General features: G+C 41.0%; 5 protein-coding genes across 6 annotated transcripts; 1 reads left to right on the top strand and 4 right to left on the bottom strand.

The window, feature by feature from the left end:
• Positions 1–19,164: 19,164 nt before the first annotated feature.
• On the bottom strand, positions 19,165–26,283 carry LOC132875237 (uncharacterized). The gene is made up of 4 exons (XM_060911942.1): positions 26,190–26,283; positions 23,773–23,970; positions 21,650–21,855; positions 19,165–21,503 (listed from the first exon to the last, which is right to left on the bottom strand). The coding sequence occupies exons 1-4, from the start codon at positions 26,197–26,199 to the stop codon at positions 21,306–21,308; spliced, it is 612 nt and encodes a 203-aa protein (XP_060767925.1). The 5' UTR covers positions 26,200–26,283; the 3' UTR covers positions 19,165–21,305.
• Positions 26,284–27,661: 1,378 nt separating this feature from the next.
• On the bottom strand, positions 27,662–31,295 carry LOC132875227 (uncharacterized). The gene is made up of 6 exons (XM_060911926.1): positions 30,992–31,295; positions 30,556–30,583; positions 28,851–28,915; positions 28,675–28,702; positions 28,323–28,520; positions 27,662–28,215 (listed from the first exon to the last, which is right to left on the bottom strand). Exons 1-6 carry the CDS (start codon positions 31,079–31,081, stop codon positions 28,010–28,012), a joined length of 615 nt encoding a protein of 204 aa, XP_060767909.1. The 5' UTR covers positions 31,082–31,295; the 3' UTR covers positions 27,662–28,009.
• A 2,310-nt stretch (positions 31,296–33,605) lies between these two features.
• dnaja2a (DnaJ heat shock protein family (Hsp40) member A2a) lies at positions 33,606–46,025 on the top strand. 2 transcript variants are annotated; one of them, XM_060911912.1, is made up of 10 exons: positions 33,606–33,738; positions 38,091–38,150; positions 38,708–38,934; positions 39,157–39,237; positions 39,681–39,814; positions 39,925–40,121; positions 42,807–42,951; positions 43,031–43,158; positions 44,987–45,220; positions 45,877–46,025. In XM_060911912.1, the coding sequence occupies exons 1-9, from the start codon at positions 33,661–33,663 to the stop codon at positions 45,173–45,175; spliced, it is 1,239 nt and encodes a 412-aa protein (XP_060767895.1). In that variant the 5' UTR covers positions 33,606–33,660; the 3' UTR covers positions 45,176–45,220; positions 45,877–46,025. The 2 variants fall into 2 exon arrangements, with proteins under 2 accessions (XP_060767895.1, XP_060767894.1); XM_060911911.1 differs by having other exon boundaries at positions 44,987–46,025.
• A 3,678-nt stretch (positions 46,026–49,703) lies between these two features.
• Positions 49,704–52,546, bottom strand: cdca9 (cell division cycle associated 9). The gene is made up of 10 exons (XM_060911526.1): positions 52,429–52,546; positions 52,210–52,341; positions 52,102–52,142; positions 51,941–51,992; positions 51,174–51,244; positions 51,049–51,098; positions 50,134–50,217; positions 49,990–50,059; positions 49,823–49,909; positions 49,704–49,754 (listed from the first exon to the last, which is right to left on the bottom strand). The coding sequence occupies exons 1-10, from the start codon at positions 52,544–52,546 to the stop codon at positions 49,704–49,706; spliced, it is 756 nt and encodes a 251-aa protein (XP_060767509.1).
• Positions 52,547–53,265: 719 nt separating this feature from the next.
• Positions 53,266–106,406, bottom strand: gpt2 (glutamic pyruvate transaminase (alanine aminotransferase) 2). Its single transcript, XM_060911913.1, has 11 exons — positions 105,890–106,406; positions 92,897–92,986; positions 82,358–82,466; positions 75,875–76,008; positions 72,110–72,353; positions 66,771–66,850; positions 62,376–62,512; positions 57,599–57,773; positions 57,355–57,510; positions 57,018–57,130; positions 53,266–55,118 (listed from the first exon to the last, which is right to left on the bottom strand). Exons 1-11 carry the CDS (start codon positions 106,151–106,153, stop codon positions 54,995–54,997), a joined length of 1,626 nt encoding a protein of 541 aa, XP_060767896.1. The 5' UTR covers positions 106,154–106,406; the 3' UTR covers positions 53,266–54,994.
• Positions 106,407–110,018: the final 3,612 nt, after the last annotated feature.

Here is a 110,018-nt window from a genome sequence, read left to right as displayed (position 1 = left end):
AGGTGAAATTAGAGTCAGGTGTTTTCAATCAATGGGATGACAATCAGGTGTGAAAGGGCACCCTATTTTATTTAAAGAACAGGGATCTATCAAAGTCTGATTTTCACAACACATGTTTGTGGAAGTGTATCATGGCACAAACAAAGGAGATTTCTGAGGACCTCAGAAAAAGTGTTGTTGATGCTCATCAGGATGGAAAAGGTTACAAAACCATTTCTAAAGAGTTTGGACTCCACCAATCCACAGTCAGACTGATTGTGTACAAATGGAGGAAATTCAAGACCATTGTTACCCTCCCCAGGAGTGGTCGACCAACAAAGATCACTCCAAGAGCAAGGCATATAATAGTCGGCGAGGTCACAAAGGACCCCAGAGTAACTTCTAAGCAACTGAAGGCCTCTCTCACATTGACTAATGTGAGAGAGGCCCGTTTTGCTGCATCTGGGCCAGGACAGCTTGCCATCATGGATGGAACAATGAATTCTGAATTATACCAGCAAATTCTAAAGGAAAATGTCAGGACATCTGTCCATGAACTGAATCTCAAGAGAAGGTGGGTCATGCAGCAAGACAACGACCCTAAGCACACAAGTCGTTCTACCAAAGAATGGTTAAAGAAGAATAAAGTTAATGTTTTGGAATGGCCAAGTCAAAGTCCTGACCTTAATCCAATTGAAATGTTGTGGAAGGCCCAGCGAGCAGTTCATGTGAGGAAACCCACCAACATCCCAGAGTTGAAGCTGTTCTGTACAGAGGAACGGGCTAAAATTCCTCCAAGCCGGTGTGCAGGACTGATCAACAGTTACCGCAAACGTTTAGTTGCAGTTATTGCTGCACAAGGGGGTCACACCAGATACTGAAAGCAAAGGGTCACATACTTTTGCCACTCACAGATATGTAATATTGGATCATTTTCCTCAATAAATAAATGACCAAGTATAATATTTTTGTCTCATTTGTTTAACTGGGTTCTCTTTATCTACTTTTAGGACTTGTGTGAAAATCTGATGATGTTTTAGATCATATTTATGCAGAAATATAGAAAATTCTAAAGGGTTCACAAACTTTCAAGCACCACTGTAACTGATGAATCATACATTATAATCAGGCATAAGGATGTGAAATATTGTCAATTAGAGATAATAAAAAAGCAACCTTTGTATATGCAGATAATAATATGCATATACAAAATAATATTTCTCATCATAATGCAAATAAAATGGAATATTTAGTGGTACAGTGTGTTCATGATACTCATGTTCATGATAGTCTGATATTCCATTAAACTATTTGGTATTTAGTACTAGATGGATGCAAGTGCAGATCATTTATGATGTGCAGTAAAATCAAAACAACTAAAACTGTGAAAACAAAAACCATAAACATGAACTGTAGATACGAGGCAAAAAACATACAGACGATAAACTTGATGGTGAGACACTGAAAGACTGGAACTTAAAAGATGGCACAAACAAAGCATAAGGAGATGCAGGTGAGAATGACTGGTGAGATACAGTATGTGATGTGCTGGGGCTGATGGGTAGAGTAGTTCTATGCCCACTGGTGCTACCATGACAACAGTCAATCGCCAGTATGGACATAATGTAATTATTTATTTCCACAAACGTAACTGATGAATCACACATTATAATCAGGCATAAGGATGTGAAATATTGTCAATTGGAGATAATAAAAAAAAAACAACCTTTGTATATGCAGATACAATTATACAGTAAATATTTCAGTTTCACATTAAATTTAAATCTAATAGCCTTCATTTTGTCTTAAATGTATATTTAATGTAAAGTTTATTTAGAAACTTAAAACTAAGCATATTGAGGCTTGATTTAGACAAAAAAAATATCAATTAGCTGCATGATTACAAACAAAGCATAAGGAGATGCAGGTGAGAATGACTGGTGAGATACAGTATGTGATGTGCTGGGGCTGATGGGTAGAGTAGTTCTATGCCCACTGGCGCTACCATGACAACAGTCAATCGCCAGTATGGACATAATGTAATTATTTATTTCCACAAATGTAACTGATGAATGACACATTATAATCAGGCATAAGGATGTAAAATATTGTCAATTGGAGATAATAAAAAAAAACAACCTTTGTATATGCAGATACAATTATACAGTAAATATTTCAGTTTCACATTAAATTTAAATCTAATAGCCTTCATTTTGTCTTAAATGTATATTTAATGTAAAGTTTATTTAGAAACTTAAAACTAAGCATATTGAGGCTTGATTTAGACAAAAAAAATATCAATTAGCTGCATGATTACAAACAAAGCATAAGGAGATGCAGGTGAGAATGACTGGTGAGATACAGTATGTGATGTGCTGGGGCTGATGGGTAGAGTAGTTCTATGCCCACTGGCGCTACCATGACAACAGTCAATCGCCAGTATGGACATAATGTAATTATTTATTTCCACAAATGTAACTGATGAATCACACATTATAATCAGGCATAAGGATGTAAAATATTGTCAATTGGAGATAATAAAAAAAAACAACCTTTGTATATGCAGATACAATTATACAGTAAATATTTCAGTTTCACATTAAATTTAAATCTAATAGCCTTCATTTTGTCTTAAATGTATATTTAATGTAAAGTTTATTTAGAAACTTAAAACTAAGCATATTGAGGCTTGATTTAGACAAAAAAAAATATCAATTAGCTGCATGATTACAAACAAAGCATAAGGAGATGCAGGTGAGAATGACTGGTGAGATACAGTATGTGATGTGCTGGGGCTGATGGGTAGAGTAGTTCTATGCCCACTGGCGCTACCATGACAACAGTCAATCGCCAGTATGGACATAATGTAATTATTTATTTCCACAAACGTAACTGATGAATCACACATTATAATCAGGCATAAGGATGTGAAATATTGTCAATTGGAGATAATAAAAAAAAACAACCTTTGTATATGCAGATACAATTATACAGTAAATGTTTCAGTTTCACATTAAATTTAAATCTAATAGCCTTCATTTTGTCTTAAATGTATATTTAATGTAAAGTTTATTTAGAAACTTAAAACTAAGCATATTGAGGCTTGATTTAGACAAAAAAAAATATCAATTAGCTGCATGATGATTGAGGGAATTTTTTTCAAAATAAATTTTAAAAATTTACAGAAATTAAAACATAGCTGAAGCCACATTTACATGATGTCGAAGGATTTGGAAGGAAGGGAAAATACTCATTATTCCGACTGGATGGTGTTCACTAACTGCTGTTGTGTTTACTCGATTAAAAATTGAGATTATTGTTTTTATCCAATATTAGCTAGCGTTAGCATTGATGGTGGTGAAACTGATCAGCTGTGATTCATTAGAAACTAAAGTAGAAACTAAAATTATTATTTTAATTCAATTTCCTTGGACATGCAGCACATTTTTGGACTCCACTGCCTTAATTTGTTCTGAAAAATATGGCCAAGAGGAAAACTTGGAATTCCGACTCAGCTGTGAGCGTGAACGTTTTTCTCATATAATATAAATGCAGCGTAATTAACAAGAATATGATATATATGTTTAAAAAACTTATATCTTCTCCTCTGTTGAGAATTTCTCCTCCTTAATCAGATACAGATCCCATTCCCGTATTTAGCTATCCTTGCTCCTCAGCTTTCTATCAATAACTTTAGCTAGCTAGCTAAAACACAGCATGAGAACAAAACTTACATTCATGCTATATGTCGTTTTATGATACACTTTGTTATCTGATCCAATTCATGTTTCTGCTAACTAACTAACATTACCCTCCTAACATGATACTATAAGCTCTATGTGAAGCCTGACTCAAATCTTTTCTATATTTGTATGCTGTTTATTAAATACACTTACAGATAATGTTTCGAGACTTTCTAAATGCACTGGTCAAATTTTCTAATCTTAATGTTTAACACTGACTGGTGAGTATAACTATTAGCTAATAGTTGCTAGCAGAATATTTATGCTAATGTGCTGAACTCTTTAGCCTCTGCTTATGTTTTTGATTCTTTTTTTGTTGCTGTTGTTTATTGCAATGGGTCCTTGATTATAAGAAAAATTTAATTTATTTGGTTCATTATTTTATGTGGTTTAAGATCACATTAGTTTGCTGCGTAGTTACAGTTTACCAAAACATTCAAGGATTATCACAGGTAGTGCAACAATAATAATAAAACAAAGAAGAATAATGAGGAGTGCGATCAGCCAGCAGGGATATTTTCTGCGCCTGTTTTCTGGTTCAGGATGCTGGAAAAGAAGTAGAATTAGTGCAGTACTGTAAAACTGTTCTCTTGCTTGGTGTAACACTTGGTGCAGAGTGTCATAGTAAATAAATGAACTAAATAATGCTGGAAATTGTATGATGTTTTCTTTGCTAGCTGTTCAAAACTTACCAGTGAAGCGTTCAGAGAGATCAGATGGTCAGTGGTACGTTTCAGCGCCATGTCGTTGTGCAAGCTTCTCAACAGGCCTTCATCCTCATGAAAGAGAACATCCACGGTAAACACACCCCTGTTCACACACCATTTGCTGTCTGGAGCAATGTAATTTGGATCAAATGTGTGGTGTAGCACCACGAGGATAACAGGCCGACCCGCTGGAAGAAAGAGAGGTAAAAGAGATGAAATGGTGTTAATCAGTGAGTGACTAATACAGGATTGCCAGGGTGACTTAGAGCCCCTTTGGACCATTAGATTTTAGAGGGTTTTTCTCTCTCTCTCTCTCCTAACCCAGGTATGATGTTTTCTTTATGTGTTCGGGACTATACACGACTGCATCAAAAACATTCATTTGGTTGATGCTATATCCCAAACCTTAAGGTGATGCTACATGGGGCAACTTTTTGCTGGGCAATTGCGCTTCGACACTTTCCCATTGAGATCGGGCAACATAATTTCTATCGGAATGATTCTGATCGTTTTGGGCAACTTTTTAAGATCATCCAATCAGAGAGCCAGCAGCAACTCACATGACCACCTGAGAGCTTCTGAAATTTTCAACAAACATGGTGGTGTCTCCAGCAGTGGAGCGAAGAAAAAGAAAGAGAGACAACTTATATCTTTTTATGCTGATAAGTTGTTCTGTGTAAACCTAAAGTACCTCATCAAATGTTTAGAAAACCAACAGACATCTATTTTTATGTGCTCAGGTTGTAATTAAGACATCTTTTTTTTCAGGTAAGTGTAAACTGCTGTTAGCTAATCACCGCTCCATAGAGATTGAATGTCAAGTCAAGTCATTTTATTTATATACCACATTTAAATACAACAAAGTTGGCCCCAAAGTGCTTCACAATATAACACAAGATTTGGAACAACATTTACAGGGAAACAGAAGAAATAAACAAATTGGACTAGATTAAAACCCAAGCTAGCAAAAAAAAATGTAGAAAACTAGCATAAATATGTAAAATATAAGGATAAATGAACAAAACAATTTATAAAAGTAATTAAAATAACTGAAAGGGGTAGACTTGACATCACTAATTAAAATTGAAAATAAAATCAAAATAGAATTTACTACCTCAGATTGTGCCAAAAGCAAGGGAGAAAAAAATGCGTCTTTAAATTGGATTTAAAACAATCAATGGTGGGAGAGGATCTGATATATACAGGAAGACTGTTCCAGAGCTTAGGGGCAGCAACAGAGAAGGCTCTGTCAGCTTTGGTTTTTAGGCGTGTGTGGGGCACTGAAAAAAGAAGTTGCGATGAAGACCTGAGGGATATGGGAGCAGAACAAGGTATGAGGAGATCAGAAATTTACTGAGGGGTCAAACCATTTAGGGCTTTTAAAACAAACAACAATACTTTAAAATCAATTCTGTACCTCACAGGTAACCAGTGTAGCTGTGCTAGGATGGGAATGATGTGTTGCCTTTTCTTTGTACCAGTAAGGAGCCTAGCTGCAGCGTTTTGGACCATCTGTAAGCGTGTGAGGGTGGAATGAGGCAAGCCCAGATAAAGTGCATTGCAGTAGTCTAACCTAGAAGTAATAAAAGCATGAATAACTGTTTCTAGGTCTCTTGGAGCTAATATTGGTTTTAGCTTTCCAATGTTTCTCAAATGATAAAAACTACCTCTCACCACATTTGCCACCTGCTTGTTAAAACTCAAAGTATTGTCCATAAAAACACCAAGGTTTTTAACCTCACTGTGCAAATATGCAGATAAGGGACCAAGGGTGGGGGTGATACTGGCGGCTGAATTGGAGGGGCCAAAGATGACCACCTCAGTCTTGCTGTCATTCAGCTGAAGGAAGTTTCCTGCCATCCAACGTTTAATGTCGTTCAGGCAGCTAATGAGGCTGTTTGTGGAGTGGGGATCAGGTGAAGCTGGCAGGTAAAACTGAGTATCATCTGCGTAGCAGTGATAGGAAATATTGTGTCTCTTAAAAACTGACCCAAGGGGAAGCATGTATAAAGAAAACAGAAGGGGACCCAGGATGGAGCCTTGAGGGATTCCACATTTGATAGGGGTGGAGGAGGATGAGCAGTTTCCAATCCTGACAGAGAAGTGTCTGTTTGTTAGGTAGGAGTGGAACCATTTTAGTACCTGCCCCTTCAAACCAACATCTTCCTCTAATCTTTTAAAAAGAATGTCATGGTCAATTGTGTCAAAAGCTGCACTTAGATCAAGCAGTACTAAAACAGCACAAGACCCAGAGTCAATAGTGAGAAGGATGTCATTGTGTACTTTTAAAAGAGCAGATTCTGTGCTGTGCACGGATCTAAAGCCAGACTGAAATTTATCATAAATATTGAATGTTTTCAAATAAGAGGAAATCTGGTTAAAAACAACTTTTTCTAGAATCTTTGACATGAAAGGCAGCTTAGAGATGGGTCTATAATTTTTGAGGTTGTCAGAGTCAAGTGAGGGTTTCTTAAGGAGTGGCTATACAATGGCATGTTTAAAGCTCAAAGGGACACTGCCACTCATTAAGGAGCTGTTGATTAGGGCCAAGACAATGGGACAAAGGATAGAGAAAGCCTCCTTAAAAAGACGTGATGGCAGGATGTCCAGAGGGCAGTAAGTAGGCTTCATGTTTTGAACCACTTCTGTTAGCTGTGAGCATGATACTGACTGAAAGTGTTGGAAATGGGAGGTGATGACACGAGAATCTGAGGAGTCTGATAGTGGAGGAATGATACTGGCTCTTATCTGATCAATTTTGTTGGTGAAGAAGGTTGAGAAGCGCTCACAAGATTCATTAGATGGGGTAAATGTGCCAGCAGTGGTAACAGGATTTAAAATTGAATTTATGGTGTTGAACAGCACTTTAGGTCGGTGGGCATTTGTAGAAATTAAGTCTGAGTAATACTGTTCTTTGGCCTTCCTAACAGTACATTGATACATTTTTAAATTATCCCTGAACAACTCATAAGACACTTGTAGCTTGTCTTTTGTCCACTTTCGCTCTGCCCTCCTACAGGCTTGTCTTGAGGAACGGGTGGAATCATTTAGCCAAGGGATGTGCACAAAAGTAAGGTTGGGCCGTCTAGGTTTTAAGGGCGCTACAGAGTCTAGAGTGACAGAGCAGGAGGCATTAAACAGAGAGAGTAGCTCCTCTGTATCATTACAGGAAGAGAGGACAGAAGAAATGTGCTGAGCTTGTGAGACCATGAAAGTGTTAGAGAAATGTAAGGCTGTGGCAGAGTTTATGCGCCTGGTCAGCGAGGGGGGCAGTGGAGGGCTTGGACTGAGGTGGGGTAAAGAGGAATCAAACACGATCAAGGAGTGGTCAGAGACTCCCATGTCAACCATTTCAAGACCAGACACAGAGAGGCCAGAGGATAGGACAAGATCTAAAGTGTGGCCCTTATAATGTGTTGGACCAGAGACAGATTGACAGAGACTGAAAGAGTCAATTAAGTTTACAAATTCTTTAACCATGGGTTTGGTTGGGCAACAAACATGTATATTAAAATCACCTAATATTAAGAGTTTATCAGATTGGGAGGCCAGAGTCGATAAGAGGTCGGAGAACTCTTGAATAAACAGGCTGTTGGTTTTAGGAGGTCTATAGACAAGAGCACATAATATAGGAACTGAGACATGGATTTTGAGAACTTGAACTTCAAAAGAAGTATCAGTGGGCACAGATTTACAATTAAGGCAAGTTTTAAAAACGGTGGCTATACCACCCCCACGGCCAGTCAGTCTAGGTGAGTTCAGGAAGCTGCAGTGGGAGGGGCAGAGGTCTCCAAAAGGAGAGATGTCACCAATGGCTAACCAAGTCTCTGTTAAAAGTAAAAAGCCCAGCATATGAGACGACATAATGTCATTTAAAATAAATGTCTTATTTGATAGAGATCTAGCATTGAACAAAGCGAATTTGGCGTTAAATGAGTCGGATCGTTGTGTAGTTGCTGCCGGTAAAATCCTGTGGAACGTCAGGGAACGCAAGTTTTTAACGTCGGCTCCACCATAGGATGCTCTGTTTACAGAGAGGGAACATGGCAACCAGTGGACAGGGATATAGTTAGTGGGAGGCAGAGGAGCAGGGAATGGGATTTAGCTAACTTGAGGTGCTTTTTGCAAACATAGTTAGCTGGAAATTATTGCTAGCTATGTAGGGATAATGTTAGCTCTCTTGCGTCAAGTTAAAAGTGATGGGCAGCTGAGGATTTTTTTTGTGTGTGAGTCATAATAAAGATTGTCAAAATTATCATCTGATCTAATTCACATCCAGAGCATGACTACTTCTGGAACCCGAGGGCGAAACAGTACAAACTTCAGGATCTAAAAAAGAAAGAAAGCCTTCAGGAGCTCTGCCACGCCCTTTTCCTCCTCAGCAGCATCTTCTGCTCCATGTCCTTTTGTCTTTTTGCTGAGATGAGAATTAAACGATGATGTTTTTGTGATGTACGGTATGTGTCAGTTATTAGTTACAGCAGATGTGATTGAGGCTAGTAGCATTTTAAAAGAGATTTAAAAAGTGTTTATTATTAATAGAATAATGTGGCTATTTTGACTTATAAATGTTAAAATAATGGTAAATTATCTTTTGACCAGAGGATCTATTCAGTTTTGTTCCAGAAGTGATACTTACTTGAGCAAAATAAAGGCTGAAGCTGAGACAAAAGTGACAGCTGCAAATGTTTCAGTGTCCAGCTTTGTGGTGTCTGTCTCCCTGGCAACAGATGTGCTCTTATCTGATTGGTTGTTGCCAGTTGTCTGTTGCCCTAATTAGCTGCCCTGTGTCTCACCTGGTTGCCCAGAAAGTTGCCCCGTGTATCATCACCTTTAGCGTGTAACCTAAGCTGGTGTTCTATTTTGAATAATTTATCACCAATATAGTAATCAGGAATATTAGACATTACTCTGTACCCTGAATCCTTTCAAGAGCAGCGTCAATGTCCGTTCCAGCCCGAGACTGAATGACGACAAAAGCAATGATAACGGCACATTCCTCCTCCGAATACACTTGACGGAGATTAAGACGTTCCTTCAGCCGGTCTACGAAGTTGATTTGGGCACCCAGAGCATTCCCGAATACCATCATGAAGAATGACAGCGCATTTGATCCTGGAGACAAAATGACACAGTGAATGTTTAGGATCAGTGGTACTTATACATTTAATAGTCTTGTTTTATAAGCTATTTTGTGTCGTAGACACATTTACGTCTTAATGCAAGATGGAGGCTCCAGACACAGAAATCCAAACCTCTAGCCCTTTTAATTCTGCATATTTTTATTCTGATATATGGAACACACCTAAATGGGTAATCATCACATTCATGTACATTAATGGATATATGGAACACACCTAAATGGGTAATCATCACATTAATGTACACCTGACACACCTGATATAGCGTTGCATTTGTTCAAACAATGAGGTGAGGTGTCCTTTATTTGTTTGCTTGTTTATTCATGGGGTGGTATACCTACCTACCTCATCTATCTATCTATCTATCTATCTATCTATCTATCTATCTATCTATCTATCTATCTATCTATCTATCTATCTATCGAGGATATTTCATGGTTGTGTGAAGATATGAAGTTTATCTTCGAATGGTGAATGTACATTTCACGAGTGAGTAAAGCAAACGAGTGATATATTTTCAACACGAGAAGATAAACTTCATATCTCCATGCCACCGTGTAACGTTCTTTATATTATATGGACACATCCGCAAAAAAAAGTTTATCAAAAGAATTTAAATTTTAAACCGGTTTGCCATTTTGACAGTTCGTGTCCAGTCAGTGGGAAAACACTGGGAGTGACGTTATCGGAATGAAATATCAGGAATTATTATACACACGGGCCACTTTTTCCATGGAATAAAAACATTTATTTTTTTCACGGTCCAGTTTCCATCAAATCCTGCGCTCTGATTGGCTGGCGAGCGGGTCCGTATCCTACGATATGGACCCCAGTTACGGACCCCGGTTATGGACCTCTGGCGACTCGCTCATTCACAACAACAACAAACATAGTAGCATTTTTTGTCAACATTTATCTTTTTTTTATAAGATTTATTTATAAGATTATCAAAAATCTTATACATTTTTGCCAGCATTTCTCAGGAGAATAGCATTAATTTTACAGCATGGATAGTGATGACAGTGTTCACAGCGAAAGCGAGTTTTACTACCCTGAGGAAGAATAAATAAAACATTTCAGGAGAAAGCTAAAAACTTGTAACTGTTGCTAACGCCGAGCAAAAACATGGCTGAATCCTGAATGACTCAATTTTGTATAAATAGGGGACTACATAGGCAGCAAAATGTAGGTTTTTTCCTGCCATGGAAGTGCACTTGTATACCAAGGAGGAAGCCATTTGCATTACAGCTGTGAATGAGGATTCAAAATGGCAGCTCAGCTCAGTTTTTCCCTTTCGGGCGCTCTCATTTTCTGTTAGAATTTGGTAAAGAAAAAAATAAATATATTATTTACCAGCTTAAGGTCAGTCCGTATGGTGAAATACCGTGACCTCGGCCTTGAATACTGACCTCGGCCCAGAGGGCCGGTCATGGTATTTCACGATACGGACCTCCCAGCTGGTAAATAACATATATATATTCTATTCCCTTCTAGTGGGTTTATTGATGGCATGCAATATTGTTATCATATCGCTTATCCTCCGTGTATTACGCCACTCTCCCCAATAGAGAATGAGCATGCAATATTGTTATAATATTGCACGCTGTGAAAACAACACAATGTCACATGCAAAGATCCAATGACAAAACTTTTCTGTTACGCATGCGCACAATTGTTTCTTTGGTGACCGGGAGAGAGAGAAGACGGAGTTAATTCAGTGCTCGGTTTAAGCACTAAATAAATAAACTGAAACTAAACACACGCTGAATACCCGAAAGGCTACCAAAATTTCATTATATATTCTTCATGCATATTTACAAGAGAAAAACATACCAATAGACCTCAAAAAACTGGAAAAGAGACACGTCGGAGATGTAAAACTTCCGTGCTAGCAAGTGACTGACAGTTTGTACACAAACATGGCCACAAGGTTTGCTTCATTAAAAGCCAAAGATTTAAAGATAAAGATGCGCTGGACACCTGAAAGGCTACAAAAACTTCACTGGATAGTCTTCACACATATTTACAAGAGAAAAACATACCAACAGACATTGAAAAACTGGAAAAGAGAGCAACAGCGGAAATATTGTCAATGTTCTACTTGGAGGTGAGGAAAAGTGACAGAGACTTTTACAAGAGGAATTCACTCATGGACTTCACTCAGCAAAGCCCTTTTGTTTTGAACAACTGCAATGTAACAATTAACTATGACCAAAAGTAACTGAACTTGAACTGTCAACCTGTATATAGCTTGTATATAAGTTGGGTTGTTGTTCAGGCTTCTTGGACTTGTACCATTTTTATTGTTAGAACATGTACATTGGATTGACAGAACAATGAATTACATTAAATCAGAATCAGCATTCAATATTGGTAAGTTACCCCCCTGTTCTTAACTTTTTGTAAAATCTATAATTGTTCCATCGAATGTGTATGTATAATAATAATAATAATAATAATAATAATAATAATAATAATAATAATGGTTGGCTTTTTTCATGGTCTAGCAGTCTTCAACTTGTTCAGTATCATGCTAGCTAAATGGAATATATCTGATATACCACTGAAAGCCAGCCATCCATTATCTGTAGCCGCTTATCCTATACAGGGTCGCAGGCAAGCTGGAGCCTATCCCAGCTGACTATGGGTGAGAGGCGGGGTTCACCCTGGTCATCGCAGAGCTAACATGTACAGACAAACAGCCATTCACACCAACAGTCAATTTAGAGCCACTGATTAACCTAACCTGCATGTCTTTGGATTGTGGAGGAAACCGGAGCACCCGGAGGAAACCCACGTGGACACGGGGAGAACATGCAAACTCCGCACAGAAAGGCCCTCGTCGATGGCTGGGCTCGAACCCAGAACTTTCTTGTTGTGAGGTGACAGTGCTAACCACCGTGCCAGCCAATATTATTTAAATATGTCACTCAGATCTGCAATGTATTTTGTATGAAAAATGCAACTTTTTCAACATGAGAAGATAAACTCTATATCTTCAAGCCAACATGTAATTTTCTTTTTATTATATCGACATATTCACAAACAAAAAGTCCCAAAATTTATCAAAACAATTCAGCAATTTCCTCACAAGTGACAGACAGAGATTTATGTCACGGTTTTGGTTCTCTATGTCCCAGATGGAGCTTGTATGAAAAATATGAGTGGTGTGTTTCCCAGTAAAACACTCGTGTCTATATAATATAAATATATAAATCATTCTCTGGTTAACTAGCCCTAGCTAGCTTACTCAAGGTAATTTGACAGGATTTCTCACACTTGTCATTTCTCATATTTCCCAGTAAAACACATCTGTCTATTCTATCCAACCGTGCTAAAGATTCGCTGATTGGATAACTGCATAAATGTACATTCTGAACAGTGATTATGGCCTTATGTAGTTTTTGTCTGGGCTCCTACAATTAATTAAGTTTCTAAATGTCTGTATTTCTACTTAATGTATTTAATCTAACCTGCTATTCTTCAACTATTTACTTTTTGTTTAATTTACTTAAGTGAAAAGTCTGCCAGGCGGCACGATGGTGTAGTGGTTAGCGCTGTCACCTCACAGCAAGAAGGTCTGGGTTCGAGCCCTGTGGCCGGTGAGGGCATTTCTGTGCGGAGTTTGCATGTTCTCCCCGTGTCCGCGTGGGTTTCCTCCGGGTGCTCCGGTTTCCCCCACAGTCCAAAGACATGCAGGTTAGGTTAACTGGTGACTCTAAATTGAGCGTAGGTGTGAATGTGAGTGTGAATGGTTGTCTGTGTCTATGTGTCAGCCCTGTGATGACCTGGCGACTTGTCCAGGGTGTACCCCGCCTTTCGCCCATAGTCAGCTGGGATAGGCTCCAGCTTGTCTGCGACCCTGTGGAACAGGATGAAGCGGCTACAGATAATGAGATGAGATAATGAAAAGTCTGCCTTGAGTTTAAATATGCTGATTAATGATTTTTTTTTTCAGTGCTCAAAGTGGTCACTGTATATGGGTTTAGTGAAGAGTTTTTCTCAATTTGAGAAACCAACAGGATGTGGGGTTGTTGTTTTTTTTTCATCTGGTGTTTGAGATAATAGCTACAGTAATTATATCATAATGTGTGAAAGTAAACTTGTATTTTACTTTGCTACTCATGAAATTATTGTTAAAATTAATTAAAATAGTTAACGGTTTCAGTATGTAACAGACACTGCGTGTTAAGAGCACATACAGAAAAGTCTATTCACCACAACAGAGGCTTAGTGTGCTATTTAAAAAAACAGCTTCTGCACCATAGCTGTAAAAACATCTCTAAAGAAAATTAACGTAAATATGACAAAGGAACAGATTTACAAACCTGGAATCATCTTGAAGGAAGATAAAGCTCAAGAACTGTAATGTCTCACGAATTTGTACTTTGTACTTCTTTCTTCATGTGATTGCAGACGGTTTATCTTTACTTTCACTTTCAGTTTTACACAATATCCTGCCCACCCTCCTTCCCCTTTTGCAGCTTCTTCTTTAAGATTCTGTTAAAGAGCTATGCTTGTGCTTTATCTTTAATTCGGAATGCACACACACCTCTCACTGTTCAGTGTCACAACATGAACATGTTTGACCTGTTGTCTGTTTTGTGAAAAAGCAACAGTTAAGTCACGGCATAATTTATGTTATAATATTTCTCATAATATCATTTTGTGCAAATTCACCCACAGAAAGTCACTGTTTTGTTTTGTTTTGTTTTTCAAAAAAAGCTATATACTGGTGTGCATTTTAATAGCTGTTAGACAAATTGAGCGAATATTTTACTTCCTGGTGCTAAAATATTATATTTGTGATGTGTCAAAGAAAAAAATATCAATGAATTTTGATTTTCTCATAATTATGCAAATAAAATAGAATATATTTAATGGTACAGCAGGAAACTCATGTTCATGACAGTCTGATATTCCATTAACTTTTAGTTATAAGTGAATGGAATATCTTAATTCATAATCTACACAGAGTGTCACGTCTGTACATGCTCACAGTCTATAGGCTCCACTTGCCAGAATTCACAGCGGCCTTCAAATATGGCCACCGCGGACTACGACAACCATCCTGCACGGCACGGCTCTGAGTCTCCAGAATACTGATTATCATACACACCTGTCCATGAGCACAGCCTCATCACCGCTGTGTATTTAAGAACTTCGCAAAGACTTTGTGAAGTAAATACAAAGTGTTCCATTATGGTGTTCACTAACTGCTGTTGTGTTTACTTGATTAAAAATTGAGATTATTGTTTTTATCCAATATTAGCTAGTGTTAGCATTGGTGGTGGTGAAACTGATCAGCTGTGATTCATTAGGAACTAAAGCAGAAACTAAAATTATTAGCGGAGCTCCCAGCGGAGCACCATACCTAAGAAAAAATGGTAAACCCATCGAGTCGATTATTTGTGGTTTGTCCATGTATGTGTATGTGTACCACCACAGGAAGCCCAGTTTTGCTTTCGAAAAGTTTGCAAACGAAAAGGGTCGAGAATAGCCGTTCTGTGTTGGTCCATGTTAAGACCAGGGAATTCAAAGCTAGCAAATCATTGCAAAGTGTTTGCAAAAAACAACCAACTTTGTCAGCGTTTGTAAATTTCGAACGGCCGGGAGCAAGTGGCCGGTTAGTTGACTTGATGGGTTTACCATTTTTTCTTAGGTATGATGCTCCGCTCGCGTGGGCCAAAATAAATAATAACAACTTCCAGTTTAAAAGTATATGGAATTATACATCTGGAAATGATGGCAGAGGAGAACAAAGGAAAAAGAAAACGAATTTTAACAGAAGAAGAACTTAGAAGACGGGAAAGTGAAAAAGAAAGAAGGCAAAACTTAAGCGAAGAAAGAAAATGAATTTTAACAGAAGAAGAAAAGCTTAGAAGATGGGAAAGTGAAAGAGAAAGACGGAGAAATTTAAGTGAGGAAAAGAGACAAGCAGAGAGAGAAAGAAAACGAGATATCAGACGAAGATCTCAGCATACCGAGGAAGAGGACACAGATGAACCCAAAAGTGAAAGAACTTTGGAACATAAAAACAAGTTTAATGGAGTTTCAGGTAAGCAGTTTCTTGTCATCAAAATTTTCTGTCATATTAAAGTTAACTCAAACCTTCTTCAGTTACTGCGCGCGTTGAAAATGTCGGGCGAAACTATAGTTCCCTCCAGAGGACCGAAAGGTCGATGCCGTGAAAACTGCGTAAAAAGATTTCAAGCAGGTTAATAACCTGAAAAGTATAATAAACATGAAATATTTTAATTTTATTTTCCGTAAACTTAGTTACTTCTAGCTTATTGCATTGATAGAAATCAGTTCAGACCTTTTCTTTAAAATTGCTGTTGTTTTTTTGATGTTTTCATTGTCTTTTGTGAACCAGGATAATACAAGTAACGAATTTTAAACAGTCAGCCAGTATGTTAGACAAAATACTTATTCTTAGTATTAATTTTATTGAATTTGACAACCAAATGCTTCATATGAAGTTTCCATGACAACAACCAAACAGCGTGTTAAAAACCGCAGACCGCCAGTAATGCAGGTTGGGATTCTAAATATGGCGGATGAACTGAAGAGTCCATTTTTTGGACTGACCAGAAAAGAGTGAGAATTATTTATATTACGTGAAAGCTTCGTCGCTAGAGGTTAAAAACGATGTCTGGCATATAGCTCGGTTTTTCCTGATCGCGTGTTTAGGAAATTGCCAAAATGCTCTAGTGCTCTAGTGCAAAATGCTCACACAGCCTAGTGGCCAGTGCTAGCCAGTAAAGAAATAAAACAAAAGAGACTGGCTATGATATAAGAAAATTCTACAACCCAGAAACAGATGGGAGCTCCGCTTTTAGGCAGTGCCTAAATCTACCGATATATATTATTTTAATTCAGTTTCCTTGGATATGCAGCACATTTTTGGACTCCACTGCCTTAATTTGTTCTGAAAAATATGGCCAAGAGGGGATGGCACAGTGGTGTAGTGGCTAGTGCTGTCGCCTCACAGCAAGAAGGTCCGGGTTCGAGCCCCGTGGCCGGCGAGGGCCTTTCTGTGTGGAGTTTGCATGTTCTCCCCGTGTCCGCATGGGTTTCCTCCAGGTGCTCCAGTTTCCCCCACAGTCCAAAGACATGCAGGTTAGGTTAACTGGTGACTCTAAATTGACCGTAGGTGTGAATGGTTGTCTGTGTCTATGTGTCAGCCCTGTGATGACCTGGCGACTTGTCCAGGGTGTACCCCGCCTTTTGCCCATAGTCAGCTGGGATAGGCTCCAGCTTGCCTGCGACCCTGGATAAAGGATAAAGCAGCTAGAGATAATGAGATGAGATGAGCACATGTTCACCAAGGGCAAGATGTCGAGTTTGAAAAGACTTGGTTTGCAGACCCCCATGCACGTGAAAGATTGACCCTCAAAACTACATCTCATCTCATTATCTGTAGCCGCTTTATCCTTCTACAGGGTCGCAGGCAAGCTGGAGCCTATCCCAGCTGACTACGGGCGAAAGGCGGGGTACACCCTGGACAAGTCGCCAGGTCATCACAGGGCTGACACATAGACACAGACAACCATTCACACTCACGGTCAATTTAGAGTCACCAGTTAACCTAACCTGCATGTCTTTGGACTGTGGGGGAAACCGGAGCACCCGGAGGAAACCCACGCGGACATGGGGAGAACATGCAAACTCCACACAGAAAGGCCCTCGCCGGCCACGGGGCTCGAACCCGGACCTTCTTGCTGTGAGGCGACAGCGCTAACCACTACACCACCGTGCCGCCCAAGGGGGGAAATATGAAGGAAATTTAGTGAATGAACATTCTTATTCTCTGTGTTTCTGTGTCCTTGGCTCAAAGGCTGGTGATAAGCAGGCTGCCTTGTTTATGCCTGACTACGTGTCCGCGGCACTTCATTAGAGCACGCCGGTTTGTCTGCTTTAACAAAGAGCTGATGTCTAACTTCAAGGCCAAGCCTCGAGCCAATCGCATACAGACATGAACAGTAGGCGAATGCCTTTAGAGCAGGGGTGGCCAATCAGTTGGAGACCAAGAGCCACATTTTTTACTGTATTACCGCAAAGAGCCACATCATACACATGGGCACACGAACATCACCCATCTCTTCCTCTCTCTCTCTCTCTCTCTCTCTCTCTCACACACACACACACCTCTGCTCAGCCAGATTAATAGTAAATGTCACACATCAACATATTTACTCCTACAGTACTAAGACCACAGGCTGAGGCCAGTCATTTTTAACAATGAACATTGTGTGCACTTACTATGCATGCTGCTTAGTGGGACTCATGGCATTACCAAAAAAAAGCCACACCATACACATGACCGCACATGAACATCGCCCCCCCTCGCTCTCTCTCTCTCACAGACACACACGTTCACGCACTTCTGCTCAGCCAGATTAATAGTAAATGTCACACGCCAACATGAGACAAATTTACTCCTTCAGTCAGTACTAATACCACAGGCCAGTCATTTACAACAATCAATATTGTATGCACTTACTATGCATGTTGCTTAGTGGGACTTCTAACATTCCTTGCCTTGAACAATCCTCTTCAAATCTGGCTTGTATTCCGTCGTTGCCACTCAAAGCAGTTCTTTCACATGGGTTTCAGTCAGAACAGAACGATGCTTTGACTTCACGTGTTTCATGGTAGAGAACACAGACTCGCAGACATATGTTGACCCAAACATTGACAGTATCTTAAGCGCAGCCTGTTTCACATTCGGGTATTTTTCCAATGGCACACTTTTCCAAAACTCAATGGTGCCTTCCCTCAAAACAGGTTTCAGTTGGTCTTCCTCACGAAGATCGATCATCTCCAACTCAGCCGCAGCCTCATCTGTGACAAGCAGGGCTTTCAAACAGTCCATCTCCGCACTGAATGGGTCGACGAGGAACGTAACCTGTGGCCTTTTCAGTTGTATATCACGGAACCGGGTTACAAAGCTTTCGTGCAGGTTTTCAATTAGTGTTGCATATCTGGCTCCTTGCTTATTCAGGGAGGCGGGAAGCTTTGAAATGAGCTAATGACGACTGACATATAAGGCAGAATGGCTTGCCATTACGTTCAACAAAAAAAGTATAAACTCTCCCACTCTGTTAAAAATGTCCTATGTTCGTCTTCATATTTTCGTTTTGCTGTGCATTTTTCTTCATTGCCATTTTGAGAGGCTACTTGACACAAGATACACCTTGCCCAAAAACTTAGCGATTATCTCACGCACATGCGCATTTGACATGACCTGAAAATACCGTAATATACCAAAGCAAAGCGAAGATGCATTTGACGAAAATACCATACTGAACTCAAGCAAAGCGCACACGCACATAAAAAAAAAACACAAACACAAACTTCGATATGAACATAAGAGCCGCATGACACCGGGCAAAGAGCCGCATGTGGCTCGCGAGCCGCGGGTTGGCCACCCAAGCTTTAGAGTATAATAGATAACAGCCACTAAGACACAACTCAGAGTGCGCGCACTCTGCATCACCTGAGGTGGTGTCTTCTTCTTCTTTTTCCTTTCTTGTTTTATATCTCTGTTTTATATGATCTACTATAATAAATAACTGAAAAGACAACTGCTAAGTGTTCTAAAGTGTTTATTAGAAGTTTCCATTACATCCATCTGGCTCAATCCAACACCTATGCTGCAGTGAAAGTCACACATTGAGATCACAATGTTTCCCATTCTGATATTTGAACATTGTGAAGATTAACTGAAGCTCTTGATTGGTATCTGCATGATTTTATGCATCATGCTGCTGCCAAGGGATTGGCTGATGAGAGAACTGCATCAAACAGCAGGCGTATGGGTGTTCCTAACAAAGTGGCCAGTGAGTATGTGTATGTATGTGTATATATTATATGGATGGGAGTGTTCACTGGGAAATACACCACTTGTATTTTTCATATGAGCTCCATCCGGGACATGGAGAACCAAAACCGTGACATAAATCTCTATTTGTCACTTGTGAGGAAATCAATGAATTGTTTTGATAAATTTGGTAGTTTTTGTTTGTGAATGTGTTGATATAATAAAAAGAAAATCACACAGTGACTTGAACATATGAATTTGATCTTCTTGTGCTGAAAAACTCTCATTTTTCATATGAAATACATCGCGGATGTCAGTGACATATTTAACAGTTATCCCACAAAATCGAGTCATACATGAGCTGATAGCTGATGAGGCGCATAGCACTGAGTTGTCTATAAGCCATGTACGACGAGGTTGAGTGGAATAACTGTTTTATTCTATCCACATTCACTGGATTTTGAGAAACAGAGCATTTTTATTTTTATTTTTTGCAAATTTGATAAATAAAAACTTTATACAAAACATCCGACAAAATCATTTCCACTTAGAATGTAAACAAACTGGTGAAATGACAGGAGCAATTTGTGAAAAATGCTATAATAATTCTTGAACAATAAAAAAGATACGTTCTTACCATCAAATACTTTCATTCCATATTTTGTTGCATTTTTTGTATTTTTGAGGTTTTGTTTTCAAGGAGAGTTTTTATTTCATCCTCAGTTGGTTCAGCAACACGGTCCGCCATTTTGTTTTTCTCTCCTCATGGTATATGAGCTGATAGCCTAGTCGTAGAGTAGCCAATCAGAGCGCGCAATTGCTCATATCCAGTGAATGTGTATAGAATATTTCCTGATATTTCACTCTGATGACCTTTGTTATTGTCTTTATTGTCACTATCTATCCAGATAATCTCTGTCTGTCATAATATCATACTATACATATCTAAATTGTATACATAATTTAAAATGGGGGGAAGGGGAAAGAAAAAAAATCTACTTATCAACAATTGCAGTTTTAACCTGGCTGACGTTCCGCTGTTGGCTGTTGGCTATTGGCTGGGCGCAGCAGCCACTGGTGGCACGTGTGGTTGCTCATGCGGGCTGAGGCGGGGCAGCGCATGGACTGGTGGGGCTGGGTGCCAGCGTGCAGCAGATTAGCCCAGACTTATGCTTGCTACTGTTGTGACCTAGACAGGCCACACAAATATTAGGCACCTGCTGCTGAAGCATAGTGCTGATATCCAAGAATATACAGCTCAGTTGTGCACAGCTTCCTGCCTAGCAGCTTGGTGTGGTCACCTGGCCACAGTAAAAATGCTCCTGGAGGAGGGTGCTGATGCCCAGAGCATCATCTGTGTCCTGCACACTGCAGGCCATCTGGCAGCTGACGGTAGTCATGGCTGGAGAAGTGGCCTGAGGTAGTTATAATGCAGAGTGAGGACAATGCTGCGAGCTGGCGCCTGGCTTCCCCGGTGCGTGTGCTGCCCTGTGTCGGCCCATCTGGACTACTGGGTATGGTGGTGTGCGCCTGTCAGTGGTTGCCATGTCCATGTTAGCACCTGCCTGCTCCACCAACAGCTGGGGGATGATGGGGTTTTGCTCTGATTTTTACATTTACTGTATATGATCACTGTATGAGTATTGTGGGATTTTTTTTGTTATTGTCTGTTTAGTTTGTCCTGTCTTTCTTTTTTTTGTCTTCCTCGTCAGTCTTGGGGTTTTCTTTCTGTTATCTTTCTGGTTGTTTTGTATATCTTGTGTACACAGCAAAATCCCCAGTGTTGAATTAACACCCAGAGTGTTGATTTAACACCCTACTGTGTTTATATAGGTCCAATTGGACACAAATTAACTCTGAAAGTGTTAATTCAACACTGAGGAATTTGCTGTGTATCTATTTGTATCTTTTAGTCTTGTCTTTCTCCCTTTGACCTCAAAAAGAAAAATAATACCAACAAAAAAATAAAACTAATAAAATATATGTTCATAAAATATTCAAAAAATGACACAGGGATTACCATAAGTACGCAAATAAAACAAAGAATAATGAGGAGTGCGATCAGCCAGCAGGGATATTTTCTGCACCCGTTTTCTGGTTCAGGATGCTGGAAAAGAAGTAGAATTAGTGCAGTACTGTAAAACTGTTCTCTTGCTTGGTGTAACACTTGGTGCAGAGTGTCATAGTAAATAAATAAACTAAATAATGCTGGAAATTGTATGATGTTTTCTTTGCTAGCTGTTCAAAATTTACCGGTGAAGCGTTCAGAGAGATCAGATGGTCAGTGGTACGTTTCAGCGCCATGTCGTTGTGCAAGCTTCTCAACAGGCCTTCATCCTCATGAAAGAGAACATCCACGGTAAACACACCTTCCCTGTTCACACACCATTTGCTGTCTGGAGCAATGTAATTTGGATCAAATGTGTGGTGTAGCACCACGAGGATAACAGGCCGACCCGCTGGAAGAAAGAGAGGTAAAAGAGATGAAATGGTGTTAATCAGTGAGTGACTAATACAGGATTGCCAGGGTGACTCACAGCCCCTTTGGACCATTAGATTTTAGAGGGTTTCTCTTTCTCTCTCTCTCTCTCTCTCCCCTAACCCAGGTATGATGTTTTCTTTATGTGTTCAGGATGATACACGACTGCATCAAAAGCATTCATTTAGTTGATGCTATATCCCAAACCTTAGTGTGTAACCTACAGTGGAGGAAATAATTATTTGATCCCTTGCTGATTTTGTAAGTTTGTCCACTGACAAAGAAATGAACATTCTATAATTTTAATGGTAGGTTTATTTTAACTGTGAGAGACAAAACATCAAAAAGAAAATCCAGAAAATAACTTCATATAAAAGATATAAACTGATTTGCATTTCTTTGAGTGAAATAAGTATTTGAACTCTCTAGCAAACAAGACTTAGTATTTGGTGGCAAAACCCTTGTTGGCAAGCACAGCGGTCAGACGTTTCTTGTAGTTGATGACCAGGTTTGCGCACATGTCAGGAGGAATTTTGGTCCACTCCTCTTTGCAGATCATCTCTAGATCATTAAGGTTTTGAGGCTGTCGCTTCGCAACTTGGAGCTTCAGCTCCCTCCATAGGTTTTCTATGGGATTAAGGTCCGGAGACTGGCTAGGCCACTCCATGACCTTAATGTGCTTCTTCTTGAGCCACTCTTTTGTTGCCTTGGCTGTATGTTTTGGGTCATCATCGTGCTGGAAGACCCATCCCCAACCCATTTTCAGTGTCCTGGCAGAGGGAAGGAGGTTGTCACTCAGGATTTTACGGTACATGACCGCGTCCATTCTTCCATTGATGTGGTGAAGTAGTCCTGTGCCCTTTGCAGAGAAACACCCCCAAAGCATAATGTTTTCACCTCCATGCTTGACAGTGGGGATGGTGTTCTTCGGGTCATAGTCAGCATTTTTCTTCCTCCAAACATGGCGAGTTGAGTTAATGCCAAAGAGCTTGATTTTGGTCTCATCTGACCACAGCACCTTCTCCCAATCACTCTCAGAATCATTCAGGTGTTCATTGGCAAACTTCAGATGGGCCTGCACATGTGCCTTCTTGAGCAGGGGGACCTTGCGGGCACTGCAGGATTTTAATCCATTACGGCGTAATGTGTTACCAATGGTTTTCTTGGTGACTGTGGTCCCAGCTGCCTTAAGATCATTAATAAGCTCCTCCCATGTAGTTCTAGGCTGATCTCTCACCTTTCTTGTGATCATTGACACCCCACGAGGTGAGATCTTGCATGGGGCCCCAGAGCGACGTCGATTGATGGTCATTTTGTATTTCTTCCATTTTCGAACTATTGCACCAACAGTTGTCTCCTTCTCACCCAGCTTCTTGCTTATGGTTTTGTAGCCCAGTCCAGCCTTTTGCAGCTCTACAATCTTGTCCCTGACATCCTTAGACAGCTCTTTGGTCTTGCCCATGTTGGTGAGGTTGGAGTCTGATTGATTGATTGATTGATTGATTCTGTGGGCAGGTGTCTTTTATACAGGTATCAATTTAAGACAGCTGTCTTTAATGCAGGTAACGAGTTGATTAGGAGTGTCTAATTGGTCTGTGGGAACCAGAACTCTTAATGGTTGGTAGGGGATCAAATACTTATTTCACTCAACGAAATGCAAATCAATTTATATATTTTATAAAATGTGATTTTCTGGATTTTCTTTTTGATATTCTATCTCTCACTGTTTAAATAGACCTACCCTTAAAATTATAGACTGTTCATATCTTTGCCAGTGGGCAAACTTACAAAATCAGCAAGGGATCAAATAATTATTTCCTCCACTGTAAGCTGGTGTTCTATTTTGAATAATTTATCACCAATATAGTAATCAGGAATATTAGACATTACTCTGTACCCTGAATCCTTTCAAGAGCAGCTTCAATGTCCGTTCCAGCCCGAGACTGAATGACGACAAAAGCAATGATAACGGCACATTCCTCCTCCGAATACACTTGACGGAGATTAAGACGTTCTTTCAGCCGGGCTAGGAAGTTGATTTGGGCACCCAGAGCATTCCCGAATACCAACGTGAAGAACGGCAGTGCATTTGATCCTGGAGACAAAATGACACAGTGAATGTTTAGGATCAGTGGTACTTATACATTTAATATAGTGTCTTTCAAAAGTATTAAACCCCCTTGGTGTTTGTCCTGTTTTGTTGCATTACAAGAAGGAATTAAAATGGCTTTTTGGGGGGGTTAGCACCATTTGATTTACACAACATGCCTACCACTTTAAAGGTGCAAATTGTTGTTCTTTGTGACACAAACAAAAATTAAGATAAAAAAAAACAGAAATCTGGAGTGTGCATAAGTATTCACCTCCTTTTGTATGGAACCCCTAAATAAGAGCTGGTCCAACCAATTCACCCATAAGTCACATAATTAGTTGATTAAGATCCACCTGTGTGCAATCAAAGTGTCACATGATCTGTCACATGATGTCTGTATAAATCAACCTGTTCTGGAAGGACCCTGACTCTGCAACACTACTAAGCAAACAACATGAAAACCAAGGAGCCTCCAAACAGGTCAGAGACAAAGTTGTGGAGAAGTATAGATCAGGGTTGGGTTATAAAAAATATCCCAAACTTTGAATATCCCACAGAGCTCCATTAAATCCATTATAGCAAAATGGAAAGAATATGTCACTACTATAAACCTGACAAGAGAAGGCCTCGCCCGCCAAAACTCACAGACCAGGCAAGGAGGGCATTAATCAGAGATGCAACAAAGACACCAAAGATAACACTGAAGGAGCTGCAAAGATCCACAGTGGAGATGGGAGTATCTGTCCATAGGACCACTTTAAAGGAACAGTCCACCGTACTTCCATAATGAAATATGCTCTTATCTGAATTGAGACGAGCTGCTCCGTACCTATCCGAGCTTTGCGCGACCTCCCAGTCAGTCAGATGCAGTCAGACGCGCTGTCACTCCTGTTAGCAATGTAGCTAGGCTCAGCATGGCCAATGGTATTTTTGGGGGCTGTAGTTAGATGCGACCAAACTCTTCCGTGTTTTTCCTGTTTACATAGGTTTATATGACCAGTGATATGAAACAAGTTCAGTTACACAAATTGAAACATAGCGATTTTCTATGCTATGGAAAGTCCGCACTATAATGACAGGCGTACTAACACCTTCTGGGCGCTTCGGCAGCGCATTGATACTTGTGTACTTCTAATAAATTCGTAGAATTTTGATGCGCCTCCATTTTTATCTCCTATCTTATGTGTGATATCCTGAATTTCTGTTTTACCGTGCTGAATATGTTCTCTATTTGAGAGAATGCAATGTCTAATTTGTAAAAATCTCCAAAATTCAGAATTACACAGATTATATATATTTTTTAAGTTCGTCGAATGATCTGAATCCAACATTTCCCATCACATCCTCGAGAACATGAATACCAGACCTAATCCATTTATCCCAAAAGAAACTCTTCTTATCTATTAACAGTTTCTTGTTGTGCCATATGGAGGATCTACTTGATAAATATGGATCGGTTTTTGTTATTTGATGTGCAATTTTCCACGACTCTCTGGCAAATGCCAGTATTGGGTCTTGGGAGGGGACCGGCCTATCAGTCTGTGAAAGAAAGACCTCCACCGAAAAAGGATACACTAGCTGCTCTTCTATCCTGACCCAGAGAGGGATCCTTGTGGGGGGTAAGTGAATTTTAGATAGCTGAGATAAAGAGAATGACACGATACCAGTCAATCCATGATAGTGCTAATCCCCCCCTTGTTACTTTGCAGTATCTGATTCGTCAGCAGTATATGTACTATTGCAACTTCAATTTATAAGAGAATGGGGGAAACAGCTAAGCAGGCTCAGCTCGCTTCTTCTACACAGCCATCTTGGGCATGTCACCACCGGAAGTCCGTAAAAGTAAACTTCTATTTTACTTTGCCACTCATGAAATTATCCATCCATGCATCCATCCATTATCTGTAGCCACTTATCCTTTGCAGGGTTGCAGGCAAGCTGGAGCCTATCCCAGCTGGCAATGGGCGAGAGGCGAGGTACACCCTGGACAAGTTGCTAGGTCATTGCAGGGCTGATCATGAAATTATCATGAAAATTAATTAAAATAGTTCACGGTTTCAGTATGTAACAGACACTGCGTGTTAAGAGCACATACAGAAAAGTCTATTCACCACAACAGAGGCTTAGTGTGCTATTTAAAAAAAACAGCTTCTGCACCATAGCTGTAAAAACATCTCTAAAGAAAATTAACATAAATATGACAAAGGAACAGATTTACAAACCTGGAATCATCTTGAAGGAAGATGAAGCTCAAGAATTGTAATGTCTCACGAATTTGTACTTCGTACTTCTTTCTTCATCTGAGTGCAGACAGTTTATCTTTACTTTCACTTTTAGTTTTACACAACACCCTGCCCACCTTCCTGCCCCTTTTGAAATCCCTAGGACTGCTGTGCAAGTGAAAAGATTAAACTGTTCAAATAGAACTTTCTGCTCTCTCTTGACAGAACCTCAAACCATTTACACTGATAGAAGAGCCAAAACATGTTGAATCATTCGGGGCCAAGCATGAAAGTGCAAGGCACCTATTGTAATTGTTAAAATTTTCACTATTATTTTTATATTTTCTGCTGTGGAAGTCTGTGGCAGCCCATAGAACCCCTTGGTGGATTTTGATTTAAAGTCTTCCATGTTGGATTTTCCGCCATTTTGAATTTTTCAAAAAACCCACTTTTGCAAACTAGTCCTCGATCGTCTCTCCTCTCACCACCAAATTTGGTAGGTATCAGCTTCAGAGGGTTCTGACCAAAGGTTATTCAAAGACATTTACTAGGGCAAATGATATTGTCGCTGTCATCCAATGAAATTCAATGGCGAAGACGCCAAACACGAAGTGTGGTCATACCTATGCTTTGAGATATCAAAACAAAACTTGGTACATGGACTCAAAAACCTTTGTCATTTGACCACTATGGAGTGCTGCAATCAGTAAAAATGCATTTTGGCTCATAACTGTTGATGTGTTTGCCTTAAAAATGATATTTGTGTGTGGTAATACTGTGGGAGGCCCCAAGGCCAAGACATGGCAATATGTAATGGCAATCTAATCGATGCAGCTGCCATATTGGATTTTATCCAAAGGTGTAAACATTTTTTTACAGACCACAAATTTTGTTCAATCTTCACCAAATTAGATTAGCACAGATGTTCTTTGGACCAAAAGTCATCAGATGGATTTTTGATTTTTAAAACCGTTCGTCTGTCACTGCCAGTCGAAACAGGAAGTGAGCGCCCATCTCAGCAATGCTTTTATGTTTTGATACCAAACTTGGCATATCGACTCACTTCTTGAGGTTTTGCAATAAATAAATAAATAAAAATAAAATAATGTCATTTGACCACGGGGAGACACCGCAATAAGGAAAAACTTATTTTTTTACAAATACCTTTTGATGTATTTGCCTTATAAAGGTGGTTATTATGTCTGGTGATATCTTAAAAGGTCCCAAGGATGGGACATGACAACTTATCACGTTGACCAAATTTATGTGGACATAAATTTGTTTAATAAATGGACATAATTTTTTTTAAGTACATCCATCAAAAAAGGGTTCTTTATACAGGGTTCTCTGCCTTCTAAAAGAGCTTTTCTGATAAGGTAACAGTTGTAGGGTTCAAAACACAGAACCAAAGATTTGACCATTTTTGTCTAAGCGTGTAATGCAAAGGTTAGAATAAAAAGGAAAACAAAATCCAGGATTCTTAATGTGATTTATTTTCAGAATACTTCCAATAATGCAGGAAAGATGATTACTGGAATATCAATCAGATATCAGTAGCTCCTGGAAGATACAACAATCTGCCTGCCAGAGTATACTGCATCTTAAGCAGAAAGCTAAACTTTGGTTTATAGCTTTGGTTGTTTTTAAATTATGTACAACTATCTGCATTATTAACTATGTCAAGCATATCATATGAAATCTTAATTTCCATGAAAAAAACATGTCTGGACAACAAGCAATACAGCAGTGTAATCAGATACTTCAGGCGATTAAACAAAGAGTAAGCATTCGTTTCCAGTTTAAAACCTTCCTAGCACTTTTTAATTCCTCTTGATGTCTCGTAAATAGTTTTCTGTTGCTTTTAGTGCCTTTGTGTTACGTTGACATTTCAGCAGGCCCTGGTCTTCATGAAAGAGACAGTCCACAGCCAACAGGTTGCTTCTGTTAATAGCTCGGCTGCTGTCTGGAACGTTGTATTCCGGATCAAACGTGTGATGGAGCACCACAAAAACAACAGGTTTGTTTTCTAGGAAGGAAAATATAACAACAATATAATACAGTAAAATAGCTGTTTGTTTTTAAAGCACCTGTCATGAAAAAAGATGAATCTCTTTTTTTTCTCTGAACAATTACCTGGTATCTTCTTAAGAGCAGCTTCGATGTCAGTTCCAGCTCGAGAGACAATCGGGGTGAAAGCAATGATGACGTCACACTGATCCACAAGGAACTCTTCTTTGAGACTGATACCCAGTCTTCTCAAAAAGTCCTTGTCACACGTCATGATATTTCCAAAGACCATCGTGTGGAATCTGATCTTTTTTGACCGTACAACTTAAACAGAATTGACAACGTGTAAGTGCATACTGTTTGTGTTTTAGAGAAGTACAGAAACTGGCATATGTTTCAATTAATTTTTTTAATTCATATGATATACACAATATAATCAACAGTACATTATTTTAACTTGACGGTACAGGAAGCCTACCTGTCTCAAGTGTGAAAACCATCAATCTCTGGAAATCAGAGAATGAAGATTAAATCAAGTAATTTTCTGTTTCTGAAATACTCAAACCAGCCCATATGACACCAATAATCAAATCAAAACCATACCATCGGTTTATAATTCGTCTTGGTGTTTAGTAAATGCTTTGCTTTCAGTACCTTTGTTTGACGATGACATATCCAGATTCGGTCGACAAATCCTCTGTTGTCTGGAGCAATGTAACCTGGATGAAATACATCACAGAAAGGGATTAAAACTTGTGTTAGTTTTCTCATCTCATCTCATTATCTCTAGCCGCTTTATCCTTCTACAGGGTCGCAGGCAAGCTGGAGCCTATCCCAGCTGACTACGGGCGAAAGGCGGGGTACACCCTGGACAAGTCGCCAGGTCATCACAGGGCTGACACATAGACACAGACAACCATTCACACTCACATTCACACCTACGGTCAATTTAGAGTCACCAGTTAACCTAACCTGCATGTCTTTGGACTGTGGGGGAAACCGGAGCACCCGGAGGAAACCCACGCGGACACGGGGAGAACATGCAAACTCCACACAGAAAGGCCCTCGCCGGCCCCGGGGCTCGAACCCAGGACCTTCTTGCTGTGAGGCGACAGCGCTAACCACTACACCACCGTGCCGCCCCTGTTAGTTTTCTATGTGGAGATATTTATTTAACATGTATGGAAGGAGTCTTAAGTTTAACAGATGTTCCACAACATTAAATGTAACTCTAAATGAATAGCATGCAGGATGTGTCATACTTTAAGAAATAAAACATTAAAATTGCTGAGGTATAAAAGGAATAAAACACACTGGAACATAATTTAATAACATCTCATCTCATCTCATTTCCTTCCGCTTATCCGGGGCCGGGTCGCGGAGGCAGCAGTCTGAGCATGGAAGCCCAAACTTCCCTCTCCCCAGACACCTTGGCCAACTCCTCGGGAAGAACACAGAGGCGTTCCCAGGCCAGCCGATAGACATAGTCCCTCCAGCATGTCCTGGGTCTTCCCTGGGGCCTCCTCCCAGGGGGACATGCCTGGAACACCTCCCCAGGGAGGCGTCCAGGAGGCATCCGAAAGAGATGCCCGAGCCACCTCAGCTGATTCCTCTAGATGTGGAGGAGCAGCGGCTCTACTCCGAGCTCCTCCCAAGTGACTGTGCTTCTCACCCTATCTCTAAGGGAGCACCCAGCCACCCTGCGAATGAAACTCATTTCGGCCGCTTGTATCCGCGATCTTGTTCTTTCGGTCATTACGAAGAAAAAGAAACCTTTATTCGTCACATGCACACTTCAAGCACAGTGAAATTCATCCTCTGCATTTAACCCATCTGAAGCAGTGAACACACACACTCAGAGCAGTGGGCGGCCACACCAAAGCGCCCGGGGAGCAGTCAGGGGTTCGGTACCTCACTCAAGGGCACCTCAGCCCAAGGCCACCCCACGTCAACCTAACTGCATGTCTTTGGATTGTGGGGGAAACCGGAGCACCCGGACGAAACCCACGCAGACACGGGGAGAACATGCAAACTCTACACAGAAAGGCCCTCGCCCACCGGCCGCGAACCCAGAACCTTCTTGCTGTGAGGCAACCGTGCTAACCACTACACCACTGTGCCACCAAAGCTCATGACCATAGGTGAGAGTCGGTATGTAGATTGACCGGTAAATCGAGAGCTTCGCCTTTTGGCTCAGCTCCTTCTTCACCACTTCGTGGTGAAGAGAAATAACAGCATTATGTAATATTAAAAAAAAACCAGTAGATAGTAACAGTAACTCTGCTTCATCACTCTACGCCATTGTTGATAATTTTCCGATAACAGCACAACTCTGTACTCTGAAGTGGAAGGAACTTACCTCGATTTACCAGCTGAGTCAGACATTCCTAAAGAAAAAAAAGTGTAAACTCAGCTGCAGTCTTTATATCTACAGCATATGATATCACAGTATATGACCTCTGTCTATCATGCATGTAATGCATGTTTAAATCACAAACCAAAAGATACAAAGACCTTGCTTTGGCTATCATGGAATTATAAGAACTGTCCGGAATTATCTAGTTTCGTTTACAGAAATACAGCTGGACTAATTTCTGTAAACACTTCACAATTATACTGAAACATTGTCTGTCCACAGTTGCCCTGAATGCAGAGACCACCTCACCTCTCTGTCACTGAACAAACCCATCTACATTAACTGCAGAATATGTAGGCTACAGAAAAAGAAAGAACGGTGTATCATGGTGGTGATACTTGTTTATATTTCAAACCATATAGCAATAAAAAATACTCACATAAATGAATTGTAGTGTGCAAGGAATAGAAATAACAGTAAGAATAAGAATATCCACCGGGCGTTCAAGAATATTCCAGAGTAGATCCATGTTACTCTCCTTCAAACTTCTGCTGCAGACAGAAGAGATACAGTATGAAGAAAGGTGTTTGGGTATTACAGCTTGATCACGAAGAATGAAAGTGAAACCATCTTAACGACCACGTGGCCTGCTATGATAACATTCCCTGGCCACATATGTCCTGTTATAACACTGTCATTACAGCGTATTGTCCAGGAAACGACTGGTGGATTGTGTATGTTATAATAAATAGGTCTAATAGATCCTATTGTCTAAGTTAAATTAATGGCGTACAGTAGTGGTCAGGAACGTGATTCTGTCTCCATCTGCTGGTCATATGTGGTATTGCACCCTTTAGTCTGTTACTGTTCTATTATTATTATTATTATTATTATTATTATTCATTGGTTTTTGGCCGATACGGATTACATGCGATTCCATATGTTTAAGTAATATCTATATAACATGTGACCCAGGGAGGGAGAGAGAGGGGGAGGGGCAGGAACCGCAGCAAGGAAAAGTGACGCAGAAAGGAAAATTTATGGTGCCTTCACGTGCTCCTGTGTCTTATTGTGAGGTTGTAATTACCTTTGTTTTTGTTAGTCTTTGCCTTCAGCTGCATGGTCACTGTAGTTAACTAAACTAATCTATTTCCATCCATTATCTGTAGCCGCTTTATCCTGTTCTACAGGGTCGCAGGCAAGCTGGAGCCTATCCCAGCTGACTACGGGTGAAAGGCGGGGTACACCCTGGACAAGTCGCCAGGTCATCACAGGGCTGACACATAGACACAGACAACCATTCACACTCACGGTCAATTTAGAGTCACCAGTTAACCTAACCTGCATGTCTTTGGACTGTGGGGGAAACCGGAGCACCCGGAGGAAACCCACGCGGACATGGGGAGAACATGCAAACTCCACACAGAAAGGCCCTCGCCGGCCGCTGGGCTCGAACCCGGGACCTGCTTGCTGTGAGGTGACAGTGCTAACCACTACACCACCGTGCTGCCCTCTAATCTATTTCATTGATTTAAATATATATTTTTTTCACCTATTAAATTGCATAATAATAATAATAATAATAATAATAATTGGATAACTTAACAGGAGTTGTTAGCTTAAAAGTGTCTGTGGGTTAACCAGTGACTACTAAAACCAAATTGTAGATATTTTACACAGTGATTCAAATGTGTTGTTGCTTTTTCAATGTTACATTTTCAGTAAACATTGAATGTGACAGACTAAGAAGAGCTTGAGCACATGCAAAGCTAGTAAGTCAGTTGTTTGAGGAAAAGAGAATCGAAGACTCGAGTATCTTGAACATTCCATAACATTTAACAGTTTAAAAGCTCAATAAATATGTCATTGTAGTTGTTCCTATCAGAGAAATTTGTTTCTCTATATATAATTAATGTTACTTTAGCAGTTGTGCTTAAAGGGGTCCAAGCCCCTCAGTACCCCTACACCCTGCATCCTTGGTTTCATCACCCACTAATATGGTCTTTTCTGTCATGATGAAAGAGTAGAAATAACAAGCCAGAAAGATTAACTAGAACATTATTCACACACAAGCAGAGAGCATTTTATTTCCTAGATCCAGTTTTTAGACTAGGCGGCACGGTGGTGTAGTGGTTAGCGCTGTCGCCTCACAGCAAGAAGGTCCTGGGTTCGAGCCCCGGGGCCGGCGAGGGCCTTTCTGTGCGGAGTTTGCATGTTCTCCCCGTGTCCGCGTGGGTTTCCTCCGGGTGCTCCGGTTTCCCCCACAGTCCAAAGACATGCAGGTTAGGTTAACTGGTGACTCTAAATTGACCGTAGGTGTGAATGTGAGTGTGAATGGTTGTCTGTGTCTGTGTGTCAGCCCTGTGATGACCTGGTGACTTGTCCAGGGTGTACCCCGCCTTTCGCCCGTAGTCAGCTGGGATAGGCTCCAGCTTGCCTGCGACCCTGTAGAAGGATAAAGCGGCTAGAGATAATGAGATGAGATGAGTTTTTAGACTGAGTGTCGCATTGTGATTTCCAGTTGGCTCTTCAGAGTGCTGGAAATATTTCCCACTTGAATTCAATATGCCAGAAACTTCATTTGAGCTAATTTTCTGAACATAACATTTGTGGTTTTGAAGTTCCTTTTGTGAAGAATTTTACTGTTATGACTCTCTTATTGCTGCTTCCATGGTGTATTGTTTACGGGTATTTTTTGCACAGGTTTCCCCACTCAACACTGGTCTGTTGTCCTGTCTAGTTGACGCACACTGTCCTGTGTGTTTACTGTCATATGTATAAATTTTATTGTATTGTTTGCACTTTACATAATCCTGTGTAATATGCCACTGTGTTTGTATGTGCACTATGGTCCTGAAGAAACAACACTCCTCTCAAAGGTATATAATATGAATGACAAACAAACAAACCCCACTGGACTGGAAGTTTATCTTCAGCACAACCCATTTCGGAAACGCCTTTTCACCACAACTCAAAGAGATCTTGAAGGAAGCATTAAAAACTTCACACCGCGCATGCGCACACATCTCCCTCCCGACAGGAGGTTAAAGTAGTCTCATTGCGCATGCGCTTGTTTCCTCGCTTCACCTCCCTGCTCTGAGTTTCACCATGGCGAACGTTGCCGACACAAAACTGTACGACATTCTCGGCGTGTCTCCTTCAGCGTCTGAAAACGAGCTCAAAAAGGTAAATTAAAGTGTTAGAAATCGATTGCTGTCGGTTTACGATCGAGAAACGCCGCCGCACTGCTTTATTTCAAACCCGACTCCGGTGTGTGGCTTTCCGAATCAGGAAGGACGGGATTAGCCACTTAGCTAGCAAGAGTAGGTGCTGTATTCCGAATTGCCGTGTATTTCATATCTGAGTGCACTAAGTAGGGTCTGACTGTATTGCTGTGTCCGCACTACGTAGTGGTCTAGGAAGTGATTTCGGATGCGGCCCTTGTTAACGCTGTACAACGAGGCCTAGTAGATCTAACCGGCACCTGTGATTTAAAAAAAAAGCATAAATACGCTTTTATTTTACGTTATTTTGTGAAAATTTTTTACTTTATTTGATTTTCTGTTTCTGCATTTAGAGAGCTTTAATTGGCTAGATGTTTCTTGTTAACTTTAGCGTGGTTAGCATAACGGTGTTAAACCGGCCTGTACACCGGCTTTTACTAGCAAACCGCTTTCTCCTGTGAGAAATTACAGAAATAAATAATAATACATAAAAACCTAATATTTACTGACTCACTTAGTCTATATGAGTGGCTTTATATTTCTCTACTATTGGATAAACAAGTCATTTTAACAACAACAGAAAATGGGTCAACTCGGGCACAAACGCAGTTCTTAAATCAACACATTGTTGTTTATAAGAAGTAAAGTTAACTTATTTCACACACAGCTTTGTGTTTAGGGTGTGTATATTTTTGACGAGATGTTTCCTGGATAATAGAACTTTAAAAAAAATCATAGGTGTGTAGTTAGCGAGCTAAATAGCTAGCTTGATGTGCTTTAGCATAGCAGGCCTGATTTCTTTCTCTGTCCCAGTCATGTCAGAAACTAGTTTAATAAACCTCATACTGAGCTCTTAATCATGTTTACAGATAAAACTAGCTAACTCTCATCATCAAGCCGGACGTTTTCTTTGCTGTTGGGAAGTCTGGCTAATTATCCGAGTGACGCGAGCAGAAGTTGTTCATTGTGAAATATCCGGTTTGTTCGGACAACATGCGCTCGCGCTGTGTGTGTTTAAACATTACTGTTCACACTCGCACCTTTTCACTGACTGGCGCGTGCACAAAACCAGATCCGATCTGGCCATCTCCAAGATTTAGAACTCGATTTAGAACTGTATGACGTCACAGTCTAGACTAATTGGCGAGCAATTTAAATACCGTGTTTTTCGGGCGATATGGTGCACTGTGAATTAACGTGTCTGTGTTCACACATACGGCGCACTGGATTGTAAGGCGCATTAAGCAAAACAACACAGTCCGGTAAATCAAACTTTATTCCACTCAGTTGTAACAAGAAATACCGGTACAGAAAAATGCACTCACTTATGGCCCTTTTCCACTACCCTTTTTCAGCTCACTTCAGCCCGACACGGCTCGCGTTTCGACTACCAAAAACCAGCACGACTCAGCTCACTTCAGCCCTGCTTAGCCCCTAAAACTCGCACGGTTTTGGAGTGGGGCTGAAGCGAGCTAAACCGAGCCGAGTGAGGCTGGGGGCGTGAGCAGACACTCCCCTGTGCACTGATTGGTGAGGAGGAGTGTCCTCACATGCCCACACAGGCCCCGCGAGCGCGCTGGGATCTGTAAACACCGTAAACCCGGAAGAAGAAGAATTACGAGAATTTCTGAAGCCTTATGCGCCTCCTCGCCTCATCTATACGCTCTTGCCAGTATCTGTTGGCCACAGCACCAAGACCAGCAACACTAACGACTCCATGTCCTCCATGTTTATTGTTTACTATTCGGGTCGTGAGACTACCGCTTAAAAGATCACTGATGTCACTGTTTGCGCTGCTTAACGACATCACGTGACGTCCACCCACTTTCGCTAACTCCACCCAATGTGTCCACCCACTTCCAGCCAGCACGGTTCAGCGCGGTTGTAGTCGAAATGCAACTCCAACAGCCCCGCTCAGCCCAACTCAGCACGGCATGGCTCAGCCCGACTCAGCCGCGTTTGTAGTGGAAAAGCGGCATTATTGATTCATTCCTCTTCCAACCCGCTTCGTAAGCATGCCTCTTAACAGGTGCCATTTTGGGGGTCCTTTTACGTACACACTAGGGATGTTAACCGATGACCGGTTGACCGAATCAACGTCAACCGGTTAATTTCTTTTTTTTTTTTTTTGGTTGTCAGTTAAAAAAAATCGTTTTGGAGCGGAGAACCTGGAAATCTGTGTTGTAAACACTTGGGGCATGCCATGCGGTGTAAGGACGACAGCTGACAAATCAGAAACGCCCATTCGGTCATGTCCTGCCCTCCGCCCCAGTTGAAGACAGCTGCCACTCGGCGAAAGAAAAGTGTAGAGACAGACTTTTTAGCTTACAAATTACTAAACTCGTAGGTTAACCGGCTAATGAGGCTCGGTGGTCGGTCAAGATTTTTTTTAGTTTTCGCCATCCCTAGTACACACAAATGTACTGTAATATAATGTTGAAGCACAGTACGTATATTACGTATAAAAGCGGTGGGGGTAAGCGTACTAAATACTGTTGTCTGATTGGTTTATTGTTGCTAGCGTGTACTCCGGGCCCAGGCTGCCTTACATGAATGCACTTCTAGTTTAGACATTACAGTCAGGCAGTCTTGTAGACTGCTCAGGGGTCCTGTTACAGGGCCGATCAGGTAGTGACACAGCGTACCGTAATGCTCCGAATATCCATTGAGCGGAGCGGCTTTGTTGCTTACCAAAGTCGTACTTGCGCATTTCAACAAATTTTCAAGCGTGTTGCACCACATAAAATCGGTCAGTAAGCACAACAAGTAATCATACATAAGGCGCGCTGTCAATTTTTGAGAAAATTTAAGGACTTTAAGTGCGCCTTATAGTCCCCAAAATACAGTATTTGTCATGTCATGTATAATGAATATTTATTAATTTACATAAGCTGTTAAATATTCAAGATTGTCTTCAAAGTTGAAGCTGTGGCAGTGAAGAGTCGAGAAATGTACACAGAATATAGTTGCAAATTGCTTTTTACTGCTATATTATTGTCAAGAAGAGAGTTGTAAACAGTGTCACTTGGTTAAGTTGGTTTTACATACCAGTAATAAAGAAGAAACCTTTATTTGTCACATGCTCGCTTCAATTCATCCTCTGCATTTAACCCATCTGAAGCAGTGTGCAGCCAGTCAGGGGTCCTTGCTCAAGGGCACTTCAGCCCAAGGCTGCCCTACGTTAAGCTAACTGCATGTCTTTGGACTTTGGGGGAAACCCACGCAGACACAGGGAGAACATACAAACTCCACATCGCCGGCCACTGGGTTCTAACCCAGAACCTTCTTGCTGTGAGGCGACCGTACTACCCACTACGCCACCGTGCCGCCCATGCAGCTCTCCTGTTCACAAGTTGAGCACGATCTAACTCTTGCCAAATCTAACAGTCACTAAGCTGGCATCATGTTAAATAGGAGAGAGAATGAAACGTTTGGTACAGACATATTAAACATCAGCTGTTTAAACGGGAAGCACTGACAAATTTAAACTAAAATAGCCACTGTTTTAGTCAGGCGTCTTGAGTCGTATTAAAGGCCTGGCGTTGCTGTAGGATTTTATTCCAGCTGAATGAGACACATTTGATGGTTGATTTGGAGAGAAAGGTTAAGTTTTAAACAGCTGGGGTCAGGTGTGACTCCTGTGTAGCTGGAATGAAAGTCTGGACTAAGGTTCATGACTCAACCCCAAATGTGAGCAGTTTTGATATTCCGGACCAGACTAGACGACCTTACCGATAGTATCCATCATAGAAATTTATAACTGACCCTGTTGAAGTGTTTGTTTATCTGAAGATATCATTCCTATTCTGGTTCGTTTTAAGCTACTGGATCAAAAATAATTCTTGCTTTGCACATTGGTTCTTAAATTGTTAATAGCAGTCGTACAAAAATGTGGACCTTTATCACAATCATCATGGTCGCTTTTGAAGTAAATATAAATCCGTCTGATTAATCTAGGTTTAATAATGATGTAATGACACATGCTTATCTTTTGATGCTTTAATGATCGTCAGTTTTGTGTTTTTTTTTTTTTGTTTTTTTTAAACACAAAAGGAATAAAAAAATATGATGGCTGTATGTTGTGTCTGGAAAAAATACTGATAACTGTGTAGTCGTTTTCCAAAATAATTAAACTCAGTAGTTTTGTCATTAAATGAACAACCTAACTCTTGTAATAGAAGATAATTTGCTGTCATGGTGGACCAGTTTCACAGGTCTGGAAATGGACAAAGTTGAAGATGCTCTGTCATAGACATGACTCTCACTTATGTTAACAAGAGCTGTTTTTAAAAACCACTTGTGTACGTTTTTCAGGCCTACCGCAAATTAGCCAAGGAATATCACCCTGACAAGAACCCAAATGCTGGAGATAAGGTAAGGATTTGTGTACAAGCTGTACTGCTTATTAGAAGTGAAATGCAGTGTTGATCGGAGTTTGTTTATGGACCTGGGGATTAAAAGCAAACAATGAAGCAAAATAAAACGCAGAATGGATTTTGCCATAAAGCTTCAGATGAACGTCGGTTTTGAGGAACATTAGTTTTTAGTGTTTTCCCAGCTTCAGAAGTTCAAATGACTTTCTTTTATAGACAAACATATTTATGATTCTCTGGATTGTTTGTAGCCAAAAGATAAATAAATAAAGTAAATGTTTCTGAGCTCTTGCATCATCTAGCTCCGTAACAACAAAATAACAGAATAAAGGATTTCGCAGTAGTAAAGATTCGGGAGATAGTTCAAAGGAAATGAACTTCATTTGAATAACTGATGCAACTGCAAAGCAGTGAGCAATAATTAAGTCTGATATTTAATTTCCACTATTAAAAGCTTCATCATGCCAAAATTGTACTTTTCTGAAATGGAATTATTTGCGATCAGGTTAGTGAATATAAATAGCTGAGCAATGAGCTTTTTATCTCGTTTACATTTAGTTCAAAGAGATCAGCTTTGCTTACGAAGTGCTGACCAACCCAGAGAAGAAAGAGCTGTATGACCGCTATGGAGAGCAAGGCCTGCGAGAAGGAGGCGGAGGAGGACCTGGCATGGATGACATCTTCTCTCACATTTTCGGTGGTGGCCTCTTTGGCTTCATGGGTGGTCAGGGGCGCAGCCGGAACGGTGGCCGGCGGAGAGGGGAGGACATGGTGCACCCTCTCAAGTGAGTCATTGCGGTTTCATTAGCCGAGTGACGTGGAGAAGTGGAAGTGTTGTAGTGGATTGTCCTTCAACTTCCAATAACATTACCCTGTTTTTATTTTTAGTGCTGATCTTTTTTTTTTTTTTAAAGGAACTGGTCTTTTAATAGTGCATAGTATGTTAATGATTTTGACTTGAATAAATTAGTTTTCTTGCTGTATAACTTGTTTTTTCTCTATCTAAGGGTATCACTTGAAGATCTGTATAATGGAAAAACAACCAAATTACAACTGAGCAAGAACGTCCTTTGTAGCACTTGTAATGGGTAAGTATGGGAAATAAATTTTGTCTACTTGGTGAAAGCACAGCCTGTTTTTTGTTTTGTTTGTTTTTGGGGTTTTTTGCTTGTTCCCCCCCCATATATATATATATATATATATATATACACTCTCTGAGGTTAATGAGACAAAAAAAATCTCCAGCATGTCATGCTACTGAGAAACTGTAAAGCTCCTCACTTCTGAAGATGTTAAATTTGGTCACAGCTTTCCAATATTCCATAAACTTGTTTCCTGACAGAAAACTTCAACAGTTATATGCACTTTTAATCCGTTTGTGGCGTGTCCATCCTAAAAGTCCATACATCGAGCTGTTACTAAAGAAAGTGTATTAGAATGAGCTGTTAAAATGTACGTAATTCATATTTGCTTCAATAAGGAGAATTTTTCGTTTTATAAATGTTTGTTTATTTTTGTTCTGTGTTTGCAGCCAGGGCGGGAAGACTGGCGCAGTGCAGAAGTGTTCAACCTGCAGGGGGCGTGGTATGCGAATCATGATCAGACAGCTGGCTCCTGGCATGGTCCAACAGATGCAGTCCGTCTGCACTGACTGCAACGGTGAAGGTAAATGACCAACTGAAGTAGAGCCCAGACCCTGCTAACTTTTTTTATAGTCAGTATAGCTGTTTGCACATTGAACCATTTTATAAGCAGCGAAATGTTTCTCTTTGTAGGTGAAGTGATCAGTGAGAAAGACCGCTGTAAAAAGTGTGAGGGGAAGAAAGTGGTGAAGGAGGTAAAAATCTTGGAGGTGCACGTGGACAAAGGCATGAAACACGGGCAGAAGATCACCTTCGGTGGAGAAGCAGATCAGGCGCCAGGCGTCGAGCCTGGAGATATCGTCCTTGTCTTGCAGGAGAAGGAGCATGAGGTATGCTACACATCCACGCCACCACAGCATGTTTCTATCCTCATCTCATTATCTCTAGCCGCTTTATCCTGTTCTACAGGGTCGCAGGCAAGCTGGAGCCTATCCCAGCTGACTATGGGTGAAAGGCGGGGTACACCCTGGACAAGTCGCCAGGTCATCACAGGGCTGACACATAGACACAGACAACCATTCACACTCACATTCACACCTACGCTCAATTTAGAGTCACCAGTTAACCTAACCTGCATGTCTTTGGACTGTGGGGGAAACCGGAGCACCCGGAGGAAACCCACGCGGACACGGGGAGAACATGCAAACTCCGCACAGAAAGGCCCTCGCCTAGCCTGGGCCCGCCCATCCTAAGCGTGACGCAACATGAGGGCCTGTTGCGAGCTTAGTCTGGCCAGGCAAGCTATCTACAGCTCTTCCAAGCTCCCGAAAAATCGGGAACCAATCAACTTTGAGCATCTCCAACGGCCCTGGGTAGAGGCGTGTTCAAGGCACTGACGTAGTAGAACTGCAACCGGAAGCCATAGATTGTTTACAGAATCTATGCTGGAAACGCTTCATTCACGCTTCCGCATCTATTATGCATAGATGCTGAAAGCATTCAACAGGAAGTTCTCATTGAAAACGGAGCAAAGAGCAGCCCTGGAGGTATTTATTGAAAGGAAGGACGTTTTCGCCTTGCTCCCGACCGGCTTCGGTAAGAGTTTAATCTACCAGTTAGCCCCGTCGCGTTGCATACGTCAGAGGAAAGAGTGATGTGATTGGTTTAAGCTTCGTCACAGCCCTTTCTGGCTTCGACCAGTAGCAAACTGAGGCATTTCAGGGAGGCGGGTCAACCACGGGCTCTGGGAAACGGTTGGGCTTAATATCTTGGCCAGACCAATAGCTTGGAGAGCTTTGAAGTCGCGTTAGCCAGGCTAGCCCTCGCTGGCCACGGGGCTCGAACCCGGACCTTCTTGCTGTGAGGCGACAGCGGTAACCACTACACCACCGTGCCGCCCCATGTTTCTATCCTTATCGGAGTAAATACAATAAAGAACCAAGTAGAATGTTCCAGTTCATCCCAAAGGGCTTTGTGCAGGACACTCAAGTTCTTCCACATTGTGTCTTCACGGAGCGCGCTTTGTGCACAGGAGCATTGCCATGCTGGAGTAGGTTTGGGTCTCTTGGTTCCAGTTAGTAGTTTGGGAGGAAAACCGATCATGTGTCCAGATACTTTTGGCTTTGGCGTATCAGTATGGCTTTGCTGGATAGATGCAGCAGGCTGAGGCTAATGTGCTGTACACAGATCGCTAACCGTGTGAGTGTTGGTGACGGAGTGTCATGACCATGCTATGGTTTGTTCTCCCAATCTCACCCATCACTAGTTTCTGCTCACAGGCACTCATCTGTTTTGGAAATGAAATTTCTTCGTTTTATGTTGCATAAGAGCTGAACTGGTGTGAAAGCTTTGGGGTCATAATGACAAATAGTTTTTCAAAATATTTTCCTTAATCTCTTGTAGCTCGTGACAGGTCTGTTAGATGAAGCATGTAATAGTGTATGGAGAGTGGTCCAGTGCCAATGGTTTATTTTGATCGTATGAGTTACTTTGTCTTCAAGCTTGGTAATCGTTTGATTCGGATGTTGACGCCTCTTTGTCTGACTCGTAGCCGCAGCCTCTGTTCCTGTCACCTCCAGGCCTAGAAGCTTCTGAAGCCCTCTTCAAAATAGCCTGGCAGATCATGCTGACGCAAGCTTTCATGGAAACCCATGAGAGAGGGCTTAAGGGGACGTGCTATTTTAGCACAGTCTTCACTGTTCAATCAATATCAAGGCGGCATGATAGGCAACCACATGTTCTGTGGGTTTGGGTGTTTTTTTTTATTTTTTTATTTTTTTTAATTATTATTAAGTAAGTAAATAAATAAATGCAAAGTGGGTGCTTTTAGCAGTTAAGTTTAAGTACATGTAAATGTCGTGCAGTTAGAGAGACAGTTACAGTGGTGGTGTTTGGATGCACTGATGACTGTAGGGGAAATTGACTGTTTTGAGAGATGTCAGAAAATGTAACACCCCCCCCCCCCCCCCCCCCCCCCCTTTTTAAATAAATAAATCGAGCATAAGAAGATAATTGTTTAACCTCCTAAGGCCCAAGCTGTTTTTTTTACATGCATTTTTTATTTCTCTTTGCTATTTGGGCTTATTAGAACCTGATTAGAATAAAAACTAAGCATCATCTTTTGATAAGATGTACTTTTAGAGAAAAAGTATGTCCACATTATGTGGATTCTTGTTCCGAATTTCCATAAAGTGCTGTCCACGCATGTGACCGCTAAGCCCTAGGAGGTTAAGCCATGACCTCAGCACAAGTATTAAGTGGCTGAGAAAATGTATGTGGAAAGCTGATTTCTGGTCCGGAATACATATTTGTGCTTGGATTGGGCTCCTGGGGGCGGAGCTTTCTGAACATAGGACGGTGGGGTCAAGTTGTTGAAAGTGATTCCAATGTCGAGCCCAATAACTTAAATGTTTGAAACATTTTCAGGGGACAAAAAAAAAAATCATCTAAAGCAGCTTTAATTTTGTTTGACTTATATTTGTTTGTCCAATATTGCGTTCTAATCAGATCGTCTATCAGTGCAGCTGATGCGAGAGTCTACCATGCTCTGTAATCATCTCGCTGTCTTTTTCTAGACATATAAAAGAGACGGACACGACCTGCACATGACCCACAAGATCGGCCTGGTCGAAGCACTCTGCGGTTTTCAGTTCGTCCTGAAACATCTGGATGGCAGACAGATTGTGGTGAAATATCCAGCTGGTAAAGTCATCGAGCCAGGTGAGTGAGCGATGTGCTCCGTTCGGTTATGAGCGGTTTATCACGTCACGCAAAGAGACTATAAATAACCGTGTTGCAGGTTCCATCCGAGTTGTGAGAGGTGAGGGGATGCCACATTACCGCAACCCCTTCGAGAAAGGAGACCTGTTCATCAAGTTTGAAGTTCAGTTTCCAGAGAACAAATGGATCAGCCCAGAGAAACTGTCGGTGAGTGGAATGTGTCCGGCTCTTGTTTCCGAGCAGGCAGAATATGCTGAATTAAGAGTTCAGAGTAAATGATTTGAATAAAGAAAGTCTGGAGACAAATTTAAAGTTTAGCTGTGAAGATGAGGGGAAAAATGTGTGAATATAATCATGTGATGTGTTTGAGTGAACTGGCCTATTTGAGTGGGCGGGACATTGGGTCTATCAATCAGGATTTGATTGGCTTGAGTGGACATTCTGAAACAAACATGAAGGCACTAGTTGTCCTCCATAATCAACTGTTTAATGTATTAAGAAAAATATAAGGTTGGATAAAATCAATAATAGTGTAGGGATGGTGCTAGGATTTTTCGTTCTGGGTCCAGAGACCCACATGACTGGCCAAATTGGGGTCCCTGGCATTTTTTGAGAGTCCCAAATACTTAGTTAGAGGAAAATATATAGCCATACAGTCGTGGTGTGCGGCCACCAATCTTGGAACTTTTTTTTTTTTCCCCACTGATGAGCCACGGAGTTAATTTTTTTTTTTTTTTTCAGTCATTTGTTGTGACTGGTTAACTTATGGTGACCACAATGCTGTGACCTTTTTCGTTCTGTTCACTTTTGCTTTGTTTGTTAAACAGTATAATCGAACAGATTTGCCAAGGCAGTTGGGAAATTAAGTAGGAGCCCTGCGTCCTGGGATGCGTTAAAGCTAGACGGCCTTTTGATTTCATAAAATCGATGAAATTTAGTTCCGTCTGAAATGTGGTCATTGTGATTTTATATGTTTATTTCTGTAATATCTCAAAATATCAGACCATTCTGTGGCTGGGAAGTTATTTAATTAATTTGAGATTAAAGCAAATAATGTGCATGAAATCGCTCGCTTCGCGCAGTCAAGCAGACAGAGGAAGTCCGTGTGTGTGCGCATGCGCAGGTTTCCCTTTGAGCGTGCACTGACAGTTCCATCGTTCTGTCGCTAAACGAACAGCTGATCACACCGAGGTGCTCGCTGAGCGCCGATATTTATTAGTTTGGCCCTGCGTTTCCTTTCCTTCGTATATAACATAACGTCTTTTCTCGCTTTCTTTCCGTTACTGTAGTCGCTCTTTCACGTTTCATTCACACACTCACGTCCTCCATTTTTCTCTCCTGTTTCAAATTTGTATCCCACAATGCCTTGTGCGAACAGGGAAAGCCCATGTGATGCATGACGTAGTATCTTGAATTGGGTCATGGTGAAACACGAAAAAATAGCGGAGAATTTAGGGCCACGTGGAGATAAATTCATTAATTGTTCTATTTAAAAAAAAAAACTAATAAAATTGGAAGTCTGATTCAAATTCAGTAGCTTTTGGTCACTAAACAAAAGTAATTGAGTGTTGGGAAAATTCTTTTTATGGCCTACACTTAAATCTGAAAGGGAGTCTACCTTTAAAATTCTGAACATACGTTTTTGTGCATAAAATGCATGATTTCAGCGTTAATGCGATCCCTGTTTATTAGATATAAAAATGTATCAAAAGGTCGGGATTGATTTTAGCTTGTCTGAAAGTCATGCAACTTGCTTTCATCTGTAAATGAGTTCTTGTCAATTAACAAGAATAATTGAATTTTTATGCAACATAAGGATGTCAATTGACAAGTATGCATGAGCTTAGGTGTATTATTAATAATTTTTACCCAAGAGTCAGATATTTGTGAATTCCTGACCATTCATTGAGCTTGAAGAGCCTTGGCAAAATGTTACGGTGTTACCCCAAGCTAAATAGTTATAAACTGAACTGTTTGATGAAGGGGTGGGGAATGCTTGTTAATTAAAGCCTGCTAATCATGTCTTCGCTTACAGGAATTGGAGGACCTGCTGCCTTCACGCTCCGAGGCTCCAATAATCTCTGGCGACGCAGAGGAAGTGGACCTGCAGGAATTCGACATGAGCCAGAGCTCATCTGGCAGCCATCGACGTGAAGCCTACAACGACAGCTCTGACGAGGAGAGCGGCCATCATGGCCCGGGGGTGCAGTGCGCCCATCAGTAAGCATGACCATCCCAACCTGTCTGGATCCAGAGAAGGAAAAAAAAAGTAAATGTTCTAGTTGCACAACATCAGATAAACAAAGGTGTGGCTGTTTTGTTTTTTTTCCTTCTATCTGATTGGGGTTTGCCTTAAACAGCAAGTTCGCTGCTTTCCTGAGTGCACGCACATATGAGCCTGTAGCTCTTCCCCCTTTCCTCTCTGCCACCCTTCCTGATTAGTTCCCAATACAGGCAACCTCACATCAGATGGAGGATGAGAAGGAAAAAAAAAAGGTCATTTCTCTTTTATTGGTGTGTAACTTGCTTTTTTTTTTGTTGTTGTTGTTGCTGCTGCTGTCAGCATAGTATTTAGAGTTAATTTAAAACTAATCCCAATGTGCAGTTCTGGCCTTGGACTTGAGCCTCTTTGTAAAGAGTGTGTTGTGTGTATGTGTGTGAGTGAGACCGTAAAAGAGAAAAGTCCTTTAAATAAACACCTTTGGGACATTATAATCATATTTTTAGGTTGGTTTGTACGTATTTGTGCTCGGTTGATTTTTACCACTTTACTTTGTAGATTTTTACTTTTTCCTTTATTTTAAGAATTGGAACAAGAGTCTACAGCTTTGTGTATAAAATTTAAAGTGTTTTGTCATTTAAGCTTTGAGCTGCAGTTATGATCTAGTTTAAATAAAACTTTCACTTGCCTGTATCCATCTGCAGCCCAGGTGCATGCTGGGGAAAGCACTGAAACATCAAAAAAAAAAAAAAAATCTTATCGTGAAACAAGTAAGGTGGAAAGCAGCTGTTGGCGTGTACCTTCTGTGGAAGAATGTTTATCAAATTGTTAAATAAAAACAGTATCTCCCAAAGCAATGTCATCTCTTTTTGGGATGTAATGAAACACTCTTGTTTCTTCACTGTATCTTTTTAATTTTTGTGCATAAAATTGTCATTACATACTAAAATTGTGATGTTAATTTAATGGGAAGAGTTTTACTTGAGACCTGCAAATAAGTAAAGAATCTGGTTTACAGTTTCAGAACAAAAGCTCAGCGGAAGGAGATGGAGTTTATAACTTGGTACTTTATCATGCAGCTAATCCAATCTCTAATCCAATGATGCCATGGCATCCACGGGCTTTTAGCATCATCTTTATCCCCAGCTGGCCGAAAGGTCCGAAGGGAGATCATCATGGCGATTTCCCTTCCTTCCATCTTGGGAAGGGTGTTCACCTTCTGAAATCAACTCTCTCAATTTTTGAAGGAGTTTCACAAAACTTGGCAGGATTCTTTATGTTCGTAATACAGATATTGTGATTTTCATTCACTTGGGTCATGTTTTACCAGAGTTATACTTTGCCAATTTCAGGAGTGTTTTCCTTCTGAAATCATCTCAATTTGTGGAAGAATTTCACAAAATTTGGCAAAAGGCATTATGTCGGTAATATGCGTATTTTGTTCAATTCAGTCACATTTTACCAGAGTTGCAGCCCTTAACTTTGTACTTGCACGATCTCATGAAGGTGTGCTTGCCTTCTGACAAAGTCCTCTTGCAATTTTTGGACAAATTTCTCAAAGCTTGGCAAAAGGCCTTGGTATATGATAGTAATAAGCATGATTTAGATTAGATTCACTTTATTCATCCCAGATCGGGGAAATTCACGTGTTACAGTAGCAAGAAAATGTCAAACAGATAAAAATTAGACAAACGAAAGATTAAATACAAAGGGCTATTTGGATTATCTACCATAAAGTATAGAAAAAATTAACTTATTGAGAGGCTCGGAAAAATTGCACACTACAGGTAGACTGTGTGTGTGTATATATACACACAAGTATGCATAAAAATAGTTTAAGGCCTATATTATTGCACATAATTGCACTGATGAAAGATGGCAGAAGTAGTAATGGTGAAGTAGTGCAAATATAACGACAAACAGGTTATTGGTGCTACATTACAAGTTGTGTTATACAGTCTGACAGCAGTAAGTATGAATGACCTGCGGTATCTCTTCTTACACCATGGGTGTAGCAGTCTACTACTAAAAGAGCTGCTTAAAGCCCCTGCAGCCTCATGTAGGGGGTGAGAGGGGTTCTCCATGATTGAGGTCAGCTTGGCTAACATCCTCCTCTCACCCACCACCTCAATGGAGTCCAGAGGACAGTCCAAGACTGAGCCAGCCCTTCTGACCAGTTTAAGTTTCTTCTCTTTCATTTGTGAATTTTACCAGACCCTTGATTAAATAACTGACAATTTGAGGGTGTACGTTCTTCTGAAATCAGCTCACAATTTGTGGAGGAATTTCACCAAACTTGGCCGAGTGTTCTACAACAGACACATTGAAATTTCATTTAATTTGGGCAAATTTTTGCCACAGAATTGCCAAAGCTGTACTTTGGCAATTTCATCAAGGTGTGCTTACTTCTGAAATCAACTTCCCTCACAATTTTTATTCCCTGCCAGCCAAAAGGTGGATTATGTTGTGGCGCTGTCCATCCATCAGTCCCAGGAAGGATACTCACCTGAACTCAACTCAATTTTTGGAGGAATTTCACAAAACTTCAGGACTCGTTATGTCTATACCTATTGTAACTTTGTTCAAATCCGTTGCATTTTACCAGCGTTATGGCATTGTTGCCAGTGGGGAATATTGTGCTCTCAGACCACTCTTGTTCTGTAAAGTACAAACAAAGACCAAACATATGTTATCACCTAATAAATTGATTCCTGATGAGCAAGCCCAAGGCACCAGTGGCAAGGAAAACAGACATGAAACCTTGAGAGGAACCACTCAAAAGGAACCCATCCTCATATGGGTTATGACTATATGATAAACTTGCTAACAGTTCTTTATAAATAAATGTGATTTGTCAAGAAAGTCACACTTTCTTGCTGAACCAGCTTGAGTGACTCAGCAAAATGGCAGCTACTTGCTTTGTCAATGACAATGCATTCCCCCCCCCCCCCCCAAAAAAAAAAGGACTAACGCTTCTATGAAGTTATCTAAAAACTATTCAAAATTAAGGCAGAAATAGGATTTATCCATTTCAAAAGAATTCTATGCAAGCCATAGATAAAAGTCAAGTCTGTGCCACACCTTTTACATTTGTATGCTGCTTTTGAAGTGTGGAATAAGTGAGTATTTTTTAGTCAGTCAGTCACCTGTGTAGCTATGCTAAGCCATATTCAGAATTACTTTATATCCCCGGCGGGAAATTCAAAATTGCAACCAAGCTCCTGAATCAAGGAAGAAGTAAATATGTCTAAAAATAGATAAAAATAGTCCTTAAAAATAAAAAGTTCAATAACTTAAGTAAAAGCAAAATGAAGTGATTTTATAAACATGATTCCTATACTGCACATATTCGATGAGTAGCCTACAGTACAGTAAATCATCTATGATTTTGTATTTCCTGAACGAAATTAGTACTTGCATCACAAAAATAATGAAAGCTGATGTTGGGGAATATTGTCTCCAGCTAATAATGTTAATCAGTTTGCCCAGAGTCTGTGAGCTTATCCACTTCAATCTTGAATCCTTGCTAATTTCAACAGCTATTTGACACCTGTTTTTAGTCCTAGTGTTGCACACTTGAATGAAAACTCAATGTGGATTTTTTTTCCCCTCTTCCTTTACTGGGTACTTGCCAAACTGCAAAATACACAGATATAGTAGTAGATCATTACGCACTTCTGTTTGTACATTGCCCTTGACGGAACTCTCTCCTCAATCATGGCTGTTAAAATGGCAGGCCTGGAACCACTGGGTTTCAAGTGAGAGCCCCCTACCCCCATACTGAAGGCCTCAAAATCTGCCACTAACACAACCATAACCCCCCGTCCACCTCCCCTGTATGCCACTGCCAACACCCCTCACCAACACCACCCCTGCCCTTCCCGACAAAATCTCACTCTGAACTGACTTCAAAACTTGAGAGCCCTGACCTCAACTGTATTGCTGTTCACTTCACATTCAACAAATAAATATAAAAAGTATAGTTGTGTAACCAAGAACTTAATTATATTTGTATTCTGGAGAAAGTTTGTGGCTTCCTTTGGTGAATATCCCACTGTGAACCTTTACTGTAATATAAGCAAGGCAAAACATACAATAAAGGTATAATGATTTTAGGACATGTTGCTGGTTCCATTGTTTTGTTCACTTACCTCCCACTTCTATTTATTAAAGAAAACTAAAGTGCAACATTAAGTGATAGTCAGGTGAAGCTCTACTTCCTGCAAATCCCCAGAAACTATAGATATGGGCAGTTGGGAGCATCTTAACTTGCCTTTACTAAAGCTTTGCATAGCAAAGTGTTACTGTACACATTTAGGTCCTATACAGCCATATTCCAGAGGAGTCATTACAAATTGAAACCAACTTCTAGATTCATGCAGTCACCCCCCCTCTTTTAAAAAAAAAAAAAACACCCCCCCCCCCAAGGCAGGCATGTGTTCTTTAGTGCACCCAAAGTATTCAAGAAAAAAAAAAGGTTTTATTTATTAGAATTTAAACAGTAAAACCAATATTCTTAAAAGCTTCTCCATCAATTAGTCTTGTTCAGCTTGACTTTGTTGCACAGGTACTCCATCAGCTCCTAAAAGCAAATAAATTAGTTTAATAAACCACAAAACACCACCCTACACACTCACTAGCATCCCTCACCTTAATCTTTAGCATCTGTAATAAAGCCATCTCATCCAGAAGTTCAAGTTCAACCTCATCTTTGGTCTCCTCCGACAGAAACAAGGTCTGGTAGGGAAACGAGCCATACATTTCAGTGGTCATATCCAATTTCCCCCCCCCCCCAAAACTTCTTAAGGTACCCCTACCTCTCCAAGAGAGGTAGTGATGGTGGCACTTGCGAGTCCTGAGAGCTCACCAAGTGACCGACTTCGTAGTCTGTATAAAACAAAAAGAAAGATGTACAGTCACTTCAGAAGACCATCATGCACAACCCAATGTTTAAGCCTTACCTCGTATTGGCCCCTCGAAGAGTTTGATCACTCAGCTTCATCACATGTTCTTGAATCCTTTTAGCACCAATTGTTGAGGCACATCTGCAAGAGAAAACCAGGACTTTACAGGGTTCAAATATTCAAGCTTTCTGAAGACATCCCAGAAGATTCATTCTCTGAATCATCCCTTATAACAAGAATCAGGTTTCTGTTTTAGTCAATGCTGCAGTTCCAAATGTACCCAGCAGGTGGCAACAGTGTCAAGTATACTAGTTAAGGTACAAGTAGGGAGGGACTGGATCCATGGTTAAAGTAGATACCAGCTTCACAGTTTTAGTTTCAGGTAATTTTAATAACCTACAGTACAACAGTTGTAGCCACTTTACAAGTTAAAATAAGGGTTGTAGTTGTTCATGTTTGACTTCAGTCCCAACGTTATACTTTAGGACTGCAGTTGTCATGAACAGTTTTGCACTCAAATTTCCATCAATGAAGAGAGTTATAACATCAACGAAACTGACTTCATGTTAAAACTGTTAGTCATGTTGTTGCCCAAATGAGGATGGGCTCCCTTTTGAATCTGGTTCCTCTCGAGGTTTCTCCCTCATGTCGTCTGAGGGAGTTTTTCCTTGCCACCGTCGCCACAGGCTTGCTCATTGAGGATAGATTAGGGATAAAATTAGCTCATGTTTTAAGTCGTTCAAATTCTGTAAAGCTGCTTTGCAACAATGTTTGTTAAAAGTGCTATACAAATAACTTTACACCAGTCCTTTCTATACCCCTGGTGTGTAGTCAAGTACAGGATCCTTCATGTACTACACAAACCGATACAGGGATACATCTGGACAAACATGTTTGATCAATAAACAGCGTCTTGCAAGTTATCTGCATCATGTACAACTACATTTGGTGCATGACAAAAGTGTACTCTACCTCAAATTCCCAGTACTGTTACTGGTCTGCATTTTCTTTTTGGGCCTTCTCTGTATTTAAATAAAAAAGGAGAAATAAGAGGATTATAAAAATGAGTCTGTGTACTTCTTGTGAAGGATTTGTACCTTGTTTTCATCATCCATCTTTGCCGTACCCGTAGATCTTTGTGCAGCTGCCGCTGTTGTACTTGCCTTACCTGACAGATGGCATGCACAGGGTCAGAAAACTGACTCAAGTTGAAATACAAAATTTAATACAATTTAGACATTTTCAACTTGAACAAAAGATCTGAGGCATTTCCATGAGGATGTTCATGTTTAGCAAGCAAAACTATCCATTTCTGCTTGATACTTTTACTAACTGGAATGGTTTGTGAGGGAGTCCCCTCCAAATACATGTTTAAAAGCCTTCCTAAAACCTTCTTAAGGTCCCCCAAATTAGGAGAACATTGTTTCCACAGTACAAGGACAACCACAAGTTCAATATGGGATTAACATTTCATTTTAGAATTAAACAAGAAGTTACTAAACAGTTTCTTCCTATAGGACTGTTTGATCCCCAAACAAAGCAGCCAGTCAGCATAATATTGCTTTCAAGGGCAAAACAGTACCAATAAACCAGAATAAGTACCAACAGTTTCTGTTGGTATTGTCTTTAAGGGGGAAATGGACTGTTCCAGGTTTCAGGGATCACTTTGTAGGAGTACATACAAGAGTATTTAGGGTCTTATTTCTACAGTTTCTCAAGCCTACAGATCAAGTCTCAAAACGATTGAGTTAAAAAAAAAACGTTATTTTAGATGCAGTTTGATGCATATTTGCCACATTGCCAACAATGCCATGAACTACTTGAATAAATAGGTATTGTGAAGATTTTTACTACAACAGATTACCTTTTCTGTTGGCCTTTCTGCTGAGAGGCTTGTTAATCTCTGGAGACACAGACTGAATGTACAAAAGATAGCAAAGATTAAAAAGAAGTACACATTAGAAATCAACAACCCTGCAGTTATATCAAGTGACCACAAGATGGAGACATTTCACACAAACTCACCCCGATCGCCATTGTAACTTCCCCAACAGATGTTTCCTGTGCTGGAGTAAAACCACATTAACTAGATTTATAAGTTTTATCGACAGGAAAAAAAAAAAGTAAACCTACCACTCAGTATATCTTTAATCAACGTGGTCTGAAGAGACGGAGGCATTTTCATCATCTCTATTTTCACTGCTCGGTCCAGTGTTGCCAACAATTTGTCCAGTTTGGCCTCCATTTCATTGACTCGTTCCTGAGCTGTTACAAGACAGACATTCAGCCTCAGAACGCACAGGGATTTGTTGATAGTGGACACAGCATTAATAATACTCCAGGGAAACCAACCTTCCTGTTCAAACTGCTGAATGAACAGCTCTTTCCTTTTCCTGAGCTTATCAGCTGCTTGGTCTCTCTGGACACCTTCAGAACTTTGGCTTTCTTTTAGAGTTTTTCTAGCAGCCATGTTCTCAAAACCACATCTCACCACTGAACCTGGCTTTAAACTCATCATGAGTGAATGTGATTAATCACAGGTGCAGCAACAATCAGAAAGAATGAATTGCAAGGTTATTTTTTTTCTTCTAAATCTCCAAATGCCTCACTGTTTCCTGTATTTGTGCACTACAGATAAGACTGTTAATCTCTTTCTCAGGTGTCCAGCCTGAGATCCTAGAGAACCCCCAGTGTCCTGCACGCATGTTTTGGGGTTTTTTTATGCTTCCAACATGCCTGTCCAAACTTATCAGCTAACTGTATTTGCTGAGTTAAGGTGGGTGTGTTCGAGTCAGGAAAACACTAAAATGTCCAAGACCAGGGTTGGGATTAAACATAAATATTTGAATGATTTCCATACAGTTCCACCTTCCTGCATGGAATTATTTCCAAAAAGAAACACTCAGGTGTAAGGTTCTTCATAGAACATTTCATTGTTCTCCATGAGGAACCACAGACAAAAAAAACACTTATTTTTGGAAGCATTTTCAGATCAAATCAAGGTCATGTGTGAATAAGAACCTCATGCTGTTTTGGCTGCTTACTGGGATAATTGTGTCCTGGAAGCAATTCTACTGATTCATTAAAAGGAGAAAAACTTGAAATTTAAATTTATTTATTTGCTCTAACAGAGGAATGAAATAAAGAGAAAAGGCCCCAAAATGGTAATTTAACAGTCTTCATTTTAATGATGGCTTTAATTTGGTATTTAAATTCATTACTATTTACATAAAATTAGTCAGATGAGACGTTAATAAAAGCAATGCAAAATGAATGAAGACACTAACAAAAAAAAGAAGAAAAAGTGGATGTAACTTGCAAAATTCAGACATAACTGATCTGCCTTCATTAATATGAACTCCATGACATGAACGTCCACAAATAAAAGGCAAATTCATTGAAGCAAAATGACAGTAATGCAGTAGTTCAGTCTTTGAGTTCAGGCATGTACAGATAATCATTAAACTGATATAATAGATGTTTCAAATTGCAAAACATTTGGAAGGAGACTGCATAGGTAGGCATCATCTCTGGGCATTATTTTTTGCCCACAAGGAGAGAAAAATTTCATGTCATTCATATACAACTGTCTTTTAAAGGCGTTTCCTGCATACACTATCACAATCTCATGATTCTGTTCAAGAGTTTTATGAAATGGTTAAAACGTGATGGATGAAATTTCCAGAAGGGGGAACACTGTTTTAGCTATGAGGTTATTTAAAAAACAAAACAAAAAACACCACAATACAGTATAAATGATACTTTTGTAAACCGTGATAAAAAGTTTGGCAATTCTTTGTATCTGATGTGCAAAATGTAATAAGTTTGCAAGAAATTAAAATGTGTATTATTATTTATTTTTCTGCAAACTCTTGATTTTTTAATTTCAATACAAAAATACACTGTAAAACTGAATATCAGATGAGAGCAGTAACACAATGACAAGAACAAAAACAAAATAAAAACCCTTAATCATCATGCACTGTGCATTTATGAAATTTCTTCAGTACTGTCCCAGTTGTGTTACCGTACTTAATGCTGCATAAAGCTGATTCCTGGGAAGTACAAAAGTGTTTTAAATAGAACAGATGATTATGGAGCACCTCTCTTCTTCTCATCCCTTATTTATAAAAATAAAAGCAGAAACTATTCACAGTACAAATCTGAAAATAAAAAAATGCAAATCTTTCTTTAAATTATTACAATTATAGCCTATTACTGTCTAATTTAAAAGCTGCTATAGGTAGTGGGTTCAATTGGATAATTTAGTAGTTTTTGTTAGTTTGCTTGTAGCCTTAATAGTTCATTCAATAATAGTTAAATAGTTACCTTACATGTTAGCATAATGTCATGCTAGTTTGCTAACGAACATAGTTAGTTGAATGCTAGCTAGCTTATTAGCAGCCCTGGTCATTGATTTTAATTACATACATTTTAAAGCCACGCAATATTTTTATTTATAAGGGATATAACTGGAGGGACTTTGTATACCATGAAGGAGGTCCAAATAAATACATTATTGTTTAATGTCATATTGACAAACCTAATTTTGTCATCTCTTTTGTAATGTAAAACAAACAAAAACAAACACCTGTGTTTAATGAAGATGAGTCATGTTGTAAATACTGAGAAAACATCCCATTCTCATTCAGACCCTATAAAAAGGAGCTTTTCACCATCTCATGCTTTAGTGTTAGATCTTTTCTAACTCAACCATATTGACTCCATCCCATTCCTCATTATTTTACAGGAGCACAAAGGCACATAGATCATGAAAAATAGTCCTTTTGAATTTTGAGGGGATTTAAAGCAGATTATGGGTCTTTTATGTACATGAAATGTTACTCAACACAACTGCGATTGTGGTTAGTGTGTTAAGTAAAATTTCAGACGTATCCCGAGGTCAGCAGTCAGTAGCTCATGCTGGAACATTGCACTGAGGGTCCTTTAGGTCCGAATACTCCTTTAGAAACCTGACGTGGAAGTCTCGCACCTTCTCCAGGAGCACTTTCAGCTTTTCGTGAGATGGCAGGATAGTCATTCTGAAATGAACCAGAAAAGCAGAACGGAAGAAGTGAAACTTCTGAGGAATGCAGTAGCAAATCTGATAAACGCAGTTCCTCTTACAGCCTACACACAAACAGGGCACTTCTTGTTCTTGAGAATTTCAGCCCATGCAAATCTAATGTCACCCTTCCAGTGTAGAAGGGTTTTGTATATAATACAAAGACTTCTGGTGACGAACGTCATTTTAACTCTGAATACACCAATTATGATTTGTGAGATAAATCTCTATGATAGATATGTACAAAGTTAACAGAGAAACGACAAAAAAAAAAGAAATGCTGTTGGGAGAACAGGGCACGATTTATCAGCCACATGACATTATGGAAGTAGTCTATAGTGCGATTCTGACCATCAAACAGCCTCATTCAGCAGGACGCAAAGTTAAAACAAGCAGTAGTCAGTCATCAAGCAAAGTTCAAACAACCCGCACCACTACAGGGATCGAAATGGGAATTTGGGAGCACTGGTCCATGCCTCTCAGAGGTACTGGTCCGAATGGAGTAGCACTGGTCCGTATTTATAATTACAAATTTCAAGCCGATTTTATATATTTTTTCATATAATATAACCATATTATACATGAGTGATCAATTTCAACTGTCTATAAACTTCTTCCTCAGTCATCTCATCATCATCACAATCTTCGAAACCCTCATCCAGATCATCATCATCATCATCTATTGGGTCATACACCACATCATGCTGCGCCTCCTCGTCATCTTCATCTTCCACCTCCTCATTCTGTCTCTCCTGGGGCTCTGCGTCTCCTGCCATATACTCCCTCTCATCACCTGCAGGCTGAGCAATCGCATGCTCTAATTGGCTACTCTAATACTAGGATATCAGCTTATATACTGTGAGTAGAGAAAAACAAAATGGTGGCTTTGTTACCAAGTATTTAAAAGAAACAGAAATAAGGGCCACATACTTGTTGAGCGATATCCGTTTGTTTTGATAGCTGTCAAAAAATGTCAAGCCAAGGACTTTTAAACTTCGCGGGGGTCTAATCTATCTGACCAATAGCGGTTCAAGTTACATTTGTCTTCACGGGCAGCAACGAAAATGAACGGGAAGAAACGAAACTTTGTGCAGCCATGCTGCATGTAGCGGTGTATACTGCGCACGTAAACAATATGGCGGCGCCCGCGTCTATGCCAACTTGACAAATGTCTCATAAAATCTATTGAAATTATCGTAAAAAACGGTAAAATAGACCAAGTTCTGCTTAAAATGGGCGAGAATCGTTGACAGAAATCATCGAGGCAGTGAGTAGTTTGATATATATAGCGTGGCGAGCCAGTCGCCCACTCGGTCGAGTACATGTTGTCACTAGTCGCCCGTAACCTTTCCAACTCGCATTGGCGAGTGTGCGACTGCTCGTTTCGATCCCTGCACTACATTCCCCATCTACCCATTCTGTAGGTGGCTAATACCTGTAATCAAGGTGGGTAATTTAGTGGGTTAGGAAAAAAATTAACACCATCAGTGACACCAAGTCTGACAGGAACGCTAAACATGTAAGATCCCTTATCTCTAGGTTACAGACAATGTAGCTTACCTTACACTTTATTTGATTACAAACTCATCTGAATGTGAATTTTGTAAAAAAAAAAAAAAAAAAAAAAAAAAAAACGCACTCAGCCATTTCTCAGCAATGGATTATGGGTAACGTGTGCTTCTTCTGCCACATATTGGTAAATATGGACACTTTATGAACACTTAAATAAAATAATCAACATTTTGTCTGTGTGTTTCTTAAAACAGCTGCCTTTCTAACGAATACACAATATAAGCAGACCTGATTTTAGGACTTTAGGACGGATAAGCCTTGCACCAGGACTGAGGAGCACTGGCAGATTGGGAAGTAACACTACCTGAAGTGGTACGTGCCCTCTCTCTGTCCAAAGCCGCTGCCAGGTACCACACAGATTCCCGTTTCCTCAAGGAGCCGCAGGCAGTACAGCATGTCCGGCTGCATTCCCAAAGCCTGCACACGGCCATCAGAGGAAAATCGGTAAATCACAGCTCAGGTGAACAGATGTTGCATTTCAGCTGGTCACAGTCAGTAAATTTTAAATATCACAACACGCCTGTCTTTTACTATACTCTGGTTTACACGCCATTATACACCCTTTGTGTTTATAATCAAGTTTACAAAATCATTGATGAATGCCAAGGTTCAGGTTTCAATATGAAGCAGAGAGGACGTACCTTAGCTTGTTCCACAGCTTTTGGAGGGATAAAAATCTGAGGGAACGCGTACATGGCCCCCTGCACAGGATTACACTTGATCCCAGGCACTGCGTTAAGGATCTGCTCTGTTAATTTTGCTTTTTCTGCTAAAGCTCCCAGCACGGCTGCTTTTTCCTGAAACACACACCAGTACATAGATATTTAATGAAGAATTATCATTCTGAAGTAACAAAGGACACAAATTACACAGGCCACTGCAAACCTTGTGGAACTGCATGAAGGATGGTTCGTCTGGTCGAGGAGGATTCACGATCACGTCCATGGCAGCCTGTCCGGCCACGGGGGGGCACAGACTGACCGAGAGCAGCTTCACCAGCTGGGCCTTGACCTCCGGGTCCAGGTTAACAATCTCCATGAAGCCTCCTCTGAACCCACATCTGAGGAACACAGGTAGGAGTTAGAGGTCATCTAGAGCTCCCTGTTGGGATTGAAGCATTTTATGAGCACGTAAAAAAAAAATTCCAGAATGGATGCAGAAATACTCCAGGGATTTTCCAACCTCATCAACAATTACTGCATCAGTAACACGTGTGGTTTAGCACAAGCAGACATTTGAATACGTTTCCTGCTGGAAACCACAGATTTAAATGCTAAAATTTTGCACTGAATGTTCAGAATTACAAAATGTCATTTTAAAGTGCTGATGACACGTTTTTGACATCTTTGGCGATGTTTTATAACATAAAAAGTAATTCCCGATGATCCATATATTAATTCACGAAGGCACCTATTTTACAAGTTATGATAAACGCGGCTATTTGGGCAAATTTGACAGGGCTGCGGCACCCAGGAGACGAAGGAGGAGGAGGAGCTATATGACGTCAGCGAAAGAACCTTCCTCCTAACTTACCAGTTTGTTGTTGATGCGACAGGTGTTCAGTTTATCATTATTAGTATATATATATATATATATATATATATATATATATATATATATATATATATATATATATATATTATGCCTTCGCGTTGTGTTGCCGGCTTTTGCGCCAAAACCCACAAGGATGGGGTAAGTTTATTCAAGTTTCCCAGAGATCCCGAGCTGCATGCGAAGTGGGTGAAGCAAGTCAGGCGCACTCGTGACAAGTGGGAGCCCTCACCAACATCCGTCCTGTGCTCTGAACACTTCGATTTGGATTGTTCCGACACCCTTCCCAGCTTAAAAGAATCTCTTGGGTGTTCAGTTCAGCACAAACGTGTGTTACTACCATCAGCAGTGCCTACACAGTGTTGCCAGATTGGGAGGTTTCCCGCCCAGTTGAGCGGTTTCAAGTGCATTTTGGTGGGTTTTGAACACATTTTGGGCTGGAAAACGTCAGCAGTATCTGTTGCCAGATACTGCTGAAGTTTTCCAGCCCAAAATATGTTCAGAACCCACCAAAATGCACTTGAAACCGCCCAACTGGGCGGGATTCCTCCCAATCTGGCAACACTGCCAGTATTCCGGAGGGGGTCTACTAGTAGCTATGCCGGATCCAAAGACAGTCCTCCTGTCAGAACATGTGTTGTGAAACGACATAAGATAAAGGTACGTAGAGCTATAGATTCTACATGATAATCATAAATGTAATCATAAAGTCAGCGTGATATCAGTCATGTATTTGCTTGTGAAAGCTTGCGGCTTTCATGTAACTGCCGCCTAGCAACGAGAGGCAAAGGGTAAAGAGGGTAGGCTATCATAGATTCTATTCGGAAGAGATCAACACAATTCTAGACTCCCAGAAGAGGAAGAGCTAGCACTAGAGAGTTCACCGGCGTTTTCATGCGCCATTTCCATTGAGTAGAACCAGAGTAGAACAGCCAGTGAACCGCAGCGTGTTCTCCCGCTGACGTCACAGCATGGCCGCGAGCCACGGACCCAGTTTTCTTGCGCTGTGCAATTAAAAGCTGGATATTCGGGTAACAACAGCTTCTTTTCACGTAATTATAACAGAAATCTAACATGTTTGCCATGTTGTGTAGTTTATTTAAGAAATTGCATAGAGTCATGTTCGTGTCATCAGCCCTTTAAGAGTATAATAATTTTAGATTTTGTTCTCATTTCAGGTTAAGTAAATAATTTTGGTAGATATTAAATAAAAGCATCAGTGAACTCTTGTTTTTAATATATTGTTGTTTTTCTTTTACATGCAGCACTTATTTTTCTGGCCTATACATTTTAAATGTAGAAAAGTATTGTGATATATTTTTGTCACATCACCCACCCCTACTATGGAGGGTTTTAGCCTTTTATACAATCCTCTATCTATAAACCATCAGACTAGGACATATTTCTAATAAGGTGAGCCAATTTTTTTTTTTAAACATTTAATGTTGTGGAAGTGAGTTCTTGTCATCACTTATGTTAAAGCAGCTGTTCTTCACCAGGCTCTTGATTTTTTAAAATCTCTCTCTTAAAGTTAAGACAAAAAAGTCCTGAAGATGTCAGAAAACTTCAGGTTACAGCTTTACCTCTGACTTTTATAAAGCGCTGACACTGGAGACTCCTTCCTTAATATTAAGCAAACACATTTCTCCTTCCAAAAAATTTCACCACATCAACGATTACGCAAATTTTTAATTTGTTTACACGGAGTGCACACGTTACAAGCCCCTGTGAATGAGCTGTTACTATAGAAATGATAATGTGCTCGAAAAAGCGCATTAATATAAACCCGTGATTTGCAGCTGCATTACTGTCAGAGCTGCTGTTCTGCTGGCAGTTCACTATTGCCCCTTTTCCACCAAAGCAGTTCCAGGGCTGGTTCGGGGCCAGTGCTGAGTTTGGAACCGGGTTTTCTGTTTCCACTGACAAAGAACTGGCTCTGGGGCCAGAAAAACCGGTTCCAGGCTAGCACCAACTCTCTGCTGGGCCAGAGGAAAGAACCGCTTACGTCAGCGGGGGGGCGGAGTTGTTAAGACCAACAACAATAACAAGACCGCGAAAGATCGCCATTTTTAAGCGACAAGAAGCAGCAGCTGTACAAATGCGAAGTCAACCATTATTATTATTATTATTGTTGTTGCTGCTGCTGCTTCTTCCGTGTTGTTTTTGCTTCAATATTCGCACCAAGGTTTATGCAAACGTAGCGACCTAACTGACGTATACAGTGACGTAACTGACGTACCGTATTTTTCGGACTATAAGTCGCACTTTTTTTCATGGTTCGGCTAGCCATGCGACTTATACTCCGGTGCGACGTATATATGTTTTTTTTTTTTTTTCACCGCGGAATAACTGGAGCTGATGCTGAGTCTGACGACAGCCACGCAGAAGAAGAGGAAACGGCACTTCGTCTGCCGCTGGAGTTGGCAGAGTTGTTCAGAAGCGACACCGAGGATGAGGAATTCAATGGATTTGCCGATTTGGAGTGAAATCGCCAGCTTGATAAACTTGATTGACCTGTGTTTTATTATTAATGATAGGGCTATAGTTATTTAAATAAGTTATGTAATGATTTTAGGCAGTGCTTAATTTGTGAAGTGGGAGGTCGGAACGCAGGAGGTGGGTGGGTCCGGCGACTCAAAAAAAAAAAAAAGGTGGGGGGTGGTTTACTATAACTTTACGCACACGCGCTTATTGTGTGTGTAAAAAAAAAATAATAATATCAGACATTATGATCTTAGAAAACGCTTTAGTGACGAACAGTTACAGACAGTAATATGTCGTGATATGTTATAAAATATTATTTTTATTAGGCTATATATTAAATTATATATTAAATTTATCTTCTAAAATAACAGACTACTCATATCACAACCGGTTTATTTCACCATTGGAGATCAGATCACACAACACATGAGTTAAATTACTCTTTTTAAGGATTTAAGTAGGGTATTTAAAAGTGGTTGTTTTTTTTTCACTAGACGGTTGTCTTTGGAGATGATATACCTATAGCCTACTTGACCTCTGATTTAATGAAATAAAATTCGACAAAAATGAAGAATGACTCTCCTCGATGATGACTACAGCTTTAATAACAAAGATGAAAGAGCCATGGGGCGATAATAAGCCCTACCGGTAAAAATAATCTAAAAGCAAACTGATTAATGCATCAGTAATAGGCTACTAATATTAGTTATAATAATAATAATAATATAGGCTATTAGTAATAACGATAGTGATAGTATTAAAGATAGTAGTAGATATTTAAAATAATCAGACTAGGCTACTTACAGGGCAAAGGGCGCGTTATCACTGCTCAGCTGTTCGTTTATTAAATAAACAATGCAGTCGCGCAGTAACCACACGCCGCTTATCAGATAGAATCACAGATTCTATGGATAGAATAACCCTTCAAAAAAGTGCGACTTATAGTCCGGTGCGACGTATATATGTTTTTTTCGTCTTCATAATGCATTTTTTGGCTGATGCGACTTAAACTCCGGAGCGACGTATAGTCCGGAAAATACGGTATACAGCGACGTAACGGACGTGTCTTCCCTTAGCACCGCGAGCTATGGAAAAGCAAACTGGTTCTCAGCTGGCTCGCAAGTTGAACGAGTTGTGAACCAGCACCAGCACTGGCCCCGAACCAGCCCTGGAACTGATTTGGTGGAAAAAGGGTATCTGAGAAAGAGAAGACTGTGTAAACTACAGCCAAGCCTTTCCAATCTGTCAACAACATTTCCACAGCAACAACCCCACTTGGACTTTTTAGTGAATAAAAACTGAGCCAAATATCTCAGCTGGCTGATTTTTGGAGGCTTGGATTTATTCGCAGTGTAGCACCGGATAGTATTCATGTGCTGAAATGATGATACAGCTAAACTGTCATGCTCAGCTCTTTGTCAGCGATGCTGTTATGTGTATTTATGTTGTCCTGTGTGGTGCAAGTTAAAGTCCAGCGTACTGCACACGATGTCCTGGTCAGTGCATTTCCTGTTTCTGTGTCTTTTAGTTTAAGCTGCACTAAGCATTAATCTGCCTGCAGGATGAGGTTGTTAGGACGTGTGAGCGTTTAAGTCCGGGTGGAATTTCAAAAGATGGCTGTACTTACTCTCCTGTGTAACCTTTGGAGGTGGAGTGGAAGGAGGCCAGCTCGACGCTGTTAAAGTACTCCGGCCCCATTTCATACAGCACCTTCTTAAACGAGTGGAACTGGCAGTCGGGAGCGTACACGTTGTCCTGATACACCTGCAGGGTCAAGGAACACATATTAACACCGACGATGCTGAAGAAATGAACATGAAATGTAATATTCAGGAAATTAACAATTTTAAGGAGGGAAAATTATCCTGAAGCAGCAAGATTTATTTATTCATTCATTTACCACATTTAATATAGCGCTCTTTTCATACATTGAGCACGTTCAAAAGCGTTTAACCATAAAATGTATGTAGAAGTGTAGAAATTAAACAAAAGACAGAATACCAATTAAAATCGTAGGATATAACAAGATCAACTGTGATCTACTGCTCACTTACGTACCGTATCCCCCGCTCTCGCTTAGATCAGAATGCAAGTAATCGAAGGAATATGACGCTTATTATGAATGCTGACTTCAACAAATAATGAACCCTGAAACAAGTAAAGAGCAGTGTCTCTCCCCAGGGATTTCAAACAGCATCCTGGGAAACTGTCATTCTGAAATAGCATTTTGCTTCTTGAAATAGCGTCAAAATCCACCCTATACGTTTCATAAATACATTCAGTCGGTAAACAGGAAGTCAATGTGCGACAGACCTGAAAACGGTAAACACGGTACAGGACCCCAAGCTGAAGTTTGGTATCAAGTACCAAGTGGCTATGATTCGTAGATGCTGAGAAAGAGTGTTTATATTCAGACACTATGATAATATGATGTAAACGAGTGAGTTTTAAGAGAACGCTTAAACGTGCCAACAGATCCCGAGTCTCTTATATGCAGGCATGCAAACTGGTCAGGGGTGAAAAAGGTGAGAAGGATGCACGGGGACACGGCACGCGCGCAAAAGTACATTTCGTAGTCTACGTTACAAAAAAAATTGCAACCAGTGACATCTTGAATTTAATACAGTACAAAATAACTTTCCATAAACATGTCTTAATAAGTTACTGTTGAGTGGCCGGTAAATTGTACCATTTATTTGTCAGTGGCCGGTAAAGTTTGATATTTTGTGAAGTTAATTTTCACCCCTGTGTACAACACAGTGGGCTATTTACAAAAAGGTATATATTACTGCCTGTGCTATCTAACAGACCTACCCCAGAGGACACACCTGGCCAATCCCTGTCTGTCAATTTTCTTAAAGACATCACCTATGTGAAATCAGGGGCGGATCTAGAAAAATATTTATGGGGTGGCAAGAGGGGGGCAGGAATTTTTGAGGGGTGGCAATGTATTACAGACATGTATATATACTGAATTTAATCACAGTTTGACGACAAATAGTATGTACACACTACAAAAGGGCACAGACTGCCATTTACAAACTCATACAGATAAACTTAATCTCATGCCTTTATTGTTCACGAAGAACACACATTCTCAGATGAGGTCTATACCGTTTCTGGACAGTTTTATACTGTATATGCAAAAGAACAAACACTAAAAAACAACAATAACAACACTGCTTCAAGTTCAGCATGATTTAAACCATTTACACCAGTGTCACATTTTATAGTTTTTTTCCCTCACGCTTTGTAAAGGCTCACCAGTGAGCAGAACATGAACTTGTCATGCCTACAACAGCTGAATGCGGCGATTTCCATGTTGCTCAGCAAAACGCTTCACAAATTTATCAAGATCTAATGCTTTTGTGCGCTTTGATTCAATGCTGAGTACAGCCAAACTTGATAGTCTCTTTTCTGTCATAGTCAACCGCAAATAAGTCTTTATGAGCCTGAGAGATGAAAAACTTCGTTCACAGGATGCACTGCTCACAGGCAAGACAACCGCTATTTTACACAACCTGAACAACTCAAAAAAACAACAACAACATCATCTTGGTATGGGTCCAAAAACAGTGAACTCCATGAGAGTGGTAGGACTCTCCTGTTCCCCCTTTTTTCTGTCTAGTACTCTCCTCGTCTGATGTAACTCATGTTTAAGATCCTCAATATTTGAATCATAAGCTTCAGCCAATAGCAATGTTTTCCTTGACAGATGGTGAATCAATATTAACTTTTGTGGCCGACTTTACACAAAACTAATGTCAGACCTAGCTAACATTAGGCCAAAAAAAAAAAAAAAAAAAGTGTGTTTCAGGTAACATGAAATACTAAAATAAGGTCGGTAGGTAGGAAATTTTTTTTCTTAATTTGTTTTATTTTGTTCGAAAAAATTAACACAAGTAAACATCTTACAAAATAGTATTTTGGCACAGAATCCTTTATACCACACATCATAATAAAATAAGTGTTTTAAATCTTTAAACGAATAAAAAAAATATCGCAAGAGTTCGAGTTATGATCTGCGGAAGCGTATTGCTGCCACACTCAAAAAAAAAAAAAATTGGCTTAGACTCAAGTAATTACGTGAAAAGATATTGTTAACAGAGTTATCACGTTTTTACAATATGTTTATCATCATGTAATAACATCACGTAATTTCATGATACGAAATTATCACGTTATGATATTTTCATGTGATAATGTGAAAACACCTTATCAAGAAATAACGTGAAAATATGGTTTAACGTCCTAGGCTAGGATACTTCCATTAAAAGCAGACGGCCTCGCCTAGCCTACTGTAGAACTTGGGTCGAGCAAAAACATGGCTGAATCCTGAATGACTCCTATTTGTATAAATAGGGGACTACATAGGCGGCAAAATGTAGTGTTTTTCCCTGCCATGGAAGTGCACTTGTATACTGAAGAGGAAGCAATTTGCATTACAGCCAGGAGGGCTGATAGAAGTGGCAAAACATTTTACTTTTTATCGTTTCTTTCACAACTTGAATGCGTTGAAACAAAAAATTATGACAAACTAACGCCACTTACACTAAAATATCGAGGGAAATTTGTAATAAAAACTTTGCGGTCGGCAATTTCGACGCGGAAATTCTCGATCGGTCGGGTTACCGGAAACACACTTTTTTTTTTTGCCTTACATGTATAGTTAGCTAAATAACCTTCTCCAACCTGATTTTTATCCTCTCAAAATCAGCATCGCAACTATGCTAGCACTGTTCATTCATTATAATTTCATTTTTTGATAGATAGTTAATCAGCTTTTACCCCTTTCCTCCCGTGTCTCCTTTCCTCGCGACTCCTGGCTCCCTCGCTTCGCGCCTCTCAATTTTCCAAAACAACCAATCTCTGGCGTTATCTCGTGCTGCATTCGCCGCAGTCGGACATTGGAAATTCGCGCACGTAAATGTCAAATTGGCCGTAATTTTTCTTTGAATTCGTCGCTGCCAACTGGGGTAGCAGCAGGGGTGGCAAGGCTTTCTTTTAGAGTGGCATATGCCACCCCGGTAGATCCGCCCATGGTTATTCACCCCCGAGCACGCTGGAAACTGTTCCATTGGTATTCAGATTCAGTCGCGAGATGAGGTTGCCAGATCTCTCTATAAAAAGGTGACTTTGCGGTCTGAATCTGTGGAATATTCGTAAGCGAGGACTGGCAACCAGCAGTGGGTTGTGCACCAACTGATCAGAACTCCAATGGAAAAGAAGCGTGTTAGTAACTGTTTATCTTGATTGGCTGTAACCTTGTAAGTGAAATGTTTGGCAACAATAGCGTTGTAGCCTGCCTACCCCCCCCCAAAAAAAACTCTTCGGAGCTACACGATTCACACAAGTGACCTATTTTGGGACCAAAACGGCGAATTTCGCCGAAAGGTGAGGAGTTTGCATGTGTGTATATGGCACGGAAGATTGTTCCAAAGATTAGAAGCGCTCCAACTGAAGCATCGGTGACAAAATGTAGCAGTCCTGACATGCGACCTGACTAGCGAGAGACTGTTCTCCGATCTGAGTGATCTACTGGGCTCGTACACAGTAAGCATGTCACGGATATACGTGGGCGATTTGCCGTGCAGAGCCTTATACATATGTACCAGCACTTTAAAGTTGAGGCAGGAGTAATGTGACTATACCTCGAAGTTCTCGTGATGACTCTGGCTGCTGCATTTTGAACTCTTTGCATCTTCTGAATCAGGGTACTGGGAAGCCCGTGTAAGAGTACACTGCAATAATCTAACCTGGACGTAACAAGTCCATGACGACCTGAAACTGACGCCGCCCACTCACAATTATTTCCACAGCTGCTTAGCCATATGATCGTTCCATCCCCCTGCAAGTTACTACTCGAATTATAATCCCCATTTCAATGCTTAAGAAATGCTTTAACCCTTTAGTCTCTCATCTCCGAGTGTTCTGCTTAACGTCAAGCGCAAAGAAGCACAAGAGCCACTAATCATAGAAAACAAACAAACAGTCTTTTCTCCTGTTAGCTTTACATCATTACCTCATCAGCCATAACAAACAGGTTCTCCTCGTAGGCGAAGTGCAGGACGTCCTCGATACACTTCTTGCTCTGGACCTGACCTGTTTTCACAGGAAGAGGAAAGATGGAGAGATAGACAGAACAGTACACTCAGGACAAAAAGCAAAATCTAACCAAACTGATTCATTTAGTCAAATCTCATATCAGGGCTTTCACCAAAGCGTGGATGCGTGGCGCTTCGCCATGCTGTGCGACGTCAGCGCTGCACGGTCACTTACACACCAAAATAAATAAAATAAAATAAAATAAAATAAATTGAACAATACAGAGTACTTTCTGCACCTAAATATCTCCTGTTCCCCTCTGAAAATGAGTAATAACTATAGAAATAGGAAGATCTTGTAATATAAAGGTCTAGACTCTCCTGGTACTCAACCAAGAAGTGAAAATAAAAGGTTGCGCTGCGTTCACAACCATACATAAAACCACGTTCTAGGCCAGGGGTGGGCAAACTTTTTGGCTCAGGGGCCACATTGACTTTTGAAATTTGCCAGGCGGGCCGGGCCAACACCAAATTCATACATATCGAACATAAACCGGAAAATCTTTAGTGTTATTGTAAGGCCTTCACTGACAGAGACCCAAATGCAGATCAGATTGACATTTATTTTAGTTCTCAGTCAACAAAGGCAGAGCAGAAAAATGCTTGCAGTTCAATAGATTGGCACTGGATTCATCCAGAAAAGTAATATATATATATACACACACACACACACACACACACACACACACACACACACACGACAGTAAGAAAAGTAGCACACTTAATTCTTAAATTACATCTTTGAGCTGCCAGGATGAGTAGGATGCCAGTGTATTTGTATCATTTTATACATACAACTAAATTGCATATCATTAAATTGAACTAAATTACGTATCAGTACATATCATTTTTGTACATTTCACTGAACTCGTAGATTTACACCTGAGTGTTTTTTTTTTTTTTTTTAACCATCCACTTCCAGCCTGCCAGTACAACCAACCACCATTAGTAGGAGAGGCACCACACCATGCCAACATGTTTGCAGTTCAACAGTTTGGGTACCACACCATTCCAACATGTTTGCAGTTCAACAGTTTGGGTACCACACCATGCCAACATGTTTGCAGTTCAGTGGTTTGGCACTGGATCCATCCAGCCCACAAAATCAAACAAAATGGCTCAAGAAAGCAAAAAACTCCAAACTGGTTTTCAGGTTCAAAGTCACTCACTGAAATATTTCCAGTCCTCAAAAAATCAAAACACAGGTTCCAAACAGGTTTTCATATTCCAAAAGGCCACTCATAGATCAGAATAACCTCCACAGGCAAAAGTCCAGGAACAGATACAAGCAGAAGCAAGGTCAGCTGCTCATAATACACCTATAACAGCAGACAGGGACATAAATGAGTTAATACTCACATTCACTCAGCAACCGCTGAGCTGTATTCGTCCGTGCTTGCGCTGACTGGTTGTTAGCATAATTAGCATGCTTGGAGGAAAAGTGCCGTTTGATGTTATATTCCTTTAAAACTGCAACGGTTTCTTTGCAAATAAGGCATACAGCCTTTGATCGGACTTCAGCAAAAAAAATATTTAGTTGTCCATTCTTTATTGAACACCCTGCACTCACTGTCCACTTTTCTTTTTTTAGGACCACTCACTGTAAAGTTTTATCCTGCGTTCTCGAGATCATCAGTGGCACGGGCGCCAGAATGACTTCCATGGCACGCGCTGCACCACTCTGCAAATGTAATCTCGCGTGAATACGACTGACTGGAAATACGGATCTCTAGAACACCTGTCTACGTGATAACACTGACGCTTATAGTTTATAGATCTGCTCAATCGCATTTATATGATTGTCTTCCGCGGGCCGGATTAAAAACGCCAACGGGCCGGATGTGGCCCGCGGGCCGTAGTTTGCCCACCTCTGGTCTAGGCGCTGATCGTGAGATGGCGCCGTTATGTGATTTGACCTCGATTCTGTTCCTGGCATCCTGAAATTGGAAATGAAGAGGTGTGCTACAAAGTGTTTTCATTTCAAATCTAATTTTGCCCTTTAAATTTTGCTCCTTACATATTTGACAAGGGGCGGCACAGTGGTGTAGTGGTTAGCGCTGTCGCCTCACAGCAAGAAGGTCCGGGTTTGAGCCCCGTGGCTGGCGAGGGCCTTTCTGTGTGGAGTTTGCATGTTCTCCCCGTGTCCGCGTGGGTTTCCTCCGGGTGCTCCGGTTTCCCCCACAGTCCAAAGACATGCAGGTTAGGTTAACTGGTGACTCTAAATTGAGCGTAGGTGTGAATGTGAGTGTGAATGGTTGTCTGTGTCTATGTGTCAGCCCTGTGATGACCTGGCGACTTGTCCAGGGTGTACCCCACCTTTCGCCCGTAGTCAGCTGGGATAGGCTCCAGCTTGCCTGCGACCCTGTAGAACAGGATAAAGCGGCTACAGATAATGAGATGAGATATTTGTCAAGATAAAAAGCAGCAAATTTAACAGTGTTGAATTGTGCCTAAATCAGCCCGAGATGCCAACAGAATGCACCATTTGAAGTCTCTAGTTTCAACATTTTCCAGGGCAGCATGTCCCCGGACCCCCCCCCAGCAGCCTTTGGGGCCCTCCGGGCCAGGCCGCATCAGTAGCACCGCTCTGATATTTTTTTCTGGTGAAAGCCCTGCATGTACCTTCCTTAAATGGCCCTTTTCCACTACCCTTTTTCAGCTCACTTCAGCTCGCTTCAGCCCAACACAGCTCGCGTTTCGACTACCAAAAACCAGCACGACTCAGCTCGTTTCAGCCCTGCTTAGCCCCTAAAACTCGCACCGTTTTGGAGTGGGGCTGAAGCGAGCCAAGCCGTGCCGAGTGAGGTTGGGGGCGTGAGCAGACACTCCCCTGTGCACTGATTGGTGAGGAGGAGTGTCCTCACATGCCCACACACGCCCCGCGAGCGCGCTGGGATCTGTAAACACCGCAAACCCGGAAGGAGAAGAATTACGAATTACGAGAATTTCTGAAGCCTTATGCGCCTCGCCTCATCTATACGCTCTTGCCAGTATCTGTCCGCGTTGTCGGTGACAACAAGCCACAGCACCAAGACCAGCAACACTAACGACTCCATGTCCTCCATGTTTATTGTTTATTATTCGGGTCGTGAGACTACCACTTAAAAGATCACTGAATCAGTGACATACAGAGCATCGTGGACGAGTTCGCGGAGCGCAAGGCTCGTCGTATGCCCTTCAAATAATGCGCGCAGTAGGCTATTGATGTTTTATTATGAGCCATGTACAGTATGTCGCCTAATGTTTTTTTGTTTCTGAGTTACATGTTCGTTTGAAGGACTTAATGTACAAACTAACATAGTTGCACCCCGTAGTGTTGAAATTGGTAAACACAGTGCATTCAGTGAGGTTTGCACCGCCCTCCTTTTATTTCTGACTCTTCCTGTCACCGTTGCAACCTCTGAGCGCTCATTCGTATGCCCTTCAAATAATGTGCGCAGTATAGGCTATTGATGTTTTATTATGAGCCATGTACAGTATCCTAATGTTTTTTGTTTCTGAGTTACATGTTCGTTTGAAGGACTTGATGTACTAAATAACATAGTTGCACCCGGTAGTGTTGAAATTGGTAAACACCGCAGTTGCGGACATTTTGTAGCCTAAAATGATGTTATGATAAGCTTTAATAAAGGGCCCGGTCATTTGCCCCGCCCCCGGCCCGGCTCTGACTTGTTCCGCCACTGTCACTGATGTCACTGTTTGCGCTGCTTAACGACATCACGTGACGTCCACCCACTTTCGCTAACTCCACCCAATGTGTCCACCCACTTCCAGCCAGCACGGTTCAGCGCGGTTGTAGTCGAAATGCAACTCCAACAGCCCCGCTCGGCTCGACTCAGCTCGACTCAGCACGGCACGGCTCAGCCGCGTTTGTAGTGGAAAAGCGGCATAAGTCTTCTACATGACCAGTAGCTATACGTTTTATCTACTAAATGCTTTGGGTTTTGTTTTTGAAACAGAGAAGAACTTCGAAACTAAAATATACATGAGCATACTGTACACACACACACACACACACACACACACACACACACGAGTTGGATTCCCAGAGTATATCAACTTTCATTATCATTCATCTGCATGGAATGCAGTATTTGACTCACAAGATTTTGGAAACAGACTCTTTCTATGCACAGCACATTATGCAACTTTATGTAGGTCCACTTCCTGAAAAAGTTGAGATTGAGGGAATTGATTTGAGCGTACTTTGAGTTTTAGTGGTGTGAAAATGTTTCTATTGCTATAACATAACTATAAACAGATCAACATATAATTCTTTAATTCATAAAAATGCCACTACTGGCAAAGCACTGTCATCTCAGAGCAATAAAACACTTCAGAATAGGAAAATAATCAACTCTGCTTCATTACACCACCCACTCTGACATTGATTACTTTCCTAAACCAGCACGTGTGTTTTATTCCATAAATCACAATCTACAATAGTTTGATATGCAGGTCGTGAGAATTAGATTAGAGAACACGGTTGTTTTTTTGTTTTTATTAGTGCTGTCAAAGTTAACGCGATAATAACGTGTTAACGCGATCTCAATTTAACGCGATTAAAAAAAAATAGTGCCGTTAACGCAAATTCTAATTTGGCCCTGCGAGTCACCCGTAGTTCCTGCTGATACTTCTCTTCAAAAGAAACTAATGAAGAGTAAAATAATTTTTTTTTTATTTTCACAGTGATATGCACTTTATTTTTCATCCCTTGGTTTTCTCATCTAATATGGAAGTTATGGATGTCAGTGGCTGTGACAAGACGTGTTATGCTCTGCAATTTAAAAAAAAAAAAAAAAAAACACATTGGTACAAAGCAAGCTCATTCACTTTTTTATGCTGATAAGAGAATTATAATGGTTTTTCATGTGACAAAAATGTGCGATTAAATTGTGATTAATCGCGAGTTAACTATGACAGTCGCGACATTAATCGCGATTAAATATTTTAATCGCTTGACAGCACTAGTTTTTATTACACAGACTTACCAGCCCCTAACACGCCTGAGCAGGTAATTCAAGCCAAGGAATGAAGAGACATTAACAAATGGTGAAAGATAAACAGATATGGAAACTTTGGCACCTTTTCAGAATTTAACTGTTTCTAGGACAAAGGAGCAATGAACTTGGTTTAACTGCCTGAATGTGGATTCAGTCAGGCCTTTCAAATCCAAACTCGCTGAATGGAAAAGATGTGCACGTCAACACTGTGTGCAATTCAAATCAAATATTTAGTCATTAAAAGGCTGTCTCACCGGTGGGGTTTCCAGGGTTGATGATGCACAGGGCTCGGGGCTGGCAGTGCTGTTTAGCTGCCTGGTATGCTCTGTGGAGCTCGTTGACATCCAGCGCCCAGCAGTTATCCTCATCCAGGTAGTAATTGATCTGCACGGCGCCCAGCTGAGCGATGGCGGCTGAGTAAAGCGGGTACTGAGGGATGGGGATCATCACCCCTGTACGGTTACGACCTTCACCTGACACCAGCAGCTTCAGAATGTTCTGAGAAACAAACACCAGTCAAGACATCAGTGTTTTAGTACTTTATTCGCCGAAGTAGCACAAGGACTCGCCTTAACGCTACTCTAACACCAACACTGAGATCTGACACAATTATAAAAACAAAAACACGTGTTTGGGGTCACATTCAGTAGAGACGTACCATTATACGTAACGTGTATACACTGCAAAAAACTGAAAACTGAATTTCAGGAGAAAATTACTTAATACTAGTGAAATTATCTTGCCTCAGGCCATCCTTAAAAAAAAAATCCGTTTGCTGTCCACCGGGTGAGCAAAAAAATTTTCAGTCGGGATGGAGGGATTTTTTTTTTTTAAACATATGGATGGATAAGAAATTGCAATGCTGTGTTTGCTTTTTCTTTCAGTACTTTTTTATTACAAAAGCAGACACATTATAAAATGACAGTTTAATCAACTGAAACTTGTACAAAAACTTTAAGTTAGCATTTTAAATGCTGACTGGAACATTTGCAAAACTTTTACAAAGGTACTTAAAATGTCCGACACACGGGCTTTTTGTAGTTCTAAATCGAGCGTTAGGCCGAGTTCGGATGAAATTACACTATTAAAATGATCACTGAATGATTTGTTTTTCTGAATCTTTACTATTTTGTTGTTCGCTAGAATACCATTTTGCGATTTCACACTTAAGCAAATGTTTGAAAACTCCGGATCTCCTTCCTTCATGGTGGCTGCCATTTTTTTGTGCCGCACGGCGCATGCGCAGAGCTGATTCAGTTCAGTGTGCGCGCACTCGGCGGAGGCAGTAGTGTGCCGGGGCCGTCGGAGGGGACAGAAGCAGAGATGACGCTTATTTTGTCTCCGGTAAACCAGTCTTCTCTCGTTCAATTACGTGCTGGCATCAAAAGACACGGTTGGTTGTAAATGAAACCAAACTGAGTGGTTGGAGTGTATTTTCATACACAAATGGAGAAATGTTCGCTGAGTGTTTGTGTAGCCACCAGGGCTTTGAACCAGAATTTTTTTCCTATTGGTTCGTTCCGAACAGAAACGGAATTTTAACGTTTACGGTTTTGGGTTCCACCATTAAATAGACGTTCCCGAACCGGTTAGAGCAAAAAAATTTCGTTCCCGGAACGGTTAATTACGTTCCCTGTCAGCTGTTTAACAAATGGCTATAAAATTATGTCTCTGTCTCATCCAGCTTAAGCCAAATGTAGACTAATTCTATTACAACCTTCATTAAATAAGACAAGAAATAATTCAAAACAATTATTATTTCAAATGTTGGCGATTTGGATTCTCAGTATGTCTTCCCATCTACACAAACAGAAAAAGTGCCAAAAATGAAAGATAATTTGTTTAGTGTGTTACCAAAGGCTAGTCAGGCCCTATGCATTGATAGGCTAACAGAGGTTAACTTCATTTAACGTTCGCGAGCCTCTCATTAACGTGGACAAATATATTGATATCGTGTTTGAAATTGACGTTTTTGAATAACGATAGACTGCAATATTTACCTCTTATTTAAGATGTAGAGACGTGATAGTAGTCCACCCTCCCGCTCTCTCCATTCAGTCAGCGAACGTCACACAGGAAGTGAACCCCAACGGGTCATAGAAACTTGCGCAGGAGAAGAATGACTTTTTTTATTTGTAGGCTACGGAAACTTTGAGGAACGAAATAAAAACCGGTATTAACCGGTTACCATTATTTTTAATAAGCGTTTCTGTTCCGGAACATAAAAAATAATAAAAAGTTTCTGGTTTCGTTTCTGTTCCATGTGAAATAGAAAAAGTTCCCGGTTTTTGTTTTCGTTCCTTGAACCGGTTCAAAGCCCTGGTAGCCACCACTGCAGACCGTTGTCGTTGTTAATTCATAGCATGCTCAGCTGCACGAATGTGTCATGCACCGAAAATAAGAGATTTACAAGCCAGGAACGCCTCATGATGTAATACGCAAGAAAAGAAAGAAGATTTACTGTCATTTTACTTTGTATTTGAGTAAAGTGAATAAATAAATGGTCTGTGGAAAATACATTTAATCCTGGGAACTGCGTGCACAGGAGTTTATTTTGTGTTTACTCTCCCTCCCCGGCTGGCTACTTATTTGTCATGGCTGGCTAGTATGAGCTTTAGTGGAAAACCCTGGGAATGCATAAATGTCAAGTTCAATTTTAGATTTACGAACCCGAAAAAATGTCGAAAAACCGGCGTTAAAAAAAAAAAAAATTTCAACCGCACAAACGGCACTCACCCGGCCGGTGGACTGGAAACAGAACATTTTTTAATAATGGCCTCATGGACAGATAATTTTACTTGACAAGACATCTTGGAATAAGTTTTCCATATATTTACTTTTTTCATAATTTTTATTGGTGCGGTAATGTTTTAATTTTCTTTTTGTAAGAGCATAGAAACTTTGTTTATATGCTCCAAATACATATTAAAATTATTAAATATTAAGTTGGTTACAATCCAGAACTAGTTTTAATAATCTCAGAGTTGGTGTCTTGTATTCTTCTACACTGTAAAATATCTTAACCAGTTAGAATATCTTGAATATTAGTTGAAACAATCTCGCATTTCCTGTTAAAAGAAAACAAGACACCAACTCAGATTATTAAAACTAGTTCTAGATTGCAACCAACTTATTCCAAGATGTCTTGTCAAGTAAAATTCTCTGTCCATGCAGCAAGATAACTTCACTCGTATTAAGGAATTTTCTCCTCAAATTCAATTTTTTTGCAGTGTACAAACTTAGGTACATATAAAAGAGTGCCTACATGAGTTTGGAGAAGACCTACGCAATAGTAGAAGATCTGCTGGAGAGTCCTGCTGCATAGGTCGGAAATTTCCCTGCATGTTGCCTTTCTGAAATTATTTTTATCTAGTTTTAGTTCCACTTCTGTCCTCTGAGCCACTCAAGTTTAAACAAATATAGCTGTTAAAATCCACTGCAAACCAAAACATGGATACAGCACTGTACTGTGTACTTTTTCTAGGTACAGTAATAAACACACCACAGTGCTGCTCGTGTGCCATTTAATGCCCACATTAGGGCACTGAAAGACTGCATTAAAGCATACACAGGTACGCTTTAAAATTAAACCGGCTGGAGGATAGGATCCGGCACAGTTTGTTCATGCATGCACCAAAGGGCGAGGTGCACAGTACACACATTAAAGCGCCTATGTGTACATTGTGGAAATAGAACATTGTCTCATGAATACTATTTGAATAAGGCTTATAAGTGACATTTCCATGGAAAATGCTCCAAGCCTGGGGCTGATCTGAGAGCAGACTGCTTCATATTGACAGACAGACACCACCCACTGCCTGTTTGCTCAGTCTCACCAACAAACACGTCACAGCAAGCACAGCGACACGTCATAATTTTTGATAATAAAACAGGAAAGTTTTTTGGTATGAGCGTGTGTGAAGTTTGTTAACACGTGAATCCGAGTCATTAGTGTGTGATCTCCGAATATTTTTTTTATTGCATGTTCACTGAGCCGCCAGCTGGCTTAAGGGTCATACCATGATGCCATCGCTGGCCCCGGTGGTGAGGAAGATGTTGTCACAGTTAGCTGGGACTCCCTGATCTCTCTGCTCGATATAGGATGCGACGTCCTCCCGGATACACTGCACACCCTCGCTGGAGCTGTATGCGCCTGAGACACACACACACACACCAGGACAAATCACTTACTGCTGCAAAACTAGCATCATTAATCAAGGCTGGTGTTCTGTACTTCCTGCTCTGTGCGCTTTACATCACCATGTACGGAATCAATCCGCCATCCACTGATCCAGTAACAAAAATAAACGCCAGACCTTTTAAGGAAGGAACATTGTGGGTAATTGAGTGGAATAACTGTTTTATTCGATCCACATTCACTGGATTTTGAGAAACAAAGCATTTTTTTTTTTTTGCAAATTCGATAAATAAAAACTTTATACGACAAAATAATTTCCGCTTAGAATGTAAACCAACCGGCGAAATGACAGGAGCAATTTGTGAAAAATGCGATAATAATAATTCTTGAAAAATAAAAGATACGCTATTACCATTGAATCCTCATCTCATCTCATTATCTGTAGCCGCTTTATCCTTCTACAGGATCGCAGGCAAGCTGGAGCCTATCCCAGCTGACTACGGGCGAAAGGCGGGGTACACCCTGGACAAGTCGCCAGGTCATCACAGGGCTGACACACAGACACAGACAACCATTCACACTCACATTCACACCTACGCTCAATTTAGAGTCACCAGTTAACCTAACCTGCATGTCTTTGGACTGTGGGGGAAACCGGAGCACCCGGAGGAAACCCACGCGGACACGGAGAGAACATGCAAACTCCGCACAGAAAGGCCCTCGCCGGCCACGGGGCTCGAACCCGGACCTTCTTGCTGTGAGGCGACAGCGCTAACCACTACACCACCGTGCCGCCCCCATTGAATCCTTTCCTTCCATATTTTGTGGCTTTTTTGTATTTTTTGGGGTTTTGTTTTCGAGTAGAGTTTTTATTTCATCCTCGGTTGGTTCAGCAACATGCTCCGCCATTTTGTTTTTCTCTCCTCACAGTATATGAGCTGATATCCTAGTAGTAGAGTAGCCAATCAGGGCGCATGATTGCTTATATCCAGTGAATGTGCAGCGCTCGAAACTAACAGTGTCCCGATGTCCCGGGGACCATAAAAAATGTCATCGGGACACAAAATTATCATATCTGGGACAATCCCGGGACAATGGAAAAAAATAGATCTAGAAAAAAAGTTCTACATTAATATTATTTACAAAGCCGTAACACATACGTAGACATTCACCTAATTTGTCAATTTTAATTTTAAAACGTTAACAGCGAAAAATACATAGTAGCTACACATTCGATGCACCTGCATCCGTAGGCTACAGAGCAGCGCATTCTGTTCTAGAATCTTCGGCCGGAGTCCGCATTATATGGACTTGGAATGGAATTGCTACCGCACACGCTGCGCCGACTCTTGCCAGAACAAAAATGCTTAAGTGGTTGAAGCGGACCGACCGCGGGGAAGAAACTGAAAGCCCAGACATAACGTCTCCGGGACCTTCAGGATCCAAAGTGTCATCGCCTGGTCTGCAGGCAACGCTAGCAACTGAATGAACTTAATGAACACTGTTAGACACGTTATAAAATACAACAGGAATGATGTGGATGATATTGACGGAAGATACCGTTCAACAGAATGAGTGAGTTTTCTTGCTGTCTTTCTAGTTCAGAAAGTTTAGTCAGTCAGCAGCACAACTAGGCTAGGACCTGCCACTATGCTGATGTTCCACCCACGTTTCGGCAGCGAAAGTTCATAAAATGGATAACGGAAAGTTCATAAAAATGGGAAAGTTCATAAAAATGGATAATGGATAACGGAAAGTTCATAAAAATGGATAACGGTCTCATCTCATTATCTGTAGCCGCTTTATCCTGTTCTACAGGGTCGCAGGCAAGCTGGATCCTATCCCAGCTGACTACGGGCGAAAGGCGGGGTACACCCTGGACAAGTCGCCAGGTCATCACAGGGCTATGGATAACGGTAATGGTGAAAATTATAAGTTGGCCTTATAAGTGCCAACAGATATTCAAGGTATAAATAGATGAAATGAACATAAAAGGGGTCTTATTTTCAACTAAAGTGTACTGCAGATGTAGGGAGTTGAAACATTTTCTGAATGAGCTAGTTGGCCCCTTTAAATAAACGGGTATCTATTCATACAGTGAGATCGCCAAAGTTTAATAAACTGAAAATGAAATAACTGTAATTTTGAAGTAGATGATGTATAGGACATGTGTCGCTTGTGTCTTGTGACTTATTGTAAAAATGATATAAAGGGTTCAAAATCGCATAGTTACAAATATAATAGTAACTTCATATGATAATATTAACCACTGGTTATTTCAGAGAGGAAAAAAAATGGGGACACTATTGCTTCCATTCGGGACAATACAACACAGAATTTGGGACCACTGGGGGACACAAAGAAAAAAAGTTAATTTCGAGCCCTGTGAATGTGGACAAAATAAATATACATTATTTACCAGCTGGGAGGTCCGTATCGTGAAATACCATGACTGAGGTCTTGAAAATACTGACCGAGGCTTCTGGGCCAAGGTCAGTATTTTCAAGGCCGAGGTCAAGATATTTCACGATACCGACCGACCTTAAGCTGGTAAATAATGTATTTTTTTCTTTACCAAATTCTAACAGTAAATGAGAGTGCCCGAAAGGGAAACCATATTTAGAACAAACCTGCTACAAGCTTGTCAAAAACCTGTTTGACGAGCTACGTCAGCTCAGAATTTTCCAAAAAGAAAACTTGATCTAGATCACTTTCCTGATCTAGGTGACAAAAATGTTGACAAAAAATTGCTACTATGTTTGTTGTTGTTGTTGTGAATGAGCGAGTTGCCAAAGGTCCGTAACCGGGGTCTGGACCGTAGGATTCCAGGCCACTCACGAGCCAATCAGAGTGCACGATTTGATGGAAACTGGACAGCGAAAAAAATAATACCGTATTTACCGGACTATAAGCCGCTACTTTTTTCCCACGCTTTGAACCCTGCGGCTTGTACAACGATGCAGCTTATCTATACATTTTTCTTTGCTAACTGCCATCAGGGGGTGCAAAAACATGACCGACGCAAGAGATCAATATAAAGAAGTAGACGCAAGCAGCACGACACGCACGAACGCAAAATATTTTTCACACCCTCATCATGGAAAGTACACGAAGAAAAGCATATGATGCAGCTTTTAAGTTGAAAGCTATCGATCTGTCTATGGTGAGACGTTGGAGACGGCAGCGTGAAGAACTGATTCAATGTCAGAGAACAACAAAGGCTTTCAGAGGTCATAAAAGCAGATGGCCTAAACTTGAAAATGTTCTTGAGGACTGGGTGAACACACAGAGAGCAGACGGCCGGGGTGAATCCACCGTGCAAATCCGACTGAAAGCTAAAACAATCGCCAGCGAAATGGGTATTGAAGATTTTAAAGGTGGACCGTCATGGTGTTTTAGATTTATGAGATGAAAAGATCTGTCCATCAGGGCGCGGACGACTGTCTGTCAGCAACTCCCTCCTGACTACGAAGAAAAAGTTGCAAACTTCCACAAATTTATCGAAACAAAACTAGCCGAGAATTCCATCGGACCAGACAACATCATAAATATGGATGAAGTACCTTTAACATTTGACCTGCCTTTAACTAGAGCTGTTAACAAGACCGGAGCATCATCCATTATGATGAAAACAACTGGCCACGAGAGAACGCATTTCACGTGTGTTTTGAGCTGTACCGCATCCGAACAGAAGCTTCCACCGATGGTGATTTTCAAGCGGATGACTACGCTAAAAGAAAAATTTCCGAAAGGCATAGTTGTTAAAGTTAACAAAAAAAGGGTGGATGATAGAAAGCCTAATGACTGAATGGCTGACGGACTGCTACAGTAAGCGCCCGGGAGGATTTTTTCACCGGAAAAAAAATCATTGCTTGTTTTGGACAGTATGAGGGCCCATATAACAGATTCTGTGAAAGCAGCCATCAGGAGAACAAACTCAATTCCAGCTGTGATTCCTGGAGGTACAACCAAGTTTTTGCAGCCACTCGACATCAGTGTGAATCGTGCATTTAAAGCGGCACTCCGAAGTGAGTGGGAGGCTTGGATGACCAGCGGCGAGAAATCATTCACAAAAACTGGCCGCATGCGAAGAGCATTCTTTTCTGAGGTCTCCCAGTGGATCCTAAAAGCGTGGAGCAGTGTGAAAGAATCCACGATCACCAAGGGGTTTCGAAAGGCTGGACTGCTGCGTGGAGAGAACAGCGCAACTTCATCAGTAACTGTGCCTCGAGATGAAAGTGACATTGAGAGCGACACCGACGGAGAGACTGAAAAGGTGTGTGACGGAGATGTTCTGAGGCTCTTCAACTCCGACACTGAAGACGACGACTTCAGTGGTTTCAGTGCACAGGAGGAGGATGAATAAAAACATTAATGACTTTTCTGTTTTGTTCGATCGGCCGTTTTACTGCTGTGTTACAGGCACCGTTTAGAAACAATTCAGGTATGTAAATAAACATTTACAAAATCTTTCTGTGTAAATATATCTCAATCACAACATATACATCTGCGGCTTACAGTCTGGTGCGGTTAATGTAATGTAAAAATATTTTTTTCTTTTAAAATTTAGTGGGTGCGGCGTATATTCCGATGCGCTCTATAGTCTGGTAAATACGGTAAGTATTATTCTGTTTATTCTGGGTGTATTTTAACCTTTGAGTCTGTGTCTAATGATTTTTTTACTTCCTTCCTGGCTACCGACGAATAAACAATCAATCCGTCAGTCTCTCCCTTTCTTTCCTTTTCTCCTACTGCAAAACCGTCTGTCTGTCCCACTGTCCATGCATCTTTTTTCCACTGTCTCTTCCCCAGTATAAATTTTATTTAAATGGTTTCTCTCTCTCTCTCAGGCCATTATTAAAAAATGTTCTGTTCCCGGTCCACCGGCCGGGTGAGTGCCGTTTGTGCGGTTGAAATTTTTTTTTTAACGCCGGTTTTTCGACATTTTTTTCGGGTTCGTAAATCTAAAATCGAACTTGACATTTCCGCATTCCCAGGGTTTTCCACTAAGGCTCATACTAGCCAGCCATGACAAATAAGTAGCCAGCCGGGGAGGGAGAGTAAACACAAAATAAACTCCTGTGCACGCAGTTCCCAGGATTAAATGCATTTTCCACAGACCATTTATTTATTCACTTTACTCAAATACAAAGTAAAATGGCAGTAAATCTTCTTTCTTTTCTTGCGTATTGCATCATGAGGCGTTCCTGGCTTGTAAATCTCTTATTTTCGGTGCATGACACATTCGCGCAGCTGAGCATGCTATGAATTAACAACGACAACGGTCTGCAGTGGGGCTACACAATTAAACACTCAGCGAATATTTCTACATTTGTGTATGAAAATACACTCCAACCACTCAGTTTGGGTTCATTTACAACCAACGGTGTCTTTTGATGCCAGCACGTAATTGAACGAGAGAAGACTGGTTTACCGGAGACAAAATAAGCGTCATCTCTGCTTCTGTTCCCTCCGACGGCCCCGACACACTACTGCCTCCGCCGAGTGCGCGCACACACACACACACCACATGTCGGGGCCGCGGATGAGTTACTCTCCCTTGATCAACAAAGTCTGCGGGGAATTTGTGGTTATTATCGGTACAAACAGCGCGAATCACAACTTAAATGAGTGCGGTTCAGTTTGACATTATTGTCAGTCCGTTAGATAAACATTTAATTTTATTAAAATCGAAAATTAATATTTAGAGCCTGTGGGCTACAAAAATAAGTCATTAAAGTAGCCGGCTGGACTTAATTGTGCAGTCGGCTGTATGGCCGGCGCTTGTGGAAAGCCCTGCATTCCGCGCAGAATATAGAACTGAATCAGCTCTGCACATGCGCCGTGCGGCATAAAAAAATGGCAGCCACCATGAAGGAAGGAGATCCGGAGTTTTCAAACATTTGCTTAAGTGTGAAATCGCAAAATGGTATTCTGGCGAACAACAAAATAGTAAAGATTCAGAAAAACAAATCATTCAGTGATCATTTTAATAGTGTAATTTCATCCGAACTCGGCCTAACGCTCGATTTAGAACTACAAAAAGTCCGTGTGTCGGACATTTTAAGTACCTTTGTAAAAGTTTTGCAAATGTTCCAGTCAGCATTTAAAATGCTAACTTAAAGTTTTTGTACAAGTTTCAGTTGATTAAATTGTCGTATTTTATTAAATGTGTCTGCTTTTGTAATAAAAAAAGTACTGAAAGAAAAAGCAAACACAGCATTGCGATTTCTTATCCATCCATATATTAAAAAAAAAAAAATCCCTCCATCCCGACTGAAAATGTTTTTGCTCACCCGGTGGACAGGAAACGGATTTTTTTTTAAGGATGGCCTCACCCACCCACACACACACCCACACACACCAATGCTTTGTCCTCCGCAGCCCTGCAGGATGCGCTGTGCTCTCCACTTTGCGTCCTCTGGGAAACTCGGGCTGTCCATGAGCTCAGGGAACATGCAGAGAGCCACCACCTGAAAACACACATCCGTTGAAAAGTTTATCAACCGCTGTTCTGGTAAAAACAGAAAACAATTAACCATGTTTTAGATTATTTTTATATTACTGGAATAAAATGTCAAAACACTATGTTTAATATTGTAGCAGTATGTGGATTCGGATTAAGCAATTGAAAACCCGGTACTTGATCCTTTATCCAGATGTGTTTCCATTGCACTGTACCATGCGTTAATCTGACCAAAATGGATGGATTTTGGATCACGTCAAAGTGACAATCAGTGTGTTTACATGCACATAGAGAGAATCGAATTTCTGCCGTTGCTCGACTGAAATCGAAGTTCAAAATGCCATGTATACACCTTAATTCGGCTGAAATTGAACCGAACTTGATTTCTCGGAATCGAGCTACACGACCTAGATTATGCGATTTCTGCCGAGCTACTTAGTGCATGTATACCCTATTGAGCTACGTATTCGAGCTACTTACTTCAGCACTGCCCCTTCCGGAAGTGACGAGTGACGAGACCACAAGGGAAACACAACAGCCTCGGTCGGCATGCCAACGAATCATGACAACGGCATGAATCTTTTCTTTTTGTGGCATTGTTTGCACTGTTAAAATTTAGCTCACTTACTGTATCACCAAATACATCTGTACAGCTGTTGCATAGCTGTGAATTGTGTACATAAACAAGTCATTGTATTTGTGTGTGTGTATATACACACACAAATATATGTCCAACATCTGAAGAATGTCAATAAAAACAAAACAATTGAACTTTTTGTGTGTTTATTAAGACATAAGTTAAATTGTAAGCAAAAAAATATATATTTTTTTGTAAGCAAAAAATGGACTTTAGAAAAATATTATTGTGCAAAATAAGTTCATCTCATCTCATCTCATTATCTCTAGCCGCTTTATCCTTCTACAGGGTCGCAGGCAAGCTGGAGCCTATCCCAGCTGACTACGGGCGAAAGGCGGGGTACACCCTGGACAAGTCGCCAGGTCATCACAGGGCTGACACATAGACACAGACAACCATTCACACTCACACCTACGGTCAATTTAGAGTCACCAGTTAACCTAACCTGCATGTCTTTGGACTGTGGGGGAAACCGGAGCACCCGGAGGAAACCCACGCGGACACGGGGAGAACATGCAAACTCCACACAGAAAGGCCCTCGCCGGCCCCGGGGCTCGAACCCAGGACCTTCTTGCTGTGAGGCGACAGCGCTAACCACTACACCACCGTGCCGCCCGCAAAATAAGTTGTCTTACAAAACAGTGGTCTGCGCCGGACAGTTTGTAGCCATACAGTCTGTTAGAGCAAGCCGAACAGCTTGAACACGGAACTGCCAGTGTTGCCAGATTGGGGGGTTTTAAGTGCATTTTAGCGGATTTGAACATGTTTTGGGCTGGAATACGTCAGCAGTATCTGGCAACACTATAGCTCTTCTTCATGACGACAACCGGAAGTGTACCAACACGATGGGGCGTGTAGCGCCACGTGTGGCTCGGGTGCACAATGCACCTTGCACAATAGCCCGATTTCACTTGTGCATGTAGGATTGGATATCTCTGGCACCCCTGCTGGGACCCTTTGCTCGATTACCGACAGTAGCTCGATTTGGACGTGCATGTAAACGTACTGAGTGTATCGAAACAACTAATGAAAATTAATCTGGAACCTCAGACTGGTGCAAGGGCCAATACATCATGAGAACAATTAACACACACTTAGCTATTTTGTGCAGTCGGTTATTGGAAAAATAATTATAGCATACAGTTAACATGACTTTCAGGAAAGGTTAGAAAAAGGGTGGGAAAATAGTGCAGGACCATTGCTCAAGAGGCCAGCAGGGGCATTTTGGCAATGCTGGGTCATGAATCTTCTGATCACAGGCCAAGAGCTTTAAGAAAACAACTGGTGTATAAAATATCTGAATGATTTAACACTGTGTTTATGCAGGTTTAAAACCAGGACTGAACAGCTCACTCTTGGCTCATTAGACACTGCATTCTGGCAATAAACAGTGACACTGCTGAACTGCTTTTTAATTCATCACTGAGAATGGCTGCTTTCCGTCGTCTGCTCGAGGCTGGATGTTGTGGGTGCAATCAGTTAATTATTGATATTAAGTGATCAATCTCGTTAAATCAGTCTCATTAAATTTTGAAGGTCAATAATTAAAATGAATCAATCCCATTGAATCATTTAATTTGACTCGTTTGAATTGAATCATACCATAGAATCACTCTCATTTGAAGTGAATCGTTCAGTGAATCGTTCAATGAATCATTTAGTGAATCATTTAGGGAATTGTTCAATGAATCATTTAGGGAATCATTTAGTGAATCATACCATTAATCCTGGTGCTTAATAATAAATTACCAAACAGCTAAATTATGGTACATTTCCAAATTATTAAGATCACTTACCATATTATATAACATTTGCACCCTTTTTGAATTCTTTGAGAAAATTGGGGACTTCAGATGTTGTTCACACAAATAAACAGTTTGTTTAATAAATGAATTTATTATACAAAGATAAAAAGATAAATCAATATATACAAGCAGTGAAGTGTGTGTGTGTGTGTGTGTGTGTGAGAGAGAGAGAGGGAGTGTGAAGGACTTGACCATGTGTTTAGCCTCGTGTAGCTAACTACACGTGGTGGAGGCCTAGCTTGTTGGTAGCTAAACAAAAGAATGTTATCTAAACAGAACAAAGGATTAGCTCTGTGTTTAGCCTCGTGTAGCTAACTACACGTGGTGGAGGCCTAGATTAGCCTTGTGTTGCTAGTATGTGTTTGTGAAAGGCCCTATAGCCTAGCTAAAGTGTGTTTGTTAGGCCTGATGGCTTGCTGAGCACATGGTAGGCCTTGATTAGCTTTGTGTTGCTAAGCAGACAAAAGCGAAGCTGTAGCTAACCCACTAGCTCATAACCATACTGAATCCACTGAAATCTTAATGACATCAAGATGTATAATAATGAGAACTATATGTTAGTAGTAAAGAATAAAAGAGAGAAGCATGCGCAGCCTATCTATTAAACAATTGAGAGAACATAGAACCAAAATAAATCAACACGCTGCGTGTTCAACAGTGTAACAATAAACCTGGGTTTAAATTCACACTATTTCAAATAAAAGCAAATTCCTAAGACTATCCTAATTATGCCCAAATGCCAAAATCTTACTTAATCCTGCCTTTAGCAAGATATGAAGAACTATTCGCCGGTGTAGCTTCAGGCCTCGCCGTGGGAGCACGTGAGCTGCTCGTGATGAAGGCGCAGAAAACTTTCGGGTCCAGCGGAGCACTTGGGTGGTTCCCGTGGAAAACAGAGGGTTCTTGGTCCGAATCTCAGCGATCGTGAGGAAAAGTCTCTGATCAGAATAAGATGCACAGCGCTTTGAGTTAAAAAGGATTCAATCGCTTCTTAACTTTTAACTGCCTGGGCTGCAGTCGTGACGTCACTTCTAATGCAAGTAAACCGGTTGTAACTCAGGTTGAGTTTAAAGATCGCGCGACTCTAGAGTTTACCTTTGCCAAGGGTAAGAAGGAAAATCGCGCTGAGTGATGGATCTTGCAAGAAAGAAGACGTCTTTTTGGGGTGGAGAGCGCGCCTCTTTATACATCCAGATCCATCGGAAGCCAGACGTGAGAGAGCGAAGATGGAAGCGTTGTCCCATTGTTTTATGTTTCCTTGTATGATGACGTAGATGATCCCGCCCACGCGTGACGTAGGTCACACGGAAGTTGCCTGGGAATTGTAGTTCTGACACAAGATGGCGGCATGATACCTACAGTCCCCCTTTTGGTCTCAGGGGTATGACGGAGTCGTAGCACTGAGAGCACCGTATCGTATCATCGCCGTGTCCATAGTCCTTGAGGTAGACTTGTCCTGTGCAGTCCATGGTGTCCTGTGAAGACTGTAAACTTGTGAGTTCCAGTAAGACAGTTGGAGACAGAGGCATTTTGGGCATAATATAATCACTATGGGCATTTTGGGCATATAATCACTAACTAACTAGATAAAAACCACATCAAAAAAAATTAAACATGGAACATGAAACATGTAGTGTTCAATTTCTTATGCATAAAAAAAAAGAAAAAGAGAAGAAATGAAGGAAGGAAAGAAGTATTAGTGTTTGGGTTGGCAAACCTAATCTTCTGGGAAGGTGATAGCAGTGGGGGGTCTGGCTAGAAAGCGTGCGCTACTGCGGCTAGCTGTCGGGGACACAGACCATCTTATCTAGCTAGGTGTGTAGTGTTATGTATGGGTTGCCTGGGCAGACCCAGTGGATGTCTTTAGTGGGGTGCATATCTCTAAGTCTTGTGGATTCACAAAAATGAGGATAGCACTGCCAAGACTATATGCCAGGTGTATTTGCGATGAATACACACTAGTAATAATGGCGGATTTTAGTATTTATCTACCATGTTATTCTGAAGGGTTATTACTTCATTGGGTTGGTGAAGTCTGACCGGGAATGTTAGTGTACGCTTATGGTTGAGTGATGCGTACAAACTAGGTGGACAGGATGGGCCTAGCTGTCGTCCACCCCCTTTTGGAGTGAGGACTGTTCAAAAGGTTTGATTCGATTATCGTGGAAATCGATATGAAAGCGTTTAATTAGGCCTAGATGTCCTAATGTGATACGCGACGGGGAACGGTTTTCCCACGATCGAAAGGTCTCGACCAGGGTGGTAGGAACTTCTCTGAGATTCGAGCGTAGTAGGCTTTGTGTCCTTCTACTCTCGAATCGAGATTCTTTTGGGCACCTGTAAAGGTTGACTGTAGGTGGCATCGTAGGTCGGCGACATGTTGATGTGCGGTGTATGCAATCACGACGCTTATGGCCTCTGGTTTGTATAGGAGATGCGGGGGAAGAACCGACTCTCGCCCAGTCATCATCCCATAGGGTGTGACTTCAGTGGCGCAATGAGGGGTGGACCGAATGGCCCTTAGCACCAAGGGAAGTTTCACATCACAAATTTTACCATGGTTTGTGATGTACTTTTGCAGCATGCTCACAATGGTTTGAATGGCTCGTTCAGCCTGACCAGAGAATTGAGGGTGGTACGCGATATGGAATTTCACCTCGACGCCTAACATGTTCCACAGCGCAGCCATTACACCAGCGGTGAAATGGGTGTCTGAGTCGATGGACAGAGGGAGATTTTTGCCACTAGGGGGAATCGCGATGTCGGGTGTTTCGAATTGTTCGACATCTTTGGCAAGTAGGTCAATTTGCCGTAAACGAAGGGTTTGGTGCACGTCCTTGTGCGACCTTCTTGGCTCTTCTGAGTACTCACTGTCTGAGCTACTCTGGAATCGCTCCCGCTTCGCACGAGATGCGTGGTCTGATTCGTCTGGAGATGGATCAGGGAGACTGAAGCGCACTGACCTAGGTGTGCTACGGGCCTGGGCTCGGGATGAGCGCAGGGCAGCTCCATCCTGGCTAGACGACGACGGAGTCGTGTAGCGAGTTGATGGAGTTTGGCGGGGTGTCTGGTCCTCGACCAGATCATTTACGGTGTCCGGTTCGGACGCCTCTTCCCGCTCTGAGCTTTGGCGCATTGTTGGGGGTCTTTCACGCCCCTCGCGCTGCTCTTGGGGGGTCTGCTCCTGGGCAGCCCTCTTAGCAACCATTTTGGCTTTCTCTAGCCGTTTGGTGCAATCAAGGGAGGTCTTCAAGAGCTCAAGCTCCCTATGTAAATCATTATTATCGGCTGTCAGCTTGGCGTTGCTGGTGGTCAGCCTTTCAACCTCTCCGCGCAGGCATCTGATTTCTGAATCAGCATCTTGGAAGTATGATAGGAATAGCTTACCTAGTGCCGCTTGGACACTAATAGTTGTTCTTTTTGGATCTCTCATATGTTTGTTTGAGTTATCTAAGTTGTTTTGGCATTCACTCTCACTCGTGTACTTAATGTTTGCCTTTCCGGAGGCAGAGCAGTGAAGGAGGCCTGCGATGACCTCAAGGAGAGACACGTCTTGAGCGTTGTCTTCCATTTTTGAGACATGAGGGGATGCCATTTTACTTAGGCTGGATGCTAGATAATTAATCAAGTTAATTATTAATTTAATCATTATTAATTAACTATGTAATTAATTATGAAGGTTTATTTGGAAATGCTCTCTTATCCTAAGTTGAATAGGTTATGAGTATTGGTGATATGGTTATCACACTACTGTTATCCGTTTTAACACACCTGGGGATATACCTTAGCAGTTGCTGAATTAAACTGATAGTTTATTTGTTGTTGAACAATAATCCAGAAGTCAACAAACCAATCGCCTCACACGGGGCACCAATTTAACTGTGGGTGCAATCAGTTAATTATTGATATTAAGTGATCAATCTCGTTAAATCAGTCTCATTAAATTTTGAAGGTCAATAATTAAAATGAATCAATCCCATTGAATCATTTAATTTGACTCGTTTGAATTGAATCATACCATAGAATCACTCTCATTTGAAGTGAATCGTTCAGTGAATCGTTCAATGAATCATTTAGTGAATCATTTAGGGAATTGTTCAATGAATCATTTAGGGAATCATTTAGTGAATCATACCATTAATCCTGGTGCTTAATAATAAATTACCAAACAGCTAAATTATGGTACATTTCCAAATTATTAAGATCACTTACCATATTATATAACATTTGCACCCTTTTTGAATTCTTTGAGAAAATTGGGGACTTCAGATGTTGTTCACACAAATAAACAGTTTGTTTAATAAATGAATTTATTATACAAAGATAAAAAGATAAATCAATATATACAAGCAGTGAAGTGTGTGTGTGTGTGTGTGTGTGTGTGTGAGAGAGAGAGAGAGAGGGAGTGTGAAGGACTTGACCATGTGTTTAGCCTCGTGTAGCTAACTACACGTGGTGGAGGCCTAGCTTGTTGGTAGCTAAACAAAAGAATGTTATCTAAACAGAACAAAGGATTAGCTCTGTGTTTAGCCTCGTGTAGCTAACTACACGTGGTGGAGGCCTAGATTAGCCTTGTGTTGCTAGTATGTGTTTGTGAAAGGCCCTATAGCCTAGCTAAAGTGTGTTTGTTAGGCCTGATGGCTTGCTGAGCACATGGTAGGCCTTGATTAGCTTTGTGTTGCTAAGCAGACAAAAGCGAAGCTGTAGCTAACCCACTAGCTCATAACCATACTGAATCCACTGAAATCTTAATGACATCAAGATGTATAATAATGAGAACTATATGTTAGTAGTAAAGAATAAAAGAGAGAAGCATGCGCAGCCTATCTATTAAACAATTGAGAGAACATAGAACCAAAATAAATCAACACGCTGCGTGTTCAACAGTGTAACAATAAACCTGGGTTTAAATTCACACTATTTCAAATAAAAGCAAATTCCTAAGACTATCCTAATTATGCCCAAATGCCAAAATCTTACTTAATCCTGCCTTTAGCAAGATATGAAGAACTATTCGCCGGTGTAGCTTCAGGCCTCGCCGTGGGAGCACGTGAGCTGCTCGTGATGAAGGCGCAGAAAACTTTCGGGTCCAGCGGAGCACTTGGGTGGTTCCCGTGGAAAACAGAGGGTTCTTGGTCCGAATCTCAGCGATCGTGAGGAAAAGTCTCTGATCAGAATAAGATGCACAGCGCTTTGAGTTAAAAAGGATTCAATCGCTTCTTAACTTTTAACTGCCTGGGCTGCAGTCGTGACGTCACTTCTAATGCAAGTAAACCGGTTGTAACTCAGGTTGAGTTTAAAGATCGCGCGACTCTAGAGTTTACCTTTGCCAAGGGTAAGAAGGAAAATCGCGCTGAGTGATGGATCTTGCAAGAAAGAAGACGTCTTTTTGGGGTGGAGAGCGCGCCTCTTTATACATCCAGATCCATCGGAAGCCAGACGTGAGAGAGCGAAGATGGAAGCGTTGTCCCATTGTTTTATGTTTCCTTGTATGATGACGTAGATGATCCCGCCCACGCGTGACGTAGGTCACACGGAAGTTGCCTGGGAATTGTAGTTCTGACACAAGATGGCGGCATGATACCTACAATGTAATATGATGCTTTTCGGACTCCCTGTGCACAGGAAACCGAGACATGACACGAGGTTGAAGCACACAAGACTCATGACTCTGACTCTATCTAATCCCAGCCTGTCTGTTATATTTACTCTTTCATTTCATCTGCTTGCCACGTCAATAAAAGACAACACTGAAGCCCAATGGCTCACAGAGATTTACAGCATCCGACAAACAGATTCACAGTCAACACAGACAGCCTGACTGACATTAAGACTGAAACTACAGCCTGGGCACGAGGCAAGCCTGGGTCGAGTCATACACTGTACGATTCAAAACGGGACATTATTATCCATACAGGACACTTTTAAATGGAATAAAAACGTGTTCTATTCCCTTCCAGCGGGTTTCATTCATTTGGTTTGATAGCGTGCAATATTGTTAGCATATCGCTTATCCTACGTGTATTACGTCACTCTACCCAATGGAGAATGAGCATTAAATTTACGATATCGCATGGTTGTCAAGACAACATGATGTGACACGTCGGAGATGTAAAACTTCTAGCAAGCGACTGTGACAATTTGCAAACAAACATGGCCGCCAGGTTTGCTTCGTGAAATACAGAAGATTTTGAGAGAATTCTGAAAGAGAAAGACGCACTGAACACCTGAAAGGAACGTGTATGGATAATAATAATTATTATTATATGAGTGATTCCACGCTTATGGGTACTGAAATGGGGACATGAACTTATTCACCTAAAACCATTTCTTTTTTTACCATCAGGTCACAAAACATGTAATCTTTAATGAATGATATGTTAAAAGATAACTTTAATTTTCTGAGATGTAATAAAAACATATTTATATGCCAAAGTCAAGCCTATGAGTTCCAAAATGATGTCTGTTCCATTACTTCTGTTACGATTGTCCATCTCGCGTCTGTAATTAATTTGTAACAATCTAGCTATATACCATGTTAATCTTATTGAAAGAATGTGTATGTTTATTCTACTACACATGTTTATTAATTATATTTGCTAAAACATCACCTTCCTATGTTTCAAAAAGTAATTCTACATTGTTAAAATTGAGAATATATGTGTCCACAACACTTCTGTTACGTTCTGACTTTGGCATATAAATATGTTTTTATTACATCTCCGAAAATTATCTTTTAACATATCATTCATTAAAGATTACATGTTTTGTGACCTGATGGTAAAAAAAGAAATGGTTTTAGGTGAATTTTTAAAAATAAGTTCATGTCCCCATTTCAGTACCCATAAGCGTGGAATCACTCATATAATAATATGTTTTTTTTCATGATATATCAGATATATCCCATTCAAAATACGGAATGAAAGTATTTGATGGTAAGAACATATCTTTTTTTTTCCGAAGAATTATTATCGCATTTTTCACAAATTGCTCCTGTCATTTCGCCGGTTTGTTTACATTCTAAGCGGAAATGATTTTGTCGGACATTTTGTATAAAGTTTTTATTTATCGAATTTGCAAAAAATAAAAATGAAAATGCTCTGTTTCTCAAAATCCAGTGAATGTGGATAGAATAAAACAGTTATTCCACTCAATCTCATCGTACACGGATTATAGACAACTCAGTGCTACGCGCCTCGTCGGCTATCAGCTCATGTACGACTCGATTTCGTGGAATAATTTTAAATATAAATTTTTTGCAACTAAAGATTTTCTGATTGGGCTAAAAGCTTTATGTTAGACTATAAGTCAGCTAAAGGTAAATTTGACTTTTTTGGACATTTAAGTACATTCATTTAAATTTCGTCAACACTCCAAGCAAAAGGTATTATCTGAATCTGGTATTTTTAGTGTTTTTTTTTTTTTTCTCGATTTTCTGAATTTTACCCATGAGGTGGCAGGTAAACAGTGCATCCACACGCCTGGGGTATTGTTTTATCCACCTCATCCCTTACACAGACAATAAACTTTCTGACAAATAGACATTCTGCCTTTTAAAGCAACCGTTATTAATCCTCAGAACCTTTTGTCCCGTTACAGACTAAACTTAAAGTCTGCAGAACTAATCAATGAACTTTCTTCCTCGGTGCTGGGTTCAGGTTTTGATGAATATTGATATTTTCTGTATTGTGAAAAAGTTCAGCCTGAATGCTCTGAAGCTGTCCAGCTCGGGCCCTCCTGTCTGGAGGAAACAGCTTTCGGATACGTTCCAGCTGCCGCTCAGCTGTCCTATAATGCTTCTCAGTCAGAGCAGGACATAATGAATAAAACAGTTCTCTCAGAGATCACGTATCCACAATGAACCGAGCTTGCCTTCTCCCAGTGCCACATCATCAATCCTTCCTCAGAGCAGACGAACACACGGACCCAGTTTTAGCAACAAGAACATCCATCCAAGCGTGGTTACATGTTTTACATGCCTTCACCTGATCTCACCTGTCTCAGGAACGTGATCGGCTGTTGTCCCATAGCGTGCGCATCTCCGATGTTGGCTTTAATTACCTCGGTGAAGGGCTTCTTTCCCCCCTGTTAGAATCAGACAGAGGCAAGTGATCAGGTTTAACATTCCAGTGGGAATAAACTCGGTTTACAAAAAGATTCCAATTGCACCACACCCAAATTACAAGCTACACCCAAAGTGGAAACAAGCAAACCAGACACTAGACTTTTATTTTTCTGTGTCATAACAACACAAAAATCTGCAACATTCCCCAAATCCCACAAACGCATGCATTAACAGGAAATGCAAAAAAAAAGAAAAAAAAAAAAAAAAAAGTGTCTTTGTGGTTCTTATAGAAAATAAAGAATTCACGATTTAGAAAAGCCTTTCAATTTGAGTTAAAGCATTTCATTGACTCTCCATGGCATCTTCAGTACTTTCTACAGCAGCAGCATCTGATTGAGCTTCCCAGTGACGAAAACAAGCAGAAGTTATTTAATGAAATTATTTCTTTTGGCAATAGATACGGCTTCGGTAAACCTTTTGGAAGATATTACACCATGATACAGCTCTCTTTAGGCAGGTGGGAGCAGATGTAACTGAAAAAATGAACACACATACTTGCCAACCCTCCCGATTTCAGCCTCCGCCTCCCGATCGTATTTGTTAAAAACTGGATAATCTTCCGGCTTGGGGAAATCCCTAGCGCCAAGTTAAAAATACTCCCGATTATGTCCAATCAGAATCGTATGTGAAAAACTGCTGACGTCAGCTGATTTTTAACCAATCAATGAACAGAACGACAGTCACTTCTGTAATGTAGGATTCACCCAGGCTGTCCAACATTTTTTACAAGCAGTCATTCATCATGGCCACTAAACCCAATACCACACGGCAAAAATATGAATGTAAATCCCAGGTTGCATGGGAGAATGAATTTCCATGGATAAGCAAATGTTCGACCAGCCAGTTACACACTTTAAGGTAAAGATACCTTAAATCTAGCCTGGGAAATCCCATGCTGCTTTGCACAATCGTTCCGATCTGAAAAGACAGCATGGAAACTATGGTCTAAAGGCTCGCCTGAGTTAGGGAGCCAATCAGAGAGTGGGGAGGGGTGGAAAGACGGTGACGCGTACTACTCGACAAACGGAAGCTTGTAGTTTATTTGGGACTGTTTACGGATCACATTTAACATGGCGGCGAGTGATACGAACCAAACTTTCGATCAAGCTTTGTCTTGCACAAACGGCAGTAATCGTTCGGTGCCATTGTTTTCCTATTTTTGTTTTGCCTTCTCTTTCTCTTTCCTTCTCTTCTTCGCCTCTTCGTCGCTCTAACTATGTCACCGGGTACAACTGCCATGATTGGCCATGGGCTACGTATACGCCAAATGATAGACATTCGCAACGTCCAATAAACGGCCATTGACAATCGTAAACCACACCTCCCCTACGAGAAATCCAATAGGCGGATTCCAGACCATATTTCACTTGTGATATGGTCTGGTGTTAACCAGACTACCTTAAATCAGAATATAATGGGCATTCAGGGCCGTAGCAGCATTTTAAAATCACCGAGGTCCATGATGCGCAAAGCACACGGCGAAAAATTTGACATATTTAAATGAGGGGGTGAATTACACACCACCCAAGAGATCCATTCCTGAAATTACTTTTAACGGTGTTTGAACTGAATATCCTCAGTTTTGAAAAAAAAAAAAAAAATCATGTATGTGGCAAGAGTAAGAATAATTTAAGCTTGTTTAATGGTTTGATCTGGCCCAAGCAATGAGGACAAAACTGCGCTGCTTCGAAAATTTACATTTAACAGCTTCATGAAAGTGCGCTGATGGTTACCATGAAAAAAACGTGTCTACTGCACTGCGTTCCTCCCCAGAGTCGCGCGCTCATTCGCTTTTGTGTTCTTGGTCTCAGAGCCGTACGCACGAAACAGACACAGAAGACAGAATCGACGTTTAACATCATTAACAATGCACTTTTTATGGATATGTTTTAATATTATTCTTTGTTTTTTTATCCAGTTGAATATTTAGCGTACAAATGTATTTTCAGCCCTTAAAAAGAGCTGGCCATGGAGACATTTGAGTGTGAAAATTAAACTAGTCTTCCATACCATTTCAGAAACAAACTGTACAACTTCTAAAGTGTTTAGTGAAATTTTGCATGACAGAATGTGTTTGTTGAGTGTATTTGAATAGTGTGGGAGTGTCTTAGTGCTATTTTGAATTTATGTTTGAAAAAGTTTTAAGTGAAAGTTTACAAGTGAATTATCTGGAAAGTGATTTTGATCGAGTTTTGAGGTTTTAAGTGAAAGATTACTAGTGAGTGTATTTTGGCCGGACTAAAATTTTGCATTTGAGTGAATTTCTTTGTGGAGTATATTTTGATAGGATGGTAGTATTTATAGTGCCATTTTCACATTTTGTTTGAAAACTTTCAGTCAAAGTTTGCAAATGAGCAAATTCCTTCACTGCATTCCGAGAGGATTTTGATAGGATTTCTAGCGCTTTTTAAAAATTCTGTTGGAAAGTGTTTCGTGAGAGAGATGCATTTTAGTCGTACTAAGACAGTGCAGTATTTATTTAATTGAGTTGTTACTATTTTGGTTAAATCTTATTAAAATGTAATTTATATATGATATTATAGTTCTCTGTATTTGTACATGAGCTTACAGAAGGAAAACACATTTGATGCAATCCAATAATACTTTCATTCACTGTGACTATTTGAAGAAATGATAAACATTCTTCTAAAGCATCACTTGTTATTTTCTGTGGGTCTCTGTATGGATACAATATTCAGGCAGGAGATTTTTCAGCTAAAAATCTGATTTAATACTTCCCTTTCATTGTTATTATATTAAAATTCAAGACGAGTATTATTTCAGATTTTTCACTCTGAGCTCTCAGTCTCAGGCCTGATACATGAATCCCATAACCTATAGTAATTGATAGAACAATATCAACAATTCAAAAACTCTAATTGTATAAATTTCAAATGGTTTGCAATTAATTGGGATCCACTGTTTTTATCGTTTCAACCGCGCATCAGACCCTCGTCCAATTGAAAATGTCGTTCACGCACTTTTCTCCCCCATGAGAATTTTGAAAAGTTGGCAAGTATGAACACAGGAAGCTGGTTAGACTTTGAAAAGTAGTGATTTACAATGCAATGTGCAAAAGTTTGCATCCCAATGGCCTATGAATACAAAAACAGAAAATGGTTGTATAGTTTATTTTTAAAAAGAAAGTTGAGAGAGAGAGAATGTTTGCTACAACACAATAATCCAAAATAAAATAAAAATATTTAAAATGAAGTTCCGCCATGAGCCTCAATAATTCCTGTAGGATTTTTTGATGTTTTATTTAATTCATGGCATGTCTCGTTGCTATAAATAACATTTCTTATTGCTTTTCCAATTGGCCTACAGGTGTGTAAACTTTTGCTCTCAGCTGTATGTTGTTTTACAGATGATCTCTAAAACGTTCGCCATTTTTACATTTAAATTTTACTCAAAAAAGCTTTTCCGTCACAAATAAAACACAGTCTCTGACCTGTCACAGGAATGACTAAGGGATTTTTAATCTGACACCACACTCCTCTACACCCCTGACCCCAGCAGTGCTACAAATCCTCAGCCAATATGTCGTGTCAGTGTTCAAAACATTTTATAAGAAACTACCGCCTGCACGTGACTCCTCGGTCATACCATGTGATGATATCCAGAGCACAAGAAAGCCGTGTTGCATCACTGCTACTGCTCCCAGTTCAGTCCAGTGAACACTGCGTACGCTGGAAAAGTGAGCGCCTGAGAGGGAGAAAAGGTCGTCAGGGCTTTTGGAAAACACCTGTTCCAGGCGAGGGCTAAAATTAAATCTGCTCATTTGTTTATACTGGGTTGGCTTTCCAACAGACGAAACCACACCACAGAGAGACCAGATGAAACTCGTCTGGACGGTGTGTTTTGCCTGCATTTGTTCATTTCGTTTGTTCTCACACTGAATGCTTATCTGTGCATAAAGTGATCATTTTCCTCTGACTTTTTGAAGCACACGTTCATTGTGAGACGACATGCTAAAGGCAGGATTTGCTTCAAATTGAAATGCAAATTTACTCCTCAAAGTGGTCTTTATTTTAAAACAACACCAGCTCATGGAACTACCAACCGCCGCACATCAAAGGAGTCTGAAATTCATTTCCTAACGCCAGTTGTATTTTGCCATCACTTATGTATATCGTGCACATGATGTGGACCAAAACCACTTCCTTCACACCACATAGTGCACTCTTTTCTACATTTGCGTGCCACTTTGCCCAAGCAGAAACAGATACAAAACTCTCCTCACGCAGGTTGTAGAGAATAAGAAAAACAATTTCACCAAAACGAAGCTCAGGTTTCTTGTCTGATTCACATTTAATCACTACTGATCTCACTAATCAGGCTAAATCGCAAAAAAACAGCGATCTAATAATTATAAGTTCGATGATAACATTTTTAAATCATACTAGGTTTTGATGATAACTCCTTTCTATATATTTGTAATTAGAATGATTTATATTTTTATAAGCACTTGCAAATTAGGTATGAAAACCCCATTTTGGAAACCTAATAAAGATTATTGTATTGTATTTTATTGTACAAATATTAAAATGAGTGCTACATTAAAATACACAGATTTGGGTTTTTATCAGAATTTATCACCAAGTCCGTTCTCACATACAAGGAATTTGCTTTGGTGATTGGTGCTTGAACAGTTCAGATAGAAGAATTAAAAAAAAAAAAAAAAAGTAGTTATATAAATAGAAAAAAAAGAAGAATCTAAGTGGACATATTTAAGGGATATGTGCACGGGTTGTTTTGAAGTCCAAATTGTGCAGTATGTCCCAGAACGTGCAATAAAAGCTCACAGAATGAAGATGACCATGAAATGTGCAAAATCGCAATTCGGAGATGAAGTGCATTACCGTCACAGACTGAAAGGTTAAAAGGTTTAACAGCCAAACGCTCAGATTGTAACATGATTTTAAACTGCATCGTGTCCATAACTGGAAAATCTAATTATAGTCCATTTGTGCCCCTTAAATAAGTACTCTAATTTAGAGAAGTTAAAAGGTATAAAAGAGAACAGTAGTGCCCAGAGCGAAATGTAGCTGAAGTCGCTGAGTCCTTTGTTTCTAAGAGAGTGTAAACAAGCAGCAAAGTTAATTTTAATTCAATTAGTTTTCTTTCCTACATAGAGTTCCTTGATAGACAATTTTAGAGCCCAGTGCTCTAAAATTAATGAAAAATTAAAGAAAATATTAATAGCGTGATGTTTAAAAACTTCAGACTGATGTGAATATTTTCAGGAAAGATACTACAAATAGGCCTACCTACTAGGGCTGCACAATATATCGAAAAAGTATCGATATCGCGATATCACAGTTTGCGATACACATACCGCAAAAATTACTTAAATTTCGATAAAAGACACATTTTTCTGTGCCGTCCAATCACATTTGAATATCAACAAGCGCCGCGGGATAACTCCGCCCCCTATTGCAAAACAAGTAAAAGCCTCGTGGTGATGGCGGAAGGTGGGAGCAAGTGTGGTGAGACAAACTTGTGTGAGGAGGAACTGGTTTCCAAAAAAACAAAAAAATGCACGTCTGCTATTTGGAAGTACTTTGGATTCAGGAGGGGTGATGTACTGCAAACTCAGGTACTTTGCAAGACATGTACCTGTAAAACAGTGGTGGGGCGGCTCACTGGGACAAACACTGCTGTACAGAAGCATAAAAACATAAAACCGCGCTCGCTCTCTCTCTCACACACACACACACAACCTCTCACACTACCGCTCGCTCACTCACACACACTACCACTCTCACTCTCTCTCTCTCATACACACACACACACACACACACACACACACACACACACAACCGCTCGCTCACTCACGCTACCGCTCTCTCTCTCTCTCTCACACACACACACACACACACACACACACCACTGCTCTCTCACCCGCATGTGTTATTAACAGATTGTGTTTGAGTTTATGGTGAATGTGTGTCGCTCACCTTCATCTCCCGGGAGCCGCTGAAATTGCCATTTTGAATGCTTTATGTTAATGTAATGTAATTTTCAGTTTTTTGTTTACTTCAACTTGACATTTTCTGCTGCGCTCACAAAAATTAAGAGATTTAAAGATGATTGATGGACACCATTGCAGGTGTAGCCATGTTTTTCCAATAAAAAATAATGTTGGAATGGAAGCGATGCATTGGGTGTTTTTTTTAAATGCTAGATACAGGGCAGAGCGGCGAGTAGAGGTAAGAAAAACAGTATATATTTAATTCTCGTGATACATATCGATATCGAGATATTCAGTCATGTTATCGAATATCACATACAGTGGGGCAAAAAAGTATTTAGTCAGCCACCAATTGTGCAAGTTCTCCCACTTAAAAAGATGAGAGAGGCCTGTAATTTTCATCATAGGTACACTTCAACTATGAGAGACAGAATGGGCGGAAAGAATCCAGAAAATCACATTGTAGGATTTTTAATGAATTAATTGGTAAATTCCTCAGTAAAATAAGTATTTGGTCACCTACAAACAAGCAAGATTTCTGGCTCTCACAGACCTGTAACTTCTTCTTTAAGAGGCTCCTCTGTCCTCCACTCGTTACCTGTATTAATGGCACCTGTTTGAACTCGTTATCAGTATAAAAGACACCTGTCCACAACCTCAAACAGTCACACTCCAAACTCCACTATGGCCAAGACCAAAGAGCTGTCAAAGGACACCAGAAACAAAATTGTAGACCTGCACCAGGCTGGGAAGACTGAAGCTGCAATAGGTAAGCAGCTTGGTGTGAAGAAATCAACTGTGGGAGCAATTATTAGAAAATGGAGGACATACAAGACCACTGATAATCTCCCTCGATCTGGGGCTCCACGCAAGATCTCACCCCGTGGGGTCAAAATGATCACAAGAACGGTGAGCAAAAATCCCAGAACCACACAGGGGGACCTAGTGAATGACCTGCAGAGAGCTGGGACCAAAGTAACAAAGGCTACCATCAGTAACACACTACGCTGCCAGGGACTCAAATCCTGCAGTGCCAGACGTGTCCCCCTGCTTAAGCCAGTACACGTCCAGGCCCGTCTGAAGTTTGCTAGAGAGCATTTGGATGATCCAGAAGAGGATTGGGAGAATGTCATATGGTCAGATGAAACCAAAATAGAACTTTTTGGTAAAAACTCAACTTGTCGTGTTTGGAGGAGAAAGAATGCTGAGTTGCATCCAAAGAACACCATACCTACTGTGAAGCATGGGGGTGGAAACATCATGCTTTGGGGCTGTTTTTCTGCAAAGGGACCAGGACGACTGATCCGTGTAAAGGAAAGAATGAATGGGGCCATGTATCGTGAGATTTTGAGTGAAAACCTCCTTCCATCAGCAAGGGCATTGAAGAGGAAATGTGGCTGGGTCTTTCAGCATGACAATGATCCCAAACACACCGCCCGGGCAACGAAGGAGTGGCTTCGTAAGAAGCATTTCAAGGTCCTGGAGTGGCCTAGCCAGTCTCCAGATCTCAACCCCATAGAAAATCTTTAGAGGGAGTTGAAAGTCCGTGTTGCCCAGTGACAGCCCCAAAACATCACTGCTCTAGAGGAGATCTGCATGGAGGAATGGGCCAAAATACCAGCAACAGTGTGTGAAAACCTTGTGAAGACTTACAGAAAACGTTTGACCTCTGTCATTGCCAACAAAGGGTATATAACAAAGTATTGAGATGAACTCTTGTTATTGACCAAATACTTATTTTCCACTATAATTTGCAAATAAATTCTTTAAAAATCAGACAATGTGATTTTCTGGATTTTTTTTCTCATTCTGTCTCTCATAGTTGAAGTGTACCTATGATGAAAATTACAGGCCTCTCTCATCGTTTTAAGTGGGAGAACTTGCAAAATTGGTGACTGACTAAATACTTTTTTGCCCCACTGTATTTTTCTGATATCGTGCAGCCCTACTACCTACTGAGCAAAAGTTTTCACGCCCTCAGAAGAAGAAATTCCGTTTAATTTCTCAATGTTACACAATACTGTAGGTTGTTTGTAATTATACACAGAAGCAGCAAAACAAGATGAAGATTTATTTTCAGCCCTGTGATGACCTGGCGACTTGTCCAGGGTGTACCCCGCCTTTCGCCCATAGTCAGCTGGGATAGGCTCCAGCTTGCCTGCGACCCTGTAGAACAGGATAAAGCGGCTACAGATAATGAGATTTATTCTCTCCACATTCACTGGATATGAGCAATCGTGCACTCTACTACTAGGATATCAGCTCATATACCGTGAGTAGAGAAAAACAAAATGGAGGAGCGTGTTACTGAACCAACCGAGGACGAAATAGAAACCCTACTCGAAAACAAAACCCCAAAAAATACAACAAAAAAAAAAGCAACAAAATATGGAATAAAAGTATTTGATGGTAAGAACGTATATTTTTCCCCCGCAAGAATTATTATTATAGCATTTTTCACAATTTGCTCCTGTCATTTGACCGGTTTGTTTACATTCTAAGCGGAAATTATTTTGTCAGATGTTTTGTATAAAGCTTTTATTGATCAAGTTTGCAAAAAATAAAAATAAAAATGCTCCGATTCTCAAAATCCAGTGAATGTGGATAGAATAAAACAGTTATTCCACTCAATCTCATCGTACATGGATTATACACAACTCGGTGCTACGCGCCTCATCGGCCATCAGCTCATGTACGACTCGATTGAGTGGAATAACTGTTAAATATAGTTTTTTGGCTGTGATCAATATTTTCTAAGCCCTTGTTGATCCAGATTTTGCCTTCAAACTTGTTTCTAATTCTTATTTTAATTGTGATGTCAACTCCATCCGGCGTCTGTTTATGCATTTATTTGGAGGTCAGGTGTGAAAGAAGGGAATTTGGATTTTGTTGTGTTTTTTTCCCTTGAAACAGCCATCCATATAATATATATTAGTGCTGTCAAGCGATTAAAATATTTAATCGCGATTAATGTCGCGACTGTCATAGTTAACTCGCGATTAATCGCAATTTAATCGCACATTTTTGTCACATGAAAAACCATTGTAATTCTCTTATCAGCATAAAAAAGTGAATGGGCTTGCTTTGTACCAATGTTTTGTTTTTTTTTATTGCAGAGCATAACACGTCTTGTCACAGCCACTGACATCCATAACTTCCATATTAGATGAGAAAACCAAGGGATGAAAAATAAAGTGCATATCACTGTGAAAATAAAAAAAGTTTTATTTTACTCTTCATTAGTTTCTTTTGAAGAGAAGTATTTGCCATAAAAGAAGAAAAAAACAGATAACAAAAATAAAAACATTCATCATGCGTTCAAAAACGTTCATCACAGTGTGGCACTGTATTATCTAATGCTCACTGCTTATAACTCTACACCCCCCCGGTGGAGCTGAGCTGGGAAACTGAAGACTGAAGGAACAGTATTGAAAAGTATTTTTCCAGTCTCACCTGTGAAAGGTAATCCCATGTGATCTCGTTTGGACGGTAAACCTGTTGGTACAGTTAAACGCAGCGTGCGACAAGCCTCAGCAGGAACTACGGGTGACTTGCAGGGCCAAATTAGAATTTGCGTTAACGGCACTATTTTTTAAAATCGCGTTAAATTGAGATCGCGTTAACGCGTTATTATCGCGTTAACTTTGACAGCACTAATATATATGTATGTGTGTGTGTGTGTGTGTATGTATGTATGTATGGTGTTTGTAGTGCAAACACAGAAGCACCACAAGATTCCAAAACAGTTTCTCTCCCAAATCGTATCATCACACTGAACTCTGCTCTGAAGTCTCACACAAATTACAATCAACAACATGTCAATCTACCCACATTTTGTTCAATATTTATACTTATGGTTATTTATCTGTTTATCTATTACCAAGTGCAATATCCTTCACAAGTGCTCAGTTTCACTTTCCTCAAGCACAGGTTATGTGAATATCTGTACATTGGTAAATCTTTCATGTTTGTAAATCTTGATCTGGGAAGTTTTACTGAATGACGTGCATCAAAAGCGACTGGGAAGTTTAACAAGATGAGACAGAGATCATAAAGTTAACATGGCAACGTAAATGAAAATAATGGAGGCATGTGTTCGATCTGGTCTCACATATGGAACTCGAGCATGGGATATAAAAAAAAAAAATGCAGTGCATACTGTACAGATAAGCTGGAAACCTGTTGGATGGGATTGTTGAGAAACAGTTAAAGGTGTCTGGAGTCGACTGCCAACCCCTGACGATGCTAAAGAAATAAAATACAGACAAAGATACTCGAATGCTGATATTGTAAGGATAACCAAGAGTGATAGTCTCAGAAGTGTGATCAGGAGTCAATATCTAAAAGTATGTTGGACATGTAAGTGGCTGCACTGAGACCATGATGACTTGAAAAAAAAAAAAAAATGTTGTTTGTGAAAGCCAAGAGGCCATACCATTGTGAGCCAGGGAGCAATATCATAAAGATGCTGAATGTCTCAATCAAACAGGTGAAGAGAACATAGCTCGTGGTTTTCCCCAAAGCGTTTTAGCGTATTGGGCCCGATATGCTTGCTCTGCCTGTCGCTTTAGTTAAAATCCGATACGCTTAGACTTATACCAATACGTTAAATTTCCTACCCACAAGTAACGAGATACATAGGAGAGCAAATAACAGATCCATTTACATACTGATTGATATTTGTGTTAAACAAGCGGCCTTTTTTTCCAATGTTTATGTTGATTCTGTCAAAGTAATATGTCTGCATGGTATGGTGTAAACAAACTGTAATCTGTTGGCTACGTCAAGATCACATGTTCAAACCGTCCAATAAAAACATCGAAAGAAAACGTCAGACATCCCGGAATTTTCTGATTCATTATAAGCGCTCTCATTGGCTGCCGATGTTGTTCCCCACCAGACGGACAAAGCCGACTGATTTTAATAAGCGAGGAGACTCGCTGGACAATTTGATCCACATCAGCATGGATGACAGCGAGATGGATGATGAGAGGGTTGCCCAACATTGGGCCAAGCAAAAGCCAAGGAGAATTAATCTGCTTTAAAGGAGTAGAAAACTTAATTCATTAGTTTGGGTTTGCAGAAAGATTATGTACTTATATTAAAACACTCTCACGAAGTGAAGTTGTCCAAATGTGTCAAATATAGCAAAATTTCAAATAATCATCATAAGCATTTTTGGCAGTGTGATGTCACTGGGATCCATTTAACAAAAGGCGGCTCCGGATTATTCTTTTGTTAAAGGCTCACAGTGACCTCACACTGCCAAATACGCTTATCGTTATTATTCAAAGTTATGCTACATTTGACACTTATAAACAAATTCTCTTCATGAAATGTGTTTAAAAGCACATAATCTTTCTGCAAACTTAAATGTATGAATTAAGTTTTCTTTCCCTTTAAATATGCTTTAATCTTAATCTAGTCCATTTAATAGTGCCAAATTTTTAACTTTATAATATGCAGTTGCCTTACTTTTCTTTTCAGTGTATCTTAGTTATACATATATTACGATAATTGCATCAGAAACATTCTAAATCTCATCTCATCTCATTATCTCTAGCCACTTTATCCTGTTCTACAGGGTCGCGGGCAAGCTGGAGCCTATCCCAGCTGACTACGGGCGAAAGGCGGGGTACACCCTGGACAAGTCGCCAGGTCATCACAGGGCTGACACATAGACACAGACAACCGTTCACACTCACATTCACACCTACGCTCAATTTAGAGTCACCAGTTAACCTAACCTGCATGTCTTTGGACTGTGGGGGAAACCGGAGCACCCGGAGGAAACCCACGCGGACACGGGGAGAACATGCAAACTCCGCACAGAAAGGCCCTCGCCGGCCACGGGGCTCGAACCCGGACCTTCTTGCTGTGAGGCGACAGCGCTAACCACTACACCACCGTGCCGCCCAACATTCTAAATCATTACAGTTATAGTAATACAGCAACTTATTTTACGGTGGCAGGTCTTAGGTTCAGATCCCTTTGTGATCAACAGGAGGTCATGATGATCGATTCTCTTCACTGGATTGCATAAGATGGAGCAAACCACTGTTCATATATTTTCATGCACATTTTTGTTACAACACTACTTGATCATAGATAATTAAGGGATCCCCGTAGCTTTTCAATCTATCATAGACCTCAGTAATCTACAACAAAACAGTTTAACTTGCATGTTGAACTTTAAGGTGATGTACTGTGATATGTGGTGAAAGTAGAAAGGTGGCCGGCGAGAGCCTTTCTGTGCGGAGTTTGCATGTTCTCCGCGTGGGTTTCCTCCGGGTGCTCCGGTTTCCCCCCACAGTCCAAAGACATGCAGGTTAGGTTAACTGGTGACTCTAAATTGAGCGTAGGTGTGAATGTGAGTGTGAATGGTTGTCTGTGTCTGTGTGTCAGCCCTGTGATGACCTGGCGACTTGTCCAGGGTGTACCCCGCCTTTCGCCCGTAGTCAGCTGGGATAGGATCCAGCTCGCCTGCGACCCTGTAGAACAGGATAAAGCGGCTACAGATAATGAGATGAGATGAGATGAGATGAGATAATCATGGATCTAAAATCTCTCAGACCCTGAAAATGCACCTGAGAGCATCTATTTTCAATAAATTTTCCAGGGAGGGGAGCATGCACCCCAGTCTCACTTCACACCTTAGGGTTTTAATTTTTTCTGGAGAAAACACTGATTGCTGATTGGAGGAATATACAGGTGTGTGTGTGTCTTTGCAAGGCAGCGCACTGAATCTTGTGTTTGATAATAAAGCAGTGTTGGACAGAACGGAAGTGACGCGCACAGGTGTGATGGAGCAGATGAAGCAGACAAATGCAACCGTGAAGCACATGGCCGCGCCATCACTGATCACCGGGCAGCAGCCCGCGCCTCTCACCTGCTTTAGGACTCTCTCGATCTCGGCGGCTTTAATGACGATCGGTCCTCTCACCGCGTACTCCACGGCCTTCACCTGCGGGTTCAGGTGCTCCATGCTCAGCGCCTTGCCCCTCGGCTTGGTCTTCCCCACAGCTGCTGCTGATGCTGCGGCGGCCTCGGCGGTGCTGTAGCGCTGCATCCCGGACACACACCGGAACACCGCACACTGACCCGCAGCTCCGGCGATTAACCTCCGCTTTACTACAAACTGCAATCTGTGCATTATTATTATTATTATTATTATTACTTCTTGTTCTCTCCTGGTAAGCACCGGCTGGATAGAACAAGTTCCTCCTCTTCAAAGAACTAATCCCCAATGTCTCACTCAACAAACCGACCGAGATAGACCTTTTTTCCCTCCTAACTTTCAAACCGTCTTATTCTCCAGATCTCGAACATAAGCACGAACCGGTCAGATCCTCAGCTACATCTCATTTCCAACCCGCCAGGCGATATTCTTTCATCACCCGCTAACGTGTTCATCCTTACTACAGGGACTTGTAGTCCACTTCCGGTTTGGATCCTATTCCAAACTACGTAAACGTGATTTCTAAAGAACTACAAATCCCAGAAAGGATGTTGTTTATCGCTTACATCAGCACCCAAGCCCCTGCACTCTGCTCAGTGATTGGCTACAAACAGCCCGCCTAAAAAGAAAACGAACATACTGGAGGGTTCTTTTTTTTTTAAATTAGAACCAGAATCAGAATCAAGTTTTTTGCTAAGTATTACAAGGAATTTCCTTTGGTGATTGGTGCTTAAGATAGAAGAATTTTAAAAAGACAAAAGTAGTTATCTCATCTCTAACCGCTTTATCCTGTTCTACAGGGTCGCAGGCAAGCTGGAGCCTATCCCAGCTGACTACGGGCGAAAGGCGGGGTACACCCTGGACAAGTCGCCAGGTCATCACAGGGCTGACACATAGACACAGACAACCATTCACACTCACATTCACACCTACGGTCAATTTAGAGTCACCAGTTAACCTAACCTGCATGTTTTTGGACTGTGGGGGAAACCGGAGCACCCGGAGGAAACCTACGCGGACACGGGGAGAACATGCAAACTCCGCACAGAAAGGCCCTCGCCAGCCACGGGGCTCGAACCCGGACCTTCTTGCTGTGAGACGACAGCGCTAACCACTACACCACCGTGCCGCCCTCAAAAGTAGTTATATAAATAGAATTAAAAAATAAGAATCTAAGATATACAAAGGGGTGGCATGGTGGTGTAGTGGTTCGCACTGTCGCCTCACAGCAAGAAGGTTCTGGGTTTGCTGCCAGCGAGGGCCTTTCTGTGTAGAGTTTGCATGTTCTCCCCATGTCCGCGTGGGTTTCCTCCGGATGCTCCGGTTTCCCCCACAGTCCAAAGACATGCAGGTTTGGTTAACTGGTGACTCTAAATTGGCCATAGGTGTGAATGGTTGTGTGTCAGCCCTGCAATAACCTGGCGACTTGTCCAGGGTGTACCCCACCTCTCACCCATAGTCAGCTGGGATAGGCTCCAGCTTGCGTGCGACCCTGTAGAACAGGATAAGCGGCTACAGATAATAGATGGATAAAATATGCAAATTTGAAAAGTGAACATGTTTAACTTTAGGGGTATGTGCATGGGTTGTTTTGAAGTCCAAGTGTCAAAGTCCAAGTATGTCCTGGAATGTGCAAAAACAGGTCACAGAATGAAGATAAAGAAAAATTATGACATGAATGTGTGAGGAGAAGAAGAACAGAATATGTGCAATGGGTTAAATAAGTAGCCAAGCTGTACAGTGTGAGCTGGAATGTGCCATAAAAGTTCACAGAATGAAGATGACTATCTCATCTCATTATCTCTAGCCGCTTTATCCTGTTCTACAGGGTCGCAGGCAAGCTGGAGCCTATCCCAGCTGACTACGGGCGAAAGGCGGGGTACACCCTGGACAAGTCGCCAGGTCATCACAGGGCTGACACATTGACACAGACAACCATTCACACTCACATTCACACCTACGCTCAATTTAGAGTCACCAGTTAACCTAACCTGCATGTCTTTGGACTGTGGGGGAAACCGGAGCACCCGGAGGAAACCCACGCGGACACGGGGAGAACATGCAAACTCCGCACAGAAAGGCCCTCGCCGGCCATGGGGCTCGAACCTGGACCTTCTTGCTGTGAGGTGACAGCGCTAACCACTACACCACCGTGCCGCCCGAAGATGACTATGAAATGTGCAAAATCACAATTCAGAAATGAAGTGCATTTATGTCACAGATTGAAAGTGTGAGGTTAGTCAGTGGGGTCTCGGGCCTTATTGATGAGGCCAGCTGCAGTGGGGAAAAAAGCTGGCCTTATGGCATGAGGTTTTGATTCTAATGGACTGCAACCTCCTACCAGAAGGGAGTGATTCAAAAAGTTTGTGTCCAAGGTGAGAGGGATCAACCACAATCCTTTCTGCTCTCCTCAGGATCCTGGACTCATACAAGTCCTGAAGAGATGGAAGGTTGCAGCCGATCGTCCTCTCAGCAGAGCATGTGATGTGCTGCAGTCTGCCCTCATCCCTGGCAGTGGCAGCAATGTACCGTACCAGACGTTGATGGAGGAGGTGAGGATGGACTCAATGATGGCAGTGTGAAAGTGCAACATCATTGTTTTTGGCAGATCAAACTTCTTCAACCGCCACAGGAAATACATCCTCTACTGTGCTTTCTTGGTGAGACAGCAGATATTCATCTCCCACTTAAGGTCCTGAGTGATTATAGTGCCCAGGAAGCGGAAATATTCTAACCACAGAGGTTACTGGGGAGTCAAACAGGGTGATGGGGGAGGGTGTGGCAGAGCTCCTCCTGAAGTCTACAGTCATCTTCACTGTCTTCAGAGCACCGAGCTCTAAGTTGTTCTGCCTCCACCAGGACACCAGATGATCAATCTCCCACCTGTAGGCAGACTCTTCCTCATCAGAGATGAGTCCAATGAGGCTGGTGTCGTCTGTGAAGTTCAGGAGCTTGACAGACTGATGACTGGAGGTGCAGCTGTTGGTGTACAGGGAGAAGAGTAGAGGAGAAAGGACACAGCCTTGGGGGGGATCTGGTGCTGATGGTTCTGGAGTCAGAGATGTGTTTCCCCAGCTTCATGTGCTGCTTCCTGTCAGACAGGAAGTCAGTGATCCACCTGCAGGTGGAGTCAGGCATGTTCAGCTGGGAGAACTTGTCCTGTAGAAGAGCCGGGATGATGGTATTGAAGGCAGAATTGAAATCCACAAACAGTATTCTAGCATAGGTTCCTGGGGAGTCTAGGTGCTGGAGGATGAAATGAAGAGCCATGGTGACAGCATCGTCTGCAGATCTGTTGGCTCTGTAGGTGAACTGCATGGGGTCCAGGAGCAGGTCAGTGATGACATTAAGATGGTGAAGCACAAGGCGCTCAAAGGATTTCATAACCACAGAAGTCAGGGTGATGGGTCTGTCGTCATTTAATCCTGGGATCCTTGGCTTTTTGGGACAGAGTGAAAGATTGTAGAGAGGCCCTGGTAGCAGTAGAGGTAGGGGTGGTTGGCAGGAGCTGGAGTGTGGAGTCACGGGGGATATCAGGACAGTCATCCAGGTTATTGGTAGCAGTCTTGAACACATCCCAGTTAGTACAGTCCAAGCACACCTGAAAGGTCTCCGCAGCCTCTTTGTTCTACATCTTTGATGTCCTCACTATGGGTTTCCTCAGCTTTAATTTCTGCCTGTATGCAGGAATCAGGTGGACCATGATGTGGTCAGAGTAGCCCAGTGCAGTACAGGGGACGGCGTGATGGGCATTGTTGACTGTAGTGTAGCAATGATCCAAAATACTCTCCTCTCTGGTCAGGCATTTAATAAACTGTTTGTATTTGGGTAGTTTGTGGCTGAGGTTACCTTTGTTAATGTCGCCGAGGACAATAACTAGGGAGTCCGGGTTCGTCTGCTCCACACCCAGTATCTGGTCGACCAGCATGCGCTGTGCGTTCTGCACGTTGGCCTGCGGTGGAATGGAAACACCGACCAGAGTGAATGAAGCGAACTCACAGGGGGGTAGGAGGGTTTACAGTGAATGAAAAATGATTCCAGGTCAGGAGAACAGTGCTGC

The sequence above is a fragment of the Neoarius graeffei genome, chromosome 27, assembly GCF_027579695.1.
Source record: "Neoarius graeffei isolate fNeoGra1 chromosome 27, fNeoGra1.pri, whole genome shotgun sequence".
NCBI lineage: Eukaryota > Metazoa > Chordata > Actinopteri > Siluriformes > Ariidae > Neoarius > Neoarius graeffei.
This window is presented reverse-complemented; position numbering and strand designations above follow the sequence as displayed.

Bases quoted from the DNA above. Each gene is read 5' to 3' on its own strand.
- dnaja2a (XM_060911912.1), top strand. From the start codon at position 33,661: ATGGCGAACGTTGCCGACACAAAACTGTACGACATTCTCGGCGTGTCT. The intron at 38,935-39,156 runs GTGAGTCATTGC...TCTCTATCTAAG, and splicing joins GACATGGTGCACCCTCTCAA to GGTATCACTTGAAGATCTGT. The intron at 40,122-42,806 runs GTATGCTACACA...GTCTTTTTCTAG, and splicing joins TGCAGGAGAAGGAGCATGAG to ACATATAAAAGAGACGGACA.
- LOC132875237 (XM_060911942.1), bottom strand. The intron at 21,856-23,772 runs GTACAGAGTAAT...TCTTTCTTCCAG, and splicing joins TGCTCTTGAAAGGATTCAGG to CGGGTCGGCCTGTTATCCTC. The intron at 21,504-21,649 runs GTAAATTTTGAA...CTTCTTTTCCAG, and splicing joins TCTCTCTGAACGCTTCACCG to CATCCTGAACCAGAAAACGG.
- LOC132875227 (XM_060911926.1), bottom strand. From the start codon at position 31,081: ATGGATCTACTCTGGAATATTCTTGAACGCCCGGTGGATATTCTTATT. The intron at 28,916-30,555 runs GTAAGTTCCTTC...TATTTCATCCAG, and splicing joins GACTCAGCTGGTAAATCGAG to GTTACATTGCTCCAGACAAC. The intron at 28,216-28,322 runs GTAATTGTTCAG...TTTCCTTCCTAG, and splicing joins TGCTCTTAAGAAGATACCAG to AAAACAAACCTGTTGTTTTT.
- gpt2 (XM_060911913.1), bottom strand. From the start codon at position 106,153: ATGCACAGATTGCAGTTTGTAGTAAAGCGGAGGTTAATCGCCGGAGCT. The intron at 76,009-82,357 runs GTGTGTGTGGGT...TGTGTGTCTCAG, and splicing joins CTGCGGAGGACAAAGCATTG to GCGCATACAGCTCCAGCGAG. The intron at 57,774-62,375 runs GTAAGTACAGCC...TGTGTTCCTCAG, and splicing joins TCCAAAGGTTACACAGGAGA to ATGTGGGTTCAGAGGAGGCT.
- cdca9 (XM_060911526.1), bottom strand. From the start codon at position 52,546: ATGGCTGCTAGAAAAACTCTAAAAGAAAGCCAAAGTTCTGAAGGTGTC. The intron at 49,910-49,989 runs GTAGGGGTACCT...TTTCCCTACCAG, and splicing joins TCACTACCTCTCTTGGAGAG to ACCTTGTTTCTGTCGGAGGA. The intron at 49,755-49,822 runs GTGAGGGATGCT...ATTTGCTTTTAG, and splicing joins TACAGATGCTAAAGATTAAG to GAGCTGATGGAGTACCTGTG.